The sequence below is a fragment of the Podarcis raffonei genome, chromosome 5 (genome assembly GCF_027172205.1).
Source record: "Podarcis raffonei isolate rPodRaf1 chromosome 5, rPodRaf1.pri, whole genome shotgun sequence".
NCBI lineage: Eukaryota > Metazoa > Chordata > Lepidosauria > Squamata > Lacertidae > Podarcis > Podarcis raffonei.
Genome location: NC_070606.1, coordinates 32,876,375 through 33,000,232, shown reverse-complemented (window position 1 = coordinate 33,000,232; position 123,858 = coordinate 32,876,375). Strand labels below are relative to the sequence as shown.

Genomic DNA, 123,858 nt, shown 5'->3' with positions numbered 1-123,858 from the left:
TGGTTATACCTGTCTCCTTCCTATTTACTGAACACATCCTTCCTCACCCTCCATATTCTGTCTTTGTCTAAATGTAATCCTGGTTTAAAAGAAAACAAGTCGTCTGAACAATCCTTGGGCTACTTCTGTACAAATCTGGTTTTTACTGAAACAGGTGTTTAGGGAAAACACTCTCACCAATGGTTGCTGTTACCATGAGATCAATAAAGATCTTGATTATATCAAGCTGCAGTGTTGCGTGTTTTTCCATATTGAATCAGTAAGAAAACGTGGGGTTGAGGATAGCAAAAGCCAGAGCTGAGCACATTTCTCCTTGAAGAAATAAAACTTGATAGAAATATAGAATACAGTGGTACCTCAGGTTACATACGCTTCAGGTTACAGACTCCGCTAACCCAGAAATAGTGCTTCAGGTTAAGAACTTTGCTTCAGGATGAGAACAGAAATTGGGCTCCGGCGGCGCGGTAGCAGCGGGAGACCCCATTAGCTAAAGTGGTGCTTCAGGTTAAGAACAGTTTCAGGTTAAGTACAGACCTCCGGAACGAATTAAGTACTTAACCTGAGGTACCACTGTAATGGACAATAATTGGATTTGTAGTGAATTATTATATAGCATATAATAATTATATAGCATATAATAATTACCAAGAGACCTTCAACATCCATCATTTTGTTGATCATCACAAAGTCCTTGCTAGATAGGCTGACGTTACCTTTAACTATTGTGTTAGAACTGGTAGTACTGTATAATGCAATAGGCCATTCACTTTGAGAACCTTTTTTTCCCCCAACAGATGGGAGAAGAATACCAGTAATCAATGGCTTGTATTTTCTTGGATATTTTCTTGTGAACCTAAATCTGGATCAGAACATTTAGATCTTGTTTTAGGAGGAAGTCCATCCCTCTTCACCAAAACAAAGACATCTCCATCATCATTGCCATAAAAGTTTGCTCATTTATTCCCATTTCTTCTTTCAGGAACATGAGGATGATTTCCTGCATAATTTTTACCTATCAAGAGTAACAATAGAGATAAATTTTAATGCTGATTTATTGAACAAGACACCCTGCTGTTACATGGAGTTCCCAGTGGTCTCTCAAATTAGTGGTCAGGTCTACACTTGATTAGCTACAGAATGTAATAACTTCTGGTATCCACAGTTCATACACCAGCTCCCAGTTACAATATTTACAGTCTACTGAATGTTTACATATGACATTGGAGTGATGCTCTTACTTGGCTACAGCCATTCATAAGCAGAAACTTTCCAATGAAAAGTGTTACCCAGGGCCAGCCTTTCAATTAGAGAAGTGTGATACCTGCCTCAAAAGTACGAGTCTTGCAAAAACTGGCTGGCTAATGAACAGCAGCTGGCTGCCTCTCAATACTGACACCCTCAAATTTAGCTTCATGAAGCCCTGGGATTCTGAGGAAGTGGGGAATGCAGTGCAAAAGTCCTGCTGTTGCCTGACTGGGATTGGGAAGGAGATACAAGGAAACGAGTGGCGCTGGGATGGAATGTCCAGGTTGGGAAGAGGAGAAGGGTGTGGTTCACAGAGCTGTCTTCTAGAGAGGACACAGGATGGTTTGCTTTATGTACGTTTTGGGAACTTGTTTTCAGTTTAGCTCCATTCCACCTGCAACAGAATGTTGCAATGCATCCCCCACCTAGTGCAGGTGGGCTTTTCTCTTGGGCTTTAATCACCCTGGAACAAGAACTTTATAGTCATGTTGAGCTGAGGGCTCTGAGAAGTGGTGAGAAAGTTCTCTGGAAAGCATAAGGACAGTACTCCCTTTCTTCACTTCCCTACTCTCCGCAAACTTTCCACTGTAGTACTACATAATGCTAGCCCTGAACCCGAGCTGCTTATTGCCAAATAGTGGTGAGCATAGTGGGAAGGTTTCTGCAAAAAGGGACTGTGTCCTTTTTCATTCGCTTCCTCCAGGCCTCCCCTTGATGGGAATGATATGTAAGCTACTCTGAACTCCTTAGAGAAGGTATAAATGTAGCACAGTTAAGTACAGTGGTACCTCGGGTTAAGTACTTAATTCGTTCCGGAGGTCCGTTCTTAACCTGAAACTGTTCTTAACCTGAAGCACCACTTTCGCTAATGGGGCCTCCTGCTGTCGGAGCACGATTTCTGTTTTCATCCTGAAGCAAAGTTCTTAACCTGAGGTACTATTTCTGGGTTAGCAGAGTCTGTAACCTGAAGCGTATGTAACCTGAAGCGTATGTAACCCGAGGTACAGTATTAAACTGAGCTTGATCCAGTTTCTTCCAAAATTGGTGGGTGCTACTTTTGGCTTACTTACCAGCATGTAGGTATTTTTTGTTGGCTGGAATCCCTCTTTCAATGGGGCAGAACAATCCCTCATGGTAGAAGGCATTGTATTGCTTGGGAGTAAACAACTGAGGAGATCCTGCCTATCTCCTCAAAATTCACATTGAAGTCCACTCTTTCATGGAACTCCAGTTCTTTCAAGTTCAGTAAACGAGAGTTCCAGAGTTTATTATTGTGCCTTTGCCTCTTGGTGACTTTTTGGGGTCTCCTGCATAACATATTGGCAGTGGATATGCTGGGCTGTTATCTTGCCTTGGTAATGGGACTGGATTAGATCCAACAAACTGAAGCTCAAATCAGATAAAGACTGAGGCACTGTTAGTGGGCAGTTCCATAGACTGGATGGATGAGAAGTTTGCCTGCTCTTGGTCACATGAATCACATTAGAAGGAATAAGGCAAAATGCAGTGAGCAGCTCAAACCCCCACCCATGTACAGTATATGAAGAATATTCTTGATGCCCTGTGTTGACAGATGAAAGTTGGAACGCTGCTTATTTTGGGACTTGGATGTGGGCATCAGCAGGATGATATCACCTATGCTGATTTTGCACCTCAGTCTCCAGCTATTAACTAGGAAACTTTCAGTGAAAGTGTCTGCATGGCTAACAGTGAATTTCCACGTTTGGCATGTTGTCAGAGGAGAAAAAGCACTTCAAATGATGCTTCCTGTGCTTTGGCATGTTTTCTACTGCACTGAACTGAGAGAACATCCTGTGTGGTCTCAACTTGAGCGTGCCCCTGCCAAACTCAGTGCAGCAGCTCCTGCTTCAGTTATTCTGCTTATTAAGTAAAATACAACAGGAACAGGTGCTTGTGGAGTGTGTGTGGGGGGGGAGATAAAAGGAGAGGTGAAAGAGAGAGACCCATCCTCACCTTAATTCACCACTGCCCTTTACCTGGCCAGGTGGGCACCATCACCTGCCTTGTCCAACTCCTTCTTCCCAAGGACTTCTTCCCAGTCAAGACGATGGCATTTGCTTACTGTATGGTGGCACTTTTGGGGAAGGGCGCCCCACTAAAGGCTCACCATCAGGGGGGACAACTTGAATAAAAATGGGGGGGAGGTGAGCCCCGCCCTGTGTCGTTGATTACATGATATGGTGCATGCACACTATTTGAACGGCGATGTCCATCAACTTTGGGGGGATGGGGGCTGAAGGGACCTTGGCCCCTATACACACCGTATAAGATGGCACAGCTGAGGAGGAAGAAAAGGAGAAGCGTCCTTCCCTTCCCTGCTTGGCCCTGCAGCCTCACGGGGCTCCGAGGGCTCCTCTTCCGGCCACTTTTTGCGCCAGTCCCGCCGAGAGAAGGTGTAACTGCCACCGCTTTCTCCTCCTCCTCCTCCGCAGCAGCAAGGAGTGCCAGGGTCGTGCTGACCAGCGGCGGCGGCGCCTCCCCTGCCCTGACTTGCCGCTTCTGTTTCGCCGGCCATGCGGTCTCTGGGGAAAAGGAGCTACGCGCGCAAGGCGCCAAAACTGAAAGGGGAGAAAGCGCGCGCACAGGGGAAAGCAGAGAGGATTGGAGGTCTGCAGGCTTTGGGGGGAGGGTGGGGTGCAGCAAAACAGTGAAAGGGGGAGAGCAGGCTAGACTTTCACCAAAACGGAGACGACTAGTACATTTTTGTCCCACCTATCAGCTTCTGAAAATATCATCAACTTGCTCTTGGAGTCTTCGACTTCTCCCTACGCGGAGAGGCAGACAGCCCTCCCGCCTCCCTCGCGAATATCGCTTGCGTCATTTGCTGCCTCAGTCCCGGCGTAATTATTCCTTATTTTAGCAAAGAAAAGGCATATGCATTATAAAAACCTATGGCACCAACCATGTCTGAGGGAACCAAACAGTTGTCGGGACCCATTTGGTAAAGACAAAAAATGTAGAGTCCTTTAAGTCATCCCAATGAGGACTGAGCAAATGTGAGCTGACTGCGGAATAGCGCTGGATTTAGGGCCGTGCAGGACAAGCCCAGGGGGCACATCCTCCTCTATTTATAGGGTGTACCAAATTTTGTCTTTGCTCAGGGTGCCATATTACCAAAGTCCACCTGGGGGCAGGGAATGAGAAGTAAGGAGTTTGGCTGAGATCCTTACTTAGTCCCTACTTTCCTTCTTCAGCATCCCTGGATTTATCACCACAGTCTCCTCCTGCACCATACCCTCTGTTCCCTAGCACCCTCCTTCGATGCCCTCACAATGCCTCCTCCATAATCCCTCTCCTCACAATATTGCACCTTCATAAATCCTGAGCTCAAAAACTTCTATTGCTGCTTTCCCACCTGAACTCCAGGTGAAAATCATTGTATGTAGTTTTATGTTCAAGAATTGCCTCATCCACTCTTACGGATTCAAACTCCCTTCACCTTGGATCTTTCACAATTGCGCCACAGGCCTACATTTCTCAACTTAGTAATAAACGCCCTGCGTTGTCTTCCTCCTGGCCTAGAAGTCTGTTATCACCATAATCAATTTAACCACAACTCTCACAACAATCTCTCCAATCCCACACCAAATTCCCTTTCTCCAGATCCTCCTGCATGTCATAGCAAGAAATAATACCTTCCTGACTCATCCTCACAGCCTCCATGGTTCTCTGATTCACTTCATACCCTCACACCCTCCATAGCTTTGAATTTCTTTTCAGGATGCAACTTTACATTATTAATTATTATATCATAACACCCTTTAATACAAATATTTCCAGGGCTTCAAACACTTATTAATAAAAGCAATAAAACAACAAACAGATATAACAAAAAGAGAAAATTGTAGAATTAAAGCAATCTGAATTTTTAAAAAAGCAAAGCCTGGGAAAATAACAAGGGGTTTGCTGGGGTGTCAGAAATAGTGAAAATTGGATGGGATGTCTGCCCTAGGGAAAGCATCGCACATGCAGGGGTTCACCACTGATATGTCTCTTCAATAGACACCTGCCTCACTTTAGATGGCAGGGACACACAAAGAGGATCTCTGAGGATGACCTCAGTTCACAGGCAGGGTGGTGTGACAGTAGGCAATCCTTCAGCTGCCCAGATCCAAACATTTGAAGCAAGGTGCGGAACCTCTGACCCTCCAGATGTTGCTTGATTGTTACAATTATCAGTTTCCATGACTGTGTCGACCACAGCAAACTATGGCAAGTTCTTAAAGAAATGGGAGTGCCTGATCACCTCATCTGTCTCCTGAAAAATCTCTATGTGGGACAAGAAGCTACAGTTAGAACTGGATATGGAACAACTGATTGGTTCAAAATTGGGAAAGGAGTACGACAAGGCTGTATATTGTCTCCCTGCTTATTTAACCTATATGCAGAATTCATCATGCGAAAGGCTGGGCTGGATGAATCCCAAGCCGGAATTAAGATCGCCGGAAGAAATATCAACAACCTCAGATATGCAGATGACACAACATTGACGGCAGAAAGTGAGGAGGAATTAAAGAACCTTTTAATGAGGGTGAAAGAGGAGAGCGCAAAATATGGTCTGAAGCTCAACATCAAAAAAACAAAGATCATGGCCACTGGTCCCATCACCTCCTGGCAAATAGAAGGGGAAGAAATGGAGGCAGTGAGATATTTTACTTTCTTGGGCTCCATGATCACTGCAGATGGTGACAGCAGTCACGAAATTAAAAGACGCCTGCTTCTTGGGAGGAAAGCAATGACAAACCTAGACAGCATCTTAAAAAGCAGAGACATCACCTTGCCGACAAAGGTCCGCATAGTTAAAGCCATGGTTTTCCCAGTAGTGATGTATGGAAGTGAGAGCTGGCCCATAAAGAAGGCTGATCGCTGAAGAATTGATGCTTTTGAATTATGGTGTTGGAGGAGACTCTCAAGAGTCCCTTGGACTGCAAGAAGATCAAACCTATCCATTCTTAAGGAAATCATCCCTGAGTGCTCACTGGAAGGACAGATCGTGAAGCTGAGGCTCCAATACTTTGGCCACCTCATGAGAAGAGAAGACTCCCTGGAAAAGACCCTGATGTTGGGAAAGATGGAGGGCACAAGGAGAAGGGGACGACAGAGGATGAGATGGTTGGATAGTGTTCTTGAAGCTACCAGCATGAGTTTGACCAAACTGTGGGAGGCAGTGGAAGACAGGCGTGCCTGGCGTGCTCTGGTCCATGGGGTCACGAAGAGTCGGACATGACTAAACGACTAAACAACAACAAACAACAACATGCTTTCTGGCAAACGAGTAAATCTGCACACCCAAGTTTCTGAAGCCACGTCCATCCTTCGGCGGTTCAAAACATGCACTGAGCTTTAGGTTTAAGTTCTGCGTAATGAGGTGTGTGCAAAGAAGGAAAGAAAGAAAAGAGGAAAGGAGGGGCGGGGCCGAGTGCTGCTTTTTCCTGGGACGGGCGCAAGAGCAGTAGCTGAAAAGAGCCATCTGTCTGCGCCGGGAAACAGCTGCAGCAGCTGGGAAAGCGCAGCCGGCTGCGCATGTCCCTCCCTCCGCCACCGGCGCTTTTGTGCGCACATTTGTAGCCAAGCGAGGGCGGCCGGTGAGCCTGAGGGGGTTCCGTCCGCTGGAGAAGAAGCGGCGATCGGAACCTGGAGCTACGGCAAGAGGCAGGAACTCCGCCCGGCTTCTTGTTTTGGGGAGGGCGGGCAGCCCCGAGAGGCGCGCGCGGCAGTGGATGCGCCCCGGGCGCTGCGGAGAAGGAGGAGGAGGAACAAAAGGCTGGCCCAGGCGGCGCCCCTCGGCGCAGCTCCTCTCTCCAGAGCCGGCAGGGGATGCCGTCCCTCCGGTGAGTGAGTCCCCTCCTTTGGTGCTCCGCCTTTTGGCTCCGTCCCGCCGCCCTCGCTCCCCGCGTCTCCTGGCGAGCTGGCAGGAAGTGCTGCCGCTGCCGCTGCTGCCTGAGTCTCGTCTCCATGCACCGGTTTACCGCTAAGAGCCACCGGGAAGGAGGAGAGGCAACAGGGGCCGCCTTGAGTTCCCCAGCCCTCGTGACTCCTGCAGCCCGCCGCGGATCGGAGGCCTGCCCTGCCGAGGGCAGCTGTCGGGGCTGAAGGGCAGGGTCTCGGCCGTCGCCCCTGCAGACGCTCTTGGATGCGAGACGCTCGCTGGCTTGGCGAAGGGAACCTCGCGTTGGCATCCCGGCGCGCTTCATGCCTACTCGTAAGTAAACCCCACGGGGCTCATTGCAGCTGGCTTCCTAGGAAGGGGTGTTTGGGGTTGCAGCCTCACAGCAAGCCGGTCCATACATGTTTACTCGGAAGTAAGTTTCCTTCAGTGGGACTGAATTGGGTTCGTATCCTATTGCATGCTTGCATACTTTGAATGGGCAGCATGTGTGCGATCCAATATTTTTCCTTGAAAAAAAACAAAACACCCCATTCCTGGTCGGAGACCAAAAGGCATTGTTAAATTAGGTATTGTTCCACGGTTTCCTTTGCATAGGTAGGGGAAGGTGTGGGTGCAATTCTCTGTGTGGGTCTCCAAGGCAGTCATCTCCATCCTGACCTCTCCAGATACCTTGGAGTACCAGTTCCCATCAGCCACAGCCAGTGGGGTCAGTGGTCAGAGGTGATGGGAGTTGTGGTCCAGAAGATCTGGAGGGCACCAGGTTGGGGAAGGCTTCATAGACGGTATGAGCCTCACTTTGTAAGAGACACAGAGCGAAAGGTCCTGTGTTCAAAACCTAGGCACTCTCTTACATACAGCCCTCTTGCCTTAGTTTGTGGCCATCATCTAGAAATAACTAATGTGAATCTTAGTAGGATCTGGGGTTTTTTTGTATGTGTGTTTAGGATCAATTTTAAAGTGTGTTAAGTGGTGCTTAGTGCATGGCTAAAAGAATTCACACATGTATTATTGTTGTTTTTACTCAGAGTAGACCTACTGAAATTAATCAACCTAACTTAGCTGTGTTCATTTATTTCAGTGGGCCTACTCTTAGTGAAACTTAGTGAAACGCCACCCTGTTCTGTTCTCTTGTCTCATGCCTACTGTTTAAGCACTTCTTTGTTCACACAGTCAATGGGGCTGTCTTATTTCTCTGCAACAGCCTGATAATCCACAATGTTGCTAACTGGGGAGGGGGGAACCCACCTTCCTAGAAAATTGAGCCTTCTCTGCTTCATTTGCTTTCATTTTGACTCTTCAGCCTTTACCCTAAAAATATATACAGTATATCTTCCCAAAAATACCCTCAGGGAAAAAAGAAGAAAACATTCCACATCTCCCCATGGGATCCCTGATGGAATCAGTACTATGTAGTCTAGCACAAAAGCCTTGCAACCAGAGGAGGCAGTTCCTTCCATTAGGAAGGAAATAGGTTTGCTTTGCCTTGGGAGTTACAAGGCCTGCACTGACTGGGAGCGATATTTAGCATTTTCGAGGCTTCCCCTTCTAGACTTGGCCATGTACCAAACCACATTGTGTGCTTACTGCATGAGTCTTCTCCAAATGCAACTGTAATTTCTTTGCTTCACCTCACTTGCTATGCTGCAAGATACAAATGGACACGATCATAATAGAAAACCCTTACTGAGTCAGCACAGGCTGCTGTTGGTTTCCATGGCATGGCTTCTGCTTTTACTTAAATACAGTATAAATGGGTGCATCCAGACCTGTGATGTATTGTCCACCCTCCATCCCTTGACATGTCACTGTTGCTCCTTTCTAAGTGAATTTTCTCACAGCACCACCTGCTTCTCCTTATAGAGCTCCTACTGCAAATGCTGTGGACCAGTCTTTCTGAACACTTCCCCTCTTCCCAGCCACTGGCAGCGTTTGCACATAATGCTAAGCCATCATCCACCAGCCTTTTGCAGCCTGTGGGCACCTTTGGAGTTTTGAGAGAGTGTCATGGGCAACATTCCCTCTGGTTGCTTCTCTCTTCCACCCCACCCCCCAGGTTCATGTTCCCCCTACAGAAAAAAAAGAGAGTTTTCCTTTGCATAGGTAGGGGAAGGTGTGGGTACTACTGGGGTCCAGGTAAAAGTAGGATCCCATGGAATTAAAAACAAATCCTCTGAATTCGCATAACTTTACAAGGAGACTCCAAAAGCACACTACAAAATGAAAGTTTACAATGGTAGTAAGGCATTGTAGATCCTGTGCCTGCTATTAACAGGGAAAGAAACCATTGGTCCTCCTGGATATTCATGACACAAGATAGCAGCAACACCATCAACAAATCACAGAAGTCATCTGTAGACAATAGAAGAGACCTATGATTTAACAGAGGTTTTGAGTGGATCCCTTGTAAAAAAAAAAGTTATGAGGATCAAAAGGATTCATGTATCAGGGCCATGTTTTTGCAGGTCATTCAATAGAGATGTGATTTCAGGATGGTTTGGTGGGGATGAAGGGGAGGCAGAATCCATGAGGAGATTATTCCATTTCAGTATTATTCAATTTACTTTGTAAATTGCACCTGCCTTATTTCTCTGGCGTTCCCTCTTTTCCCTCTCTGGCACTGTCTCCCTCTTGACTCCTGCAACACCCAGCTTTGTCTTCTTTGCCTCCCCTCTGATCACTGTTTTCCTCCTCCCCAGCCGCTCAAACCCTTTCTCCCCTGCCCTTCTTAGTTGCTCCAATTTCTGCTCAGGTGCCGCTCTGGGCCTTGAGAAGCATATAGAGCTGAAAGAGGAAGTGGGAAAGAGCACCACTCTTGCCATTCTTGCCTTCATCTCTATGTGCTTCACAAGAAGAAAGGTAACTCTTGGCCCTTCACCAGGAAGTGTGGAGGACGAGCATTAGAGTGTGTGCAGAAGCTTTGTGTGCACCAGGGAAAGTCTTCAAGGGTGCCATTGTGCCCAAGGGCATCATGTTGGGGACCCCATAAATATGGTTTAGTAAGCCATAATATGCTGTGTCCTGAGCACTCCTGCTTTGCTCCTCTCTTTGCACAAATGGGTAAACAAACCATGATGGGGATAGCTTAGTGTCAGCGCTGCCCAAGGTCCCAGCTCACACAAGACCAACGCTGCTTCTTGCTCAAGTTAAAAAGTCTTTATTGAAGTTCAGTCTCATTTCCAGACGCACAGCGCGCAACGCTACATCTATCCATCAGACCGTAGAAGTCCCATCTGAATCTCCTCCCCCCTGACACCAGCTTAAGATTCTAGCCTTACTCCACCTCTTCCTCTGTTCCTTCTTTCTCTGGGTCCTTCTGCTAGTCGGAGTCTCAGCCCTCCGAGATTCTTCTGACGCTGATTCTCCCGACTCTTCCCCCCCCCCTCTTTCGAGCTTTAGGACCTGGCTCCCAATCCGGGTTTTCTGCTGTCCCGCGCTCCTCCACATTTGAACTTGGCGCGCGCGCGCAGCCTCCCACTTTCCTTCTGACCGTTACACTTGTGTCACTGCTCCCCCTTTCGGGGAGGCTAGCTGGACCTGGCCTTCCCTCCGTCTCCCCACTCCCCGATGGAGGAGAAGCTGGTCCTGACTCACGTGACTCTTCCCCCCCACTGTGCTCTGGTGGGGGAACTGGCCCTACTCCTCCGCTACTCCTTTGGGACTCCCCTCTGGTTCCTTGTTTATGGATCGTTCCCCCTGGGATTCGCCTCGCCCTTACCATAGGCGCCCCCTCCTGGGAATCTTCTGATTCGCTGGAGAAGCTCATGGAATCTCTCGGTCCACTGTCATATTCCCCTACGCTCCCCTCTGATTCCTCTCCTCCGCTCTCTATTTGCTCTCTCCCCTGCTCTTCTGCTCCTGAGCCTCTGACACTTAGCATGACGTCCAAGCCCAGGATCATGGTTGTGCTTGATTGTGGTTTAATAGGGTGAAACAAACCAAGATTCTGGATTTGAATACCAGGCTATGCAGCTCAACTATCTCCATTGTGGTTTGTTTACTTGCTTGTGCAAGATGGAGGAAAGCAGCAGTGCTTGGACTGTGTGCACAAGTTAGTTTACTAAACCGTACTGAATGGCTTAGTGTAATGTGCAAACACTTGTCTTTTATTATCATAGACTTTTTTTAAAAAAGCAACAACATATTTTTGATGAACGCACATTGTTGCTGCTGTGTGCCTGGTGACCTATGCCTCTGTGTTAATTTTATCTGTTGAAAGGGAAGGACTCAGATCTCAGGCAGAACACATACTTTGAAAGACATTTGATAAGAGGCCTTTTCTGTCCTTGGAGAGCCACTGCCAGTCAGAATATTAGACAATACTGCACTGGCTTTGATAGAAGATTGCTTATTATGTTCTTCTTAAAGAGGCTGTAATGTCGCCCCTTCACATTCCTCTCAAAGCTTCTCCCATTTTTTGGCTGTGGTTGGAATGTGTCTTTTTGTTGTTGTTGTAGCATACAGTTTATACTTTACTGGCCTTGCATCTGTGGGTGTTCAAATTCAGCATTATCCCCACCTAAGAGTGCCTCTCTTGTCATGCGGATAGTGCATCAATGGCATAATCAAGTGGGTGCTCTCGGCTGGTCTGGCAAACTGTCTGTTGTTTGTTCTACTCATTGCTTTCTGAAGCAGAAATCCTTGTGTGCTTAGCTACACCTGTGCATAAAAGACAGCAGTCACAAGCTTGCAAGGGTATCCTAGAGAGCAGCTGGGCTTCTGGTGTTTTGGCGCTCCAAATGTGGAGCTACTAATGTCTTGCCCTTGCTTAGACTGGGTTATGGAGCCTTTGCATGCCTGTATGTTAGTAGTAGTAGTAAGTAAGTAAGCCCCAGCCACTCTGGGTGGCTCCTAAAAAAATATTAGAAACAATTTCGGCTTTAGACCTATAACAGTTACCAGAGAATAATTCTCCTTAAATTTCAGTGTAGGCTTACTTTTGAATAGGCATGTATAGGATTGCCCTGTTGATGACAGTTTTGTTCTAGAAATTTGTTTTTGTTGATAGAGAATTACTAGGGTTTCTTCTTGAGCGTTTGTGCTCTGCAAACAAATCCAGAATGGTCAAGAAAGAGTGTTAGACTTCGTTTATTTGTTGCTTTTTCACAAAAAAGCCACAGAACCCTGTCACCAATTGTTATGTACAATTCTTATCCATGCATCTTTTAAAATCTTGTGTTCTTATTATGCAGTTACAACCACTGCTTTTCTCTCTCTCTCTGGGGATACTCAAGAGTACGCAGTACCAGAACCTTTTTTTTCTAGTAGAAAAGTACAGGTTGCAATTATTTTGTTCTTGCAGTCATTCACACTGGCATCTGATGGGTCTGCAACCTGTAAGGTTTATCCAAGGAAGGGGTTAGATAGGCACATCCATAGGGAGAGTCCAGCTCTCCCTCCCATTCATTGTGGATGCATATCTGAGGTATAAGTCTGAAAGTAAGACCATAAGCAAATGTCCTGGAAGCAAATTAAAATGCACAAGGCATTAAGACTGGTGTCTGAAACAGGTATGTCCATATATGATCTTCACGGTGCATTGTCTAGTGGCAGGCATTTTGCACATAGTTTCAAAGTCTAGAGAATAGTTTTGGAATTAATTTCCAGTCTGCATGCCTCGCGTTGCAAAAGGGCTCAGTAAACAAACACAAGACCTATGTTGTTAAGGCTGCAAGCTTTTATAGCTGTTTGCTGACGACCAACTTCAATGGGGATACAAATTAAGAATTTGAAGATAGCATTTCCTTCTAATGACATACTATGTTTGCTTTATATAAAATTGCCGTACATACATTACATTCTTTACAGATAAACTTAAGCAAAAACGGGAGGGAGGAGAGTTGCTTGCAATGTAGAGACAGAGGCAAAGGATTTCAAAGAGTCTGAAAATGAACAAGTGCAATTGCATGCATTTAGGTTATAGAAAAGGAGGATTGTGAATGGCAACTTGCAATTTTATAAACTAAAGCTTTCTTGCACTTCCTTCAGTATCTGAAAAAGGCACTGTTATGTACTGAAGTTCTCACCCTGGGCCAGCAGGGGGATACTGTAGATAGTTATGCAAATAAGGGATCAAAAGTGACGTTCAGTGATTGGATAGTTTTAGAAAGTTGTTACAGTTGCGTTGTACTGGAGCTCTATATAAGCAGGCTGACTGAACCCTTCAGTTCAGTTCTGTTCTGGCCTGTGAATAAACAACAGCTATTTGAAGAATCGCTGTGTCATCTGATATGTTCACCCACAACTTAACAGGCACCTCTCCTGTAGTTTTAATAATATGCAGATGTATCCGAGCAAGAGGAGGTGGTTAATCAATTTTTTAAAAGTAGTTAATCAGCTGATAGCCCTGTGTATTGTAGGGAAAAAACACCCCACAACATGTAGTGCTTACACATGTTTTGAAAAGTGTTTGATGTTTGATGTGGGTCAGTGGTGTGAAGTAGTACCTGAGCCCTGCTCCACATTCCAGATCTTAGCAATATGTCATTTGTAAGTTTGCCTTCTGTTGTTGAGCTGCCCACCACGTGTAAATGAGTAAAATTTCTGCAAAACCATTCCCAATACAGTAGTTTCAAACAGAGCTTTCTGAACTTTTCATGTTGGTGATACAGCACTCTTTTTAAACATGCGTCATTTTGCTAACAGTAATTAACTTTTACTAGGAAACAGGAGGCTAAACTAACCCCTTTCCAGCCCTGGTAGGAGCAAGCTCTGGTTTTTTGTTTTATTAAAGATTTTGTTGATTTACAAAAGTGTGCAATATCTCTCTCTAGTGTTTTTTCTTCCCATGTAACATTTTTACAAATCAGTTTCATTTGTTGAGACATTAGGAAGAAAAGGGGGAAAGAGGTGGAGGTGGGGGAAAGATGGGTGGGGTGGTGATGTTTCTATTTTACTTACTATATGTAGGGTTTGGTGTCAGCGTTGCTTGTGCAGGTTCTTTGCTGTTCGCTTGTGTTCCTTTGGTGGTGAGAGAAGATTGGTAAGCTCTGGTTTAAAGGAAGCAGTTTGTGTGGGAATGCCTTACTTTGCCAGAAGAGGTCCCCATTTGACAACTTATTGATGTTTTTGATATGCTATAAATAAAAATAGAACCAAATGTGATGGTAATGAATAAAAGAATACAGCAATGAATAAAAGGTATAGATCTAGTATTAAAGTAGCTGTTGATTTTTGTGGTTCATATTGATGGCTTTGCTGTGCACCATTTAGAGATTTTTAAAATATGAAATGGTTTAGAAATGAGCTTTAGGTGTGGAAGGAAAACAGCAAATGATTGTGGATGAAAAGTGGTGGGAACCCACTGACCTTCTAGAGGTTGCTGAACTACAACTCCCATCAGCCCCAGCAAGCATGGCGAATAGCAAGCGATGATGGAAATTGTCATTCAGCACCACTTGAAGGGCCAAAGGTTCCCCGCATGTGGGATAAAGGAAGTAGTACTATCGTGTTTCCATGTAATTGTCTCTTTTTGGGATCTCAATGCTGGGAAAGATCTGAAATTCATTCAGAACTACCAACCATTGTTAGGTAAAGGTAAAGGGACCCCTGACCATTAGGTCCAGTCGCGGACGACTCAGGGGTTGCTGCACTCATCTTGCTTTACTGACCGAGGGAGCCGGCGTACAGCTTCCGGGTCATGTGGCCAGCATGACTAAGTTGCTTCTGGCGAACCAGAGCAGCGCATGAAATGCTGTTTACCTTCCCGCCGGAGTGGTACCTATTTATCTACTTGCACTTTGATGTGCTTTCAAACTGCTAAGTTGGCAGGAACTGGGACCGAACGAGCTCACTCCGTCCTGGGGATTCGAACCGCCGACCTTCTGATCGGCAAGCCCTAGGCTCCATGGTTTAACCCACAGTGCCACCTGCATCCCTCTACCAACCATTTTTAGATGTGCTCATTCATATATCAGCTTGCATCCCTATAATTCACAGAGAACTTAATGGCATGTGCCATGCCAGAGGCACGTGAAAGTAAAAATAGCGTTTCTGATCTTAACCTTCCACATTTATGCCAACAAAGAGGCTTGTGGCACCTTAAAGACGGAGCAGATTTATTACGGCATAAGCATTTGTGCATCAGGGTGCACTTGGACCTTGGTGCATGAAAGCATATGCTACAATAAATGTGTTAAGGTGCCACAAATCTCAGTTGTTTTATTTTTTGTGGCAAACGACTAAGACAGCTACTTATTTGGAAGTTGGCACGTTTATGACAACATCAAATAACTTGCACTGCTTGAAGGAGAAAGGCCAATGGCAGAGATTTTGGCAGTACCCTCACTCCCCCCATTTGCATTATCTTTTTTAACCATCTTCTAAAACAAGCAGGCCTTTTAAAATCCCAAAACCCATTCACTCAGGGGACTTAATGGAGGCCTGGGGCTACTTGACCTTTACCGAAGTTAAAATGGTTACCAATGCAGAGGATTGTCCCATATTGGGTTGCTGTTGGTGCCTATACAGCAAATTTGCATGGTTTCCCTACAAACATTGTTTTTCAGCACATAAGCGTCTCTCTCACCACGGAACATAACTCTTGCAGGCTTCCTTTCCTTAGGAAAGTTAATGCTGAGCTGTTTCCCCCTTTCCTCTTGAGCTCTCCGGTTTCACAAATAGCATTGTGGCAGCAAGAGTTAACAACAAAGATCTGTGAAAGGAAATCTCCACCACTTGGAAACAGCATGGCAACAGTCCTCATTTGAAGAAGTGGGGGGGGGGGGGTGAGAAGAGAAAATAAAATGAAAATACTGTAAATCCATTCTCTGGGCAGAATTGGCAACAACAGGAAAGTATCCCCCCCACCCGCAATTGTTGCAAAATTCTGCTTAGCTTTGAATTTTGCCTTAAAAGGGGGGGGGGCAATATCATGTGAACTTTTAGCTCTCTTCCTTTGTTGGCCTGCTGTGTCTTGCCCATTTTATCTGTTTGAAAGGACCGCTGTAAATCTCCACCACACATTCCTTGCAGGGGAAATTTTCTGATTTCTTATGCCATGCCTTTTAGTTTTCTTATCTTGGTGCTCAGAGTGACGTATGCTTAAGCCTATCGAAAGCAAACCCAAACCACAGCACCCTCAGCAGCGTGGCCAGTAAGGAGTTCCTGGGCCAAGCCAAAGTAAAATGAATTCCTCATGCCAGCTTCTAAGGAGCCAGTGCAGTTTGGCTAGTATCTTAACATCCATAGCATGAGCATTGTATTAACAGCCTTCCAGGCCTTCAAGCGTTACCATTTTCGGGCACTGCCTGGGTTCCCTTTACATTCCTCCTGATGTTTATTGGGCTGAATGCCTTTCCACCACTTTTCCTTTGGCTCTGTGGCCTCCTATAAATATTTGGCTTCTGCTTGGCAGCTGCAGTGCAGGTTGGCAGCGTCGTAGTAGGAGGAAGCATAATATTTAAAGAGTGTGTCTCATTTATGCCTGGTTGCCACTTAATCCAATGCTTTCTCAGATGAAACTTGCTGACCGTAGAGAGAGACTCCGAAAGGTGAGGGATGTGATAACGTTAGGGTGGGCAAAGATATTTCGTAGCCCTACCTGGAGTTGCCAGGGACTGAACCTGCGATCACCTGCTTACAAATAATCGACTCTACGACTGAGCTAGCTGCAGACGTTAAACAGTTTTCCACAGAAATGTTTTAGAAGCCAATAGTGAAAAACGTCACAACTGTTTACTAGCAGAGCTGGCCCTACTATTAGGCAGAGTGAGGCCACTGCCTCATGAAGCTGATTTTGGGTGTCATGAAATAATAGCAAATTACTGTTTTGATTGTTGTTGTTTCACTCCCAAGGTGAGATTCCTGTGAGATATTTTTTTTCCATTTTGGGGGGCAAAATGTGAGTACTGCACACCTTGACTGGGGGAGGGCACTTGGAATTTCTGCCTCAGGTAGGAAAATGTATTGGGCTGACTCTGCAAAAGAAACACCAAAGCAAAAGGCTATGACATTGGGAGGATTTGGATGTGTGGTGGGCCTCCTTAGGCAGGGCAAGATCTGTTTTGCTGGGTCTGGTGTGTGTGTGTGTACCTTCTCTCTGTCTCTGTTCTGATGTCTGCAGCTGAATCTGAAGAGAAACCTGAAACTGAACTTATATATTTATATTAGTTGGACCTAGAAGCTTTTGCTTTTCTTCCCTTGTGCTATGGTGCTGCTCTCCGTTTTAGTTTTTTTGGGGTGGGGCAAAACTGCAGACTGCAGGTGAAAATGGATGGTGGATGAGACACGAGGAGTAATAAATAGTGGGAAAGGGATGCGCAACTGATGTGCTTCCAGGTATCGCGAAAGGAGAACGGGTGCATCTCTCCTGCAAAGTGATGCACATTTGGAACACTGACATCTTGCCAGAGAGGAGCTAACAGTTCCTTATGTAACTGCTGAGTCAACATTGTGCCAGCCATCTCAGGACCTGGTTCACTGCAGAAATGATTAGCAGTTCAGTGCAATAAGACGGATATATTTTAAAAATTGACTCGAAGTATTGTTGCATGTTAAGACTAATGGACCTCATATTACCTGCCAGGAGAGTGGTTAATACTAAATCAAGCAATTTCTGGTGCTTCCACCGACCTACACCATAAGAAATGAGTCTTGAGTCTTTGCTCCAAGCAGATTGTAATTTAGATTTTTAAACAGTAGCGGAAGTGATAAGGGATATGTAGAAAAGTTATCGGCTAGGATGAAGTTGAATGAATGCAATCAAGTGCAGTTGCACGTAGGCTATTTTCCATTAGCATCTCCCTTTTCAAAGAGAGAAGCTTTTATTAATTCTCCTCACTTCTCCAAATACTCAAGGCTGCCTATGCTTTTGAAAAACACGATGAAAACCATAGACATCAGTATGCAGCCCCTGTAAAGCCAGCCAGTCGAAGTAGATAATGACACATTCTTATGTGATTGTATACCAGTCCCTGCCTGTTTAATTTTATATACTGATAGTTGGGTGGGAATAAAATATTTTAGTAATTACCTTGAGAGTGTTGGAGCATTTCAAGGAAAGAACAACCAGCAGTCGATTCCTTGTTTTACGGATTCTGCTTTTCCTCCTGGATTGGTGGTTGCTGAGACATCTCCTGAAAAGGAGAATAAACGCAAAAAGCGAATGATGGCAGAAAGCTACATCTAGAAAAGCATCCCTGTCAGGGAAGATGGTGATGTTTCTCAAAGGTGCAGAAGAAGCCTGTCCAGCGGTTCAATTCCTGAGCTGAGAAATCTGCGCTTTCCTCATCGTCTGTACGAAACCTTGTCCTGCCTTGGCAGCCTCTATGGCCTGTGGTCTCCTAGTGCCTTGTGGCTTTGGTTGCCAGGAATCCCAAGCTTTTCATTGGCAGAGAAGCCCACTGAGCTGGCCCTCTTTTTATATAAAGCCCACCCCCCACACTCTCCAGCGCACAGACAGCCGAGGCTGTTCCGCTCAGAGTGTGCAGATTCCCGGGGCTCTGCCGGCCCCTGTTTTCATTGGCAAACGGGATAGGATTTTTGATCTCTCGAAAACAAAAGTGCTACAGTCTCTCGGCTTCGGCTGAGAAGACTCTGCTGCAGCAATTGTTTTGCCCCCCCACCCCCAGAGATGGTTTTAACTGCTTAGCCACCGAAGTAGCAGCGGCGACAGCAGCAAAGCCTTTGATGGAATGTCCTGAGAATTTGCAGAGAGAAAGGAGGGAAGAAGCTCCCTTTTAAATCGCTCCCGAGAAAGTTGGGTGGCATCGTTTGAATCGCCGAAGTTTATGTATTTATTTATTGTTGTTCTTCAGTGCACCAGGAAAAGGATACTGGATGCGCTCCCCTGATTCCTCAAGTCAGGTACCTTCGAAATTTTCTCCTCTCTGCTGTTCTCTTTTATGGTTTGAAAGCCTTTCCTCCCTCACTCTGGGATGGGAAAAGGGTCAATTCTTCCATGGGTGTAAAATCTTTGATACCTGTTTTGCTTGCCTCGTTTAAACAGGTCCCTCTTCATCTCAGCTCTTCACTTACTGATTTCTGTGGCTATTTAGTAGGCTTGTTTGTTTATATATCTATAAGAGCAAATCAGAAATGTCAGGTGCTTCTTCTATTTTAATTCTCTATTTAATTAAAATCTTCTATTTTAATTCTCAGGTTTGTGGAAGGTGCCTTACATTCTTAGGTGTTGCATGTTGTCTTGATGCTGTTGAAATGTAATTTGCTTTGAGCATTGAGGAGCACATTGCTACCTTTCTGCACCAAGTGCCCTTTTTTTAGCTATATGAAACAAGAGTAATCTTTCACAAACTGGAGACTGACTTTTAAAAAAGAAAGAAAGCAGATCAATACGTAACGTTTATATACCGCTTTAGGTTGTTCAGTGTGTTATCTAGATAAAAACATTGATATATGACCGGCAGGAAGTTATGAATGTTGAGGCTTATCTGTGGAATGGAAAATTATTCTCTCTGTAATCAAGGAGGGACTACTCTCCCCCCCTTTCTGTTATTGTTTTTAAAGCTAGGATTCTGAGAATTCTAATTTGGAACTTGTGGACAATACAAAATGTCAGTGAGACCCTAGGTGGGCAGTATGTGGTGCATCCTCCTATCTCTGTTTTTCTTTTCTTTTTTCTTAAGGACTAGCATGCTGATCTGGAAGTGAATGCTGCTGACAGTGGAATGCATTTCCAAGTGCGCTTAGAATTAAAGCCATAGTTTTATTTCTTCTCGTGCCAGATTTGGAAAACTCCCATGCAGCAAGTTTCTTTGGCAGTCTCCCAAGTCTATTTGTGCCTCCCATGGCTTGTTTGTAAGCCTAACGGTTTTTAAGACAGAATACTATAGCAAATGGGGGTGGGGAACCCATTGTTTCCCCGGCAGAGGCAAAAGGCACTTTGTGGAGAAAGGAATGGGAAGGAAAGGCCTTGTGTGATGTTATGCTGAATGGTTTGTTTGTTTTTTAAATGCTTTATTGTTCATACTTGCATCTGTACATCTTCCTCATTTTACATAAGTCAGTTTTGTCAAAATGAAAACCCAACAAAAGAATATAAGTCCTCCTACAATATATTTAGTAAATAAGTTTGACTTCCTGTCCTTTCCCATTTTTTCCACTCTAATAAACCTATTGCCTCAATATATTACTCATGAAATAATAATTTTCATACATATATAAATCTGTTTTCTCCCATTTATATGCTGAATGCTTTAAGAGATGGACTTAGGGCCAGGGCCTTTTCAGTGATGGCTCCGACCTGGTGGAATGCTCTGTCCTATGAGACTAGGGCCCTACAGGCCTGTAAGACAGAGCTATTCCACCTGGCCTTTAATTTGAATTCAGCCTGATCTTTTATTTTCCCTTTCTTCCCTCCCCCTCCCCTTTTATGAAGATTACCCACTCTGGGACCCCACAGCTAATTCTCCCCTGGCCTCCTCGCTGGCCCATGCAGGACTAATTCAGCCAGCTAGCCCTGGTGACTATCTAATGTTTACTGGATGGATTTTCCCCAAATTGATTTTTGAACTTTGAATTTTATTGCCATTCCTGCTTTTATGCTGTATTTTATGCTGCTTCTATTTTGTATTACAATTAAGTGTTTTAAATTTGTTGTTAGCCGCCCTGAGCCTGGTTTTCTGAACCGGGAAGGGCGGGGTATAAATAAAAATATATTATTATTATTATTATCATTACTATTTATTAGGCTGCAATCGTGTATCCCAGGAGTAAGCCGCCACTGAACTCAATGGAGCTTATACCTGAATATGTTGTTATAGGATTGTGCTGTTAGTTAGCTCGGAGGGCATCAGAACATTTTGCACAGCCATGCGCAGCCCATGAACCTGTTTGAAACCTTCAGAATGAGGATACGGGAAGGTTTGAAATGGATTTGTGTCCTGGGAGTGGCTTCATTGGTCAGCTGTAGCAAAAGCAACCTTATAGCTGCAGCTGGTATACTGTGTTATATACAAATCATATCCACACCATGGCTTCCCCCAAGGAATCCTGGGAACTGCAGTTTATGAAGGGTGCTGGGGATTGTAGCTCTCCGAGGGTGTAAACCACAGATCCCAGGATTCTTTGGGGGAAGCAACGTGCTTCACATGTGTGGTACGGATGTGACCCCAAGGTTTTTGTGGGCTAGAAATTTGCCCCATCTTCATCAAAGATATTTTAAGTAGTTCTCTTTCTACTCTCTCTTGTATTGTTCAAACCATTGGCTTACCTTTTGTATGGGAGAAAAAAAAGAACTATGTGTGTAGGACAATGGACCTACCCCAGCAAACACTTGATGCATGTGATATAGTAGGATAGTGGTTTTCATCCTTTTCGAGTTCACGTCTTTCTTGACAAGCTACATTCTTTCTGCGGCTTCCTTGTGGAAGCCACTTACACTGGGATGCGGGTGTCACTGTGGTCTAAACCACTGAGCCTCCTGGGCTTGCCAATCAGAAGGTTGGCGGTTCAAATCCCTGCAATGGAGTGAGCTCCGGATGCTCTGTCCCAGTTCCTGCCAACCTAGCAGTTTGAAAGCACACCAGTGCAAGTAGATAAATAGGTACCACTATGGCTTCCATCACAGTGTTCTGTTGCACCAGAAGCGGTTTAGTCATGTTGGCCACATGACCCGGAAAACTGTCTGTGGACAAATGCCGCCTCCCTTGGCCTGAAAGCGAGATGGGCGCCGCAACCCTATAGTCACCTCTGACTGGACTTACCGTATTTTTTGCACCATAACACTCACTTTTTTCCTCCTAAAAAGTAAGGGGAAATGTCTGTGTGTGTTATGGAGGAAATGCCTACGGGTGGCATGCCTACGGATTTTCCTCCTCTAAAAACTACGTGCGTGTTATGGTCAGGTGCGTGTTATAGAGCGAAAAATACGGTAACCACACAGCGGTCCTTTACCTTTTACCTTTTTACACTGGGGTTCCGTTACGGGATGCTTTCACCTTGAGCAAATAGATTCTTCCTACTCTTGCTGTCGGCAAACTGTAACAATGAAGTCACAGCTAACAAGAGGAAGCTCTGGTCCCTGTGTTGTTTTTTTGGCTTCCTTAACCAGGCAGCCAAGAATGGTGCCTAGGAACTCAGACTTCCCCTAACTGGTGCCTTCAAGATCTTGCTGGACTACAAGTTCTATCATCCCTGACCATCGGCCATGCTAGATGGGACTGATGGGAGCTGGAGTGCAGCAATATCTGGTAGAAAAAAAGGATGAGGTAACTGGAGAACCGAAGCTTCCTGAACGACGTCTACGGGGCTGCTGTTTCTTTTGTTTGTGTTTGGCATGTACGAGGTCTAATTTTTGAAAAGAGGAGTGCTGGGATTTGGGCTTTTATGGCACTCCCTCTGCCTGATCTGCAAGCCCTACCACACCCTAGATTTGTGAGGTGGGAATGCAGCCTGCATCTTCAGAAGCCCTTAGGTTGGTTCATGCGTGGCTCGGCTGAGTCTTGACATTGGTAATGGTTATCAGGACTGAGGTCTGGCTCAAATTAAGCCCTGGATGTTGAGCAGAACTCTAAAATTACACTTCTTCAGGCACTGAGATGTGTCTATTATGGAGGGTGTGCTGCCAGCTGTCTGACGGGATCAGCCTTTGTGTTCCTAACCCGGCTCCAAACCATGCCTTGTCACAGAACTATTGTTAAGAGGCTGCTATAAGGCAGTCTGCCTGCCTGCCTCTGGGTGTCTTTCCGACTTGTTTTCAGTAATTTGTTGGAGTAGTGAAGCAATCTTAAGCTCCTATGTGCCAGAAAAGTAATTGGCCTTTTTAAAAATTAAGATTGTTGTCTAAATCTAGGACATGTGCTAAAAAGAACTTAGATATTCTTGCTGAAGGAGTGGGGAGGAATGGGGTCATGTCTTGCTGGCCTTTTTGTAGTGTCCTGTGAAAGATCACTTAAAGGGGACAAAATGTGTGGGGCAGTATGAAATACGCCCCTGTTGCTGAGACAGTGAGGTTGACCATCCCTCCCTTGCTGTATTGCAGAGAGAATGGCCAGGTAAACTGCCACAGTGTTTTCTCTGTTTCCTTGGCAGTGGGTGTGGGAATGTTCAGGGAGGCAGGAGAGGATATATTGTTTAATGATATCCTTCCTAACTTGTGTTAGCAAGTTCTATGTCTTAGCAGAGTTTAAACATTCCCCTTTAAACTCACAGCGGTTTGCTTGTTGCAGGTTCGTCTGAACCTCTCTATATAAGATTCCTGGTAAGATCCCTTCTTTTCCCTCTTTAAAATAATAGACATGACAATCTTATTAAAGTCTGTATAAAAGTAATTTACTCACATTCATTCAGTTCACAGTTGGATCCCTGAAGGCAGACTTAGGTTACAAAAGCCAGGGCATACCGGGAGAGGCGGTCCCGTAGGTACGAGGGTCCTAGGCCATGAAGGGCTTTAAAGGTCAAAAGCAGCATTAAAGGTCAAAAGCAGCACCTTAAATCTGATCCTGTACTCCACCGGGAGCCAGTGCAGCTTGAAAAGCACTGGGTGAATATGCTCCCATGGCAGAGACCCCGTGAGGAGCCTCGCTGCAGCATTCTGCACCCGCTGGAGTTTCTGGGGCAGCTTCAAGGGCCGCCCCGCGTAGAGCGAGCTACAGTAGTCAAGCCTGGAGATGACTGTCGCATGGATCACTGTGGCCAGGTCGGGGCGGGAAAGGTAATTAACAAGGTGGGACTGTCAAATCCACTTATTTGCTTTTGCTGTCATTTTGAAAACTGCTATTACTGAAACAAGCAGACTGAGGATTGTGGCATAGGTTGCATTTTTTAAAAAAATTCAGACTTCATTTACATACAAATGTATTTCTAAGCTGCATAACATTTTTAACATTTGCAAAACAAAAACACTAAAACAATGTAATAAAAGCTGAGAGGAAAAACAGAAGTCCAGAGGTAGTGGTACAGGGTCCAGTCTTATGGATCAGAGAAAGCCTTTGTGCATATGCCTTTACAAGACTCCTAAAGCAAACAATTGATGGTGTTTCTCTTTTATTTACAGATATGATCTCCAGTTTATTTACAAATATGATCTCAATGGATGTTTGACTTTGGAAACCATGATGTTTCCAATCTATTATGTAACGTTAAAGAAGTGTTTGTAATTCATGATTTTGAATCGGGTATGCGCCCCAAATGCTATTTAACCAGGAAAAATAAATATTGGGAGGAATTGACTTGGTTCTCTGTTTTGCCAGTTTCTCCTCTGTTTTGGCAGAGACTGTGGCAATGGGGATGGATCAGCTAAGATAATCTCTGCTCTTCTGTTTGTTCTCCTGTTGGTTCAAGCAACCTCGTCTCCCAGAATCGCAGAATAGGTACAACCCAATGAAAACAATACATGTAAAATCATGCTAGTTACAAAAACTCCTGACCTTATGCATATGTGCCCCATTGCATTCAACGAAATCTTACCTGCATATAAGACAGCACAGTGCAGGATTGCAACCTCCCTCAAGATCCCTTGAAATTAGTGGAGTTTATTTCTGAGTAGACATGTATGGGATTGCATTAGATGCATGCTCAACTTAAGGAGATTGACATTTTTATGGCATTCAGTGTCGCAAAATGTGGAATTGTCTGCTAGGATAGATAGTTTAAAATAATAATAATAATAATAATAATAATAATAATAATAATAATAATGAGGCAGATGATGGAGGATTGGCTGCTATTAGCCTTGATAGCTAAATAGAAGCCTCCATCATCACAGGCAGACCCTGCTTCTCATCTTCCCAAAAGCAATTGGATAGCAATTGTTGGAAATGCCATTTCAGTGTTTCGTATACCAAATGGATCACTGTGCTTTGCAAGGGAGGGCCTCCTTTCTGCCAGTAATACCAATTAGGATATCTCTTCTGTGCAAGGTAGGAATTATGTATTTTCTGTGGTGTCACCTAGACAGCTCTATTGTCTTTTTGAGATGAGCATAAACAGTTGTGGAGTGTAAAGTGGGATGTCTGCTAAAACCTTTGTTTGCACTGGGCAGGGTTAAAGAGCCCTTTCCTTGTGCTTTTGGCAGCTCCCAGAGAGATGCATAATGAGACGTGGTGTTTGGGAAGCTCACAAGGACTTCAGTTGTTGTCTCCTGCAGTTATATGCTGCTAGCCAGCTCGTATTCCATTCCAAGTCTTGGCCTTCTTCCACCTCGCTCACCTTCTTTCATGCTCATAGCTCCTAGAAACCTTATTGACATTTATATTCTAGCTTTCCTCCAAGAACTTCAAGGGGGTACACACACATGGTTCTCCATATCTCCATTTTGTCCTCAAAAGGCTGAGAGACAGGGCAAATGGCCCAAAGTCACACAGCCAGCTTCATAGCAGAATGGGGATTTGAACTCTTGACCTCTCGGGTCCTAACCTGACACTTTAACCACTACACCACATTGGCTGTCCTGATGGGAGTTGCAGTCCAACAACATTTGGAGGACCACAGATTCCCCATCTCTCCTGTAAAGGCTGTTAATTTGACAAAAATACAGTCATACCTTGGTTGACAAATGCCTTAGCAGTTGAACGTTTTGACTCCCGAACGCTGCAAACCCAGAAGTGAGTGTTCTGGTTTGTAAATGTTCTTTCAGAAACCGAATGTCCGGCGGGGCTTCTGCGGCCGATCGGAAGCCGCGCCTTGGAAGTTGAACGTTTTGGAAGTCGAAGGGACTTCCGGAACGGCTTCCGTTCGGCTTCCAAGGTACGGCTGTAAATCCGAAGCTAGGTATTGGAATAAAAAAACTGTAGTGAAAGGGGCATAGATCGCCTCGTCTTCTGTTTTAAGGCCAGACCATCAACACATCCCCTCCTGCTGTGACACACCTAGATTGAGGCTGCGGTGTACCATATTTGGAGAGCAACTCTACCCCTACGGCTGCTGGAGGAACAATTGGCTGTAGGTGACAGAAAAGCTGTGTGTCACAGGGAAAGGCAGAAGCCCCCTCCCTTTCTCTCTTCGCACCTCCAAATACAGTGGCACTGAAATAGAACTGGTCAGGCTTCCCACCCCCAAATTTCTCTCTGTGCTGCTCCCTTTCCAGTTACTAGCAGGTAGATGGTTCCGAAGTAAGTTTTATTTGGGTGGTTGCTAGGCTGCATGTGTATAATCTGGCCATGGGTAAGAACAACTTCTATGAGTTGACGAGAGCCTTCCGATAATAAGCATATTGCCTTTCTGGGCTAACCTCAGATTGCACTGCAGCAGCTCCAAGCAAAACTGGAGAGCGCCAGGGTCCGCTGCCCTAAAACAGGGAGGGAGATTTTTGCTGAACTGCTTTGTGATGTTCATCTGGTCCCCATTAACTGGTCTAGTGCTACTAGTCACATAGGATAAAACACAACCAGAGGTGGATCAGGGGCTTGATTCTATTTTGTAAAGTATTGTATTCATGTATTTAGAATGGCCGTGTATTGCATTTAATAACTTGCCCCATCGCCATAGACGATCAAGAATCCCATACAGGGGAATGAGCAGGCTGGTGGAGGCAATGGTTTTTGTTTTGCTTTTAAGAAGCATACTTTGCAGGGCACTCCCCCCCCCCACTTACAGACTGTGCTCTCAGGTGTCTTAATTCTTTCAGTGTGGAAATATTATGAGTGTCTTGTAAACATGGCCGTTGCTGTTTTCAGGATTCTCTAAATTGGCAGGAGGAATGGTGGTTTTTGCTACGAATAGAACAAAATCATAGTCTTGAGTTTCCAAATATACATCCTTTTGTATGCTGTGTGCTTTTCCCCAGGCCAAAGCTTACACATGAGTGTTTCTTGTTATCTTAAGTGCTATGTAGCGTTTGGGTTTTGCCTGGGTGTTTCCTCTTATACTGGGTCGAAAACCTCATACTGATCCTTAGGTTCTTTCCCTTCTCTTGGCTTCTGTATGAAGAGATTTCTGGTCACCATGAAGAGCAGTTCTTTGCAGCTATAGATAACCACTTCATTCTTCTTCTTTTATGCAGAGGCATCAATAGATGTGGTGCCTGTAGAATCAACATGAGCAAAAACACACCAAACCCAGTTTTGTGGTTTCACACACACCCTCTCTTTCTTGACCCAAAGTACATCACAAGATTGTGGGGTGATAAGATGCATGCCATCCATAGCTCTTTAGAGGAGCAGTGAGATACAAAAGAAATGGCAACCCGCTATTTATTGTGTTGACACCATATGACACCATAATTAGGGGCCTCTCCAAATTTTCCTTGTATTTGTGCATTCATGATGATTTGTTCATGTGATAGTATTGGGTAGATTATACATGATCCTGCTTTCAAAATTGTTTGCTTTTGCAAAAGCTTTGGGAGCAGACACTCTGCTTCATTTCTAACCAGTGAATTCCCTGTGGCTTCCTGCTGAAATCCTGTAATTTTTCATACTGCAAACGTCCCCAGGTTGTTGTTTTTTGTCTCGCTTTGGTTGCACAAGAGTGCCCCTCCAGACCTCAATAATGTGTTAACACTGGGGGGAGAGCATAGCAGAACAAGTAATGGAATGGAATGATGTGTGGATAATACAGTATGAAACCACCACGAATTATTGCAATTGCATCAGTGGCATGCTGCAGAATTTACCTTAAAAAACCCACCTATCTAGAGGGGCCCAAGTCAATTTTTAATGCGTATTTCTCTGCTATTAAAAGGATACTTATGGTCCAAAAACTCTAGTGGTTTTCTCCACCATGTTTAAATTTATCCCAGAATATTCAAGCTATTCACACCTACCCACTACTCTGTTCCCTTACAATTCAAATTTTGCTGTTACTTGCATGGCTTCAGATGCTTCTCAGATAAAACTGAATTCTGGGCTATAGGATCCTTATTGCAACCCCTGAAATTGGCCCCAAGCAAGTTTTAGGAATAGACTATTAGTTCCTTTTAAAAATGTGGGCAATAGACTCCTTCAGAACAATATTTTAATGGATGCTTGGAGAAGCTACTGGAAATTGAGGCTTTAAAACTCCATTTGGCTTAAGTACTCATGTTTCACTGTGCATAACAGTAATAAATTTGGGGGAAAGAAATTTAATCTCCCTCTTCATGTAAACACACTGAGGTTCTAATAAGCCATCTAGATTCCTTGGTTTTTGGCAAGCAGCTTCTTCCTTTGCACATATTTGATGAAAATTATATCTGTTATGTCTAGGTTTCCACCATTTCTCCTTACACTGAAAACAGATGTTGTTAATAATATTTCCTCAGCAGTGCATGCCTCTGTTAAGTTAGTTCACGATTCCAATTATCATTGTGCGATATCCCTTCTATCATCTTGAAGCAATAGCTGCTTCAGTTAAGTTGCCCAGTACAGTCATACTGGTAGATATAGTTTAGTTTAGAGTAATTTAGAAGCACAGAATTTGTAGAGTTGGAAGGGATAACAGTGGTGGCCAAATTTGGCCCTCCAGCTGTTTTGGGGCTACACTTCCCATCATCCCTGACCACTGGTCCTGTTAGCTAGGGATGATGGGAGTTGTAGTCCAAAAACAGCTGGAGGGCCAAGTTTGGCCACCACTGGCACTATGAGGATAATCTATTCCAACCACCTGTAATGCAGGTATCATTTGCCCAACTTGGGGCTCGAACCCACGACCTGACACTAAGAGTCTCATGCTGTACCAGCCGAGCTATACCAGCCACAAGAACACTTGGCAGCAGTGGGATTCAAACCCACACCTCAAGAGAGACTTGCCCCATAAGATAGTCCCTATTCCCATTGACATATTATTATAGTACGAAATAACTGCATGCACCCTTTTGTCATTTTAAACGTGAAAAAATAACTCCCAAGTTTTACCCTAATGTTTATCTTTAAGGCAACTAGAACAGCATGGGTGTTTTTTTATTTCAGCCCAGCAATTGCAGAGCCTTGCTTGACAGCCTCCACTGCAGATTTTATTTGGTGAATTCGGCCCTGTATATAGGCTGGAGGGTTTTCAGGGATATAAATTGTTAAGTTGTGGGTGAACATGTCAGACGACACAGCGATTCTTCAAACAGCTCTTGTTTATTCACAGGCCAGAACAGAACTGAACTGAAGGGTTCAGCTAGCCTGCTTATATAGAGCTCCACTAGAACGCAACAGTAACCATTTTCTGTAACTATCCAATCACTGAATGTCACTTTCAATCCCTTATTTGCATATGTGGACCTGAGTGAAAACTATCTACAGTATCCCCCTGCTGTCCCAGGGTGAGAACTTCAGTACATAACATATATATTGGTCTAATGAGTAACAACTAAACAAACCTCTACTATCTTGCAGCTGTGCAAAATTTCCTTTGCTGTGCAGTCAAGGTAATTCTCAATTAATTTATGGCTTAGTGAAATGAGTTTTCTAAGGTTTAACGTATGACCTACTGGGCTGCAAGCCTATGTACGAGGAGGATACTTAATGTGTTACTGCTTTACCAAAGACAAAGGATTATTGTAAGGCATTTCAGTCTCATTAATGCCTGATTTGCTGTTGTCAAAAGCACTCAGCTCATCTACCAGGCAGACTCTGCTTCTGTGCTGCACAGTCTGAAAGCCCCTTAGTGCCCAGTTTAAGAGGTCTTGGCTGCTGTTGACTAGTTTCTTCTTCATTTATTCTATTCTCCGTTTGCAAGATTGGATTATGGGGCATCTGCTATATGTGAGAGTTTCATGACTTAAGCGTAGTGCAGTAGGATGGAGCAGGGTCTCTGTGTGGGAGACCCTGCTTTGTCACAGAGCTCCCCATGTGCAAAACAGCACCTGCTCAGATGTGAGCTCTAGGGAGACTCGAGGAATTTGGTCTTTGCAAATTGCTTTGCAAAAAGACCTGATCTGCTCTTCTCAGACTATAACGCACGGGTCGGAACATAGCTGTTGGGACCATGTTCTAAAGTGTAGCTAGGCAATGAAGCAGCTGTTAAAGTATTGGAAAGCTCTGAAGCGCATAGCCCGCTATTTGAAAGGGACTTTGCACTACAGGCTGAGGTTCACCAGTCAGAAGACTGGTGGTCTTGAAATCTTTGCAGATGCTCGTTTTGGAAGTGACACCACGGATGGTACAAGCACTTCTGGAGTATGCTACATGTACAATGGTTGTCTGTTTGACCGTCTGTGCAAGAAGCAGACGACAGTAAGCCTAAGTTCCTGTGAAGCAGAACTCAATGCTCTGTCATTTTCACTCATGGATTGTGAATGGTTGATGCAACTGTTTCAGGACATCAGAGTTTTTGTGAAATGTCCTATACAAGTGTATCAAGACAATAGATCCTGTTTGGCTTTGTTGAACTCAGTTGCAAGCAAAGGACCAAGTACTTGCAGATTAAGCTACATCGTGCAAGAGAGTGTATTCAAAAAGGACTCATTCAGGTGTCCTACATGCCAGGAAATGAAATTCCTGCTGATCTGTTGTCTAAGGTTGTTAACAGAGAACAACTTAAGGTTTACGTACAGAGGTTGCAATTGGGTTGAACCACAGGTACTACAGGTTACACGGAAAGGGGGAGGATGTTAGGATATTTCCTAACAGCAGCATGCTTATTTTCTATTTCTCCAGCTGTGGCAACATAGCTTTTGTTAGTTGAGCTCTACAAGTACTCGTTTAAATGCGTATGTTGACAGAAAGTGCACATGTAAATATTTTGAGATGATTCAAAAAACAGACAGGCCCACAGATTAATGTGGGAATGAAATGGAGCAACTCTGCCCCGCAGTGCCGATATCCACATGGCAATGTTGCTCGTCCCAGAGTGTTAACTGTGCTGCAAAAGAGGTATAAAGAATTAAAACTCCTAGGCCTTTTCTTTTCTTTTTTGGATAGCCTGTTTGTCAGCGAGATGATGACAGCTTTTGCCTGCTTTGTATAGGTCCTCATGGCTGCAGCCTTCAGTACAATCACTCTAGGTTACAGTCCCACTGAAACTAGCAACACACTTTGAAAATTAATGGTTTGAAGACTCTTAATAAGCCCTGCAAGGGAACTCTAAATTTGAACTGTCTCTATGCTGGAGCCCTGGTTGCAGGGCTTGTTGATGTGCCACAGAGCGACAGGGCCACAAATGTTCTAGGAGCAGGGTGAGATCAGACAAAGAGGTGTTGCCCATTATAAAAAAGGCCTCTCCTGCTGCACAGGAAGTGTCTCTTGGCTCGGATTGAGCTTAATTAAACAGCCCGCAAAAGCTGCTGCCTTGGCTTGAGTGGGGAAAACAGGAACCTTTTCCTCCCCTCCTAGAACTGCGTGCCTAATGTTCTTTCCGGCAATTATAAGGGGGCAGGCTGCTTTTGCTTCCAGTCCCTTTCTTTCTTTTTCCAAGAGGTTTTGGTTTCAGTTGGTTTGCAAAGGAACCCCTTGTGCTGAAAGGAACCTGGCGAAGTTTGCTCCCTCTGCAAGAAGTGGGCTACTTTTTGCAATTCATGTATCTCTCCTTCTGTCACTGTTGACCCTTTGGCTTTTTGATTGACCTCTGTTTTGAAGCCTTGAAGAAGCAAGGTGCTGTAAACCATAGCGCAATTAGGAGATGCTGTGTAATTCATTGGGACAGCCTTACTGTTTTATTTGTTGAAAATATCCATTGCTTGCTTTTCTTCAGTACAGATGCTAGGGTGGGATGCAGAATACGTATTAAATAGTACAGTCAAACCTCCGTTTACGTAACCCTCTGGTTATGTAAACTTTGGGATGCACGTGCGGCAAACCCGGAAGCATTTTACTGGGTTTCTCCGTGTGTGCATGCGCAGAAGTGGTCTGCGCATGTGCAGAAGCGGTCCTCAGGTTGCGGAAAACTCGGGATCTGACTGGACCTCCGAAACAACAGATCCCATCTGCAACCGGAGGCACCACTGTATATAATCAAATAAATACAGCAGCTGAAAACAGTAGTGCAGCTTAACCAATACAGTTGTACCTTGGATCCCAAACGCCTTGCAAGTCGAATGTTTTGGCTCCTGAACGGCGCAAACCCGGAAGTGAGTATTCCGGTTTGTGGATGTTCTTTGGAACCTGGACGTCAGATGGGGCTTCCGATTGGCTGCAGGAGCTTCCTGCAGCCAATCGGAAGCTGCCCCTTGGTTTCCGAACGTTTTGGAAGTCGAACGGATTTCCAGAACGGATTCTGTTCAACTTCCGAGGTACCACTGTAATCAGCTTTAAATGCCTGGGCAAATAAAACAGGCTGTGCCCAATAAAGATGTCTTGTTTTCACAAGGACGTATGCTTGTACAACAGAAATTCCCCTCCTCTTCCATTTGTGTGCCTCCCAAAAATTATTTTTTTTGGTGGTGCATTTTGTTGAATAAAACCCAGGGTCTTTTAAATAAAGTATTATTATTATTATTATTATTATTATTATATTTATTTATTTATTTATTTTAACAATAGCAGAAAATATCTAAAAAGTAAAACAGAACTTTCTACAAGAATACAGGATCATCTTAGACTTAGAACATATAAGACAAGCTGGCACATAAAATTGCACCTACCTGCCGAAAAACTTAAAAAAGAAAAGAAAAGCTGACAGCTGAAACCAAGCAGAAGATGACTGTGTTACTCATTGCTGAAATATATCATACCATATATGGTCATGGGTTTGGGGGGGGCTGCTGACCAGGACTACCTCTGTTTATATATTCAGCGAATCTATGCCAAGTTGTCTCAGAAACAGCGCTGCTTGTGTTATTTCTGACTGCTTTAACCAAACTGGGTTAGCTTCTCAACTAAAGCTGCCTGCCATTTATTCCTCATGCACGGAAAAAGAGATAGACTTTAAGGCTGGAGAAAAGAGGCTTGCAAGTGCATGGCAGGTAACAAATCTAGGCTGGATCTAGACACATCAAAAAAGCGTTTCTGTTGAACTCGTTGCATACTTTGTATGAAAAATTGGGTAAGCAAAAACCAAACTCCACAGCGCCATCTGGTGTCACAGTGTTAGAATGCATAAACAGTGCATGTAAAGCATTTTTTCTCTGCCAGTGTAGCTGAGTCCCTGGTGGAGACTTGGAAACTGATTGGGGCTGAATAAGGTTTCCAGTGCTCCTTGCTCTCCTCCATAACAAGCAAAAGCAGACTAACTTACATAAAACTTAGTGGGACCCTCCCCGCACCCACTTGCAGTCCAATTCTGTGCATGCTTACTCTGAAGTAAGTCCCATTGTGGTCCATGGGACTTTATTCCTCACCTTTCTTTTATCCAAAGGAGGCCTTAAAATGGGGGAGTGGGGGAAGAATTTTGGGAGGGGCACACATCCCTTCCATCGGAATGAATGTGCATAAAATGCTACTTTCAGTCAGAGCAGTGCTTTAAAATGTTGTAGCATCCATGTCATACTTTTTGCAAATTTATTAGATTCAGCAAGATTTACTTAGATTGAGTAGGATATGAGTTATCCTGAATCCCTCATTTTACCTAGTCAACTATGATACATGTCACCAGATCCTATGCATGTCCACTCAGATCCAAATCCAATGAGTGCACTTATTCACAGCTGAGTGTGCATAGGATTTCTGTTTTAAAGTGGTTGCATGCTGCTGAAGAGTTCAACGTTCTAAAGTTTAACTGATTTTTTTGTTCTGTTTTTTGCTACTTAATTGGATTATATAGCCTCCTCCCTCCTAAAAGTATGACCTCGTTCACACACCAGATTTATTAAGCTATAACTAAGTGTTAGGTGTGAACCCTGCCCAGAAACTTAACCGTGGATTGATTGCTACCAGCAAACCATGAACTGAAGCCACAGCTGATTGTTGGCTAAATAATCTTTGTTTCAATTATGGCTTGGTGCTATGTGTGAACCCAGCACCCTTCCTCAACCATAGTGTGTTCGGCCACCCCACGCCAAATGCTCACTAAACTACAAAACCATGGGGCAAGAGCTGCTGGAGAACAAGACAAATGTTAGACAAACAGGGTCTGTTTGATGGTCTGTAGGACAACTCATAGTTAACTCATGGCTTACAAAACAACCATGGCTTAGCATTATATGTAAACCAGACCTATGAGTTTGCTCTGTTTCTGCACTATGACACTGATATCTGTATACGGTTTCTGAGCTTCGATAAACTTGATTGTTTTCAACTGTGTTTTCCCCCAAATTTTCTCAAAGGCCAAAACTAAGACATTTGAATACCTTCGGGTGTGGTTCAATTCTCCACAAAGTTTGAGGTTGTTTTTTTTTCTTTTTATAAAAAAGTGACAACCCTAGAGAGCCTATTTACTTTCTTCTTCCCACTACCTCCCTGGCTTCAAAATTCCCAGAAATTTCCCATTTCTGCTCAGTGCTGTCCACCTCTGCAAGTAAAACATAATCCTTTTAAAATGCCCTTTGCCTCTCCACCCCTTCGTTCTGTCTGAATTTCATCAACAAGCCTTATCCAGTACTGTTTGCTGCTTTTAAAGTCACTCAAAACAAGGAGTGCAAGCTGGTGGCTGCAATTACAGAGATAAGGTCTCATCAAAACCAGCTCTGTTGGAAAGAGAACGCACCATTGACTTTAAAAATGCTGTTAACTTTTTGACAGAGGACTTGAAAAGAAATGCATGGGATGTGCCGGATGTTCACTGGGAAATGCCAGAGGACAACCTGCTCAGTGAAGTCATTTCCTTCCTTGTTCTCCAGAGTGCTAGCTGCTGCTTTCTTCCACAATAACATTTCCATTTTTACTGCCTGTTGCTGTTGTCCCATTTTCCTCCCATGGTTCAGGTCATCGGCAGATGTGATTCTGAATTTGCACGCTGAGCTTTGAAACGGAAATATCTTTGTCTTCCTTGAATGATCTCTCTTTCCTGTCAAATGAGGCCCTTTCAGAACAGACTGTGTCAGCAAAGGTGCAGTTCTTTTTAAAAACAAGTTCTTTTTAAAAAAAAGGAACCGCCAATACTAAGCCTTGGAGATAAAACTAGAACGCTACTTTTGCTAAGGGTTAGCAATGGTCTAAGGGACGTGGGTGGCGCTGTGGGTTAAACCACAGAGTCTAGGACTTGCCAATAAGAAGGTTGGCAGTTTGAATCCCCGCAACGGGGTGAGCTCCTGTTGCTCAGTCCCTGCTCCTGCCAACCTAGCTGTTCGAAAGCACGTCGAAGTGCAAGTAGATAAATAGGTACCGCTCCGGCGGGAAGGTAAACGGCGTTTCCATGTGCTGCTGTGGTTCGCCAGAAGTGGCTTAGCCATGCTGGCCACATGACCCGGAAGCTGTACGCTGGCTCCCTCAGCCAATAAAGCGAGATGAGCGCCACAACCCAGGCCTGGACCTAATGGTCAGGGGTCCCTTTACCTTTACCTAGCAATGGTCTAGATGGGCCCTCTATCCCTGGAGGTAGGCTTTTATTAATGTTCTGAGCTCTGGTTCCCAAAGGTTACGACACAGACTTTTTCAGCATCCTCTTCCTTTCTGGGGAAGGAGAATATGGGGAGATGCCATGCAAAACTAGTTGCTTGAGATCCCTTTATCCCCGACTCCCACGCTCCTGCTGTACTCACAGGGGCGGAAGAGAATCATGGACCAGCAATAGCCCATTTCTTACTGTTGGCCAAGGTTAATTCTCCTGGTAGGAATCCCCTCTGACAAAGAGGTGGCTCTGAATGTGTTGCATTCTGTCCCTCGGGTGAATGTACGCCTGACTGCCAGGTAGGGATAGGGGAGCAATTCTGTTCAGTTGACATTTAAAGGCAAACCTACCTGATGTGCACTTTCCAAACTATACACAAAATGATACAGAGCCATTCTTCAAAATCAACACTTCTCTCAGTTTTGCAATGCAGTTCTCTAGCCAAATAGTGTGTGCCAAAATGCAAATACTAGGGTAAAGTGTGCATTAAAATGCATATATATATATATTAGTGAAAATAGCATTAAAACGTATTAGGGAAAGCTGCTTAGCAAAAAATGTGCATATTAGCTAACATTACATAAAGGTAAAGGGACCCCTGACCATTAGGTCCAGTCGTGGCCGACTCTGAGGTTGCGGCGCTCATCTCGCTTTATTGACCAAGGGAGCCGGTCATGTGGCCAGCATGACTAAGCCGCTTTGGCGAACCAGAGCAGCGCACTGAAATGCCATTTACCTTCTCACCGGAGCAGTACCTATTTATTTACTTGCACTTTGACGTACTTTCGAATTGCTAGGTTGGCAGGAGCAGGGACCGAGCAACGGAAGCTCAACCCATTGCGGGGATTCGAACATTACATACAGACATGTATATTTGAAGAAAATCGCTGATGCATTTTCTTGTGGACTCTTTTTTTAAAAATGCAATCTGACGTGGAGAACTGAATTTAATATTGAAAAAAGGAGAAACTGAAATCGACAGATGCACCCACCCCTCCTTCTAATCTACATGATCAGGAGGATCAGCTCTTTCTGGACTATATACTATTTTAGGCTTCAGATGTTGTTTTGTATGCTTACTGTTTGTTTACATGGCGGAGTCATACCTTAGCCTTCAGTAAATTCCCAGCAGGGCTTAAGAAACTTAAAACCAACATTATTTTAAAAGGAACAAAAACAAACATAAAATGATGCCTGGCTAAATATTGAAAACGAGTGCGGGTGCAACATTTACACATTTCCTACCTGGAGGCTGAAATAGAGCTTCATTGCAATAATTTAGCTGATCATGTGGCTCAACTTGCTTTGCAAGTCTGCAACACTCTTGGGCTGTTTGTGTGCATTATGGTTTTCTGTGGTTTCAGGGTGCTTCCTCAACTGGCTTTTGAATCCATGTACACACTGCATTACCCACAATGCAGAGCTGCCCTGCCGTTCCTTGAGAGATAGTGCTGTTTGTTGCGTTCCCTCTCTCAAACCACCTTCAACCCAAACTGAAAGCTTAAGCCACATTTACTTTGTAGTTGAGCTGAGGTATACATATCTGAGACCAGCTGTTGCGCATGCGCAGATGACAGCTTCATGAACAAGAGCTAAGGGGGTTGTAAGTGTGGGGAAACCAAGCAGGTAATGAGCATTAAGGCATCCCCATCTCCTCTGTGTGAACACAGCTTGAAACGCAGCTGGGGTGGAGGGGAACTTGCTGTGTTTTAAGGTTAGATGCACGTTAGCAGCTTAAGTTCTGTTACTGAGCAGTAGTATATTTAACAAGAGAGGTTAAAAGCCGGTGATTTGCTGAGACCACTATGGTTCTGCGGCTGATGGAAGTATTTGACCAAGTCCAACACTCCAGCCACCAATATTTCACTGGCTTTCAAAGAAGGCCATGAGTCTGTAGAAATCCACTTGTGTTGTATCTTCTCTGCTTAGGTGTGCTAGAAGGCATTTAAGTGCCAGTATTTGGGATGCAATGGGATTAGGGGTGGGTGGGAAAAGAAGAATTTTCATGGCACTGCTGTCTAGCTCACTGGCCTTTCAAGGTTTTTTATTTATCACATTTATACAGTGGTCCATGGGATCATGAAGAGTCGGACTGAACGACTAAACAACAACCTCATTGCGAGAAGTGAGGTGACAGGGAACCAGACAGAGGGCCTTCTCGGTAGTGGCGCCCACCCTGTGGAACACCCTCCAGATATGAAGGAAATAAGCAGCTATCCTATCTTTAAAAGACATCTGAAGGCAACCCTGTTTAGGGAAATTTTTAATATTTAATGCTGTACTGTTTTTAACACTTGATTGGGAGCCGCCCAGAGTGGGTGGGGAAACTCAGCCAGATGGGCGGGGTATAAATTATTATTATTATTATTATTATTATTATTATTATTATTATTATTATTATTTATTTCCTTGGTTTTCAAACAGAATGCATTCTGTTCAACTCCCGGAACTGTTCAAAAACCAAAGCGTGGCTTCTGATTGGCTGCAGGAGTGTCCTGCCAATTGGAAGCCATGGAAGCCATGCCAGACATCCAGCTTCCGAAAATCGTTCAAAAACTAGAACACTCACTTCCGGGTTTCGATCATTTGGGAGCTGAGGCGTTCGGCTTCCAAGGTACGACTGTATACCCCTTTTTCCTCTAAGAAGTTCAAGGTTGTTTGACATGGTTTCTCCCTTCCCCATTTTACCCCCGCAACAAACCTGTGAGATAGGTTAGGCTGAGAGACAGTGACTGGCCCAAGGTGAACTTCGTGGGGATTCAAACTCTGGTCTCCCAGAACATAGTCCAACACACTAACCATTGTGCCACACTGGCTGTGACTTGGACAGAGGCTTCTAGGGTTAAAGATGGGTGCCTGCATGTTTGGGCATTTGAGGGTGTGAGTCCAGACTTTCCCCCTCCCTTTTTCTTTGCATCAATTCTCTCAGCTCAGAAAGAAAGAAAGAAAGAAAGAGAAAGAAAGGTGAAGAGATACATCCATTGAACGAGCCCAGTCCTGGACAGATGTATCCTGCAGCTGTGGGCCTCTTTTCTCCTCCCCGATAGACACACTTTCTATATTTAGTTCCATTGTTATGCTTGTCTCTCTGATTCCTTGCCAAGCTCGCTGCTTTGGTGGAATGTAAATTCAAGATGTGTGAATAATTGTGGCGCTGGACAACCCAGGGAAAGGAACGAGGCTCCCATGTGAGGGTCTGGTGCAGGATTTTGATATTTCTATGGTAGTTATCTCTGCAAAGCAAATTTTTGAACAAAATGTGGAGTAGCCCCTAATAAGCAAAGGGATTTAGATATACTAAAAAAACCAAACAGACTAGGGCTGAGCAATATCTGGTTTTCAACACTGTGATATTTCAGTAGCTAAATATCAGGATATTCCGATATATCACAATGTCTGAAATTGGAGATCAGACGTGGGGGTGAGGGAAGGAGCAGTCAAGGAGATCTGGCAGGTGGGGTGTGTGTGTGCAGATCAGATTTGGGAATGAGGGAAGGAGCAGTCACAGAGCTTGCGTGCCTTGCGGGGATGGGGATGGGGCAGCCAGCAGTGGCAACCAGCGAAGATGCACATCCACTGTGGCTGCTGCTGCTTTCCTGCTGACTGAGAAAAGCTGATCTGCCTCAGTGCCAGGGGAAGGTTTTGCCAGGGTGCCTTAAAGTGAGGGTGATCAGCTGCCTTGTTCTCCCTCAGTGTGAGGGGAAGGCAGCACCTCATAATCGGCTGCCCTAGTCTCCCTCAGCGTGTGGGAAGGCAGCTCAGATCAGCAGCGTTATCAGCTGAGATCATGGCGCAAAATCGGCTGTTCCTTGAAATCAACTGCACTACTCTCCCTCGGGCGAGGAGCGACATATTGCTGCGAATTGCTGGGTCAAAATCATTATTGCGGTGCGATTTCAAAACTGATTTTGGCCAACATATCGAATATTCGCACAGTGCCAAAACAGGCCATAAAATTTGAGATATTACAAATGACAAAAAATATAGTTGGTGGGAGGCACGGATGGGGCCGCGGCCCCCTGGGTGCATTCTGGGGTCCCTGGACCCTAATTGGGAACCACTGCTCAAAAGAAACACTTGCCTGACAGAACCAGTGTCTTCGGCACTGGGTCGTTGCAGTGTTTTTCAAGCACATCTCTTTAATTTGGAGCCACAAGAGCTCAAAGAAAAGATGTATGCTGTAAATTCCAATGAACCTGGAGAGCTATCTTCCTTGGGAGTACATATGATCTACCTGCGTGTTACTAACTCCTGAGTGACCTATTGTAAAGAGAGAGACAACAAGTTCCTGCAGCAGTCTTGCCACCTGATCTGATGGTGATTGGAGTTAGCTTGGATTTGGTGCCCTTTGTGGATTTTGAAAGCGGGTTTTCATGTTTAATGCCATTGAGGGGGCAGACAAATGTGTACGCTTTCTAGTGAATAAAATGAAAAGCAAACGCTGACTCAGCAGTTGAGGCTGCAGCTGCTTTGCAATCTGAGAGCCCTTTCCTTGAGACGTTTGGCGCAGAGAGGAAGCAGACTTAATCCATTAAAAAAACCACTTGGAAGACTATAGTCCTTTTTAAAAAAAGTGTGGTTTTTTATTTGGGGAGAAAAAGGCAGATGGTTATTTCTTTGGATGGTTGTTTGGCCATTCTGGAAAGAAACTCTGTGTTTGTTCACTCAGTTGTGAAGCCCCTATTCTCTTTTCCCTTTGTTTCAACTCCTTTCATTCCCCTTTGCCTCTGTCCCCCTCCTTTTTTTCAATTTGCTGCCCCCAACATTCTTCTGGAAGAGCTGAAGGTTTGGTCTTCTGCCAGACTCTGTTGGTTTTGTGGGGTGCTGCTTTCTGTGGAAACGAGGTACAAGACATGCAGGCATTTCAAGCATTAGAAAGAAAAGCATGCAGGATGATTTTCGCTCCCCAACAACTTTCCAGAGAATTGCACCAATCACAAAATTTCATCGGATTGTATGACCATAGGTTCTCTCTGCATTTGATCAGGAATCCTGCACAGTCCCTGGGAATGCACAGTCCCTGATATTTCTTTCTGTAAAAAATTGAGCAAGTTTCTACCCTTTAAGAGAGAGGCTTTAGATTCAGTTTTCTACAATACATAAGATTCATTTCACTACATAGATTTCTGACTTTGCTTGGCCAACTTTGAAATAACTTGCCGATGAGGTAGTTTAAAAGTATGTTTAGCCAAACAGGTAAATTTAAGCACATAGGCAAATCAGTATTTGGGGAGCCCGAATTGTTGAGGTGTATTCGACGACAACAAGGAACCGAGCCATTAGTGTCATTGGCCCAGTCCTGTAGAATACTCTGTCGATGGAAATTCATCAGGTGTGTTTGTTTCAACTTTTAAATGCCTGCTGAAGACTTCTCTAGTCCATCTGGCATATTAAGAACTGCATCTTTCCACAACAGTTTTCTGATTTTAACTGTTTTATATGGCTTTTAACGCATGGTTCTATGTACAGCCATTGTGAACCACTTTGATACTTTCCTTAAGGATTAGCAGAATACATTTTTTTAAAAAAATAAAATAAACTAATGTACAGTCCACAGAGTTTCAATTTTTTTCCTTGGCTGCAGAATTTGATTTTAGACTCAGATTTTTTGGGGGGGTCTCCTTTAAAAGTACACTTTATACTTGACAGTTTACTATGGTCCTCTGCTGAAACGAGCTGACGACAAGCGATGATGTACTAACTTTCCTGAAGGCTGTTCTATCTTTGGCAATCACTCGTAGCCAAGTAAGGTTGTCTTCCATAACCACTGTTTTAACAGTGAGTCCATAGGTGACTGTGGAGGCCAATTCTGGATCCACATGTCCTCCCACAGTGGGTACATAGGTTTCTGGGTGGGAGTTGATCATGGTGAGGGTTTGCCAAATGTGCCTTCCTCTTAGCTCGTTTCTCTCTTTTCTTCTGAGTTTGAGCGTCTTCAAAGTCCATGACACCTTTGGTAAAGGCTGTTCTCCAATTGGAGTGCTCACAGGCCAGTGTTTCCCAGTTGTTGGTGTTTATACTACATTTTTTTAGATATGCCTTGAGAGAGTCTTTAAACCTCTTTTGTTGACTACCAGCATTACGCTTTCCATTTTTAAGTTCAGAATAGAGTAGTTGCTTTGGAAGACAATAATCAGGCATCCGCACAGCATGGCCAGTCCAACAAAGTTGATGTTGAAGAATCATTGTTTTGACACTGGTGATCTTTGCTTCTTCCAATACACTGACATTGGTTCACCTGTCTTCCAAAGTGATGTGTAAAAATTTCTGGAGACACAGTTGATGGGATCTTTCGAGGAGTTGGAGATGGCATTTATAAGTGGTCCATGTTTCATAAGCATGCAGTAAAGTTGTAAAGGCTAACACATACCGTAACACACAAGTGTTTTTTGTACTTAGCACATTTCCTTTGCTACTGCAGATCAATGGTCCACCTGCTTAAATGTCCATTTCTGGTTGTAAATCCCCCAGCATCTGATAGTTGGAGATCTCTAAAAGAAAAGTGGAGGTTACATAGGTGATTACCATGGCTATTAGTTACATCCTTCCTCCATATCTTCATCTAATTCTGTTTTTAAGAAATAAAGAAACATTTAACCCCTGTCTGCACAACACATTTGAAACAGTATCATGCCTCTTCAAACAGTCATGGTTTCCTCCCCCCCAAAGCATCCTGGGAAATGTTTTTTAAGGGTGCAGAGCTGCCTCTTTGTAATGTACACAGGTAAGTGCCACATCCATTGAACTGCCCGTTTTTGTCTCTAGCCTTGCCCTGCACTGATAATATGGTCTCCAAAAGACCTACCCCTTCCATCACTTCCTCCAGGTAGACTAGAGTTGTCACTGTTTTTTATTGGTTCTGCTCCCGACATTTGGCTAGCAAGCTACTTTTAGCCTTGGCCCTAAGCTGTGCAGGCCTGCCTGGTGTTATATAGCATTGAGAGGTGAGAAACAGCCTGAAATTCTTCTCCCACCCCCCATTTCATGGGTAGGCAAACTAAGGCTTGGGGGTCAATCGCCTTCTCAATCCGGCCCACGGACAGTCCAGGAATCAGCGTGTTTTTACATGAGTAGAATGTGTGCTTTTATTTAAAATGCATCTCTGGGTTATTTGTGGGGCATAAGAATTCGTTCAATTTTTTTTCCAAAATATAGTCCGGCCCCCAAAAGGTCTGAGGGACAGTAGACTTGCCCCCTGCTGAAAAAGTTTGCTGACCCCTGCCCCATTTCTTTGCTTGACCCCACCATCACAACACACACTTCAGATGTTGTTCTATAATATTATCCCACTACCTTTGCCTCCAGTGAAACTCCTGCATACGTTGAAGGAGTGAGAGTAAAAGAGACAGAAAGAGAGAGCTAGGAAGAGAATGTCTCTTGTTTCTTTGCAGAGAGAGGCTTGGGGAATAGCTGTCCCTTCTCCTATACACATGTAAATGGGATGCATTCATTCTCTTGTCTTGACTGGAGGACTGTTTGAGGCATGCTCTGTGTGCCAATTTGCCATCTTCCCTGGAACTGGGTCCAGGCGCTGCGGCATAATTCTAGCCTGTCAGTTTGGATTGGCTGTTTGGGAGCTTCACTGAATGAAACGGCGTTCTGTAACAAATGAGGCCGGCTAAAGGTCCATTTTCTCCAGGCCAGAGCACTGATGCTTAAAACCAGCTGATTTCCTGGTGATGCCGTGAGAGAGAGAGGCTGGTGTATGTTTGGCTGGCTCAAATGCTTATTAATCTTCCTTCTGTGGATGTGGACACAGATGAATTGTGCAAAAACTCTGCTGGTTTTTCTACATGCACCCCCCCACACTTGTTTTGCGTGATTACAGCATGATGTTTATTGTGTGTTTGTGGAGGTAATTTCATGCACATTATCAACAAATGTATGTACAGTTAATCTTAGCTAAAACTAGTGTCTTAGTGTTCAATTTTGCATGCTTCTGAAAAATCATAGGATGAATGCTAGATTTCATTACTGGAAGAGCATTCTTGTACATTAGTTGGGCATTGCATTGGTGGTTGATGTTAGCTTCTGTTTTCCTATATAAAAGAACATCATACTTTCCAACATTTCTCCGAAGAAATTAGGGACATCCTATTCCATAATGACCCTAACCCTAATTTTACTATTTATACCCCACACATCTTACCTGGTTGCCCCGGCCACTCTGGGCAGTTTCCAACAGATAAAAAACATTATAAAACATTAAACATTTTTTTTAAAAAAACTTCCTTATACAGTGGTACCTCTAGTTGCGTTCACCTCTGGTTATGTATCCTTTGGGATATGTACACGGCAAACCTGGAAGTATCTTTCTGGGTTTTGCCGCGCACGCATGCGCAGAAGCGCTAAAACGCGGCAGCGTGCACAGAAGCGGCACCTCCAGTTGCGAATTCCTCGGGATGCGGCTGGAGCTCCAGAACAGATCCCATTCGAAACCGGAGGTATCACTGTACAGGTTTGCCTTCAGACATCTTGGGAGTCAGATAACTCCATACCCTCCAACATTTCTCCAATGAAAATAGGGACATCCTAAGGAAAAGTGGGACATTCCAGTATCAAATCAGAAACCGGGACGGCTTCTCTAAGTCAGGGATGCCCTGGAAAATAGACACACAGAGGGTCTGGAACGTTGTTGAGGGGAATTATGAAAAAGCTTGTGAATTCAATATAATTTTGCAATTCCAAACACAACTTGCAAGACAACCCAAAGCAAGTTTACCTAGAAATAACTCTGAATGAACTTGATAGAGGCTTGCTTTCTAGGAAGTGTGTGTGTGTGTGTGTGTTTCAAGATTGCTAGCTTAGTCAGATAGGGTTGGTGAGGCTCTTTGGCATGTGTGGCAGAAGTCAAGGAGTCAAGGCCAAAACGGGACAGCCTTGCTTTTGTGAGGTATATGGAACATATGCAGTGACTTTTGCCCTGGACTCCTCAGCCCAGGAGTAGGCAACAGATTAGTGCCAGAAAGGCTGACTCCACAAAGGAGACCATTGTGACTAACTGGATGTTCCTGTTCATGTGAAGGAGCTCCAACATGGGTGCATCTGTATGTGCACAGATACCAGATGCCAGGGAGTATGGTGGAGGCTATGGGGTATGAAATGTTGGGGTAGGGCCTGGAAATGTGGTCCCACTTTCCCTCTACACCAATGTTTCTCCAACTTGGGTCCCCAGCTGTTGTTGGACTACAACTCCTATCACCCCTGGTTAGCAGGGCCAGTGGTCAGGGGTGATGGGAGTTGTAGTCCAACAACAGCTGGGGACCCAAGTTGGAGAAACACTGGTGTAGAGGAGAAGTTGGGAGTCCAACATTGAACAGCCTCGTGACTCCTGGTTTCTGTTTGTATTTAATGGTTTGGAGATAAAAATGTGCAAGGGGTGGCATACAAGGGGCTATTAGCCCATTTCAAGTACTTTTGAGGTCTACTAGGCTGAGAGATAGAAATAAGGCACGAAAATCTCCTTCAGAGTTGTGTGTGGGTTTGAATCCAGGTTTTACAACACTGTGCTGACTCAAAAGCATATTTGACAGGAAAAGTTAAACCAGATCTTTCAAATAAACATTCTCCTTCTGTCATGTGTATCAGCATTTCTTTTTTTAAAAATAAAAATACTCCCATTATAGTAACAAATGAGGGGAAGGGAGAAGCAGAACTGCCTCTGAAGAGCATTTTTTGCCGCTTTCTCTGAAGTGTCAGCTGTTGTTTTAAGGACATCGTGTTTCTGTGGGAAGGAGCCCTTACAAACTCCTTCATGTTTCAGATCCTGACAATATAGCTGCCGTCTCTGAGAGTGTCGTTTCCATCTGTCTCCTCCAAGCTTTCCTACGTCTCTTTGAGACTGTTGCGGTGAAATGTTTGGCAGCAGAAAAGAAATCTTATTTTCTTCTTTGGAAAGTAAATGCGGCTAACCGAGGAGGACTATTCGTAGAGTGATGACACTTGCTTTCCCAGCGGAAAAAGGCTTTATCAAAATTTGCTGATTGGAGATGATGCTCTCCACTTGAAGCATTGCATAGTGTTTGCCAGTCAGGAGTGATGCTTCCTACCATAGAAGCCAACTCCTAGGGGCCGATGGTGTGTGGGTACCACACCTTGCGATCAGTTATGGGGGGTGGGGCTTACTTGCCCCTTGGAACCCCTGCTTCCCATCCCCCTTGCCCCGTCCTGCTCTTGTTTCAGAACATAGAAAACAATGAAGCTATGACTGCCAAACCAGTCGCAACTAGTCTGGCCATTATTCCTTCGCAAGAACAGGGCCGTTATCTGAATATGCATAGCTTCTGCACATGGTGAACTGGATAGAGCTGGTGAGGCCCGAGGGCCAGGCTTAATGCAGCTTGAGGCCTGTTGATATCTTTAATTGCCCTTTCTGAGGCTGTGTGAGGAAAGCAAGTAAAGAGGCGCTTGTGGGGTTTCCTCTCCCAGGTGTGGAAAATACATTGACCTTCTATGCACCTTGACCAGAACCCCTTCAACCCTTTCCTCCCCTAGCCCCAGTTCTGTATTCAAAGGGGGTCATAGCTATATGGGAAACCAATGGGAAACCAATGAGCTCACTGGCCCATATGCTTTCCCTGTGATTCTTCTCCTATTTGCACTTTTTTAAAAAAAATGCACTCCTTCTCCAATTACTAGGTCACAGATTGCCCCCTTCCCATGTCACCGCAACTGCTTGGGACTTTCTTCCCTGTAGTGAAATTCCCATGAAGTGTGGTGAGCATGAATGTGAACAAAGCAACCCTGTAGGTGGGGGAGTAGCATGAGACTTGCCCAGCTAGGAGCGAGGAACATCCCATCCAAATGTTTGTGCGCCTCTAAATGTTTGTGCCTGCACAGCCCCTTTCAACCAAGGGAGAATGGGATGTATGTTTTCTCGGAAACACGCCTTCTGCTTGATCCTCTGAATGGGAATTGAGCAAAAAGTATTTAGACCTATTGAAGAAGTAGATTGAAAAGGATGAAGCAGGTTTTGGAATCCTACCCAGACACGTTCTTCTATTACGTGTATTCTTAAACTCTGTTGATTTTATCCATATTTTGATAATTCTGCTATGTCGACTTGTGATTAAAGTCTTTTCATATCGTCATTTTCTTACGCATATTTGCTACTATTTTATGTAAACTCTGTAGATTTTTTTTTTCCTGGTTACCGTAAGCAGTCTGTAAAACTTGTTAAACAAAATAACAGAAAGGTTGGGGTTAGCGACTACATCTCAGTGCATGTTCTTTGCTACTTAGTGCGGCAGCATTTTGGAGACCACTAACGGCATCTTCTGCCTGGTTCAAACAACAGGAAAATAATGCCCTTCTTCATAGAAATAGGATGCAATTTAAAAAGAATGGAGAGACTGGGGGAAACTGCCCTATACATGACAACAACTCTTCTATTTCTTGCAACATCTGGAGTTAACTTCTTTTAAAAGAGAGAATTTGAGGTTTTTGTGGCCGAAGGGTTGTTTTGCCTTCTAAAAAGCCATTTCTTTTTAATGATGTGCCAATTGCCCTTGTGCGGCATTTCTTCTTATGTGTGGTGGCGGCCAGGAATATTAAAACACGACTAAATGCTATCACAAATGGCAGCGTTTTTAAGATCAAAGATTTACAGATTAACTTTATTGAAAACCAGCTGTGTAGGAAGTTATCCTCCCACATTGGCTGTTTTCCTTTAGGTGTATAGCAATTTCTGGCTGGATGGTGAATATGGTATGCCCAGTTTTTCCTGTGGGCTGTTTTTAATATACTGGGTCTAAGATGGTAACAGTTTCCCATAGACATTGGTGCCATTCAGAAGATTGTGTATGTTGAACTTCGGTTTGCTCTTGGGGAAATTACTGCCACAACAGTACACCAACTTGCAATTCACTATTATAGCCTGCTGTTCAGTCCTGTTTGAAAGTGCTATACGCTCGTCCTTTGGTTAATTTCCACAATAACCCCACATAGTAGCAAGAATGTTTATGCCACTCATTCACCTCAATTGATTTGCTGAGATACAATCTGGTCAAGTTACTTCTGCATTTTCCATTTTCCAGTGCAATACAAACAGTTAAATCTTGCACTAGCCTTTTTAAGTAGATTGTCTCTCCGGTCAGTAAAGTCCTAAATGGTCATTTAGGAAGATCGAATACTTTGGGACCTTCTCATATTAATATTTGTGATACGGTTATTTCTATAGTTATATGTAATTTTTTTTAAGCCCCCACCACCGTTGCTTTTAAACAATTCATTCTAGGATTCCTCTTTAATTTCAGTGCCTTTGCCTTTAATCTTCCTCTACTGTGCTTCTTGCTATGGTATTTCCTATATGCCTTTCTCATCATAAAATTTAACCCACTGAGAAAGAGAGCTTGCAGCGCCCTGATGCTGAAGGTCTGTGTATTGTCCTTCATGAACCACATGTTGCAAGATGCTTTTGGCTGCTTCCAACACAGAGATAGGAAAGCAGGGTGATATTTATTGTCATGTTTTGCTTCAGAAGCCTTGTGAATCAGAGCATCGCAATTGGCCTGGACCAGATTAGCTTCTGCTGCAATTGATCCTGGGGTGTGAAGGAAGTTCAGGTTGGAGTTAGACATTAAGGCGGTTGTAAAGCTGCCGCGGGAATACTTGTGTATTATCCTCCTTGATTACTCCTACCAATATGTGGTGTCATTTTACTGCATGTTTCTCTCTCCCGCCCAAGAAGCAACTAACAAAGCAGATTCAAATTGGGGAAACCTGCAGAATAATGACGACGGTATGTCGTGTGTCTTGGGTGACCCAGCAAAAGAGGCGCATGAGAGATGGGGCTGTTGTTTATGGGAGCATTTGCACACCATTCCACTAGAACTCAAAAGTGAACAGTGAACAGGGTAGGGAAGAAAATTGGTTCTACCAAGTATGTTGTTCTCAACTGGCTGAGTTACAGCAGCAAGTGTAAGCCAGGGGGTTGGGGAGACTTCACCATCGGAGTTTCGTGTGACTGGCTTTCCGAACTTTCAGCTGTAAACATCAGTCTCTGCTGCTTAGAAGGCAGCCAGCTGCTTTGAGCAGCTGGAACACGTCACCACGAGCGTGTTGTTCCTGGGAACTGAGAGAGCTCCAAGGAAATGTTGCCTCCTTCACTCAAAAGTCACCAGTTCTGGGAATAAACAAATAAAGCGGCTAAAACTTTCACCTAAAAGTGAGCTTCGGAAAAGTAATTTTGTGGCCAAGGCTGTTTAGCAGGAAAACATTTCATGGTTCAACCGTGCCCACTCCCATGCTAATATAGTCAGGATGTGTTGACTGGGTGGGTCTATATTTGGTGTGTCTGAAATTGCTAGCAGAATTCTTGACTTCCAGGAACAGAGTCTCTGCTTCTCTGATTCCTAGAATTATTTTCCTCCCCCAAGGTGGCACACAGTTTTCAGTGTGACAACAATTTCATTTTTGCTGTTCTTGGTAACGAAAGCACATCCCTCCGCTGCTCTAATGATGCAAAGAACCACTCCACTGCGGGATAAATATACTTTCCAAGGGGTGTGGATGTGACCACTTGGTTAGGCTGCACCATCCTTCTTGGTGGCAAGAAGAATTACACCATACAATGAAGCCACCTGATTAGAAGTCTGGGGAAACAGTAAAATTCTCTTTGCCAGTTGGCAGGATGCTGCAGATGAATCAAATGGCTGTGTGCAAGTTATCGCTGGGTAAATGGCGATCTGAAGCCATCCATGATAAGGCTTTCTTCAATATGTTGCGTTCTAACATTCTCACTAAAAAAACCTCTAGAACACAACAGAATGTTGTAACCCACTCATAACCTTTGACCCACGGTTTTTTAAGGGTTTGGGTGGGGTAGGAATGGAGGTAAGGCTATTGATCAAGAGAAAGGCTTTCTTGGCTTAATTGAAGTTCTTGGTCTGCTCCTCTGCCAAACACAGACCAATTAGGGATACGGGAATGCAGCCAGGTTTGCATTTTGTTAATGAAAGATCCAAGCAGGCAAGGAAACGAAGCTCTGATGTTCTGCCCCCCCCCCCGCTCTAGCTGTCTTATTATAAACCATTCGTATAACACCATCTGTTTTGTGGCACTTGTCAAAAAGAGGTAGGGCAAGTCCTTATCCCAGGAGGCTTACAATCTAAAATAGGCACAGGGGAACAAGAGAGGAAATGGAAGCATGTGCAGAAAACAGGATTGCTTCAATTGCATGCACTTGGGTTAGTTACAGGGTTGATCATGAGCAATAGACCTAAGTGGGAGAGAGAATCAGGACCCAGTAAGGAAACACGAAGTACTGGGACAGGAAGTCAGGGAGAGAACCCCACCCATGCTATATCTGAGCTGGAGCAAACTGGTGTATGAACCTGTGCAGAACTCAATCCAACATTTTACCTCCAGTCTAAATCCTTCAAGTGCTTTGTCACAGGTAAGGATGACAAACTTGCAGCCCATGATTCCCCCTGGTGGCTAGTAGTAAGGGGTGGTGGTGGTTGGAGTCTAGCATCTGGGAGACCATTGGTTTCCTCAGCCTTGCAATAATGTGGAGGGGCTACTGGGATTAAGGAACAATAATCCTGTGGGCTACACACGAGGGGGACAATGTGCTGAACAATATGAGCAGGCTTTTCAGAGGCCTGGTGTTGCAGTTCACAAGGTAGGAGGAGCCTTATAGAGCCCACCTGGGCAAAGGTGCCACACCCAAGCAGCCTTCCTTGACACACAGTTTATTCCACCTATTGGCATCCTGCAGGAATATTCCAATTTTGAATATTCTTCTCTGTTTCCCCATGTATACTGTGTACAGCCTGAAGGAAGAAGGAAATGTTATTGAACATGCATGTAATAGTGCTTTATAAGGGATGTATTGAGGCTTTTCCCTAATTTTGAAGACAGCACATTCCTATGGAAAGCAACAACTCTTTATAAACTAGTCTGACAAAGTAGACTTTGCCAGCTATACAAACAGAGGCCAAGTCTTGTTTAAAACGTTTCAGTAACTTCTGAATATAGTCACACAAACGCTTACTAGGCCTAGCATCTCCTGAGTCTTAATCACCAGGTGTGCTGGGCCAGGTGTTAATGTAGTCTGCTATAGAATATCTAATTGAATACTAATTAAATAGCTGTGGGTCTGTTGTTGTGGGTGCTTCTGGTTAAGTTCTATTTAAATGGGGGAAGACTGGAGTCAGGTCTTATTAGCAAAAAAAAGCCTGGTCTCTGCCCCAATGTGCTTGCAAAATTTTAACCATGAGTGGCAGGACTGGAGGCAAGGATTACAGGAGAGGAAGATAGGCAAATGAAGTTGCACATGCTTGGGCTTTGTTTAGGGTGGGAGTAGGGGTAAGCTAAAAGTTTCATTGAAGAGGTGGGTTTTGAGCAATGCTTGGAATGAACTGATTCAGATTAACCAATTCACTGTATTCATTTAAAAAAAAATCTCTGAACTGCACCTGAAAGTAGTTCATAGAATTTCTAGGTGAACTGAACATGAATTAAGTTCCTTTGGCAGTGGAACTTTAGGTGATTTTTAATTCAGTTCCAAATTTAATTCATTACGTACTGTGCACATGCTACCCCAGGCAAATGTTACTCTATGGTTTCTGGAGAGTTTTCTTATTGCTTTTCTTATCACAAAAAAAATATCTCTTTTTTCTTTGGCGGGGGGAGTAGGTCTGTGGCGCAAAAGGTCCAAATCAATTTAGCTGTGTAACCTGAATAGTCCAGTAGCACCTTAGAGACCAACTAAGTTTGTTCTTGGTATAAGCTTTCGTGTGCATGCACACTTCTTCCTTGGTGGAGAGAGGGCTGAGTAGCCTATAAAAGCATAACAGTGGTGTGTGTGTGTGTGTCAGGGAGGATGTCTCCCACTTTTTAAATGGAGCTGAGTTGAAGAAATACCTTTTTTATTTTTAGAAGAGGGTTTCCTTAAATAAAAGACGCTAAGAAAAATTCCCTGCCTATACAAGTTTGTAGAAAGTATTCCAAAATTTTAAAAAGTACAGTGGTACCTCGGGTTACATACGCTTCAGGTTACAGACTCCGCTAACCCAGAAATAGTGCTTCAGGTTAAGAACTTTGCTTCAGGATGAGAACAGAAATCGTGCAGTAGCGGAGCAGTGGCAGCAGGAGGCCCCATTAGCTAAAGTGGTGCTTCAGGTTAAGAATGGACCTCCGGAACGAATTAAGTACTTAACCCGAGGTACCACTGCATATATATATATTGTAATTTTCATGAGTTCTTTTTTTAAAAAGTCCCTTTTTTAACTACCAAACTTTTAGAAGACATCTAAAGGCAGCCCTGTTTAGGGAAGCTTTTAATGTTTAATAGGTTATTGTATTTTAGTGTTTTGTTGGAAGCCACCCAGAGTGGCTAGGGAAACCCAGCCAGATGGGCGGGGTATAAATAAATTATTATTAATTATTATTAATTATTATTATTATTATATTTTTTATTATATCAAGAAGAAACTTAGTTGGTCTCTAAGGTGCTACTGGACAATTTTGTTTTTTAATATATTTTGACTGCGTCAGACCAACACGGCCACCTACCTAAATCTGAATTTGCCAGTATGTGATTGGGGCGTACCTGAAAATAGTTACAGTTTAGAAGCACCAACAAATGGGGAGAAGAGGGAAAGAATGAATGGTCTGGAGAAGTCATTAAGACAGTTGCTCAAAAGCAGACTTGTGATGGGTAAAGTGCTATGCAGATATTTTATGGAGTGTGCTTAGAAAACAAAACTTTGGGTGTCACAAGCCCACCTGCTATAATCAGCATCAGGATATGCTGGCTTGTACTTAATTGCTTTGGAATTTTGCAGGAGGTGGGCGTGTCTCTTTGTTTTTCAGCTACTTGCCCATTCACCCACTTGCTCAGGTGCGCCATCTGCTGACTGACTTTAAAACAAAAACGTATTGGTGCCCTTTGATGGAAATTTGTTCTTCTTTCCCATGCTTTTTTTTTTTATATAAAAAGCTGCATCTGTCACAGCAAAATTCTCATTAGAATGAGGCTTCAAGATGGGTCAGTTACAAATTTGCCCACCCCCTTTCCCACTATCCATTGGTTAATAGACGAGAAGGTGTACCATTTTAATCAGTTTAGATTCTAGAAGGAGTCGCAGGGGTGGTCTTTTGCTGCTGCAGCAGCAGTTAAAACCCTTATCATATGACACTTCAAAGACTTAAGGCATTGATAATGGCATAAGCTGCTTTCTCAGGCAAGGGTCATTCCTCTTCATCTTTCTAGTCCACAAGCCTTACTACATAAAGAAATATACACATAGTTAAGTGGCTTGCGGGACGCGGGTGGCACTGTGGGTTAAACCACAGAGCCTAGGGCTTGCCGATCAGAAGGTCGACAGTTCGAATCCCCGCAACGGGATGAGCTCCTGTTGCTCATTCCCTGCTCCTGCCAACCTAGCAGTTTGAAAGCATGTCAAAGTGCAAGTAGATAAATAGGTACCGCTCCGGCGGGAAAATAAACGGCATTTCCGTGCGCTGCTCTGGTTCACCAGAAGCAGCTTAGTCATGCTGCCCACATGACCCAGAAGCTCCCTCGGCCAGTAAAGAAAGATGAGTGCCGCAACCCCAGAGTTGGCCACGACTGGACCTAACGGTCAGGAGTCCCTTTACCTTTTAAGTAGCTTGCAGTGTGCAGCTTTAGGCTGCAGCAATACAGCAAGCTCCGTTTCTGCTTCACAGTACCCTTGCTGAGCTACAACTGTTTGTTAAACTGCCATTACAAGGTGGCAAGAGAGCTTGGCCTTAGGAATTGCCCAAGTAAAAAAATAGATGGGGTGTATCGGGGGTGGGGGGGCCGCTGAACATTTTGCACATGTTCACGGCCCCCTCAAAATACAATAAATAAACCAACCCAAACAAAACTGGTAATGCTTGGGTCCCCAAAACAACAGACAACCCCCCTCCCACTCTCAAAACAAAGGGGAAGTCACCCCCCCAAAGGAACAGACAGCCCCCCAACCAAACGATCATCAAAAGTATTTTATTTTAAAAGTTGAAAGGGGCAGATGACATTGGTGGGTGCAAAATGGGGAGGCCCGCGGGTGCTGTGATCCCCAGAGGTTGACAGATAAATGTCACGGTCCAGTTCACGGGCGATCAAAGCCCTGGCAGGGGACAAGATGGCAGGGTGGGAACAGGAATGGGGGTCTAGAAGCCAGGAGTCAGGAAGCCAAGAGTCCGAGGGTCAGGAAGCAAGGAGGCACGAAGTCAGGGGTCCGAGGATCAAGAAGCAAGGAGTCAAGAAGCTGAGGTTCAAGGATCAGGAAGCACGAAGCCAAACGCTGCAAGGCAGGGAGCGTGTTGCTGTGGCAAAAAGCCAAAGGGAAATGCTGACCTTATATCCCTTCCTTGCTCTTGCCACCAGGTGCTGTGAGTTACCAATCGGCCTCACCTCTGGGGCCGCACCTTGCCTCTTCAGAACACACTTAGGAAGGCCCCAGTCCTGCAAAGTCCTATTGGTATGGGGCCTGGCTCCTGCACGCACACCTGACAATAAATATGACTCTTCCAAGTATTGCCTGTGTGGCATGCTAGACACATGGTTAGGAGTGTCACGTTCCAAATATTTACGTGGTTCTTCATGGGACCAGGCATGAAGGCAGTGGCACTCCTGATGCTCTCTGTATAGCTGTATGTGAACTTGGAGAGAGATGGGGAAATAGATTACGGTGACAGATAAAGAGAAGCTTCCAAGGCCTATGTGGATTTGATGCTGTGGGGAGGAAAGGGTGAAGAACAAACCCTTAATTAAAAATGGAATACTGGCTCACACTGTGGTAGCCACAAGCTTCCAGTTCAAATATTGTCTTTGTCACAAGCTCTCTAGATACAAAGGGTGTCCAAGTTCCTGTGCGAGTTGGAATGTTATTAAGCTATTTATGAATAGGATTAGGAAGAAACAGGGCTCAACTTCGTACTTTGGTGCTGGAGTGTGTGTGTGTGGTGTGTGTCCTGCGTTTTGCAGCTTAACGTGACTTAGTTTCCAAGAGTTTTAATGAAATCGAATCTTTATTGAGTCACAGCTTAGCCTTGGGACCTAGAAGGTAGCACTCAGGATGTATCTCTCTGTGTTTTCCCAGTAATGAAAGAAGGCCCCCATATACCTGGGATTAGTTTGGGGAGGGGGGAAGTGGAATCCAGCCACTGCAGTAGGCGGTGCAAAAATATCCTGCATATTCCTCGGAGGATATGGCCACTTCCTCAAACTAGTCCTGTACTCCACTAATGCTTAGAAGCCAACAAAACCCATCTATAAATGTCAAGATAAGCATAACTGGTGGAACTATAAATGGGTGGCTTTCAGACTTACTGCTTTCAGCACCAGCTCATCTGCTAAGGATGCTTGGCACATCTGCCACAGAACTCCAGCACTGCAGAGTGACTTTTTTGGGACATGCACAATCACTCATTTCTGAAGGGCGCAGGCCAGGCCTGTCTGATCTTCCTTTCCTGAACTGCGTGTGCAACATTCTCTATCACAATTGCATACCTACCGTAGGGGAAGATTGGTGGTGGTGGACAAGCTTGTCAGTCATTGCTTACCTTTCTGTTGAGGAGGTAATGGTAAACTTCCATGGGGTTCCAGGGTTTCCCTGAAAACGGTTTAAAACACCGCCGTTCTAAAAGGATTATGTTAGTTTGTGTCAAATCCAAATTTCCTCTTCCTGGATATATTTGTATTCCTTCCTCCTCACTCCAGAAAAAGCAGTCTTTTGATCTTTCCGCATATCTCTTCTTCACCTTCTGATTTTGCACAGTTGCCTGTGGATTATGGGTACAACTGCCAGCACAGCTCAGCAGACGACGACGGCAACATTTGAGAATATCCACGGCAGCAGCGGAACGATGGAAGACCGCCATTCCCTCAGCATCCACTCCTTCCAGACGGTCGGCCTCCACAACAACAAGGCCAAGTCGATTATCACCAATAAGGTGGCACCTGTAGTCATCACGTGAGTTGCCCCCCAACCAGTCATGTTCCTGAAATTCCTTGAACCTCTGTGCTGGTAGCTTAGAGAACCGTTGTCTTAGAATCGCAGATCATGGAATCATAGAGTGGGAAGGGACCCACCCTGAGGATCATCTAAGTCCAGCCCCCTGCAATATGCAGCTGTCCTATACAGGGATCGAACCTGCAACCTTGGCATTACCAGCACCATTCTCTAACCATGCTCTTCTGAAATGCATGTGGCTGCTTCCCCCCGTCTTCCTGCATCAAAGGTTAGATGTAGACCAGACTGTTGGCAGAAGAGGCATCACTCAGTGGTAGAGCATCTGCTTTCAGGCAGAGGGCGCCAGGTTCAATTCCCAGCGTCCCAGAACCTTGGAGAGCTGATGCCAACCAGTGTGGACAATTCTGAGCTATGTGAACTCTGTATAAGGCAGCCTCCTCTGTAATTCTGCCTGTGCAGTTTGGTAGAAGAGGCAGTTTGCACAGACTTCTAACATCTTAACACCTCTTTTCATCTCTTCTCATCTCTCATCTCTTCATCTCTTCATCTCTTCCAAACTAACTAGGGGTGGAAAGAAAGTAGACTGGGATCTACTGCCAGATCTTTGGGTGATTTGCAGTATTTGTTACACTGCTAAAAAAAGAAAAGCACATATTTAAAGCCCTATTTAATTGCAGAAAACCCCACTATGAATTTCTTCCATGTGCTTCTTACAGCTACAATTGCAAAGAAGAGTTTCAGATTCATGATGACTTATTGAAGGCCAGCTATACTGTGGGGCGGATTACAGAGTCTACTCCGGAGCATTACCTTGTACAGGTGAGCACCGTAGACTTGGCTTGGGGCATCCAGCATTCAGGGACTGAGGCATAAGGATGTCAGAAGAGCTTCTCCCCCCTCCCTCCCTGCTGTGACCAGCCAGATGCTGCTGGAGAAAGTGGAGCATGAAGTCAGTTGCCCTCTCCTGCTGCTGTCCCATCTGGCAAATGGCCTCTGAGTAGGAGGTTCCCTCCAGCCAATACAGCAAACAGCCGTATCTTCCATGAATCTGTGTCAATCCCCTTTTAAAGTCATTTAAGCTAGTGGCCATTACTGCATCTTGTGGCAGCAAATTCTGTGACCGATTTATGTGTTGTATGAAAAACTTGGTTGGAGATCGTTCCACCAGTGTGAGCGTTTCAGCTTCTTGGTTGGAATGATCTCCCCTTTCCTTCCCCTGGACACTGTTTTGGAGGTTCCCCTGACCTTCCCAAAGTCAAGTTTGTGGGGTTTGGGTGCCCAATGGCGGCAAAAAGGCTCATTGCCCTAGCAGAAAACCTTGCACTGGCTTCTGCTAGCAGGACTTAACAGCTGAATCTGGCCCATAGCATCCTGCCTTCTTTTCCATGTTGAAATATGCATTATACTTTTTCTACTTTCTTTTTCCCTTCCCTATTACAGGGGAAATACTTTATGGTCCGTGACGTATACAGCAAGCTAGATGTCCTCAACACTGCCAGCAGCTGCGGTGCTCCAAACTTTCGGCAGGCAAAAGGGGGGTATTCTGTGTTTGGGATGGGCCAGCCCAGCTTAAACGGATTCAAGCAGGTCCTGCAGAAACTGCAGAGCGACGGCCACAAGGTCTGTGCGGGCATGGAAGTCAAGCTAATGCACAACTCAGAATGCGAACGGGAACAACAGTTCACTACTCCCACAACCCTCCACACGTTCTTTCAACGCGTAAGGGGGGTTCATGTGAAGCCCCTGCTGACCATTTTACTTTTAAAAATCCTATTTGCTTTTCGTTTTGAGGTTGTTTTTAACAACCATGGGGTGTATACATGTTAATGAAACAAGGAATAAATAAATCATTGGGCACCGGGACGATGACCCCCCAAATTTTTGTAAACTTTTAATTATTGTTATTTCATTTTGTAATGCATATAAAACAGGGAGTGCAATTATAACAACCTACAAAAATTACAAGGCGAACAAACTATGAAATAGTGCGATGAGCAGTTGCACCGGAGTCAAAATAACAAAAGTCCAACTAAATGCTGTCAGTTTTATCAGATTGAGGGCACAGGCGCTACTGAAATTCGTTGCCCATCCGTTTCTACATTTGAGATGTTAGCAAAGCATTTTGTGTGTGCCTTTGCGTGCTTCTGATTATGTCATAAGTTCCTATCTGCTTTCAGCTATGATGTGCTGTTAGCCTCGTGCTTCTGTGTCCCTATAACTATACGAATATGTGTGTGGTGTTCTTATACTCCCACTCCCACATGTGTGCATGTGTTTGATGAATCCAAATATAGCTGTTGAGTGGGAACAGAACAAAAAGATTCCACTTTAATATGTACATGAAGACCGTGATGTAGCGACAATCTTTTATTCTTCTCGGAACAGCACCTGGGAGCTTTGCCTCGAGCTGTTGTGCATGTCGCATATAGTCCATATACTTAGTCAGGGTCACTAGAGTCAAAAAGAAAATGCTAGAGGTTAAAAAGAAAAGAGGTGACCCATAGGAAAGTGGCAGTGCATCAAATGGGCTCTTATATGATATCAACTTGCAGCTTAGCTTACCGACACGGCTTAGCCAACACTTTCCTCTCTGTTGCAGCAGGAGTGCATCGTATTCTGTGTCCGTGAGGAACCTGTGCTTTTTCTGCACGTGGACAATGACTTCATGCCCTACACTCCCAGGGGAAAGGAGAACCTGCACGAAAACCTGCACAGCCTGCACAGGGGTGTCAAAGTCGAAAACCTGGAGCTCTCTATTCGGAAAGAGGTGATTTTTCTGAGTGTCCGAGGAGGTTGCACAGTACCGTGGGACCTGCTAGAGATGGGATCGTCCGTTCATTCTTTGTCTCAGTGCCTTGCCACTTAATTCCACTACAGCAGACATAGGAAGCTGTTCCATGTACCTGTTCCTGGAACTGGAAGTGGGGAGAGTGTCTGTGGTGCTCGGATCTTGCTCTGAGGGCTTCCAACAGGCATCTGGTTAGCAACTGCGAGAACAGGATGCTGGGCTAGTTGAGCCTTATCTTCTTAAAGTCAGACCACTGATCTATCTAGCTCAGGACTGGCAGCACTGGAGTCCCCTTGCACGTAACGTGTGACCTTTATTCCAGATCTTCTGGCTTATTTTTGGGGCGTTTTTTAAAAATATAGCTAGATGGTAGGTATGCACTTAAATTATTCAGCTGGTCATGTAGTTTATTGATGGGAAGTCAGTATGTGTGTGTACATTCGCTGATAATTCTGTGTTGTAGAACTGGGAAGCCATATTATAGACGACTTCATATTCTGCTGAGAGGACAAATAGGTATTGTTATGGCTATCGGGTGGTTGCTCGAGAGCGATCAGGGAAGATGCCTCACTGGTCTTTTCAAAAGCTTTATTATTGGTGCTAAAACCTTTACAAAGGCAGAGCGCATCTATTCCGTGTCTTGCTCACTCGCTGGCAGAATCTGAGAGTGGGCGGTCCTTACACCTTCCCCAGCAGAGTAGTTTCTTGACCCCCAGCCTACACCTCCCCTCTCTGTGTGAAAGCCTACTGCGCAAGGAAGGATAGGGTAAAGGGGGCTCCCTCCTCCCCACTTTGCTCAGGCAAGGTGTCCTGGCACCGCCTTGCATCCTCCGCCCCCTGCATCTCCTCCCCGCTAGAGTCGTGGCTTCCTTCCTCCGCTGAGGAAGTGCTGCTTCCCACGATCTTTGGGGGCTCTCTGTAATCCATCCGCCTTTCCCCCTCTCGCCCCTGAGCTGATGGCAGTTCCCTGACAGGTATATTAATTAGCATGGCATTCTGTGAGCTCCTTTGTCATAGTGTAGTCCAGTGTTGTTTCAGTAGCATCTGCCTTACTGGATTGGACTGGGCTAGGGATAGGAAGTGGTTCCCAGGTTTCCATGGCGACCTATCCGTGGCCAAACTTGGCCCTCCAGCTGTTTTGGGACTACAATTCCCATCACCCCTAGCTAACAGGACCAGTGGTCAGGGATGATGGGAATTGTAGTCTCAAAAAAGCTGGAGGGTCATGCTTGGCCATTACTGCAAAAGTTTTCAGTGGGATACACAGATATCTGCCATGGTACCTCTTGGTTCAGTGGCACAGGTCCTACTTGGATAAACCATGTGAGTGGGTAGAATGGACTAATTCCTCTAACTTGAAATTTACCATGGCGCTCTCATGTCTCTGTGGTAAAATATTAGGCCAGTGGGTACTCTCTGGGAGTGTGTGTGTGTAGGTGTAGGTGTAGGGAAGTTGTGGAGGCGTGTTTTATAAAGCAAGGCTCTTCTCAGGTTGGTTTATTGGATTTATCTGTTGAAGATACATGACTTCGCCCAGCTGAAGGAGAACACGTATTACGTCTACAACGATATCGAGCATTTCAAAGACGAGCCCCATTCGGTGAGAATCCGCTATGAAGAAGACATCCACGTGACAGAAGAAGTGTACAAGAGGCCCGTCTTCCTGCTGCCATCTTACAGGTAACTTTTCCATGAGAGAACAAAATGGTCCCTGCTTGATTATATCATTCGTGTTAACTTGGCTGTCTCTTCTTTTCAAATGTTCTTTGCCCATCTTCATCTTCCTTTTCCGCAGTGTGTGTGTGTGTGTGTGTGTGTGTATTACTAAGGGTTCCGTGCCCCCCCATAAGGTAACAGAACTGTAAAAACATACTGTACTTTCCTCAAGGACAAACCTTTTACCTGTAAATAGATTAGATTAGAAGTAGTGTCCCCGTTAGTATTCCTCTGCTTTCAGAAGTGGTGGCAGCCTGGAAGAGGCCTTTTCTGTGGCAGCCCCCCCCCCCAAGTTGTGGAACACCCCACAGAGGTGTGTCTGGTATTAGATACAGCCTGGCCTTTGACACTTGAGATGTGTGTTCTCGGGGCTATCCATCATATTCCTGGGACTGTAATTTGTTTTAACTGTTTTTAATTCTAAATTTCAAATTGTTGTCAGGACAGGTAATAATAACAATAATACAGTGGAACCTTGGTTCTCGAACTTAATCCATTCCAGGAGTCTGTTTGACTCCCGAAACCATTCAAAAACCAAGGCGCGGCTTCTGATTGGCTGCAGGAGCTTCCTGTACTCAAGTGGAAGCTGTGCCAGACGTTCGGCTTCCAAAAAACATTTACAAGCTGGAACACTTACTTTTGGGTTTGCAGCGTTTGGGAGCCGATTTGTTGGACAACTAAGCCATTTGAGAACCAAGGTACCACTGTAATAATAATAATGGTAGTGGTGTTTAAAGAATAAAAGTATTTTTGTTGAGAGGGGAAGCCTTGCACACAGCCTGTAAGTTCAGAAAGCTAGCAGGCTGTTACACCACTGAGGTACACAACCATGGCAAGAACCAAACACAGCCCTACTACAGAGGCTTATAACTGAACAACTGACAAAAGAAAGAGTTGGGGGACGAGTGGAGTGAATTTAGCAGGTTGCCACAGGCATCGTATGTGGGTTCCTCCTCCTTTCCATGCTGGCACATTGAATTAACCTAACTTCTGGGTGAGTGGAATTGACAATGCAGTATTTTAAAAAAACACGCCTATAGTTTTGATCCTGGCTGTTTTTGTCTCTCTGCTCCCAGTAACACCCCCTTTCTTTGCAGGTACCACCGGCTGCCTTTGCCTATGGATGGAGCCCCCTTGGAAGCACAACTTGATGCTTTCATCAGTTTCCTCAGGGTAAGGGCTGCCAAAGAATGTTAGGGTCTACAAGCTGCCTTGAGTGTAGCATCCTCTGTTTTAAACAGGCGGCAACATGCAAAGCTGTTGCTGCTCAAGGTAGCGCAAGTTGGATGCCATTGGTTGGTGAAAGATTTATCTTTCCTTCCTTTTGCCTGCTGCTGCCATGCACATACAGCTAAAAGCGGTGGCTATTTTTTGGCACTCTGGAGCTTGTAGCTGAATACATGCATTTGTTGGCAAACCTATATTCGCTTTGGGAGCGTGTCTGGAGTTTCGCGACCATGTTTGGATGCCTGATGTGAAAAACCCAAATGTCCACCCACACAGGTGTTTTTTTTAAAAAAAAAGGTGTGTGACCCAGCCAGAAGTTTAAAACACTTTTCAAAAAGTATCATTGATTTCATTTGAAATCAGTGTGGCTTGAAACTGCAAGCATAAGATGGTTTTAGAAATGAGATATTGTTCCATTGATAACAAGAAATAGAAACGTGTTTTTCAATATTTCTGCCTTCCAAGGAGTTTTCAACCATTTTTAATATATGAAACTAATTTGAGAAAGGGTTTTTTTTTGGGGGGGGGGAAATAAGAAGATCTTCCTGGCTTTGGGGGACAGTAAGCCATTTTGGAATGTGTTTCTCTTTTTTGTTGTTCATTTTTATATTCCACACTCCAAAAAAGAGCACTCAAGGCAGCTCATTTTAAAAACAAACTAATGGTACATCATAAAAAAAGAAATCAAACAGTAGTAAAAGAAATAGCAGCAGCATGTAAAAAGCAATCACTTTTTGTCTTCTTGCCAACTCTTCTGTTTATTTATTAAGGCACCCGGTCAACTGTATCCTCTATACTACTCCAGTGTAAGTTGGGAATTGAGGCATTCTGGTTTTTCAGATTCACTTTAGAGTCTGATTGGATGAGTGAAGTTGTACATGTTATGTAAGCCCCAAATAAGTTTGCGGGTTGGACTCTGTCTGAAATCATTGGTTTCTTTCCCCCCAAAGGTTGCAATCTAGCCTGAGGTATCAATTGCAAGTCCAGTCTGCTTGGTGGGATACAGAACCCTATGTCCTTCCAGATGGCATGGGACTGCAACTCCCATCAGCCCCAGGCAGCAGAGCCAAAGGTCAGGGATGCTGGGAATTGGAGTCCCAGCAGCATTTGGAGGGCTACAGGTTCAGCATCCTTGGATTAAACCATACGTGACATGAGCAACATAACTATCAACCCCCTGATAGCAGAACGAACGAGATGGCGGACTAGTTTGGGAGAAATGCCGCTTTCCTCTTTCTGCCATGTCCTTTTCCTTCTCTCCCTCCTGTGCTTCAGCGATACAAGCCTGTTATTTCCCAGATTGTAAGAGAGGCCTCTCCTCTGGCCCCATCAGCTGTCAGTCTGAGGGAATGGCAGCCCAAGAAATGTCCTTGCACTGTATTTTTGTCCTGCAGGAAAGTCCCAATGTGCTCCTTCTCCAAGACCCCAGCAAGCCTCCTCCCGCCCTGCTCTTCAGCTGCCAAACAGGAGTCGGAAGGACCAACCTAGCCATGGTTTTGGGCACTCTGGTGCTTTATCACCGCAAGGGTGGGCTGCAGAAACAAGAGTAAGTATGCCTTTTCATCCTGAGCTATCTTGTTGGTTGTCCTTGACTCTTGTCAACCAACAAACTGACATGTGCCACAATGCAGGAACCAAAAAGAGAGAGAGAGAGATTTCAGGATCCAATCAGAAGCTAGGATGGCTTCTGTAATTCTGGGATGTCCCGCTTAAAACGGGATGGTTGAAGGGAATACAGTCTCCCCACTGGCCTGATATTTCCCATCCCTGAACTGGGTAAGCAGAGCTGGTAAAGAACTCTGTGAGAGAATGTGGAAAATTGTTGTCACTCAGAGGAGACAGTACTAGGCTAAATGGGCCAATAGCATGTTTCAGTACAAGTCAACTTCACAACCCCACAAGCCTTTTGTTGTGCCTCTCCCATACCCAGCAGTAAATTGACAGTCAGACAGTTTCACCCCTGACAAGTTGGTTGACAAGAGTTCCATAATGGAAATGAAGCTGAGAGGGAGGAGTGTTGGTTTGACTGGCATTGGAGATTCTGGCTTCCCTTACATCCAAATGTTGGGACTGTACTCCATTTGGAACTATATAGTTTCAAGGAGACAGAAGACTCTCTTAGGTTTCGCCTCCATACACCACTCTCCCTTGCGGATCAGTCTGTGTACCCTGGTCCACAGTGTCTCACTTTCCATTGTTACTATAACTCGGATTGGTGGGAGCAAGTATGACAGTGCAAATAGTTGTGTCTCAAGTAACTGAGCCACACCATAAACTACAGGGGAAGCATTTGTGGGAACCCTAGACGTTTTAGGGCAGCCTTTCTCAATCTTTGGTCCCCAGCTGCTATTGGACTACAACTCCCATCATCCCTAGCTAGCAGGACCAATGGTCAGGGATGATGGGAGTTGTAGCCCAACAATAGCTGGGGACCCAAGGTTGAGAAAGGCTGCTCTAGGGTTATTATCCTGGGAAATGAAGCATGCACTGCTTACATTCCTACATTGCAGGGGGTTGAAATAGAGGACTGTTTGGGTCCCTTCCAACTCGGCAATTCTATGATTCTATGATCTAAATCTTTGATTCTGTGATTTTAGATGTTGCATGTAGATGACCAAAATGCAGAACAGGAAAATAGGATTATGAAATAATTGGCTTGGGAGACATTATTGACTCCTGCAGTAGTATATAAGTGGCCAGCTCTTGAAGCGGAATGATATTTCATTGAGTGTGGACGTAATAAACACCATGGCTTGTGTGTGTCTATATGAAGGTGTTGGTATATGAAGCAGGGGATTACATCTGATAGATTTTTGAATGGGTGGAAATGTGCTCTCAAGTTGGCATAGCTGTGTGTGTGTTTGACAGAGAGAGAGTTCACTTCACATTAAAGATATCATATTTTGACCTTTTCCAATTACAGCCTTCCACAGCCCACTAAGTCTTTGCCAAGGGATCGATTTCGAATTATTCAGACCTTTATCGACATAGTACCGAAAGGCCAGCAGATAGTTGAGGAGGTAAGCAAATTTGCATTGATTTGCAGATGGAGCCTTGGCAATAAAGTCCCCTGCTGCTCTTGCCCTTCTCTTGACTCCCTTTCTCCACCCCCTCCATTTCTGCTGTCTGCAGTCCTTGCCCGTGGCAGCTACTGATGTAGAACCAAGCACGCCATATCTCTTTAAGGCTAAGATGGTGTTATCGGGCACCACTTGTTCAGAAGTGATTGTCAAAGCTCTCTTTACAACAGCTAGTCAAGGGTGTAGAACAGAGCTTTCCAAACTGTGTGTCGCGCGAACACTCCCCAAGCCCCAGGAGCTTAACCTCTAGTTTGCTAGTAAAGCTGAATTATTGTGCTGCAAAATGATGCATGTCCAAAAAGTGTGTCACCAACATGAAATGTTTGGGGAGCACACACTGGTTGCAGTGCTCCTTTAGCATTATTTGCATAATGGTTAATGTTGGAGGTTGATGATGGACTTTCTTTCTTTTAATTAGGTTGTACCTACCAGCACTGTTTTGGGGGGTTCTATACAAATGCATGGAATACAGTGGTGCCTCGCAAGACGAAATTAATTCGTTCTGCGAGTTTTTTCGCCTTGCAAATTTTTCGTCTTGCGAAGCATGGAACTGCACCTCTTCAAGCAATGCGCCCGGTTTTAAGAAAAAGGAAACAAATTCGCAAGATGTTTTCGTCTTGCGAAGCAAGCCCATAGGGAAATTCGTCTTGTGAAGCAACTCTAAAAACAAAAAACTCTTTTGTCTTGCGAGTTTTTCATCTTACAAGGCATTCGTCTTGCGAGGTACCACTGTAGTGAAACAAATTTAATAAAACCTGGTTAAGAGAACAGCACAGTCAAAACCAAAGCTGGCTGTTCTCCCCAGTTGTTCTCAACCCCCCAATGAAGAAAGGGAATGCATCTACGCTAGAAACTTTTCGATTACCTGTGAACTTGATAAGTTTGAAGGTTGTCCAGAAAGTGGCCGCAATTTTGAACTGTGCCATTAAACTGGGGAGTGCCTTTCCAGGCGATAAGACCAATGGGGGTATGCGCAAATGTAGCATGCAAGAGATTGAAGGGTACAGAATCCTCTCTCTCTTGAGTAGATTGACATTTGCCTTTGGCTTTCTCAGGTGGATTCCGCTATTTCCTTGTGTTCGGAAATGCATGACATGAAGGAAGCCATCTACGAGAATAAGAAGAAGCTGGAAGGGATTGGAGAAGATTATCGGATTCAGGTATCGGTTGGGCTGAGCCTCCTTCTTAAATTTTTAAGCATTTAATTTAATGATTGAATTAGTTTACTACTTAAAATCTTGACCTAAGCTTATGGCATTATTAAGTTTCCTAAAGTGGCGTCCGCAGCTGGGCTTGACCCATGTTATGATTATGCCTTTCTAAGGGACATTGGGATATTTAATGTACGTCTACCTCAGCTCACAACTGATGTTTCCTTGGAAGAAAGGCCACCTTTTAAAATTTAACTTAGGCTCCATCTGTGTTACACATTAAAGCCATGTCATACCACTTTAAACAGTCATGGCTCCCTCAAAAGAATCCTGGGAACTGTAGTTTGTTAAAAGTGCCAAGAGTTGTTAGGAAGCCCCTATTCGTCTCACAGCGCTACAGTTCCCAGAGTTTCCTGGGAAGAGGGATTAGTTGTTAAACCACTCTGGGGATTGTAGCTCTGTGAGGAGACTAAGGGTCTCCTAGGGACACGGGTGGCGCTGTGGTCTAAACCACTGAGCCTCTTGGGCTTGCTGATCAGAAGGTTGGCGGTTTGAATCCGCATGACAGTGGTGAGCTTCCATTGCTCTGTCTCAGCTCCTTCTGACCTATCAGTTCGAAAGCATGTCAGTGCAAGTAGATAAATAGGTACCACTGGGGCAGGAAGGTAAATGGCATTTCCGTGCACTCTGGTTTCCGTCACGGTGTCCCGTTGCGCCCCGAAGTGGTTTAGTCATGCTGGGCACATGACCCAGAAAGCTGTCTGTGCACAAACGCCGGCTCCCTCGGCCTGAAAGCAAGATGAGCGCCGTAACCCCATAGTCACCTTTGACTGGACTTCGGAGTCCAGGGGTCCTTTACCTTTGCTTTTTTTTAGGGGTCTCCTAACAACTTTCAGGAGCTTTGGGGTATTGGCTTAGTTGTGTTGCTGCAACTCATCCTAGCTAGGAACTTACATTGGTATACATACACATGTGACTTTGCCTCTGCAGAATATCTTAGCATCTTGCTTCCCTAGAATATTAAAAATAAATATTATTCTTAGCATTTTATGTAGTGCATTAAAAATCTTCCAAGGACTTCCAAGGGCCATAGAGTAGCATTCAGTAGCCCCATTCAGCATAACACGTTTTATAGAAATTGCACTTGCTCATTAGTTCTCCCAAGCTTCATTAGACATTTTCTCCTTTTGCATACCAGTTCATTGTCGGTGTTATGTGTTGCCTCTTATTGGACCCACTGTTGTTAATTAGTGTGTACAGTTCTCAAGAGTTCCGAGACTCGGCTTCATCTGTCCTTACTGCTGCTTAGATTTTTTGTTTCACTTTTTGAGAAAATGCTCTCTCCGTTCCTGACATACAGCTTTTTCCTAAAAGTTGACAAAAAATGTGAAAAAGGAAAGATGAGCACAGGGGACACACTGCTTCAGTTTTCCTTTTGGTTGCCTCTCTCCCCTGCCCTCCCTGCACCCCCCCCCGCCCACCGCGTGCCTAAAGACATAAACAGGATAGACTATAAAATTATTCAGGTGTAAATTATGGCTATAAACAAGGACAGTTTGTACTGAAAGTCAGAAAGCTTTCCAAATGTTTATTCAGGAAACCGGAAGGATATATTGTTTTTTCAAGAGAACACTTGCCGTTGAAGATAAAAGCACTTGCTATTATTTGTTTTTTATCATCACATTTGTAAAGAAGGGTCCAGGCTTTGGGTGGTGCCAGGGCTCACACCAGAAGGGATTTATCTTCTGCGCCACCTCCTGCTTGGCTGAAGGAGACTTAACTGCACTTGCAAGGAAACTGTCTTACATCCCTGGGGCAATGTGTGTGTGGTGGCAGGGCCGAACTCTCATAAAAGCTCTTTCCCTCCCATACCTGAGGGTCCTTTTCTCTTGCCAGCTGTTCAATGCCTTTGTCTCTTTTCCTTCTCTTTGTTCCTTAGCAAGGGCTGTGTCTAACAGGCATGGAAGGTGCAAGGCAGGACTGGTGAGGATGTGGGCTGGGGGGTGGGGAAGGGGCTTGGCTGGGGAAGGGGTGTGGGATGAGGAGAATCTTGAGGGCCAGGTACAAGTGTCTGGAGGGCCACATTTGGCTCCCGCCCTGAGGTTCCTCATCCCTGCCTTAATCCAGCTCTGTTAGCTGCAGTTAGCCTCCTGTGAAAAAAGTGCTATATGCAAGGCTGTGTAAGCAACTCTTGGTTTTTAATTTGTGCAAGCAAGGTGTGGCAGCTGCACCTCGGAAAAGAAGACTGAAGTAACAGTCCTTCAATTGTTAATGTTTCATCAATGTTTACTGTGCTTATTATATAATAATAATAATAATATAATAATAATAATATAATAATAATAATTAATAATAATAATAATAATAATAATAATAATAATAATAATAAATTTATTATTTGTACCCCGCCCATCTGGCTGGGTTTCCCCAGCCACTCTGGGCGGCTTCCAACAAATTAATGATTTAATTTGTTGGAAGCTGCCCAGAGTGGCTGGCGACATATAAATAACTTCTTCTTCTTCTTCTTGCAGCGTTCCAAAGCCCCAACTCCTTTGATATTTGCCTTTATAGCAAGGTGCATTAGTAGGCACAATACAGTTAATTAGTTAGCATATAAATGAATTTTTAGACCATTATTCAGTTAAATACAAAGTTCATTCTGTTGATGCATACTGAAAAACTGTTGCCTAGTACTTTAATCAAGGGGTTGAGAACCCCCTTTTTTTAGCCTGAGAGTCTTAATTCCCTTCTAGTCATCGTTCTGGGGGCCACACTCACACAGCCCCCTCTGTCCTCCATCCAACTGAATCACCTGACACTCTGTCACCTGACATAATGCTTCAAAGCATTATGGGAGTTCACGGATGCATTCTTGCCGGTCAGAAACACGCAAAGGAGGGGCACGGTGAGGAAAGGGGATGTGGTCTGGCGGGAATCCCAAGGAGCAGGCAGAGAGGCCACGTTTATCCCTCAGGCCTGAGGTTCTCCATCACTGCTCTAATCCACCCTCTGCAGACTGCTTGTGACTGGTAGGCGGGACTACCCACCTGTCAGGGATGTGGCATCCTATGGTGTCAGGTTATACCACTTTAAAGGAAGAATCAGGAGTGTGATTTAAGCACGTCCTTTGAATTCTTTGAAAAGGTGGCAAGTGTAAGCCCTGCTTGCAGAGGAGCAACCTGGCTGGTGTGCCAAGCACTGACCCACTGCTTGAGGCAGCTACCTTACTGTGCCTCATGATAGGGCCCGGCTCTGAGACTCAGGTTTGAAGATCACTGGGTGACCTTGGGCCAGACACTATCTCATCACAACCTTATCTACCTCATAAGCTTGTTGCGAGGGGAAAAAGGATGGGGAAGAACCACTCCATTTTGCGAATGGAGCTCTGGAGCAGCCAGTGGCGTAGCGTGGGTTGTCAGCACCCGGGGCAAGGCAAGTAATTTGTGCCCCCTAACCCGTGGATTTGCGCCCCCTAACCCGTGGATTTGCGCCCCTAACCCTAACCCCCAGATGTTGCGCCCGGTGCGGACGGCCCCCCCTGCACCCCCCACGCTACGCCACTGGGAGCAGCCATTTTGCGAATGCAGCCCTGGATTTCCTGTCTGGGTGAATTTCAGTTTGGCCTTTGCAGGATGCGGCTGGCGTATGTCTTCAGCGGCTCTGAGAAATAAGCCTTTGGACCCCGCTCTACATTTCAAACACAGGGACTGTTTATTTGAAGTTCAAACACAGCAACAGCTCTTCTTAAAACAATGGAAAAATTTCCTAGGGTTATGTTCTCATTGGACAAAATGCATCATGGAGGAAGAGTGATGTGTGTCTCTGTAAATCTATGTTTATAGTGTATACCATGCCTTTCCAGCCTTTAAATCTCTTGATTCCATCTCAAAAGCCGCTAATGGCTGTCAGCTATATAGTGGCTAAATATCCCTCTCTTCACCTCCCCTTCCCCCCAATCTGGAACTGCAAAAATGGGAAAGGTTGACGGGTACCTGGCCGGCCACATTTGTCTTGATAAATCACATATAAATCCGATATCTGCACCATTCAGTCTTGTTTCACTGAGAAAAGGCAAGAAGGGACCATTTTATTTAACAGACTCGTATATAAGTTTACGCTAACAAGTTTATCGCTCACTCGACAAATGAATGTTAGAGGGCAACCATAAAGTGTGCCACAGTTTTAAACTCTTGCCTCACCTTCACCCCACAGATAATTAGGGAGACTTTAATGTGGAGCGTGCCCAGTTATCTCTTCTCTCTCCCCCTTTAACGCATAGCTGCATATTTTCCATGCAGGAGAATGTTCAGTTTAGTCCTAAGCATGTTCCTTAATCTTTTTGATAAATGACTTGTGGCCGGATTTCTCTTAAGGGGAGATAACAAGTAAATATTAACGAAAGACAATTATGTAATGTCGCAGATTTCCAGTGGACTGCTTGCCAAATTCTTTCTCTCCCCTCGCAACACCTCCCCAAAACAGAATGTAGTCCCTTTATAAATAGAGTCAAATGTTAAAGTTCTACATTTTCCATATGGCGAGCCAGTATGGTTTAGTTTTGTAGTTGGACAGGGGAAATCAGTCAAATCCTCACTCAACTATGCAAGTCCCTGGGTGATAATATCAAAGTGTTGAAAACCAGATATCGCCTAGCCCTACTCTGCGGGGGAGGGCCTCCTGGAGATACCCTCTTATTATCATGTTCATTCTGCACCAATGGGCTTTTAGTGTGGTAGCACCTACGCTTTGGAATCCCCTCCCCATGAATATTAACACAGCTTCTGTCGTCTTGGTGCCTACCAAATACAGTCCACCTTCAACAAAACTTTTAAGCTAAGATCTGTCACAGTCTGTGTCTGTTTTGGAATTGCTTTTAAGATGTTTTTATTGTTTTGTCACTTGGTGTTTGCTACCCAGGGCTTCTTTGGGAGGAAAGGTGGGATGCAAATTTAATAGCAGCAGCAGCAGCAACAACAACAATGGCAAGTGCCTCTTATTAATATGACTATTTGTGTGTTTGCATTGTAGGGGAACAGCACCAAAGAGTATTTCCTTCAGAGGACGTTGCAGAGCCTTGAGCGCTACTTCTACTTGATAGCTTTCAACTATTACCTTCACGAACAGGTGAGTATTCTTCCCTGAGCTAAACGATGCTGTGCATTTTTCCACCCTTGCCGGGTGTACCCAGTGATGGGGTGCAGACATCTTACATATGTCAGGGAAAGTGGAACTAGATGTTGCAGTGCCAAGGGTGGGGGGTAGGAACCGGACACCAAGCCTCTTTCTTCAGAGCCAAATAAAGGCTCTCAGAGCAGCTTACGAAAGCCACTTCCAATATGGTCCCTTGCCCCCTAAGACTTGCCATGTAAACACAGGAGGAAAATGAAATGGGAGGGAAGAGGGGAAGCAAGCTTGAAAATGAAACAGAAATATCCTTAAAAGCTGCAAGAGGCAAAAAACAAACAAAAAGCTTTTAAATCAGGCCAAAACTTCTCTTTAAAAAGCCCCATTTTCACTTTACAGCAAAAAATAATGAGGCACACAGGGTCTCTGTTGGGAAGGGTGTTCCACAGCCTAGGCACCACAGCTGTGGGGTGGGGGAAGCCTGAGCAGACCCACATGGAAAGTGGGGGGTCCTTGCGAAATGCTGAATCCACATTGTTTAGTTCTACCCTTATAAACATTTCACTTGCATACAATGGAAACTGAACGTGAAGCCCAGAGAGACTGAAGTGAATGTTGAACCCAACCAGTCATCAAAATTTTCTTTGCTGGCAAGCTCTTGGGCAGGCATAGGCGAACTCGGCCCTCCAGATGTTTTGGGACTACAACTCCCGTCATCCCTAGCTAACAGGACCAGTGGTCAGGGATGATGGGAGCTGTAGTCCCAAAACATCTGGAGGGCTGAGTTTGCCTATGCCTGCTCTTGGGAGTCTGTGGTCAGATCAAATTGTAAAGGGAGATGGCTTGTGTTAGATAAACTTTTATTGTGCTAGCCAAAGGCCATGGCATCAAGTTGGCTGTTGTCAGTGTCACTGTCGTTCCCACTGCTCTTTACTCAGTGGCCACTATGATGAAAACATTAAGAGCCCTGTAATAAAAGAAACCTTTAGCTCAGTCAAATCAAGCAAAACACCCTTGACAATTTGCCATGTTGGTTTACAGCAAGTGTTCCCCAGACTTGGGTCTCCAGCTGTTTTCGGACTACAAATCCCACCATCACTAGTTAGCAACACCAGCGGTCAGGTTGAGAAACACTGGTTTACAGAAAAGGAAAGGGAGAAAAGGACAACTTTATATCCTGTTCTGCGACAGCAGATTTGGCCACCATGCCTTGTGTCTTCCATACCCACAAGATGTTTACATAATTCTCTCTGCTGCTAAGATTATGGCCTCAACTAGCAGCATCTTCAGCCAATGCGTGTTATTCCATAAGGAGGAGAAAGTGTTTTTTGTGCCAACAGGATGCCATGTTTTCTAACGATTACTTGTGATGTGTGCAGTACGTTGATTTGCTTCTGACAGTGTCCCTGTCTGTCTTGTCTCCCTTTCCTGGACTGGAAGTACCCCCTTGCTTTTGCCCTAGATTTCAGCCGATGGATGTGCAGGCACTCTGAACTATACAGGCTTCAAGCCAACATGAACCTGTTGGAGCTTGTGGTCACAGGGGAGCAGATAATTAAGGGGGCACGAGTGCTGGTGAGTCAACTATTTTGAGTTATTGTTGTTGTTTTTATTATTAAATATATTTACCCTGATCAGCCTGCCTACACTGCCTGACTTTTGAACACCCTTCCTTGGAGCCGTCTTGGACAGCATCTTTGCATTTTATTACATTTCTGTAATAATAATTATGATTTATTACTACCACAACTACATTTATATCCCACTTTCCCTCTAAAGAGCTCAAGGTGCCGTACACAGTTCTCCTCCCCATTTTATTCTCACAACAACCCTGTAAGGCTGAGGCTGAGTGGGGATTTGAACCCTGGTCTCCCAGGTCATAGTCCAACACTCTAACCACTGTGCCACACTGGCTCCCGCTTGTGGATGCAATTGTTCTCCTTGTTAAAGGGTTGGACTATATCACCTTTCTCCCCCACCCCTACATGCTCAGCCTTCTACTGAGGATGCAGTCAGGTTTTATAAAACGTAACAGCACGTTCTTCCAGGGATTCTGTTAAACTGAGTGTGCGCAGGCATGCCTGAGCACCAGCGGACATTGGGTGGCATTCGGTGCTAGCCCTACTCAGAGCAGCCCCATTGAAGTTAGTAGATGTGGCTAAGTTAGGTTCGTTAATTTCAGTGGGTCTGCTCCGGGTGAGATATAGTTGAATGCCACCCATTGGGCAGATTACCCTCCGTATCTGCGTATGCTTTGGGTGATTTCAGATCTGCATCGCATTCATGTGATTTGGGGACTATTGTTGCTCTTTCTGTAGGCCACCCTTCCCCAACCTGGTGCCCACTCCCAGATGCTGTTGGGCTGCGGTGCTTCTCATCCCTGACCACCGGCCACATTGGGTGCGGCTGACGGGCTTCATCTGGAAAGGCACCACATTAGGTTTTTAGTTTAAGTGGGATTTGGAAGGAGGTTGTTGGTGTAAGAGCTGCTGTCCTTCCCGGTATGATCTTGCCGAGGCAGGAAGTGCTTGAGGAAGTGTCTCTGGGAACCGCATGAGCAAAATGAATGTCCAGCTTTTCCTAGTTGGTCGCCGCAGCCTTTAGAGTTCTGCTTCTGCTGCAGGTGGTGGATGAAAGGTTTTCTCCAGATGTGCTCAGCACGGTCAAGGAGATGAGCGTGGCCAACTTCCGGAGAGTCCCCAAGATGCCTGTGTATGGGATGGCACAGCCAAACACCAAGGTAATTGAACAATGCTGTGTAGTTTCTGAGAAGAGAGACTGAGATAGGGCCAAAGAGCTCTCGGATTAAAAACAGGCATTATTATTATTATTATTAAAAAAAATCAAAACAGGAATTTGATCCTTAAAAAAATAAAATAAAAAGACAGTGGAGTATCCAGATTTCCCACACCTGTGAAACCCAGTGAAGTTGTGGAAACAAAAGGAAGCTGACTGAGAGCCCTTGAGAAACAGTCACACAACTAACCAGTTGTAGGGTTGTTGCTTTTTAAATCTTTTTAAATGCAGGCATTTAAATGCAGGCATTCTCTGATTGATTGATTGATTGATTGATTGATTGATTGCTTTTCAGGTTTATACATTTCACTAATTTTGCAATCATTTTAACATTTCAAAACTTGACTTCCTTCCCCCTCTTTCTGCATTACCTTAAACTTATTTTTAATACCTTGTGCATATACAAATTAACTTAATTTGCTCATTTATTCATCTTACTTTAAATGTATACTCTTATAAAACTGGAGGTCATTACAACAACCCTGCCAATGTTCTTATCTGCTTACAATTTATCTGTAAATATTCAATAAACCACTTCCATTCTTTTATAAAGAGTTTGTTATCTTGCTTTCTTATTCTTCCAGTAAGTTTCACTGTTTCTGCATATTCCATAAGTTTTTGTATCCATTCTTCCTTTGCTGGGACTTCTGCTTCTTTTTATTTTTCAGCGAGTAGCATTCTTGCAGCTGTAGTAGCATTCTTGCAGCTGTAGTAGCATGAATAAGTTTCTATACAGTTTTGGTAGTTCTGTCCCTATAATTCCCAAAAGAAAAGCTTCTGGTGTTTTTTTTTTATTTTTACAAACATTATTTTAAACATCCTTTTCAATTCATTATATATAATTTCCCAGTACAGTGGTACCTCGGGTTAAATACTTAATTCGTTCCGGAGCTCCGTACTTAACCTGAAACTGTTCTTAACCTTTAGCACCACTTTAGCTAATGGGGCCTCCTCCTGCTGCCGTGCCGCCAGAGCACGATTTCTGTTCTCATCCTGAAGCAAAGTTCTTAACCTGAAGCACTATTTCTGGGTTAGCGGAGTCTCTAACCTGAAGCGTATGTAACCCGAGGTACCACAGTAAGTGTTAACCTTACTACAAGACCACTATTACTCATTTTCTTCAGGCTATAGGGAATGTCTTGAGCTACCTGACAGATACGAAGAGGAAGTATTCCCACATCTTGTGGATCAATCTTCGCGAAGATGTGGTCCTAGAAGGGAACGAGCAAACCTACACCGTCCGAGAGGTTAGCAACCTGGAGCAGCAGATTACAGTGCCTGCAACGTCACCTGAACAGCTGGAGGTGAGAGCCCAGGCGCTTTTAACTTCTCTTTTTTCCTTCGCCAGGTAAGTATTGGGAAACTTTTGAGTTGATCTGGGGCAGTTAGCATTTCACAACAGGCAGCCACTCTGCAGGAATTGGAAAAAAATGATAGTGTTTTTCTAGGGTGGCTTCTAAGGATGCTGTGCAGTTAAAAAGTATCCGACAAGGAGATTCTTACTATCTGTTGACATTTGATGGCACTTTGCATCTTTCATTGTGGCTGTTGTTGTATTGGTGTGACAGGCTAACTGTTGCACCCCCCACCCCAAGCCCCGGTTTTTAAACTGTTATGATGCAGGAGTGAACAAGGAGGACACATCCATGGTGGCATGCTCATCACAAAGGACATTTTTCAGCCTGTTGTCTTTTCCAGATTTAACCTCTGCGTCTCCATATGGAGCTGATCGATCCTCTTTCTTAGAAATAACAGATGCCAGCCTAAGCTTGTTCTCCCCTTGCATTATTTATCAGACGAATTGAGTTTAAAAGCATTATTGGCTCACTCCATTTATTTTTTTAATTCCACGTTGGAGCACCTTGGAACCTTAAATTGATCAGCTTTCTTTTTTTTTAATTTTTATTGTTTCTCAAAGATTTAAACAAATTTATTTGCATACAGTATGCCATTCTCTTGCATATTTCTTTTTGACTTCCCACCCTGGTGTTTTTGTTCATATCCTTGGTTGCTGCATTATGCTTATTATCAACTCCCCCTAACTCCATCTTATATTTTCCCCACCACCACTCATATCTCGAATCCAAAAAAGGCCTCCAGTTTTCCATAAACAGTTCATCATTTGGGTCTCTTAGTTCTACAGTCAGTTTTGCCATTTCAGCATAATCTATTACTTTTATAAGCCATTCTTCTTGGGTTGGAATCTCTTCCTTTTTTTCCATTTCTGCACATATAGAATTCTGGTTGCGGTTGTTGCATACATAAAAAGATTAGTCATCTTCTTCGGAGCCTCCATCCCAATTACCCCTAGCAACAAGGCTTTGGGTTTTTTTTGGGGGGGAGGGAGCACCAATTTAAACATCTTTTAAAATTCATTATTATTAATGGCACTGGCTTTCATAGACCTCATTCCTTTTTGTCAGATGCACGCAGTTACAAAAAGCAGGCACACAAGGATTGTGGGGAGGGGAATTGTACGTGAGTGAGGCCAGAGGGAAACGAAAAGTGATAATTGCATAGTTAACTGTGGTAATTCCTCATGAGCCTTTTTGTTTGTTGCTTTTGCCTCATTGCTTCCCTCCTTCAGAAACTCGAATCTGTTGTGAAGAATGACCTGCTGAAATCCCAGAAATGGCTGGAGGTCTATCTGGAACAGGAGAAGCAGATGAAAATGTTAAAGACATGCCTGACCATGCAGGAAGTCTTCAACCAGCACAAAAGCACCTGCCAGGGGTTGGTGTATAAACGGGTTCCAATCCCAGATTTCTGTGCTCCTAAGGAAAAGGTAAGCACCACACAGGGACCCCATATCTCCGCCCCTTACCTTCTTCCACATGGAGAATTTTAAGATGGCTGATACTTAAGCAACCCTTCTCTCCACTTGCTAGTCTTCTACTGAATAGTCCAGCCTTTTGTGGGTGCCTTTCTTTTTTGGGTGGGTGGGGGCAGGGAAGTGAAGCCTCTTGTGGGGAAAAAATTGCACAGCTGCACATAATGCTTTGTCCTAAAACCATTTTTTCAGCTAGACAAAAACCATGAGCCATTATTTTTTTCCCACCCCCCTTCGCCCCATCCCCTTGATTTTGCAATAGGGATGCCCCCAGGGATTTTGTCTAGTCTTTGTGTTTTTAAGTAAACAGACCTGATTTGTGCTTCATGAAATGCAGTTGTCCTGTGGTTTTTTGCACTTCTCCAAATTATGTGACACGGTTCACATGACTCAACTAAAGTCTTGGGCTGCTCAGCCCCTAGATGGGGGCGAGCCCGTCCCCCACAATAAACCCGGTTTGCGTTTCCTTAAAAGAGGCATTGGAACATGCATTAGTTAGGTGCTATTTAGAATCCCTTTGCAGCAACTTAGTGTGATTAAAATCTGGTCTGTCTGTAGTGGATTTGCCTCATCAGGGCATTGCTGCCACCTAAAGGCCTTTTGAGGGACAGAACATACATTTGGCACATGCCGTGAGTACTGTACTGAGCACATGTGAAAATCACACACACACACCCCTGAGAAAGACTAGGCTGCTCACAAATGCCCTTTGTGTGCCACCTTTAGGATTTTGACCAGCTGCTGGAAGCCATGAAGGGTGCTCTGGCTGAAGACTCCCGCACAGCCTTTGTGTTCAATTGCCACAGTGGCAGAGGAAGAACCACCACAGCCATGGTCATTGCTGTCCTCACACTCTGGCATTTCAATGTATGTACTAATTTGGAGACCTGTGTCCCACTTTGTGAGGGGTCTGGGATTCTACAGGGAGGGGTACCTGATATTATGGGCAAAATCCTTCCTGAAATGTGTGCAGTGCCCAGGGTTTAAATCTTCTTGGTGTTAAAAGTCTCTTGGCTTTTGCAGAACAATTTTAAGGACTAGTCTTAAGTTTCAACTTTTTAAACATATACAATCAAGACACAATAATATATTTTCTCTTATTTTTGTTGATTCCCACCCCGTTTTTCATGGAGTTGTTGTTTCTCCCCTTCCACTGCACCCTATTTTCTATCTATTAAATCAAAACTACAATATTATAATCTGATTACACCTGTTTCTCACAGCTCAAATCCTGCTCGCGAGTTCATCGTACTATAATATTTCTTTAAGTAGTCCGAAAAAGGCATCCATTCTTCTATAAAAGATTCTCTTAATTTTGCTGTTAATTTTCCCCAGTTTTTCATAGTCCATTATCTTGCTTATCCATTCTTCTTTCGTGGGAACTTCTTGCTTCCACATCTGCTCATAAAGAATCCTATCTGCTGCTGTTACATACATAAACAACTTTAATATTTTTTGATTGGGATTTTAAGGAATTTTCTTAACCTAGGCAAGATACATAAATAGAAATAACGGATAAAGGATACATTTTAAAAAGAATGATACCTTTTCTAAAACATAGAAAGTGAAAAGTACCAGAATTCTACAATAATTACAGTTCCTTGTGTCTTACATGGCATATTACTAACTTCATAAGCAGCCATATATTGCAGTTAGTAATAATTCTGTGATACTGTTGTTTATCTCCTGTGTTGCTCAATAACCAAATCTAAGACTCCTCTTCTTGGTGCTTCAGGGAATCCCTGAGATGGTTGAAGATGAAATTGTGAGCGTGCCTGATGCCAAGTACACCAAAGGAGAGTTTGAGGTGCGTATCTTCCACTTTTAAAATTAGGCGACAGAATATTCTTAAGGTAATGTTTCTGAAAGGGCAACCTTAACCACCACAAATAAATAAATCAGCACTATCACCACAAACACATCTGAGTGCACAGGTGATCTTCCATCTTGCTCGGTTGCTGCTGACATCAGTTTCTGCCACATCTCTCCCGCTGCCTCTGCAGTAACTGAATTCCGGGGACCCCCCCCCATATTTTCAAGAAGGGGGCTGCCCCCAAAATGTGGTGAACCTCAAAAGGACACACCAGGACAAAGATGTTTAGCCCTGCCATATCCTTTTGAGTATTGCCAGGAACCTGGCAAGGTGAAGCAACTTCGACCCACCTTCCCAGAAGACACACAGGCGATCTTTGCCAGGGACGTGCAGGGCGAAGCATCTTCTCCTGCGCACCCTTTTCAAAAAAGTAAGGTGGCTGGCAGTGGATGGGCCTGGCTGGATTGGGTGGGGGGCGTCACACATGTGACATTATTCATGCGCGTGTGCCCCCCCCAATATTGGACGCAACTCAGCACCGCTGCCTTAGTTTGCAGCTCAGAAAAGAAAGGGACAAAAACAAAATATTGAGGAACAGAATCTTTTGTCAGTTCTGATGTGAATCTGGCATGATCCACATCTTCCATGCTGTTGGGTGGGTTTGTACTGCCATACCCAGCAGGTCAGTAAGACATTTTTACAGGCTGGTAACTTTTGTGGGCTTATTTACAAGGCTGCTTTAAAGGGATCTAAAGGGTCGGAACTAAGTGTGACGTGTTGATTCCTGTGAACATTCTTGAGACTGGCATTTGCGCTTTTCAGAAGGTACTTTTGAGTCCCTTATGTGATGTTTTTGCAAAACTAGTAGGGAACGGAATGCCAGAAACGGGGGGCAAACTATTTCCCTCTTTACTTCCCCCAGAAGAAAATTTCAGCGGCTTAACATTTGCTCTTTGTGAAAGAGAACATTCCAGGTGGGAAGGTTTCATGTTAAGCTGGGCCCTTGCTTTTGTCTGCCAGGTGGTCATGAAGGTGGTACAGATGTTGCCGGAGGGACACCGAATGAAGAAGGAGGTAGATATGGCACTGGATACCGTGAGTGAGACAATGACACCCATGCACTATCACTTGAGGGAAATCATCATATGCACCTACAGACAGGTAAGCCTAGCAAACGCGTACCATGGATGTTGCTTTGAATTTCCGCACGCCTTTGGTGGCTCCCTCTGTTCTTTGCCATTTCGCTCTGCTGTTAAGACAGACATAGGTCTGCTTATACTTGGTGATTAGTTTCAATGGGCAGGGCTGGACGTGCAAATGAGATGGCGGGAGGAGTACAACAGGGAGAGGACAGAGACATCAAGAAGCAAAGGGTGTTTGCTGTCTGTGCAGATTAGATAGAGATCAACTGCTGATCTCAGGAGCTGAGTGCACAAGTCAAGGGGGAACGGGCTGCAGTTTCGTTTGGAAATGGTTTGCCTGAAGTTTCAGAGAGCTTGTCTTTGACTGATCCACATGTTGTTATAGCTGGGGCAGGGAGGATCTGGCCCCCTGCTGCAGAACCTTCTGCCGAGCTTGTGTTCAGGAGTGTAAGAAATTCTGTGGCCTTTATCAGTTATAAGCATTAAGCAAGCTTACATAATTTCTCATATTTAGCTTAGTATATTCTCCAAGTGATACTCTGCTTTGTCTCTCTTGGCTTTTATAGTCACGGGAAAGGGGGCAAGGAGCTCTCTTATCTACCCAGAAGCTATCCTTCCTTGTAAGATACATGCCCTGATTTGCATTGTCTATTAAAAGGACATCAAAGCCTGCCAGTTTCTACCAGAGCTGCTGGTTGGTTACAGCAATCCTGTGCACCAGCACTAGTGCTCACCATCATACTGCTATCAAACACCCACCCACCCACAAACATATGCACGTCCTCTGCAACAATATATCTGGAAAGGCACTTTTTGCGTACAAGTTTTTGTGAGGCTTTCTTTGCATGATATTTCATGGATGGCAAAGGAGCTTTTTAAAAAACAAAACAAAAACATGCTAGCACATACGTAACTGAATCGTGATTCTGTGCTAATATATAGAGAACACTGATTCCAGCACCACTGCCTCCCTGGAGTCATTGAAGCCTGAGGCACTCTGACACCAGTTACAGAATGCTGAACATTGTGGGTCACTGTCTGCAAACATGACACCAGTCCCATGTCAGCCTAACCTGCGTGGAAGCTGTTTGCAGTTGTTGATATACTGAGCAATGGTAGTATATATGAGCTGAATAACTAGCCTTCAGGTCACAGAGTTCATTATTTACCAAAAGCCAACAGAGGGCAGCCGAGTGCCTTTGGATTTTCTGATAATATGTATAGATGCTGTTCTGAAATCTGCAAAAATCCAAACGAAAATAGTAGGAGGGGTCGCATACCACTTTAGAAAGCTCAAGATACTGAGTCAGTGTGACAGTCATTTTCCTTCCAGTTTAGAGATGGCTCACATCTCCATGTTTACTGCTTGATGCCCTGCATGTGTGAATGACCCATTGTGCATGAAATTATTTTTATTTTACTCCATTATTACTTACTTCACATATGTAAACACCGCAGAGGGAAATTTCATGTCGTCTCAGAACGCAATCCCAAAAGCAGTCCTTTTTTTCCAACAGGCTTCATGGTTATTCTGACTCCTGTAGTGAAATAAACGTACATGCATATGGGAATCGGATCCAAGATCTAGCTTAGGAAGCCAATGTTCGGAGCATTCACTGCCCAGACCCAACACACAGCTTCAAGCTGTTTGCATATAGGGTGGTTTCTGCTAGTCATTAAAAGAGACCTTGTGCAGTATTGCAGACACAGAACTGAGCCTGTGTGTCTTTTTTTCTTTTTCACTGGCTTGTCTTTTCCCCCATTACCCTGTCTGGAAAAACCTGTTTGACTTCCCTGCTATCAAAAGCCCAGCAGTTCAAGATGAATGAAATTTGGCTTTCCTGCCTCAGCCGCAAAGCTCTAGGGGAACTGTGGTTCTTGACAGATGTGGGCTAGTTTAGAGATCACATTGACCTCCTCTAGTGTGCCTAAGCTTTATGAGTAGCAAGAGCCTATAGCTGGCAGGGGGATGAAAAGGGCCTTAAATGTGGAGGTGGGTAATCTGTGTCCTGTTGAAGACCTTGTTGCTTTGATACTTACCCTCTCTCTTTCCTTCAGTTAATAAAAATGAAATCCAGCATCCTAACTAATATTTATCCCTGAATACAGCTCTTCTCCCTTGTACAGCTGTGGGCCTTTGTCATCATGTGAAGCTTTTGGGTGTTCTTAGTGAGTGGAAAATCCCACTAGATGGCAGGTTTCAACAGCCAAGCACTCTCAAAGGCTACGAACACAGCATTATTGCATGACATAGTGAAAACAACAAAACCTTAATTTTAAAACCACATTATCAGGGTGTGTTTTAAAATCTCACTGTCAATCTTGTGTGTCTGCTTTTCTTTAAAAAGCAAACAAACTGTTTTAATATCTCCATATTTAACATTTTTTTTAAAAAAAACCAACAACAACACATTTGTTCATAGACAGCTGGTGGAGGATTTCCCCATTTGGTAGCACAGTCTATGCAAGACTTACTAAAACTAGCAATGAATCTGATCCTTGCACGTGCTAGGCTGTGTGCAGGCATTTCCTCACCTAGCAAATGGTTTGTACTTTGATTTCTAATCAACTATAGGAAAGGAGGAAAAAGGTGGCTTCTCCTTGCCTAATCCTGAGCAAATTGTCAGAGCTGGCAGCAGCTGCCAATGGTCTACTAGTGTGTGGGTAGCACACATCCCCTAAATTAGGATATGTATTGTGCAGTCCTGAGTATGTAGAGGACTCTGTATGCAGAGGATTTCCCCTGAGCTGTGGCCTCTTCTTTATGACTTGTGCAGAGTCCGATTTGGAGAGCAATACGTGTAATCGTGTCTCAACTCCCAAATCGCACTTGTGGAATTGGGGCTAATTTAATTCATGCATGACTAATATTTTATCCACAATAAGGCTGAAAGCATTAAAGGTCTGTAACACATAATTAACACGTGAAATAGGTGGAAATGCCACAAAGATGCAACGATGGCTTTACATTTTTTTATTTTATTTTTTGCTAGAAAAAACAACAACACCATGTCTGTTAACCATTCCTGGCAATAATGCCATTACAGTGTGACACTCTGAATGCAAATAATAATAATAATAATAATAATAATAATAATAATAATAATTTATTTATACATACATACATACATACCGTATTTTTCGCCCTATAGGACACACTTTTTCCCCTCCAAAAATGAAGGGGAAATGTGTGTGCGTCCTATGGGGTGAATGCAGGCTTTCGCTGAAGCCTGGAGAGCGAGAGGAGTCGGTGCGCACCGACCCCTCTTGCTCTCCAGGCTTCAGGAAGCTCTGTGCAGCCCTCGGGAGCCCGGCGCGAAGTCGCACTGGGCTCCCAACGGCTGCGCGGAGCTGCCTGCAGCCCCGGGCTTCGCGCAGCTCCGCGCAGCCATCCGGAGCCCGGCGCGAAGTCGCCTGCAGCCCTGGGCTTCGCGCAGCTCTGTGCAGCCCTCCAGAGCCCGCTGCGAAGTCGCGCTGGGCTCCCAACTGCTACGCGGAGGTGCCTGCAGCCCCGGGCTTCGCCCAGCTCTGCGCAGCCATCCGGAGCCTGGCGCAAAGTCGCGCTGGGCTCCCGATGGCTGCGCGGAGCTGCCTGCATTCCGAAGCCTGGGACGCGCTGAAGAGCGCGCCCGGGCTTCGCGCACCTCTCCGCAAGCCTGGGGAGACCGGCGCGAAGTCGTGCCGGGCTCCCTAGGCTTGCGGATAGCAGGCTATTCTGGGGGCTGGGGTCGGGGGAAGCCCCGCGCCTGGGGGGGAAATAATTTTTTTTCTTTATTTCCCCCCCCCAAAACCTAGGTGCGTCCTATGGGGTGGTGCGCCCTATGGGGCGAAAAAATACGGTACCTTGCCCATCTGGCTGGGTTTCCCCAGCCACTCTGGCGGCTTCCAACCAAATATTAAAAACAATACATCATCAGACATTAAAAACTTTCCTAAACAGGGCCGCCTTCAGTTGTCTTTTAAAAGTTAAATAGTTGTTTATTGCCTTGACATGTGCTGGGACGGCGTTCCACAGGGCAGGTGCCACTACCAAGAAGGCCCTCTGCCTGGTTCCCTGTAACTTTGCTTCTCACAGTGAGGGAACTGCCAGAAGGCCCTTGGAGCTGGACCTCAGTGTCCGGGCTGGATGATGGAGGTGGAGACACTCCTTCAGGTATACAGGACCGAGGCCGTTTAGGGCTTTAAAGGTCAGCGCCATCGTAGGAAGGGCAGTTCCACAGATTTACAGATAAATCAGCTATGGCAACGGAAAGAAACTTTCACTTTAAAAGGCATACTCATGAATAGCCAATGGGCAGGAAAAATAATGGGGTGGCTGTCACCTTCCAGTGCTGTTTGTGAGCTCCTAGAATTACCACTACCGATGAAGTAGATAGGCTGGATCCAGCTAAGGCATTATCCCCTTGAATACAAAGGGAACAGGGCACCAGGAGGCCAGAGTCTTTTTTTACATATGAAAGTCTCTGGTATGGTTAGTAACACTTAACAGTTGTTTAAAAAATGGGTTTTAAAACAGCCTACCCCCTCCCTCTCGGATTTATAATCTTCATGAGGGCATATCTTTCAATACACACTTTTTTAGACCCAGGTTTTTCTTCTTTGCTGCCGCACCGATGCTGGGAGCACTGGTGCCTTTTAAGTTTTTCAGGTTTTCCTGGTCGGTATAAAATGTAAATACAGAGCCGTGGGACATAAGCAGGTAGTCTTCTCCTGCGCCTCGTGAAAAGAGTCCTCTTTCCAGTGACCTCGAATCAACCCTGCACCACGTGGTGTTTTTGGAAAAAAGGAAAGCAGAAACATTTCAGAAATAACAAGCATATACCTCCCAGGGCCCTTGCAGGGAAAAAATGTCAGCCTGGGCTCAGTATTCGGGATTGGTGTCTGCATGGACTAACAATAAATAAATAAAAAGAGTTGTTCTGGAGGGAAACTTCACCTTGAAGTTACTTAAAAATTAAAAAAAGAAATCCTGGTCAGGATTGCAGAGCAACACCTCATGCTGAGAGTTTCAGCAGTGCTTGCAGCCTGCAACGGAAAACGGAAAATTATCTTTTCCCCCAGCTCCTGTAACTGTTCAGTTACAGACTGTGTTATCAGAAATTTGTCTCTCCTAGATTTTCCAGTGTGGCTGTGACATGGCTTGACTTCTGTTCTGTTAGAGGTACCAGTAGCATCATTTATATGGGTTGGGGATCTATGACCCTCCAGATGTTGTTGGACTCCAACTCCCATCAGCCTCAGCCAGCATGGCCAATGGTCAGGGATGATGCGTCTGTTGTCTCAAGCAACATCTGGTGAGACTCATCAGGTTCCCCACCCCTGATAATATGGAAGAAAGATTTTTATTCTTTCTCCTTTTCTTAGGACTAAAATGTCAAGATGTGCTGATGTTTTGCTTTGTTTTTTAATTTATAAATTTTAAAAGTGCGTATTAAAAGAGTGCGTATTTGTGTGTTTTTTATAAAATATTTATTAAAGTTTTAAACACACACATAGGATTACACAATAAGGTTTACAAAAATCATAAGTTTACAAAATAGAAAAGTTAACAAACTAGAAAAAAGAGAAAAGGAGAAAAGAAAAAAACACACACATAGGAAAAATATATATAGAAAAGAAAAATCATAATAGCTAAATATAAAAAGAAGACTGAAAAAGTTTAAAATTAACTCCATCTTTCAATAATCCTTAATCTCATTTCCTTAATTCTTTGACCTCCTCACACCTCCCCTTTTGTATTCCCGTTTAAAAGAAATCCTTTCAGCAAATCCTTACCCTCTGTCAATTTTCATAGCTCAATATCATCACCTATTATAAATATGTATTTTGACCATTATCAATCCATACTTTCATATTCTTAAAAAACTTTTTACCAATACTACTTATTTTCCATCCGACATCATTTTAACATTCCTTAATTTTACAGTATTTCTGTAGGTAGACTTTAAATTTCTTCCAATCTTCTTCCACCAACTCTTCTCCCTGGTCACAGATTCTGCCAGTCATTTCTGCCAATTCCATATAGTCCATCACCTTCATCTGCCATTCTTCCAGGGTGGGTAGATCTTGTGTCTTCCAGTACTTTGCAATGAGTATTCTTGCTGCTGTTGTTGCATACATAAAAAAAGTTCTGTCCTTCTTTGGCACCAGTTGGCCGACAATGCCCAGGAGGAAGGCCTCTGGTTTCTTCAGAAAGGTATATTTAAATACCTTTTTCAATTCATTATATATCATTTCCCAGATGGCCTTAATCTTTGGGCACGTCCACCAAAGGTGAAAGAATGTACCTTCAGTTTCTTTGCATTTCCAACATTTATTATCGGGCAAATGATAGATTTTTGCAAGCTTGACTGGTATCATGTACCACCTGTATACCATTTTCATAACATTCTCTCTTAAGGCATTGCATGCCGTAAATTTCATACCTGTGGTCCATAACTGTTCCCAGTCAGCAAACATGATATTATGTCCAACATCCTGTGCCCATTTAATCATAACAGATTTAACCGTTTCATCTTGAGTATTCCATTTTAACAGCAAGTTATACATTCTTGAAAGTACCTTAGTTTTGGAATCTAACAGTTCTGTTTCCAACTTTGATTTTTTCACCTGGAAACCAATTTTTTTGTCCAAATTGTATACCTCTCTTATTTGATAATAATGAAGCCAATCTCGCACTCTATCTTTTAGTTTCTCAAAACTCTGCAATTTCAATTTATCTCCTTCTTGCTCCAAAATCTCCCAATATTTTGGCCACTTGGCCTCCATATTGAGTGTATTTGGACTGTATTAATGCATAGCTAATCTGCGCTAAGTGATCCTGAGTATGCACCTTTTTTGCTTTGCTGGATCAGATCAAGGCCAATCTAGGTCAGCAACCAGCCGGCACTAAGCAATTCACCAGGAATTTGGCCAGTGAGCCATGAACTATCTTGGCAGCGACAGAATTGCTGCTAGTAGAATAAGGGTTATTGGCAGGCTATAAAGTGAATAAGGAAGCAACAATTTTATATATATATATATATATATATATATATATATATATATATATATATATAGGCATTAGTGTAACAACAAATTAAAGAAAGACAAAGTTGATTTTCTGTTATAATTGGAAATCATGTCTATATGCAAATGACTATGAGTAGCTTTATATGGAATTTGGTACTCTGATTAAACAGTGGAGAAAATTGGCTCTCTTCTTTTCAGGAAGGAACTCTATGGATAAAATGGTTTTGTTATCAAAATTAAATTTACTGCTTCACAGCTGAGGTGTGTGGCCAAGTCTAAGGGAATTGTCACTTAACAAGGGCTCCCTTGGAAGTTCATATGTTACACCAATGCTCATTTTTTTGGGGCGGGGGGTCTCTTTTTGGAATTGCTTCTGTCATATGGAAAGCCCTTGATGCACCTTCTGGTGAGTGAAGAACGGAAGCAATAAGGCAACTTTTACTGGTTACCTTAAAATCAGTACGGGCTAGAAATCAAAATGAATATTAACTGGGATGTTATGAATCCAGCGCCAAGGATTCAACCTCATGTGTAGCCTCCATCCCAAAATTTATAGATTGCTGCTCTTGGCTACATCCAGTAGTCCATTTTTAGGCCACAGCTGTGATGACAGTATTCCAAGGTCAGGGAATTTTTAAATTCCACATCATATGTGTAATAGACAAGATTGGTCTCCCAGTGAATCCGCGATTGTTCTAGTAGAGGGGGACTTGTATGTAGGGCTGCTCTAAATATTCTCCTGTTGTCATTTTCAGTCCAAAAATACTGCTTCTGGGTGGCACTGTGTTCAGAAATATTTCCCAGGGAAAACAAATTTTTGCATTTGAGAATATTCACCATTTATTCTCATCCTGTTCACCAATGCTTTTTGTCTCTCTCTAGATACTGATTCTTTCTCCTTCTGAGTTTAACACAGAAGAGACCATGTCACGATGGAGTGACATGTGAGGGCATCACAGACCTGTTACTGCTCAGTTGGAGTTGACTGTGATGATATCACTGAAGTAAAGCCAGTTGAGGAAGAAAGGACAGTGTAAATCAGTGGTGGGAAACCTTTTACTTTTGGAGGGCCACGCTGCTTTCTGAGTAACCTTCTGGGGGCCAGATGCAAGTGGTGGAAATTGCCAGAGGCAGAAGGAATGAATGTAAAATTTAGTTTTATACAGAAGGGTAGTTTCTACACATGTCCTTCATCCCAGCAAGCAGGAAGCAGGATTCAAAGATAACATTCCAGCCAGACAAAATCACTCAAGGAGGATGCAAAGCAGGGCCAGGAGGGGGTGTGGCTGGGGAGAAGGGGGCGTGGCTTGTGGAGTGTCCCAAGGGCCAGGTGGGAGGGGCTTGGGGGTGCATTTGGCCCCTGCATCTGAAGTTCAACTTCCCCGATGTAAATGAACCAGGTGAACCTTTTTTTACAACTGTTGCTGGAAAATAGTTGAGAGCTGTGTGCTTTTTGGAGGAAAAGGTTTCTGAAATAAAGCAAGTGCTCTCGGTTCAGCCCTGCTTTGGATGTTTCTGTAAGCATTTTAAGCCTCCATTCGATACTTAACATGACAAGAAGCGATGTGGTCCTTTGAGACTTAATGTGGTTTATTATGTACAAATGTGGAAATGTTTAACATCTGCCCAGTACTAAATCAGGGGAGGCGTTGCTCCAATCAGGCTGCTTTGGGTTGTCTTTGCACTCTTCAACTGCTGCTGTTTTCACCCCAAGGATCAAGCAAAGCTACTCTGGGGCCTGGAATGTGTGGGGTTGTTGTGTGTTTTTTTTAGCACAGCAGTGTTTTTTCTTTTCTGTACTAAATGGTTTCCAGGTGACAGGGGAGAATGCCGTGCCCCGGCTCTCTCCTAAAACACTGGTGGATTTTAAAGGTCTCCCCACACCCCACCCCACTTTGTTTTTAACGCAAGTTCAGGTGCCTTTTAAAACCACGTGCCAAAATTCCAAAACAGCAGCCTTCGAGCCTTGCCACGATATTGGCACAAAGCTCCCTTTCTCCAGCCCAGTGAGGTCAGCAAAAGGTCAGCAGGGAAATGGGCCTTGGGCTGCTAACTTGCTTTCAAATATTCATCCAAAGCAGTAATAGGTGGGTGCAGTTGTTATCTCTGCCATTCTCTTGCTAAAACCGGCTCTTGCTCAAAGGTTCAGTCTCCATCAAGGTCCTCCCAGCTTTCTTCGCGACTTGTGCCAGCAACCTGATCACAGCCAGATGTGGCCCCTTCAACCTTGCCTGCCACATTAGAAACAATGACGCTTTACCCTTCCTCTTTTCTTGTCTCATGTACACTGCTGCAGATTTCCTTGGAGAATATTCCCGGTTCGTCATAACCTGTTTGCAAGTCTCTATGTCAATTTCTTTCTTTCTTTTAATGCATGCTTGTTCATTCCTTCCAAGTAAACCTCATGGTTCACATGCCACGCTGCCTAAACAGCGGTTGGGTGACTTTTTGCAGGCATTGCCCACGCCATCAAAACTTGCAAAGGGAAGGAGAGAAATAAATTGCCACGCGGATCATCTTGTTGCATATGGTGTTCATCTATGTGAACGTTGGGAACGAGCCTTCCAAGAAGCTGCTAGTAAGGAAATTTGCAATAAAATGCAGGCTACTTCTTCCACCCATATTAGGTTCATATTGCCTGCTTTTGTGTGGCAAGAGCAATATTGGCCACACAGAGTTGCAAGAGGTGTTTGGTTAGGCACTAGGTGTGTCTTTGGCAGGAGAACAACTTGCTGTTGAATAGGCTCCTCATCAGATGAGCACGATTTCCAGGTTGCGTGTGAATTTGGATTAGCTTACTTCATCTTGTCTGGATTGTTTTTGTTATTGCCAGGGTAATGGAACTGCTGTGTTTTTGTCCAGCAGCTTTACTCCAATCCCTAGCATTTGAATGAAGGCATTAAAAGGTACCCCACGCAGGTAGGTTATGACATGTTCCTCCCTGCGGATCCTAAATGGCACATCTTACCTGCCATTGCTGTACCCTGCAGGCTTTCCGGAAACAGCTTGAAGTCTTAACTTTCTGCACAAGCTTTTTCTTGAAGGAGAGGGCTGAGTTGGTGGGTTTGTTTCCTACTGTTGTGCTAGAGGCTAAATCTCAGTAATCTTGTGTCGACTGCTTCTTTTGTTTTTATATATTACTGTTAACAAGTTTGTTTTTTTCTTTGTTATTGTTCACCACATTGTGAGCAGTTTCCTCGAGGTTGACTGGTAGTGCCTCTGCATGTTTTAAAACCCAGGGGACTCAATGGGAAGAAGAAGAAGAAGAGTTTGGATTTGATATCCCACTTTATCACTACCCTAAGGAGTCTCAAAGTGGCTAACAACCACCTTTCCCTTCCTCCCCCACAACAAATACTCTGTGAGGTGAGTGGGGCTGAGAGACTTCAGAGAAGTGTGACTAGCCCATGGTCACCCAGCAGCTGAATGTGGAGGAGCGGGGAATCGAACCCGGTTCACCAGATTACGAGTCCACCACTCTTAACCACTACACCATGCTGGCTCCAATGGGGGTTTTGGAGGGGGGAAAGTGTGTCATATGTGTTTCTAAAAGAAACATATTAAATAGATTTCTTTCTTTCTTTAATCCCACTGTCCCAGCAAGAAAATGTTGTAATAGTATTGGAATACTCAGATACAATAGGTGAAGAGAAGAAACTCAAGGACAAGTTTACACAGAGTCTACAAATGAGCATTCAAGCCTCTTGTAAGCCACGTAGCTCTGTGCAGATGGCTAATGTTTTCTCAGTGACCCAACTGTCAGTTCACTTTCTGAGTCAACACCTGGTGGCTTCTTTGACTTGGATCAGCAGAGGAGAATAAGGATATTGCAGCTATAGTCTTTTTTGCAATCCAGGAAGAACTGGAGGGAGGCTGAGCAACCATTGACACTGGCAAAGAGTTGGCTGGGGGCATCGTCAACTGACTGTGGCAGCTGTCGTATTCGGTAGCTATTGCAGCCACCTGGAGGCTTCTCAATGCGCATGGGCTCATTCATGAATTCCTCTGTGAACCGGGCAACGGATTTTAGCAGTTGTATTTATTCTGAGCGCTATGCAGGGAAACTGGGCTGTCACAGAGCTTATAATGTGTAGCTGGATAATAACTTAAGTGGTAGATTTAGACAGAGAAGTGGATTTGCGGTGGCTTCTAGGATATTTTTTTAGGATGTGGGTTTCTTCAGGTTTTTTAAAGTAGTGTCCTAAAAATAAAGCTCTAACGGCTTTCTGCATGTTCTATTCAGTTACATAGGACAGAGCTGAATAACTGGTGTCTGTGGCAGTGGTCTGCAACACAATCCTGATCTTAAATTGCTATTGATGGCAAACCTCCTGCCGGGTTTGATTGAGCAATTGATCAGCATCATAGTTTGAATGCCTCCTATTGTGCATGCCTGTAGATTAGGTTGCAATGTCATTTTTTCGGTGCCCCCCCCCTTAATCCCTGCTGAGTTGGACTTCCACATCAGGCAAGTTTCCTAAGTTCTAACTAGGAGGGATTCATCCACCCCCCCCCCCAAAACAAAAAGCCTTCTGCCACACACCAGGACAGACAGGCATAATTAAACGAGAGTTTCTCATTGACATCTGTGTATAACTCTCTGGGAGGATGAAACTGAAACATAATTTGTACATTAATGTCATCTGCTTCCTGTCAGCTTGGATCTCAATTTATATGTAGTCCTCTGACTTTTCCGTTCAAGAAAATGACAAATTGGACATGCGCTCTTTGAATACAGGATACGCTTTATTTATGCAACTTCTTTAAAATTCGCCCACATTTTATAAAATGGGGAACTGGTGTAAGTGAGAAGTACATATAAACCCCATGTGGCTTTTATTTAATTTGATTCCATTTTGATGCAAGAAAGGTTGGGTTAACGTAACCACCCATATTTCAGTCAAGCCACAGGCAAAATTTGGTCTGTGGAGGGGGCTTGTTCATATCCTCCTCACCTAGGAATTGTCTACAGGGGAGGCTGCCTTATCCTTTCAAGAATCTCTGCTTTGGAATTGTAAAGCTCAAAAGAGAACTGGCAGGCTAGCTGGTGAAACCTTGTGCTTTTGATAGGCTTAAACTAGTTTAATGGTGAGATGAAGGCAGGTCAGGAAGTACTGGTAGATTTATAGTTAATCTGCAAGAGTTTCTGATTCTCAGCAAATGAAGAGTCTTCCCTCTGCCCCACAAATTAAGTTGTAGACTCCCTGATGTAGCTTAAGGTGCTGATTTCTACATGTTTATTTGCAGCTCCTCTCATCTCATGGCATGGTGGGTTTTGGCTGCACCCCTTGCCACTTGGCTCTGGTTAATAGACCTTAGGGTTTTTGTAGTAAGCGTAAAGTAGATCGTGCAGACCTAAAGTCTCCCCACACTTGTGTTGGTCTTAAGTTATCCCCAGCTGCTGTTCACATCCAGAAAGCTTGGTGGTGCCCTTGTTTCTTCCCCTTGCAAGCAACTCTTTCTCAGCTGTGTCCATCCGATCTCCATAATAAATATGTTTGCTGAGCCTTTTAGACCATATTCTTAGACCACAGTAGCCACAGCATGTGCCTGTGACTCCTTGGCCCTGTCCATACAGGTCAGCCATACAAAGATACATAGTCAAACAGACCAGTGGCACATTAATGTTGTCCCAGATTCCAGCATAGCTTCACCACTCCAGGCACCCCAACATTTCTAACCTGACCTGTAAAGAGCCAGTGTGGCGTAGTAGTTAGAGGGTTGGACTAAGACCTGGGAGACCAGGGTTCAAATCCTCCCACCAGCAGTGAAGCTCACTTTGGCTGGTCATTCACTCTCAGCCTAACCTCCCTCAAAGGGTTGTTGTGAGGGTAAAGAGGGGGATGAGGAGAACTATGTATGCCACCTTGGAGGTGAGGGATATAAATTAAATTAGAGAGAGAGAGAGTACTTCCAGATGAGACATGAGGCACTGTGTGGGCAACAGACCGACTGTGCCCTTGCTCGGGTGGCACAGTAGTATTGCTCCTGCCTGCCTGCTGCTTTCCTGGTCTGCCAGCATCAGGGCAATTCCTTGTGCTGTTTCCTGGGTACCTGGAGTCATGTTCCAGCCCCACTCTTCCGATCTATATGTACCAGGTACCCATGAGAACAAGGCAGACTTACTGGTTGCAGCACCACGGATAGCTCCAAACGAGCAACTTGCCCTGGTGAAGGCTAGAAGCGAATGGAGGCTTTGTTAAGTCACTTCCTCCAGCCCCCATTTCCTGAGGTCCAGCCCCGGAACCTAAAGAGATGGTGGCTTCTAAAGAGCCCAACCTTCATACAAGCACCTTCTGTGGCCTCCCTTCTGGCATGCTCCCTGCAACTTTCATCAGCTGCGGTTACATTGGAAGCGCTTGATTCTTCCGATAAGTCAAGATCACGGAACAGCATCTGTGCTGGCTCAGGCTCTGGGGGCTCCAGACCACCAGCCTTCGGTTCTGTGAGCACCAACCTTTGGCTCTGAAACGCCAGCATCAGGAACGTGGTCCAAGTCCGCCCAGACGTGGCTGTTTCCTCCTCCTCTGAGGCCAAGGCCACGGCAGATTCTTGACTTGGAGCCTAGCCTGCAGCTGACTTAACTATGAATCTATCCCAACAATGTGGCCATCTCTAGTTCTAATCCTGCCAGGATTTGCATTTCGGCTTCCTATCTACAACCCAGCAATGAGAGGTGACTCCAACCTCCAGGTGCCTCATAATGGTTGTGCGAAACCTGGCACAGTTTGGCGTCTAGCGCGGTGCTGTGGACACCCGCCAGGCCCACTTTTGCTGTGGCATCCTCCTTCCCCACTGCAAATCTGAGCCAAATGCTGTGCATGCTGTCTGCTTCCATACAACTTTACTGTGTGGCACCTGCAGCTGGAAATGGCCATGCCCCCAACGCCTGCAGGACTTTGAGACTAGGTTGTAGAAAACACAGTCCCCTCATACAGCTGTAGGTACATCTTTTTGCTTTCTTTTCACTTTAAAGCGCTTATCGGGGGAATGTCTTACTGATACCAATTTTAATCCCCAAATGTAAACTCTGCATTGGCCTTCTGCCAGGCAAGGAACCCCCAGCCGTTGCAATCAGTGCTGAAAATGCACTGGCTAAAAGCATAGCAGATGGTGGCTGTGTGCCATTTCTCTTGGGGGTTGCTTCCTATCTGATGGCTACAGGCAAGCCAAACTTGCAAAAGTGATGGAAACCCCCTGCTTGGATATGAAGATAGGTTACCTGAAGGAAGCTCATGGGAGTCAATTTTCCTGTCCTGACCTTCCCTCTGTGTTTATCAGTGCCCCCCAAAAGCCTCCCAATTGTGGGTGGGGCTGCGGTCTTGACCAGTGTAGGGATGAGGCAAGCTGGTTGCTGGGAGAGGAAGAAATAGCAGAGAATCAAGTTAGAACCCCAGCCAATCCAAACTTCATCCGAAGATGGAGCAGCCTCCAGCCCAGCTGCCGACGGATAAAACTCTTTGAGTTTTATAAATTCTTTGGTGCTATAAGGATACATCAAAATGAATGTAGCACACCAAAAACAAACACCTGCATAGCAAACCAAGTTACATTACAGATATCACCTGTTGGATGAAGAGAGCCATTGAGAAGCTTCCACAAATCAAAGTTCTTGGAACTTCTTGGCACATCCCAACAACTCAGGGCTTTTATTCATCATCGACCCGCTGCAAGTTTCTGAGAATGCCCATCTAAGATGAGAGGACAGTAAGCATTTTGGGGAGTGGCACAGGATGCTGCTGCAAGACAGATGGTGCCAGTTGTTTAGATGACTTCATTGGCCCTAGGTACCATGGAGGATGCAAACCTTGGTGTCCAGCTTAGGTGGCATACAGAATAGAATTGTAGAGTTGGAAGGGACCCTAAGGATCATTCGATGCAACCCCCTGCAATGCAGGGATATGCAGATGTCCTATACGGGAATCAAACCTGCAACCTTGGTGTTGTCAGTACCATACTCTTACCAACAGAGCTATCCAGGCTGGCAATATGAAGGTGGCCGTTGTCTCTTTAGGGGTCTGCTGCCTGCTAACTCCACACTGATTTCTTTGGCTACGAGTGACCACCTCTGGCCCTGCAGAGTGAAGAGAATAAGCCCTGTTATGTAAAGCTAAGCATTCCTATTTGAAGAGCGGAGAATTTTGTGCAAAATCAACACGCCAGAGCTAATCCAGCTACAGACACCACATTGCCCTGCAGAAACACTGCTGGTGAAACCTATTGCCTTGATTACACTGAAACCCAAACAGAACTTGGGTATTAATCTTCAACCAGCATCTGGAGCCTGTCTAGCTGCATCTGAGCTACTGGCACATACCGCAGCTTGGCTGAGATCATCACATTTTCTTCCTTTGTTCTCTCCTCCCCTCCCCTAATATTTCTGGGCCGGGGAGAGCGCTTTTTGAGAAAACAGGCCGAAGTATTGAATAAGCTCTAACTCAAGTAGGAGCTTTCAGCAGCATCAAGTGTGAAGCTTTCATGGAAAATATACTGTTCCCTGAAGAAGTTTTTACCAAGCATCTTTATCTTGCTAGTGGATAAGGCATAAAAAGCTACACTTTCCCTAAAGTACTTTTAGAGTGATAGATTGGAGGGCCTCATTGGTAGGGGGAGAAGTAAGGCCCTTACTGGACTGTAATGGCTTCCAGCCCTTTTGAGTAGAGAGAGGGAGATATATAACTTTAGTATGTAGCAGACAGATTGTCTGCTAAGAGAAACAAATGGCTTTAGCAGACAGAAATAATAGTAAGACACTAAGTACAGGCCCTAAATTTTCTCTGCCTGACTTGCCCCCACCCTTTTTGATTCTTTAAATAAATCCTCTAACTTTTCTATTTATAATTAAGTTGTAAGAATCTTCTTTGGGTAGATCTTTTTCCTTGGGCAAGAAAAATCAGCTAAGCACAGAAAATCAACACCAAACTGAACTTCCGTTTACTTTGATCCAAGTTCTATTAACATGTTTTACTCTCAAATGCCGTAGTTTTATGACTGCGGATCAAGATTGGTTTTAACTATGCAGCTACACACACACACACACACACACACACACACACACACACACACAGCGAGAGAGAGAGAGTTAGTTCCCTGTTTATTATTTATAGAGAAGATTACTTCAATGCAGGATTTTGCTTCCCCGCCCTTCTGTTCTCATTGTTTGTTGTTTTCGTTTGTTGTTTTTATGGTGCAAATTGTCTCTCTGGTTTTTACACCCGCCACTTAGGGCCAGGTTGGTTGAAGAGAAGGAAAGTAAGAGTATCTACATAAGTAAATCCCCCATTATATATTGGAATTATGTCCCCCAAGTTATTTAAATGAATATTGGTTAATTTTGGAAGGGGGAACCTTTGGGTTTGGGACTCTCAAGTTCAAATCTTCTTAACAGTGAAGCATACTGAGTGTCCTTGTAAGTTCCTTCCTTCTATCCTGAACAAACCCACAAACAAGAACGATGATTTCCTCAACCATTTCCTCTTTTTGAAATATCCCTTCATTATTATTTTTTTAAAAAACAGATGTTACAAATGGAAGGAAAATTTAATACTTGCATCTGTGTCCCTAAAGTTTGATGCTTTGCATGTCAGAACTGTGCTTTTGCTTAGCACAGAAACCAATTTTTTTCCAATGGACTTTCTGCTTGGCATTTTTGTGTGTGTGAAATCGAACCTTTATCACTAGACCCTTTTGAAGCAATAGTGTGTGTTAACCATGCAGATCCCCAAAGGGCATGGGAAAATACATAGGTGATAGGATATATGGGTCAGGAAGTGGGTTTTTTGGGGCAGGGAGACACATCTAAGAGCATACTACCATAGAGACATAAGGAGTAGTAAGCATTGATTGGAAGGAAGCAAAGCATTTCTTTGTGTCCATGGAAAGACTTTAAAGCTTTATGCATACTGTTCTGTTCTTTCAAGTGCTGAGAAGCAGCTAATGTTAAAGGTTTATGATGAAGTTTAATAAAAAAAGAGAACTTGAGGCTGCACATTTTCAACTTTTTTTATTTTTTTGCTTGGATATAGCCAAAGAAGAATATCCCAATCATAAGCAGGATGAAATCAAAATCAAATGAGTTAATTGTGACATGCTCTAGGCTGTACACCACTGTGATTAAAGGTAAAGGTAAAGGTACCCCTGCCCGTACGGGCCAGTCTTGACAGACTCGGGTTGTGCGCCCATCTCACTTAAGAGGCCAGGGGCCAACGCTGTCCAGAGACACTTCCGGGTCATGTGGCCAGCGTGACAAAGCTGCATCTGGTGAGCCAGCACAGCACACGGAAACGCCGTTTACCTTCCCGCCGGTAAGCGGTCCCTATTTATCTACTTGCACCTGGGGGTGCTTTCGAACTGCTAGGTTGGCAGGCGCTGGGACCGCGCAACGGGAGCACACCCCGCCGCGGGGATTCGAACCGCCGACCTTTCGATCGGCAAGCCCTAGGCGCTGAGGCTTTTACCCACAGCGCTACCCGCGTCCCTATACACCACTGTGATTAGCAGATCACAAATGCTATGCCTAGGAAAAAACTGAATGGACTGTCCACACATTCCTTGTATTTTTGATGAGAACTTTTTGGATTTCTTTTTGGACCCCAGTTGATAAGCTTTTCTCTTTGCTGAGAATGAATAGCATTAAATGAAGTAAGTGTGACTTTTGAAGGGAAATGGGAATATTTTTATGTGCTGGTTATTTTGGGAAGAAGGGACTTGCAGCAATAGTGAGAAACCATATTCCAAATGCCAACCCATCATATGCCAGAAACCATCAGCCTTTTAAGACCACCAACCTGACTGGGATGTTCTCTAGAGATACCTCTTTGGCAGATCGCATTTCTGAGGTCTCGCCACGTGTAATTAGAGCAGCTTTGGAATGCTGTGAACTGTCATATAAATTGCCTTCCAAAGTCCCTTAACTCTGCCTTAAAATTGATCTAATGGTTTTCTCCTTTTGGGTACTGGCACATTTTATCTCAAGACAATAGAGTTTAGTATCACTCTACTTAATCATTTAGTTTTGTCTCATGGATTGTTTAGATCATTTAGCTCATCAGAAAAGCTGTGTATTTTTCACAGTCATTGGAGCAGGGGACTGTAAGGAACAGGGCAGAGGAAGTGCAAGCAGATCTTCACTTTGATGTTTAGCGAAGCCAAATCAGAATTCTAAATTGGCAGTTAATAATAATAATAATAATAATAATAATAATAATAATAATAATAATTATTTTTATTATTTATACCCCACACATCTGGCTGGGTTTCCCCAGCCACTCTGGGTGGCTTACAGCATATATGAAACATAATAAAACATCAGAGATAAAAAAACTTCCCGATACAGGGCTGCCTTCAGATGTCTTCTAAAAGTTGTGTAGTTCTTTATCTCCTTGACATTTGAAGGGAGAGTATCCCACAGGGAGGGCACTACTACTGAAAAAGGCCTTCTGCCAGTGCCATCCCATGTGCCTTTGGGTGACCCAGGTGGTTTACCTGGGATCACTTTATGCCTCAACTCTAGACTCAATATGCACATGCAGATGACCTTCACAGATTTTGAAATGGCCACCACTGATTTTTGTACTCAAAGCTTATGTTTTTCCCAGTGGCATTCACACATGATTGGCTGCTGGTAATCAGCTGCAGATGATTCAAGGGATGTAAGTCCAAGAATGAACCACTTCAAAAGCTCACCAGTTTTCACCAGAACCTACTTCACACTCAATATGTGTAGGAAGCTCTGGCACGAACCATCTTTCTGCAGTTTATTTGAAATTCTGCAATGGAATGGCATTGGAATGGTTGCATACCTCCTGCATCTTTTCCAAGGGCGGCTTCTGCTTGTTTAGTCGTGAGGTTAAAAGCACTGGGGAGTGGAGAACCATGTACCCCGCCTTCAGCTCTGCGGAGAAAAGCCAGGATATATATATATTGCCAGGATATACATCTATATATGTGTGTGTAATAAATAAATGAATTTACCAAAACAGGAAATTGGCAATAAAAGTGGAACATGAAGAATAGCAGCCAGTGAATAATGTTGTGCTGGAGATAGATGAAACACAAGGAATGAGCCCAAATAGATGAAAAGTACCAGCCCACCGAAAAAAATAAAAAATAAAATAATTACCAGCTCCGCTTTTCTCACACAAAGGTTAATCAATTTGTGGTCAGGAAGAATGAAAAAGAACTATTTTATAAAAATGTTCTGCTTGGTTGCCTGAAAACAATTCTTACTCACCACAAACGAGTGGTTGTTTACAAGATTGCTGAAATATAATGATTTAAGAGCCAGGCAGAACTCGGGGCAGATAGACACTGTAGTGGAGGGAAGGACCTGGCAGCCGTTTGAAACGGGGAAAATCACAGTAAGATCAGGTTGCTACTAATAATGAGCTTCATGTCCTCTTCCTCCGATTCTTTATGATAATATTCTGGCAGCTATCCCGTGGGTCCATTAATTTTTCAAGACGAGATCACAGACGAACAGTTCTGTTTTGGATTCTTAAAAGTTGCTGCATTGCAGTGCTGCAGTTGGAATATATATATATATATATATATATATATATATATATATGTATGTATATATGTTGCACGTGTGTTTAATTAGAACGAAATGTCTCTTGAGCGCCTGGGTTGCTGCCAGTTTGGGTAGCTGTCAGTGGAGCCTGCTTTCCAGCTGTGCCGAGTCTGAGTCCAAAATTTGGTCAGTTTGTTAGCATTTGGAATACTGCACCTTCCATCAGCTGCGTTCCCGCCCGCTCGCCTCTCCAATTAATATTTGCAATCTAAACAAAGCGATGTTTAAAACTGAAAATAGTGGCGTGTTGTGGAATTCTGCCAAATCAAAACAAGGAAATAACGGCAGCGTTAGCCGCTGTTTGCTGTCGTTTATTTACTGGGATGCTTTGGATACAGTTAAAAGCAAGTTAAGTTGCGTCTAAACCCTGAATGAGCGAAGTGTTAAAAGAGGAGTAGCTGACTTTTCTAAACTGCTGTAGCTGACAGTCCTATGCACGTCAACGCAGAAGGCTGCCCCACTGAGCCCAACGGGGACTTAATCCTTGAGAAATATGTGTAGGATTGCAGCTATAGGGTGTTAGTTAATGGCCTTGTTTTCTCAAGCCCTCAGGTTCTTCCTTTCCAGTTTTGTGGTGTTTCTATTCTATGAAGCTTTAATTGGTGTTTTCTACTTATAGCAAAGTAGCCGCTTAAGAGGTCGTTTTGAAATGGAAGATGGCTGGTCTTCGTGTTTGGCCAGAAACTATGAATAAAACCCCTAACACACCTCAGGCTTCTACCTCGGTCGGCCTGCTGTTGTGTGGTCATGACTCAGTTGAGGTCAAGCCAGGGACAGACGATAGGAGGGGACTAATTCTTGGTCACCACAGCCTTTCAGGAATAGAAGCACTATATAAAATAATGGCACCGTTTATAGCTTAGTGTGTGTATGATTTTATTTTTTTAATGCACATGTGTACGTGAAAATAGATGCATACAATGCTGCTTTAAAAAACAGCACTTATTTCGGAGGGGTCTTTGTGTTTAAAAGAGGAAAGCATTTGCCTTAATGAGAGGCTGGGCTGCCAAGTTTAAATGCCACCCTGTTTTAGTCACCTTCCAAACACTGCCGGTTCTTCTGACATGAGAAGCCGGTTCATTCTAAGTTGACCGCAGCCAGAGTCTTCAAGGGAAGTTTCCCACAATACAGCCCCCCCATGGTTGCAGAAATTGCCGTGTGTGTGTGTGTTGGGTATGTGTATGCATCGATTTGTAACGTTTGCAAGTCTCTTCCCACACCAGCCCCATTGTCCCTTTAGTAGCCTTTGGATAATGTGCAGCCCTGGCCCGGAGGTTCTCCAGAACATCAGTCCGCTGCTGGCAAGGTTGTTTTCCATGCTTGGCACACCGCTATATGAAGCAGTTTGTGAGCTGCTTCCATAGAGGGACTCCTGTGACTGAAGCATCCCACAGTGATCTTAAGTGTCAAAGAAGAACTAGGGTTGAAAAAAAACTACATATCGGCAGGCCCAGCCTTTCATTGAAATGCCACAAATTACCCCGCTTTGGGTTGCAGGTCCTAGGGTGGGTGAGTCTTAATCTCCTTCCATTTGTGGTCTTCAAAAGCATAGTCCACCCCCACCCCCCAAAGAAAACCAAAGCTCCCCAGTTTATGGTGTTGAAGTTGGGCTTCAGGTGCAAAAGTATTTTAAGGCCCCAGGGTCTTTCCCAGCCCTAGCCTGGGACTCAGTCTACGACCTCCTGAATGCAAAGCATGAGCTCCACCAAAGAGCTTTGGCCCTTCGCAACCTTTCTACGGCACTCCTCCCATCCGACGGGCAGCTTCAGAGCTCAACCTCCTAGCACAGGAAGGAGGAGCCATGCCGCTGCAACTCTCATTCCACCATGGTCATGTCAGAAGCAGTCCTGAGCTGTTGCACCTGCGGCATTTCCTTTGATAAAATGCAAGGTGGCCTGCCCTAGTTTTGGGACTTGCAGGGCAGTTCTGCTGTCTAGTGTTGGCCCTTAAGCAATTGTATTATTATTATTATTTTATTTTATTTTATTTTATTTTATTTATTTTATTTTTAAAAATATTTTTATTGATTTTTACAAATAATTTCCAAAAATCATATAACATACTTATTTGACTTATACAATGTTTTGGACTTCCATCAACTGCATCTGAAGATTTTTCAGTCTTTATCACATAATCTGCATTTCATTATTTTCAGTATTACATTTAATACTCCTTCACTAATAATTCTTATCATAGTTTTCTCTGCAATATTTCACATAATCCTCCTTACAAAACTTCTTGCAATCCTACTAGCATAATCTGTTGATTACAATTGCTTTTCAAATAATTCATATATTTACTCCAGTCCTCTGAGAATCTCTGATCCCACAGGTTTCGAATCCTTCCTGTCATATTATCCAATTCTGCATAGTCCATTTAATTTTGTTTGCCATTCTTCTTTCGTCGGTAGTTCTTCTTGTTTCCGTTTCTGTGCTAACAATGTTCTTGCTGCCGTTGTTGCATATAAAAACAGTTTATTGTCCTGTCTATTAATGTCCTCTCTTACAATGCCAAGTAAAAATGCTTCTGTTTTTTTTAATAAATGTATAATTCAACATCTTTTTCATCTCATTATATATCATTTCCCAGAAGCTTTTCACTTTCTTACATTCCCATATTATTATTATTTTCAGGGGAAAACAGCTAAGGAGGAGAAGGAGATGCGGACATTGCAGCTGAGGAGCCTCCAGTACTTGGAACGCTATATCTATCTCATCTTGTTCAATGCATACCTGCATTTGGGGAAAAAGGACTCCTGGCAGAGGCCTTTCAGTGTTTGGATGCGTGAGGTAAGCGCTTTCCCAACACTATTCACTTCTGGCTGTGCCAAACAATGCCCTGAAAAAGCCCAGATATTAACTTGGAAGGAAGCATGCCAACATGTATGCTTTTGTCTGTTAAGCAGCTCGCCATTCAAACAATTGCAAAGTCATTGTTGTCATTATACTGCCGTTTGCCTGTGATGTGACATTGGTCATCTATACTGTTATAGACAAACCACTGAGTTGCTAACTCCAAATGCTAAGCACTAACACTGGCCATTTAACAGATGTTGAGATTTGTAAAGGTCGCTGATTTGTTTTATTACGTTTTGAACTTGCTGGGTGTTTTCCCAGCCCCTGCTGCTTAATTGTCATCCTTATAAAAAAAATTGCAGCCATGCTTTTCAGTATGTAAAAAAAATGACCGCCGGAGAGAGCTAGATTCTAACAAAATCATAAGCTACATGAAAGTGCTGTGGAAGCTTAGGTATTGTTTCTGTTGCATATCCCACACATTGTTGTTTAAGTCCAAAGTGTAATATCTTCGCTCGGCTGGATTGACTGCAGGCATCTCGACTGCTGTGGGACCGGGATGATAAGATGGTTATTAGGCTGTTGGGAGACCCATTACCTTAAATGTCTACATTGTATGTCTGTTCAGTAATGGTGCAGTGGATGGTGACCTATATGGGAACAGCATTTTAGGGTCTTTGGGTTTTGTTTCCCAAGCCCACATTTCTGCCCTCTCAGTTTCACCAGTTGCTCATAGCTGCTGCTGGCGGTTCACCCAGCTGTCGCAGAGAGCTTTCTCAGCCTTCCACCCCACCCATCATCACACCATGCCCTGGAAAAAAAATAAAAGGACAGCAAACACAGCCTGCTGCCGTTGCATTCCTTCTGGATTGATTCCCATGGAAAACAGCTGTTTTTGTATTTTATTATTATTTTTGGTTCATTGTCCTCGGAGTATCTTTTTATTTAGTAAGCATATTTGGCAGAGAGCAAGTCTCATCTGAGCGGCTTCAGTTGACCAGGAGCCGTCGAAATGCTCTGGCGGCAGGCTCACAGCTTCAGCAGGACCTAGCTCTTGGTCGGCCAGTAGCTCTGTGAGAGCACCACTTTGAGGGGAGAGTTGCTGAAGGAACCTACAGCCCCATCTTCCTCTCCCTGGAGTCCACATGCTTTGGGCCCTCTTGGGAGCAGCCACAGTTCTGCTCTTGGCAGCTCCAGCTAAAAGGATGGAGGCAAGCTATTCATGGATGCATAAACAGGGTTATTGACTTCAGTAGGTAGGGATGCACACCTGGCTCCTGTTTCCATAGATCAGGGTGTGTGCTATCCAGACCTATTCCAACAGAAACCAAGAGGCAACTTCATCCATTACTTAGGTTATTTACATGTCATTAGTTACCTGGGACGTGGGTGGCGCTGTGGGTTAAACCACAGAGCCTAGGACTTGCCGATCAGAAGGTCGGCGGTTCGAATCCCCGCGATGGGGTGAGCTCCCGTTGCTTGGTCCCTGCTCCTGCCAACCTAGCAGTTTGAAAGCACGTCAAAGTGCAAGTAGATAAATAGGTACCGCTCCAGCGGAAAGGTAAACAGCGTTTCCGTGCGCTGCTCTGGTTCGCCAGAAGCGGCTTAGTCATGCTGGCCACATGACCCCGAAGCTGTACGCCGGCTCCCTTGGCCAATAAAGTGAGATGAGCGCCGCAACCCCAGAGTCATCTGCGACTGGACCTAATGGTCCCTTTACCTTTACCTTTAGTTACCTGCTAACTTAGTCTTCGAGTCTTCAAGACCAGTGTTCTTCAACCTCAAAAGTTGTTGTCCTGCAGCTCCCATCTTCCCTGACCATTGACTAAGCTGGGTGGAGATGATGGGAGTTGTGGTCAGACAACATCACAACACAAATTTTAAAAATGCATTAAGAATCAGATCAAAAAAACTTCACCATAAAAAATATACCATACTTTTCTGTGTATAAGACGCCCCATATTTTGGGGGACTCAAAATGCCCAGAGTTTGCCCAGAGTTGTTGAGCTTTTTTGGGGGGTGGGGTTGCCTAAAATCGCACGTGTCGCAAAATCTGCCTCCCGTCTATACCATCACTGCCAATCTCCCACCCAACTGCCACAGCGTCAGACAATCAACACCTCCCATTGATGCAGCAACTAATAACACGCACCCTATCCACTATCCATGTATAAGATGCCCCCACTTTTTAGCATGATTTTTGAAGGGGGGAAAACCATAGTGTTATACACAGAAAAGTACAGTAATACATGAAAAAGGGATACTGCAATCCTATAGTGGGGTGGCAGGGAATGCTAAAGTGTTGTAATGCCAGGGAAGGAAGGTGCAGAAAGCAGGGGAAGATAGGTTAATCAGCAGATCAAACAGTTTAGCTTCACCAAGCGCTACATGGAAAATAGAAGCCAAATATATTGCCCCACATGATGACAGATATGCCTTTCTGTCCCCAGTGTGTCATTTTGGAATGCTGTCAGTGCAGAGGAGTAAGTGGAAGGGAGGCGTTTTAAAAGCAGCTATATGTCCTGGTCAATATGGATGTTTCAATCAGTGTACTGACACGGAAAGCACCCAGTTTTTAAATCACCCGTGGAAATGCTTCATCTGAGCTTTCCCCGACCCTCCAGATATTTAGATGCTGTGCCTCTGCCATGTGTGACCCAAATGCAATAACATAGCTAAGGGCCAGTTCACATACTAAGCCGCCTCATCTAAATTCCCCACCGTATCCAGCGAACTTTGCATGGCATGCAGTGGAGGAGCAGGGGGGGGGACATTCCTTTTTCTCCAGTTCGACTGATTCCACCGGTAAATACAAATGAGCAGGTATTAACAAACAGCTTAGTGAGGACTGCATGCAACCGCTTGTCTGTATCATCCTGCCGAGTGGTGAGGAGAACATTATCACATGCTCATGCCTCATTAGAATCTGGGAAGCTGTAAAATTTTGGGTTTCCCCACTGATACTTAAGTGTTCACCGGAAAGGGGAACTGGTAGCCTCATGCTTTGGTGGGGGGCAGCTTTCCAAAACAAAGTGGACTGGGGATTTTCTAGGGAGGACAGAGTACAGAATAGTAGCCTAGTATTTGAGTGCTGGACGGAGGCAGGATTAGACTAGATAGTCCTGTGACTATCAGGACAGCTGGCAACCCGGAAGAATTTCCTCTCTGCAGGTTGAAGAACGCATTAAATATTTGAGGAGCTGAACAAAAAGGAGATCTGAATATCAGACACCATCCAGAATAGCTGCAAGATGGTTGCTCTTAAGTTGCATTGCGGCAGAGGGTGGAATTCTGCATTGCTGCTTGCCAAGTGGAATGATTGCCCTTCTTTCCCTCCTTTTGCTGTTCTGGGCTCCTCCTGACCCCACAGGGTCAATGGTGGGGGGCACACAAGGGAGGGGAGGGAAGCCCCAGTGCACAGGTGGAAGTCCTTGCACAGGATGAGGCATGTTAGGAGAAACCTTCCCAGAAGCTCCATAGTGCTGCTGCCTTAGAGTGAGTCATTCAGACAGGAGACTGAGGGGCCTCATTGACCTTTTTGTTATGTTTAAAGCCACCCATTTTGTGCTTAAATAGAAAAATTTGGGGTTGAAAGAAGCCACGCAAATACATCTAGGCATTTTGCCCTCTCTGTCTCATGCTGCTACCCTGTCATGTTCTCCCCTCCAAATATTGGTCTTGTTTAGTGCTTCTTCCTTGACTGCACTCCCAGTTCCGTTCTCTGTTGCTCTGTGTGTGTGTGTGTGTGTGTTGTGTGTTTGTGCCTCCCACATGGTTGTCCTTTCCTGGTTTATCCAGAACTCCCACAAATACTATTATGTTTTTTCTCCTGCCAGTCTTTGAGAGGCACCTCAGTTTCACACATCCAAGATCTAATTTTGTCCTGGAGAGAAAGAATTGTGGTTTGTCCGTAGATGAACTCCCTGCTATTTCTCTGTTTTGCTCTCCCACTCTTTCACGCAAGCAGCTTCGAGAAGATGGAATATCGTTGTGTTAACCTGTCAGGGCTAACCTGCTACACTTAGCAACTAAAGAAGATAGGTGTGTTTTGAGTGATTCTTGTTCGTCTCTGTCTCTCTCTGCTCCTCCAGACTGCTGGTTTTCTTGCAAGTGTATTCTGCAACATCTCATCGATGAAATTAGAGTGTATTAGTGGTGGATTTATACTGGACCGTCCACACCTCATTCCGCTTTCTTAGTTGTTCTGCGTTGCTTCCTTGGTCTTACTGGAGGGGCAGTCTTGTGCTATAGTGCAGCAAAGGTGGAACAAAAAATAAACCGAAGCGTTCATGGTGTTATGGTGTCAGGAAGTTATGAGGACATACACTGACTGGAAATGAAACGGTTTGTCCGTGCCAAAACTTGCAGAGACAGTGTAAAAAGTGGGATCACATATAACCTCTGCAGTATCCTCCTGAGCACAAATCATCATGAATGCATAATAAGAAGGATGTCTGGAGGGACTCCAAATCATAGGCATCTTCAGAAGTTCCTTTCTGAACATCAACAAGAGCAACAAAAGGCTCATAAAATACACTTCAGAAATTAGGATGGTTTAATTTCCTGGACATCGTCTGGACCTCTGTAAAAAATCAGTCTGTAGGATTGGACCCCCTATTCCTGGCATGCAGAAATGATGCCCTCTAGAACAAACTTTCTCAACATTGGGTCCCCAGATGTTGTTGGACTACAGTTCCTATCATCCCTGACCGCTTGTCCTGCTAGCTAGGAATGATGGGAGTCGTAATCCAACAACATCTGGGGACCTGAGGTTGAGAAAGGCTGCTCTAGAAGCTTTTAATCCTTACTTTAATTTGTGCTGCAAATGTGTCATGCTGTGAAAAAGCCTTGTCAGTTTCTCCTGCTTCGAATAGCAGAAGTCAAATTAATATTGTCCGCTTGCAGCATGGGGGGGGCAGGGATGGAAAGAATGGGGGAAGGGGAGTGAAATCTGCACTGCTTCTTTTCTAGCACAGAAGTGTGCATCTGCCTCTACACTTCTCCAAAATAATACAGCTTCATTGTCACTTGCTGAGAGACTCTCAAAAAGGGGGGAAATAGGCACATTTGACTTTTTGGCATTTGCCATTTCAGTTAAGAGCCTGTGTACCATATCCCAGGACTAGATCTCAGTCTGCTTTCCTTTCCCATATTTTCTCCTTCTTGCCCCCCTTTGAATCTTCCTACCTCTTCATCATTCTACCTCTTCCTTGCCACTTCCTACCAAACTTTCAACCATGTCCTACTTTTTGTTTGTGGTGCATGGGAAGGGGGCGGGGCGGAAGACACAGAGGAAAAGGCAGTTCTGCCCTTGTTGTAAGAATGTATGTATGTATGTATGTACCGGCATGTCATGGCTCCCTATTGTTTCCAGCTCTGCTCTTTCCACAAGTGAGGTTTCGTAGTGTCTGTGGCTTGGCGAATTAATCTCCATGCGGTTTGGTCAGATGGACATACACAGAAGGGAATGGAATTCATGTGCATTCTTCACAGATTACAGCTGATTCATCAGCTCTCACCACTTCGATGCGCTATTTTGCTCTTCTCTCTTTGCTGAAGAGAGCTTAGTGACAGCAAGAGGGGAATGTTGTTGCTGGATAAACCTGGGGTGCTGGTGAGGATTGCAAGAGGAGACGTTAAACTCTCTCCCAGACTCCCCTACCTACAGTAATGCCTGCATTTTTTTGGCAGCTCGTGCCGAGAGACCAAAGTGTGAACACATCTTTCAAGTTTTCCTAGGCTGCATCCCTGTACACAGGGGGACTGGCTTTTGAATTAATACGTACAAGATTGCACTGTGAAGAGTACTGTTTTCTTGACAGGTTTTGTAATCTATTTTACTTCTTTTTGCATGGGACAGTTGTGCACAACAGAGCGTTTCTCTGGTACAGTAATAGAGAACAAGAAATATCCATTAACACTCCCCAGATTCCACATGTATCTGAAAAACTCATGCATGTTTAAAGCATGACATGCAGACTTCCATCTCAAGAGGATGTAGTCTTGCCATTTGTCTTAGAAGTAGGTTTCCACCTAGGGGAATATTTCTCCTCCTTTGTGTCTGCCTTCTGCTTAGGTAATGGATCTTTGCAGGTACATCGTTCTACTTCAAACAAGCCACGCTGCTTCCTTACCCACAAAACAAGTCCATTGCAAAGAAAGTTGACCCCCTTCTCATGCCCACTCTTCTCCAGAGACAGTGAATTATTTTGGTGTGAGGTGGCATGGTGGTTCTGTACATCTCCGAAGAAGCAGAATAGGAAGCCATGTCACTATATTCAAAGCTTGGCTGAGTTGCTCTTCCCAGGGGATGAGGTCATGTTGAGGAAGTGAGGGAGATCAACTGCAATCCATTGCAGTGTTTGCCACCAAGGCACAGAGTCCCCCTGTTTTCATTCATAAGGTATCAAAGCTGTCCCTTGAAAAGCATCCTCCTTCGCCCTATTATTCCCAGGCACAAAAGAGTTTTCGAGGCCTTTCATTTCATTGGACCTTTGGCCTTCCCTCTCTCATTTTTTTTATCAGCCCTCTGCCTGTGCTGTGGTTGCCCCAGCGCTGCAACTTGAAAGGCTTTGTAGAGGCAGCCAGCAGTGTTGATTGAGCCGGGGTGGTCCCCTCATCCATCTCTCGCCCTCTCTCCGTTTGGAAATGAGAGCTTTTTGTGTGCATGAGAATGGGAGAGGCCTGGAGAATTGTTGGCCGATAGAGCACCATCTCTGTCTTTTGCTCCAGTAGAAAGGAACCTTCCAAGGCACCCCTCTGCAACAAATTAACCCTCCAATTAGCCTCTTTGGTAAGAGACGCAAACGACAGCTCCATGTTTTACGTGACAGGGCTGTTTATGCAGGTATGCTGATGCAGCACCAGTGTTTTCTGAAACCAGTATGGAGAATGTGGGTGACATCTCCCATGTTTGCAGATACCCATAAACATGCACCTGGAAACCATGATCAGGCAGCAGTTCTCAAACGTTTTCCCCTCTACCCCAGCCACTCTAAAATAGTTGGGGGTCTTCCCTTGTTTGCCTTCCGTGCCAGCATTGTGATCAAACCATCAGCATGTTATGAAAATCATGGGTGTCCTAAGGCAGGCCACTAAGAAGAGCCCTATATGAGGGGAGGGGTCTGTGGATCACAGCTGAGAACCTCCAAGTGATTTCAGAAGGTGTACATATGCTTGCCAGTTTAGGACTACACCTTGCATCAGATGAAGTGGTCTCTGCTCTACAAAGGCTTGTGCTGTAATCATTTGTTAAGCCTTTCAGGTGCCAGGAGGCTTGTTAAAAGAATAATTCTGGAACTCTAAATCTGTCTGTGTATGGAGAAAGATACAAATTTCTTATTGGAAAAGCCGGTGTGTGTCCTGTCTCTTCGACTGCATGTTTTAAAACTCAAGCGAGGCAAAGTCAAAATGAAAAAGAGGAATTTCAGTTACTGTTACCGAGTCTGCTGATCTTTGGATCAATGATTGGCAGCTCCTAGGCCAAATCTGGCCTGTACGCCAGTTTCCAAGAAGTAAAAGAAGGGTGTGTGGAAGGAGCGGTGGTGGCTGCAGCCTTGTTAAAAAGAAACTAAGAAGCTGCTTTAGACTTTGCCAGATTATTAGTGCACCTAGTCCAATATTGTCTTCTCCTAATAGGTAGTGGGGTTTTCCCCATCACCACCTGCCTGAGATCATTGTCACTGGAGATGCCAGGAATTGAACCAAATACATTTTGCATACAAAGCATGTACTCCCCCCCCCAACTCCTTTTGGAGGAAGGGCAGGTGCAGAAGATGGAGTAGGAGGTCTGATTTTTTTAAAAAGTAGCTGTGGGTTGATTTGGTAAGCTGTGGTTGCAGAATGCTTCTGTGATTGTCAACTTCCATTGAATTTTGAATCTTGTATTTCTTGGGATATAGGCCACCCTCTGAAATGAGACCACAGCTTCTCTATTCTAGAAGAGTGTGGTTATAGGCCACACTCGGGTTCTTTTACAAGCCAGATTTTGGGGGGAGTCGGGGAGAGGAGCGTAGCCAGTGTTCAGACCAAGATGTCATTCACTGAATAGTCCCCAAAGAGCCACCTCCTCCTTCAAAAGACAGGGTGTTTGCGCGTTTTGAAACACTCCTTAGCATGAACACCTGCACTGCAAATGTAGCTCCGGTGGTAAAAAATAAAATAGAGAAATGAGTGGAATTGCACAACAAAAGTGCCGCGATTCAAAATAACCGTGCGGTGACAGGAGAAGGTGAAAACTGTGCAGACATAGGAAAGCGGTGTGGGTGTCGGAACGGGCTCATTTTATCGGTGTCCTTGAGACGAGCCTCTCTCCCTCTCCTGTTTGTGTCAGCTCTAAGTGGGGAGTCGCTGACTGCTGTGTGATGGGAAAGCCTCGGCTCCTCTCCGTCTCAATTAGCTTTGCTAATTCATATTGGCATGTTTGATCTCTTTGGTGAGAGATGAAAGGGGCATCTGCCAAATGCGGTTACAATCAGAGCCCCGGCCATTCTTGGTTGAAGGGACTTGCTGGAAAACGACATTCACCCCGCATGCATGTCTGGGGCGGGGGGCAGGGAGGAAGCGCTGGAGGGGAAATGAAAGGGGGGAACGTTGCTGGCGTCCCATCGATGTACAGCATGAAGCGGAGCAGGAGAGAAGGAAGGAATATTATCTGCACGAGCTCACTTCGTGCTTGGTTAGAAAGCAGAATGGAGCTGGAATGTGCTCTGTTGCTAAACTGAGTTAAGTCAAAGATGGTGGCCCTTGTTTATTTCATTCCCCTAGGGAAGAAGGCTCAGCTTCACTCTTTACTCCTGCCTTGAGCAAGTTTCCTTGAATCAGGAAGGCTCCATCGCTCCATCTTGTAGATCCCATACCATCCAAGGGAGTTTGTTGCACCAGGAAACTGATCGAATAATGTTTAGACTTCTAGGAATACTGAGAACAATGATAAGCACTGGGAGTTCTAAGCCCTGCTTGGCGCCTCCTGATCCATCAGTAACTCACCACATGGTCCACCTTGAAGCCTAGGAAAGGTGACTTTTTTAAAAAAGAAACAAACATGTTGACTTACAAAATGCAATTCCTGGTTTGTTTGTTTTTTAAGCCTTTGCCGATTATTTCAAACACCACTCACTAGATGTTTGCAAGAGTTAAATTTGTAAAAGCTGCAGTTTCTTCCATAAAATTAAGAGTGCCCACACGAAGAAACCTACAGACTGCTAAATTAAGAACTTCTCAGCGATTAAATCAAAAGATAAGTTTAACTGATTTCTTTTTTTAGAAAAAGAATTTGCTTGTTCTAACTAATAGAGGGTTTTATAAAAAAAATTCTATTAAAAATTAATAATGTATGCACATTACATAACAAAAAAATCTAGAAGAAAGGAATACGCATGGAGCAAATTTATGTAAGTGTTCCCTATAAAATACATACGTTGTCCTGCTTCTAAAGAAATTGATTTTAAAAGATGTTTCTATATGTGTTACATCACAATGTTTATCTAATAGTAGTCAGGCTGAAAAATAGTTTTTCTATAAATTTGTTATACAATGAAAGAATGACAAACCGTCTCCAAACATCTCTCCTCAGAGAGGTATGAGTCAAAGGAGAAGACCAATCATGTTCTTTGTTAGCCGCAAATTTTATAAAGCAAAGCCAGTTCTCATGAAATACACCTTCTTTCTAGGAACACGGCCTCTTTTTTATTTGCTTGGCCAGTTTCTCCATTATCACTAGACACAGGGGTTAACATGAGGTTATGAGTCAATCTTAGTGGGCCAGACGGTTAAAAGTTTTTTCACCACACTACCTTAACAGGAAGGCCCTCCTGAAGGAAGGAAGAGCTTCTGGCTATGAGCAAACGGTCCCAAGTAGATGGACCAAAAGTTATTTAAGCCACATTTGATTTGATAATGCTTAGAAATTTCCGCTAACCCCAGCAGCAAACATGTTGACGTCACCAATAGCAGCCTTTGCCAAGCTGCAACCCTCCAGATACTTTCAGCTACAGTTCCCATCGGGGCCAGCTGTGGCATGGCAGCACTGCCTGGGGCTGAAGGGAGTTGTAGTTCAAAACATCTGGACAGCACCTGGCTGGCAAATGGGAAAGGCAAACCCTAATGGAGCAAGATTCGTAGCCTTAGATGAACTATTCTAATAGGTAAGCATGGATAAGGGACGCGGGTGGTGCTGTGGTCTAAACCACAGAACCTAGGGTTTGCCGATCAGAAGGTCAGCAGTTCGAATCCCTGCGACAGGGTGAGCTCCCGTTGCTTGCTCCCTGCTCCTGCCAACCTAGCAGTTCGAAAGCACATCAAAGTGCAAGTAGATAAATAGGTACCACTACTGTGGGAAGGTAAACGGCGTTTCCGTGCGCTGTTCTGTTTCGCCAGAAGCGGCTTAGTCATGCTGGCCACATGACCTGGAAGCTGTACGCAGACTCCATCGGCCAGATGAGCGCCGCAACCCCAGAATCATCCGCGACTGGACCTAATGGTCAGGGGTCCCTTTACCTTTACCAAGCATGAATCCAAGTCGATTGGTTATCTGAAAGGTGCAGTATAGTTTGCTAATTCTTAGGGAGGAAAATAATGGAATAGTCTCTCTCTCTCTCTCTCTCTCTCTCTCTCTCTCTCTCTCTGTGTGTGTGTGTGTGTGTGTGTGTGTGTTTAACTAAATCTATTTTCATACCACCGAGATAGATAGCATTTCCTTATAATACATTTTGTATTGCTTGGAGTCATTCTCTGGCAACTGAAGGTTATGAATGGATGGGCAGTTGGGGTGGGAGTTATGAATGAAAGTTTCAGGGAAATAGTGTGGATTATGCCTTTCTGGAGTGCTTGGGTAGGAAGTTCTGGCTTAAGAACAAGCATGGAGAGGAACACAAACAAAGCAGATGTTTGCCTAATCCGCTGCTGCAGCAGAAGTAGATGAAACATACTCTGAATGAGTCTCGGCTCTCCTCTTGCATGTATCTGAAGTGGGTCAGGGAGACATCCCAGATGTTCCAGGAATAGCATTTCCTTAGGTTTTATAACCCATCACTCTGCCCCCCCTCCTCACAGCCTCCTTAATACTGACTCCTATGCACTTTTGTTGTGAAATAACTTTATAATGGCAAGAGCATACATTTCCCACAATCTGAATCTCATGTTAACACAGAGAAGGAAACAGATGCATTCGTGTTTTCTCCCTAAGTGTAAAGCCAATTTGAGGTTTTCTGGCCATTAGTTCCAGCACATCTTTTTCTAGAAAAATAGCACTGATTAGGGTGGTTGTCCAAGCTTGATGTGGGAAGGGGACAAGGAACAACAGCAAGAAGACATAAAAGTGGGGACAAGAAGCCACTATGGGATGGATTACACACACACACACACACACACTATATATATATTCATTTAAAGTATTTCTATCTCCCTTCTGCCACATCACCTTTAAGCATATATATATATATATGCTTAAAGGTGATGTGGCAGAAGGGAGATAGAAATACTTTAAATGAATAAATGATAGCATAGAGGTGCAGGGGGAAGTCTCAATAGCCAGAAGGGAAAGGATTTCAGAATAGCCTACAAATTGCTCATTTTGTATGAAGCCCCATCCCATAGGCAAGGGAGCCCCTCCTCCTCTATAGGACAAAACCCAAGATAAAGTGCTGCAGAGTGCAGAAGTGATGCTTGCAGGAAGCACCTGCGAACACTAGCCGTGTTGAATTGGAGCAGGGTCTAGGTGTGCACACAATCAGTACTTACCTGTCTGCAGACATGTCTGAAATGGAAGGACAATATGGCAGTGTTCCTCAACATGCTGCTAGCGATGCATACAAGCAGTTCTTGCAAGAGATCTAACTGCCAGCTGCAAAGGACATTTTGGACCATTCCTCCTTTCCTGCCCTCTGCAAATGACTTTGCTGTTGCTCTCCAGAGAACCAGAGCTGCCTTGCTGTTCCTTGCCACTCTCACCCCCATATGCTGGTCATTTATTTAGGATGTCGTCTCATCCTGTCCCCTGTCCCCCCCCCCGCCCCCGCTGCAAAATGTGGACATAATGTGGCATGCCACTTCTGCAATGTGGACACTTGCTCACCTGTATACATGGAGGAATTTAAGAGCATATTTCCCTCCCTCCTTTTCTTTCCCCTCCCTGCTTCCAGGTGGCGGCCAAGGCTGGCGTCTATGAGATCCTGAACCAGCTGGGTTTTGCCGAATTTGAGAAGCTGGAGGACAAGCCGCTCTCCCAGCTTCGCTACCGCTGGCAGGAGCAGAGCCAAAGTTCACTGCCGTTCCGGGGAGAGTTTATTTAGGACCTGGCCTTTTCCAAAGCGCAGTGAGGATCGCAGCGCTTCTCCCCACGCAGCCGCATCACTCTCTTTGCTTTTCCAGGTGGATTTTTTTAAAGACTTTTTTTTATATATAAATATAATGTGGAGAAATACGTCTTAAGGGAGGACTGTGAACTGAAGAAGACATTAAGCTGCCTCGAAGACGTTTTCGTAGGGTTCGTTCAGACACAATAAAAATAAATTAAGATAACGGCAGACGAGTGTCGAGGCAAGTGGTGTGTCCTTTCCTCTCCCTCCCCCCAAAGTCCCTCCCAAATGGGAGCTGTCCTGCCTTATTTTTACCTCCACCCCCCAAAGACTGTTATCCCCTACAGGTCTGTTGTATACTTTATGTGTTAAATAATATGCATGTGAAGGGAAAACATACGTGGCATTGCTGCGTTTGGAAGTGGACAGTTTGGGATCATTTCATTCTTCCACGTGAATCTCTTGATATTTTTTATGGTGAGGTTTTCAATTTGTATGGTACCCTTTTTTGATGGTGCAAGGAGCTACTGCTGTTAGAGGGTTTGGCTTGACGAAGAATGGGAGAGGTCCATGGGGGTGTCCATCTGCATATCTCTCCCATGGAACACAGGATGGAGAAAACATAGGATGGTTGTGCATGTGTGGTGCTTTCTTCATATGGCCATTGAGCGCAGCAGAAGGCTGCTGTGCACACATGCTTTCTAATCTCGGTCTAGATCATGCTATGGTAACCTATGGCCCTCCATATAATGCTGGACCAGAACTCCCACCATCCCTGTCCATTAAACCATGCTGGCTGGACCCAATGGGAGCTGGTGGAGTCCAGCCACAGCTGGAGGGCCACAAGGTACCTATCCCTGGTTTAAGTAAAGACTAGACTGGCCATTAAGGGAGCATCTTTCTGTTCACAAGCAAATGCAGGGCACTAGAGAGAGGGAACTGTTCTGCATAACAGAAGAAGCACTCTTGACACACTTGCCCTGTTGGAAGGAAGGGGAAGAGCATTGTATGTGCAGGTTCTGCTTGTGGTTCTGAGGACCAGGGTAAGTAAAGAGACAGCATCCTGGTGGACCTGGTTGAGGACTGGTTGGGGCAGTGAGTAGAAAGACCCTGATTTGCAGAAAGGTATGTCTGAGCAGCCAGAAGTGAATAAGTGTGTCAAATTGTTGTAAACAGTCCATCCTTTTGGCCATTAAAAATTGTTTTACGGGGGGGACTGGAAATAAAGAATCTGATTTCAGGAAACGTAGTAGGAGACACAGATAATGAAGCAGGCCACTGGTCCATCTAGCTTGATATTGTCCACACTGACTGGCAGTGGCTCTGTGAGGTATTGGGCAGAAGGCTCTGTCCAGCCCAGCTGCAGATGACCTGGGGCCTTCTTGCATATGAAGCCAGTGCTTTGCCACTGAGCAAGAACAACAGTCCATCTGACTGAAAGAAGCAGCAAGAGCGTCTCTCAAATATGGGGAGAAGAAATTTGCAGCAACTGAAAGGTCTAAATCTAAAGAGCCCTGTGCACAGCTGGGCCCATTTCTGTGCATTCTGGTGCACTAAAGATTTCCTGTTTCAGTGTCTGAGCCTCATGTTGTACTCAGGGGCTGTTGCAGATGGGGCAGCACATAGTCTGATGTAGGAGCAAGGATGCTCCTGTGATGCTCAAATGGTCCCCATGGAGAGATGCCAAGAACACCCACTTTCCTAAAACCAGGGGTCTTCACAGAACAGAGAAGTGGAGGAAGCTTTGGTCCTCTAGATGTCAATGGGCACCAACTCCCACCAGCTCCTGCCAACATATCCAGTGGAGAGGAATTATGGGAGTTGTGGTCCAGCAACATCTGTTGAGCCACAGGTTTCCCATTCCTGCTTTAGAATGTAACGGAGCTCCCTTCTTCCAAAGCCTTAAGCCCATTGCATTGCACAGAGCATGCTTTTTTAAAAAAAGAAATTTCTTTGCCCAGGTAATCTGAAGTGTGCGACTTAGTGATCAGATTTGCATCATTTCTCCTGTGTTTGCATGCTTTATTTTGGCTTTGCTAGAAGCCCAGCAGGATGCTCCCAAGCATACTTTTGCACCCATGAGAACCAGAAAGATGCCTTAAAAAAATTTAAAAATGGAGATTCCCAAAAAGCTGAATTCTGTTCTGTGTTTATCTCTTATGTGTGGCTCTCTCTCTCTTTTAATCCTCTTGCTTTTTAATGCCTGTATCGGGCACAGAGAAGCTGTCTTCAGGTGTTGGTTCAATGCACCTCCCATCATCTCTGCCCTTTAGACTTGCTGGCTCAAGCTGAAGAAGTTGCAGCTTTAAATCTGGAGGAACACAGGTTCCACAGCATTTACCTAAACAAGTAGTGCCAGCTGTGTTGGAAATTAGGTGAGGTGCAACAGAAAAAGGAAACCAGGTACTTGCAAAACAACAACAACAACCCTGCCTTATGAATTTGGAGGATTGCAATTTTATGCGGATGCTAACGAAAAAAGACAATGCATACAACATTTCGAACAATACATGAATGGAAAGGAAGGATCAAAAGCTTGGGTTAGAATAATGGGAAACAGAAGGGATGTCACTCATCGTACCCACAACCAATGGTGTAAATCATATTGGGGTTCCCGCCCCACTTTGGAGTAAGCTCTGCCACAACTACAAACTCTGAAAGCCATGTGCCAAATATCTTGCTTCTGGGAAGGAAGCAGCGTGGCTCTCCTTCTCAAATGTGAAACATCTGATGCAGAATTTTATTGTTCCAGTGGGATTTTTAAATATTTGTTTTTTAGCATTTGAATAATTTACAGGTGATGTCACTGAATAATGGACTTGGTACAATATGTAGCAGACCATTTCTATTAGCTGTTTCTAATGCAACTGTCCAAAAGCTAGAATCTTACTCCCGTAGACACTTGTGAATTGTCAGAAGATATATTGTAATTCGGGAATAAAAGGAAGCTGCTGTATCATATTTACGGAGGTGCACTGTACATGTGTGTGCTTGTGTGCACACAGTTCTGGTTTGTATTGCAAAATCCGCTTCCCCAGTCACCATCTGGAACGTGGAACTGAGGCTGCATTTCTTTGCAAGGCAACTGTTATATACTGTATTACTTTAACTACGTGCTATGTGAAGACATGGGTGGTGCTGTGGTCTAAACCACTGAGCCTCTTGGGCTTGCTGATCAGAAGGTTGGCGGTTCGAATACGCGCGACGGGTTGAGCTCCCGTTGTTCTGTCCCATCTTAGCAGTTTGAAAGCATACCAGTGCAAGTAAATAAATAGGTAGCACGTGGCAGGAAGGTAAACGTGCGCTCTAGCACCCGTCGCTGTCCTCTGTGCACCAGTAGCGGTTTAGTCATGCTGGCCACAAGATCTGGAAAACTGTCTGTGGACAAATGCCGGCTCCCTCAGCCTGAGAAGCGAGATGAGTGCTGCAACCCCATAGTTGCCTTTGACTGGACTTAACCGTCCAGGGTTCCTTTACCTTTTTCTTTCCCTTATGTGAAGAAGTACTTTCTTTTGCTGTGAACCTTCCAACAACATTCAGCTTCATTGGCTGTCTCAAGTTCAGGTGCTATGAGTTTTTCTTGCCGCTGTCAAAGTCAGTGAGCTCTTGGAGCGGAAGGGGAGGGGAGCAGAAAACAGTGCTTAAGAGGCAAGATCAGACCCCTGAACTGTGGTTGTTAGCCACCCCTACTTTAAAGGTTTTCCCTTTCACAGGCACCGGGTGGTACGGACCCATTCCTGCAGATGCTACTACTGCTTTGAAGTCAGCCTGTGTCAAGGTGGTCAGCAGCATCTCAATCACTTGCCTCGCTGCATCTGGGCCACTGTGCTATGGTGATAACTTGTGAAGCGAAAACAGCAGCAAAATCCCAGCCTCTGCCGCGGATCATCTAGCATATGCTCGAATCGGACCATAGTGAGGTTAAGGATATGAATAAAAGCCTCCCAAGCCTGCAGCTTGCCTTGAGATCTTTTGTTTCGTGGGGGGGGGGGGCCAAGGAGGATGGCGATGATGCATGAGGATTGAATTAAACAAAAGAGCAGATTATAAACTTTCCCAACAATGGCCCTTTTGTGAAATAACTACCCACTTCCCCTCCAGCCATGCCCCTGTCACTCAGCAGAGATCTTTGGAAGCCTTGCTCTAGCCTCCCTGTGCAATTAATTAAGCCGTAATTGCTTCGGAAGTCCACGCTTTTGATCTTATCGGTGTAAATGGAAAGCTGGGATGACATCACCTGGAGGCTTCCTCTTCATTCACCAGACCCACAGCATTAGGTGGCTTTGATAAGCCTCCTTTCTTGAGCTTTCAGTTCCCTCTCCCTCCAGGGTATTTTATTTATACCATTAAAACGCAGTTTAATGAGACAAAGCGGAGGAGCCGTAGCTCAGTGGGAAAGAATCTGTTTGGCCCGCAAAAGGTCCCAAGTTCAATCCATGACATCTCCAAGTCGGGCTAGGGCAGACTCTGGTCTGGAACCCTGGAAAGCTGCTGCCAGCCAGTGTAGGCAGAATTGAGCTAAATGGAGCAATGTTCCGACTCTGGAGAAGGCAGCTTGCTATGTTACTACAGTGGTACTTCAGGTTACATACACTTCAGGTTACATACACTTCAGGTTACAGACTCCGCTAACCCAGAAATAGTGCTTCAGGTTAAGAACTTTGCTTCAGGATAAGAACAGAAATTGTGCTCCGGCGGTGCAGCAGCAGCAGGAGGCCCCATTAGCTAAAGTGGTGCTTCAGGTTAAGAACAGTTTCAGGTTAAGAACGGACCTCCGGAACAAATTAAGTACTTAACCCGAGGTACCACTGTAATTTCAAACAGCCAATTCTTTGGATTTGGCGGGGAAAGGAGCATAATTGAAACCAGTTAGTTCAGGAAGAGTGGTACAGGGAGCTTTAGGAAGTAAATGGATGGAAGAAGAGAGAGAGAGAGAGCACCTAAAGTCCACTGAAATGTTTGTGTAAAGTGAAAATGCCACTAGCTTTCTCACTTGCTTTCCCCCCGTAACACCAAAATGTTTATATATAGCCGCATGTTGGCTGAACGAAATCCATTTTAAAAATAACCTCCAAGTGATCTCACTCACTAGATTAGCAGCTTGCCCATCGGACAGCCTCCCAAGTTCTTTGGGGAATTGCTTATCACTTGCATCGCAAATAACTGCCAGGAAGCAACTTCCGCTGCTGCCAAATGTCCCACACCCAGGCAAGAGCTCATAAAATCTGCAAGCTTCAATTACTCCAGGGGGGAAAGGAGGGTATCCCTGATTCCTTCTTACCAAATCTTTTTCATCAGCGGTAGAACTTGGGGTGAAAATGCTCCAGCAATATTCCCTCCTCTGTGGTGGTAGTGGACAACAATCTTGTGTGTGCCAGCAACTTCTCTGCTAACAATGGAAAATGCCTTTTGCCAGAATGACTGGGAAAGTGGTGTACCTACAGAGCCCTGTGGAAGATGGAGAAGAGATCTGCATCTATGCAGATGAAATGGAGGGTCAGGATGAGTGTTGAAAGTTCCTTTGGCAGAGAAACACTTACGGCTCGTCCACACTTCTGCTTGTTCCATGCAAAGATGGCACCAGTGCGAGACGCAAGGGTCTGAATGGTGTTGTCTTTGACCCTCCTCATTTCCCCAGGAAACCCACTCTTTGGTGCTAAATTGGAGCAAACATCCATCTGGAGAAAACCTGATTGACGTTTGCTCCAATTCAGCGGTAAATATTTGAGTTTTTCCGGGGGCAAGTAGCAGGGCAATAAGTGTAGGTAAGAGCTCATAATGCAGTATATATGTATGTACCTAATCAGTTGGCTTTGATATAGTTGATCAGTTGACTTTCCCTATAAGAAAAACAGTTTTGATCAGTTGGCTTTCCCTATAAGAACCTGAGAAGAGCCCTGCTGGATCGGGGCCATGCTGTTCTTACACCATCCTGTTCTCGCTGTGCCCAGCCAGATGCCTCTGAGAAGCACACAAGTAGGACTTGAGTGTAAGAGGACTCTTCTTTCCCCTGTGGTTTCCAGAAACATACGGCCTTCAAAAGCGGAAGAAGTAGAATATATTGTGACTAGTAGCCATGGATGGCTTTTGCCTCTGTGAGTTTTACTATGGGCTGTGTGAAGGATTATCCTGAACCTTCCAACATTGGATGTCCCCCAATTTCTAATATTATGAGAGAGGAACTTTGATTCATCCATGTTCTCCACACATTGCATAATCTTATATGCCTCTAGCATGTCTCCACCACCAGCACTTGCGGTCCTTTGGCCTAAACGAAAAAGATCCCAAACATCGTAACCGTTTTTCATAAGGAGTTCCTCCACTCCCTTCATTGTTTTGGTTGTCCTCTTCTGAACCCTTTCCAGTTCTACAATACCCTTTCTGAGTTGACCAGAGCTGTCCACGGTATTCCAAGTGTGGTCGCACCATAGATTTGTAGAAGGCATTATAGTATCAGCAGTTTTATTTTCAATCCCTCTCCTAATGTTCCCTAGCATGCAATTTGTCTTTTTCTCAGCTGCTGCCCACTAGGTCAAAATTTTCATCCAGCATGAATGACTTCCATATTTTCTTTCCTGGTTGTTGTTGTTTAGTCGTGTCCGACTCTTCGTGACTCCATGGACCAGAGCACGCCAAGCACTCCTGTCTTCCACTGCCTCCCACAGTTTGGTCAGACTCATGCTGGTAGCTTCGAGAACACTGTCCAACCATCTCGTCCTCTGTCGTCCCCTTCTCCTTGTGCCCTCCATCTTTCCCAGCATCAGGGTCTTTTCCAGGGAGTCTTCTCTTCTCATGAGGTGGCCAAAGTATTGGAGCCTCAGCTTCAGGATCTGTGCTTCCAGTGAGCACTCAGGGCTGATTTCCTTAAGAATGGATAGGTTTGATCTTCTTGCAGTCCATGGGACTCTCAAGAGTCTCCTCCAGCACCATAATTCAAAAGCATCAATTCTTCGACGATCAGCCTTTATGGTCCAGCTCTCATTTCCATACATCACTACTGGGAAAACCATGGCTTCTGGGAAAACCATGGCTTTAACTATACAGTTAGTTTCTGCCATTTCAGACCCAAGAAATGCTGGAAAGAAAGAACTATGCCCAAATCCATTTCAGATTACAGGGGCAAGTTGATTTACTCAATTCTGTTACAAGGTAATGTTGCCTTTCACTGGCTCTTAGATTTAATGAACAACCCACAGCTTCGAAGATGGGTTTAAAAAAATGATTAATTAAAGGTATGCCAAAACTAGTTCTGGTTTCTCAATGGTGTCACAAAAAGCTTTGCCTCCAAATAGCTCCTTCCTTTGTTTGCATATTCCAGTGTTTAGCTTGGTTAGAATGGAGAAGCCCTTGCACTGACAAAGTCCTGTATCCAAAGTGTGCCCTCGGAGCTGAACAGGAGACCTGGAGCAAAAGGAATAGTTCTCATTGTCACAGCATTAGTAAACTGGCTTTTCGAAGTTCCAACCGCTCATCTGTCTTAGTTCTCAATCCCTGATGTGGCATTTGGGACCTTGCCAAGGAGAGGTTGTTACCAGAAGGAACAGTTGAAGCATGGTGGGGGAGAAGAGGAGGTTTCCTAACAGCAAACAGACAGAAACTCTTGTTTCAGAAATATGCAGCACGGCATGTTTAAGGCCGAAGCGGAGCTTGGCACTTAACACTGTGAAATGGCATTTCGGTCTTTGAAGGGAGACATTCAATTCCTACTCACCAATCAGGGACACAGCTTGCGGTGGACCAAATGAAATTGACCTTAACTTGCTGGAATCCTAGAAAGATGATAAGGTCAGCCTCCCCACCAAACTGACCCCTTCCTGTGATTCAGACCTCATGTGATCAACATTCGGGAGCACCTGCATTTCAGGACAACTTGCTGGATCTGGATCTGGAAATTGGGAACAATTATACAGACCTGTATACTTGGTGTAATCTCCAGATGCAAAAACTTTCCCTTAAAACCAACTTTGCTTTAAAAAGAGTGACTGGGTCAATAATCATTTCAGGTATTAAGAAAGTCCTTGCAAGGCACTTGCAGTTTAAAACTTATATGCAAAAGTGGGTCTTCAGATCTCACCAATAATCTTCTCCTGTACCACCAGTGAAGTCTTTTTGCGTCCTACTGAAATCTACGAAAGTTCCTCCTGGCCATTTGCAGAACCAATGTGTGGCTTTGGAGACGTAAAAGTAAACGTACAGGCAAGAAATATGAGCACTAAACAAAGCTGTTATCTGATTGCTGCACTGTGTGTTCAGGTTGCTATTTAACTGAATTTCTTAGCAGTAATTTCCACTCGCTTCTCCTCAGGAGGTCAACTAATGAGAACCATATTGTAATGGGGGACTGGGTCATAGCATATCTCTGAACCTAATCATCACAGTTCCCTAAGAAATGAAAACAACTTCCCCTGTTTGTAAAGAAAGCCATATTCTATGTCATAGCATTAACTGGGGTGTGTGTGTGAAGGTTACCTTGATTGCAATAAAAATATTCCTTCATTGCAGGGGGTTGGACTAGATGACCCTAGGGAACCCTTCCAACTCTACAGTTCTATGATCCTATGACTCTCTCTTTCTCTCTCCATCACCACTGAATTTAATAAATACAGAATCAGGCACATGTGTTTAAAGGAATCTGAAGAATATTAAATACAGAAATGACTGCGAAGGGATAAAATTGTAGGGGCTGCCTTGGCAACTTCTAGAAAAAGTAGAAAATATTAAAAAACAGACGCACAGCCATATTCTATATAATTTTAATGTGCTATAACTGTATTTACTTTTCAGCAGCAGACTGGTCTAATTTTGGTATGATTTGTTCCTTCCAATGTATGTGAGAGATTTATTTGTTTAGCTGGTCCAAGTTTTGCTTGACTGGGACCTGCAGGTACTGGCTGGAGTCTGCTGGGCCTATTTTGGCTGTTGGGAGTTAGCAGCAGTTGCTGCTAATGGTCAGCAAAGGAAGCAGGAAGAAGGTAGATAATGAGGGAAGAGGCTTAAGTCAGACGTTGGATATGTCAGACCCTGAACTCTCTAAGGGGCAGCGGACAATTGCTTTCCCACAAGCTGCCATGTCAATGTAACACCTGTGGGAGTGCATCCTATAGTGCCCATGGAAGGTCTCCGTAATCATTACCTCAAAAATCAGTTTCCTCTTCCTGTTCACTTCCTGTTTGCCCTGCCTCAATCTCTCCTACATTGAACACCCCTCTTAAACATGCCTATGTTTCACTGGTTTCCAGGACCGAACAGAGGAAATGTGTGCAAGATTCTCTCAAAGAACAAGTGTGGTAGTAGCTAATGTAGGTGACTCCTCACCCCACCCCCACCCCCGGCGGCAGGCATGCCCCGTCATTTTGCCTCTTTCTTTGATCTTTCAGATGTGGCTACCATTTTGTGTTATGCCGCAGCTCCATGGCAGCCATTTTGTGAGCTGCACACCTGACACTTTCACAAAATTCCAAATATGGCCACTGACTCAAAAAGCTTGGTGATCCCTGAGCTACAGAGACCAACAGGCCCTGATTAACCTTCCTAGCCCCTCTCCTCAGTGGGATGTGACTAGGTCTTCAAGAGGTCCACATTCTGCCCTGGAGCCTTGCCTTCTATGGTGCTCTGTTTCTAGGCCTGCTGTCACTTCAGCCAAGGATCTACAAGGGAGTATGGAATCCTGGGCAGAAGGTTGGTTCATGGATTTTCCTGAGGGCAGGAGCTACTCACCCAGGTGATCAGCGTAACCATCAGGAACTAGGTGCAATATCTGGCCTTTTCTCACATGGAGGTCCATGGTCCCCCATTCTTTCCCTTTTGAAACAGGGGCTTCCATGTTGGGTTTGCCAAGCATGTCTGGGAGGATGAGAGTTGATTCTCAAAGGATACTACAAATCCTGGTGCTTGAAGCAGTTTGGTTCAAGCAGTTGGTTTTGTGCTCATGGGACGGTTTGTGTTTCAGGAAAATGGGTTTGGAACCACTTGTCCTATCGGACACTTATTCTGAATATATTTATTACCTATCATGATTACTTGAATGTATTGTCACATTGATATGGTGCAATTTATTGATCTATGTTTGGATAGATTCCTTCCTTCCTTCCACCGCTTAGCTATTACGGCCAAGAGGCAAATGGCTACCATTGGTGTGCCCAAGGATTTCTGCATACCTGGTGGAATCTCTGACTTTTCTTTATTTCTGCAA

The 123,858-nt window shown here is 44.4% G+C and overlaps 1 protein-coding gene across 3 annotated transcripts; it reads left to right on the top strand.

The window, feature by feature from the left end:
• Positions 1-6,898: 6,898 nt before the first annotated feature.
• Positions 6,899-113,894, top strand: PALD1 (phosphatase domain containing paladin 1). 3 transcript variants are annotated; one of them, XM_053388526.1, is made up of 20 exons: positions 6,899-7,468; positions 55,132-55,326; positions 56,043-56,145; positions 56,767-56,946; positions 57,929-58,093; positions 59,634-59,794; positions 60,928-61,003; positions 62,452-62,603; positions 63,981-64,077; positions 65,193-65,297; positions 70,317-70,412; positions 71,853-71,987; positions 73,036-73,152; positions 74,333-74,512; positions 75,796-75,993; positions 76,765-76,905; positions 77,774-77,845; positions 78,872-79,012; positions 101,209-101,364; positions 113,511-113,894. In XM_053388526.1, exons 2-20 carry the CDS (start codon positions 55,145-55,147, stop codon positions 113,658-113,660), a joined length of 2,607 nt encoding a protein of 868 aa, XP_053244501.1. In that variant the 5' UTR covers positions 6,899-7,468; positions 55,132-55,144; the 3' UTR covers positions 113,661-113,894. The 3 variants fall into 3 exon arrangements, with proteins under 3 accessions (XP_053244501.1, XP_053244503.1, XP_053244502.1); XM_053388528.1 differs by lacking the exon at positions 113,511-113,894 and adding an exon at positions 107,062-107,166; XM_053388527.1 differs by lacking the exon at positions 6,899-7,468 and adding an exon at positions 18,766-18,958.
• Positions 113,895-123,858: the final 9,964 nt, after the last annotated feature.

Bases quoted from the DNA above. Each gene is read 5' to 3' on its own strand.
- PALD1 (XM_053388526.1), top strand. From the start codon at position 55,145: ATGGGTACAACTGCCAGCACAGCTCAGCAGACGACGACGGCAACATTT. The intron at 74,513-75,795 runs GTGAGAGCCCAG...TCCCTCCTTCAG, and splicing joins CGTCACCTGAACAGCTGGAG to AAACTCGAATCTGTTGTGAA. The intron at 75,994-76,764 runs GTAAGCACCACA...TGCCACCTTTAG, and splicing joins TCTGTGCTCCTAAGGAAAAG to GATTTTGACCAGCTGCTGGA.